This window comes from Heliconius melpomene, chromosome 12 (assembly GCF_056956725.1).
Source record: "Heliconius melpomene rosina isolate 202511_hmr_F chromosome 12, ASM5695672v1, whole genome shotgun sequence".
Classification (NCBI taxonomy): Eukaryota; Metazoa; Arthropoda; class Insecta; order Lepidoptera; family Nymphalidae; genus Heliconius; species Heliconius melpomene.
Genome location: NC_140400.1, coordinates 10,581,600 through 10,703,495, shown reverse-complemented (window position 1 = coordinate 10,703,495; position 121,896 = coordinate 10,581,600). Strand labels below are relative to the sequence as shown.

Sequence of the window (121,896 nt, the reverse complement as noted above, 5' to 3'; positions counted from 1 at the left end):
TTTAAAAAATACAATTTTAATTCGATAATATATAATAAGAAGGTAAAATTTGACGACTATTGTGTTTTTAAATAAGATATATCTTAAATTCTATGTAACTTTCATCCCTTCAGCATTTAATTAAGTAAACTATAAGAAAATTAAGAACGTTTCCTCTTATATTGCGCTTGATCCATAATTATGAAATTAAATGTACAAATTTACATAAAATTTGTTATCACTTTTTTTACAGAATAAGTGTTTGAAATCATGTTTAAACATGCTAATAAGTTAACGAAAGCGTAAATTTTCCACCAAATCTACCAATAGGATTTAAAGCTCATGTTTAAACATAATATACCTGTAAGGTTTTAGTTGAGGAAATTCAACGTCAGTGTCACCAGTCACCTCTATACATAAATGACCGAGTTTATTAAACTTTGGATACCATTCAGTAAGTCGCTCGGTGCATAGAGCTTTTACTGGGGCCACTAGAATTCAATATAATTTTTTTAATTTTAAAATCAAAGTAATATCAATAAACTAAGTGAATTTAACTGGGAGCCGGGTGGGCCGTGTCCACCCCAGAATAGTCTGGTGCCCACCTCAAATATTTTACTTGCAACAAAATTTGCCCCGAAAAAAATAAAAAAAAAAACCACATTTACACGAACATATCTGTTCAAAGCTCCCTCCAGTAAGTATCTCTATACGCTAATGGCTAACACAGTTTAAGTTAGGGTCATACATCTCATGTCCCAACATGGATTCGTACTAGTCTATATCTAGTGCCCTATATAAAGCTTGGTGTAATTGTCAATTTATTTCCATTAACTGCCAAATGCAGGAAATGTAAAAACATGTCATTTACTTAAATTTTAATTGTAGATAATTATTATGAACATTAAATAGGCATGATCGAATAAAGTTAATTCAAAGTGACATTAGGGTAGGTATCGTTATCGGTATCGTTAAAATAAAAACATATTATACTAACTGTAAATAATTTTAAAGTCGTCCGTGTAGTTTTTATCTTCTAATTCCATAAGTAACTGGACTATGGCCATTTCAAATATAACTGTTTTACCAGAGCCTGTCGGCGCACATACTACCATAGATTTATCTGTTTTAAAAATAATACAAAAATTGCATTTTATAAATAGTATTTAATTATTATTTTCTATTGTTGTTTCCTAAAATGAAAAAAAAAACCAACGTGGCACAACGGCACAGCGTCTAACTATAACTGCGACATTGTGAGTTCGAATCCCTTTTTCTTCTTCTTCTTGCTTTAATAAAAAGCGTAGCGTATCATATAGCGTTAGCGTTATGTTTTGTTAAATAAAAAATAATAACAAGATTACGTTACAGTTTCGTACAAATAGAGGTTTGCAAACATACCTGAATACAGCGCATCTTCTATAACACGAGATTGTACTTCATTAAAGTACGGATATGTAAATACATGTCGATGTTTAGAATCTAAAATATAATAATAAGTGTTACTTATAATAATTTAAATATTATGTAGGTATATTACTGCCATAACCTCCACTTACCTATTTCTTCTTTACTTCGAAAATTTCCCCTTTGACCCGTAAATTTTGGCGGCCTTGCTTGTTTTGGCAATATATTTTCTTCAATTTGAACAATTTCAGAATTATTTGAAGATGACAATGAAAATGGTTGAGAGTTACATATTTCATCTTGTGTATCAGACATCTTATTTTAAAAATAAATTACGTTAGTTTAACGTTTGCAGCAAGAAGCATAGAAATCGAAGACTCTTTAATTATATTCTTATTTTCGATCATATCTTGCATGTAACTATTCTCGTATTTATTAAAATGTTCAATTGTTTTTCACAGTTACCATTGTAGTTTATAACAAATATAATCGCGCCAAAAGTTAATTCAACCAGCAAAATGTACATTGGACTAACAATTTTTTTTATGTATATTTATTTTCTTTTGCAAAGTAAATACAGCTTACGGCCAAGAAATATTTTTGATAGTAAACAAAAAATAAATTTAATTTAAAATTAATTATAGCATGAATGTATATTTATTTTATTAAAAATGCATAAATGTTTTGCATGAATCAAAATATATGTTACTTATTTATGACACTAAAAAGACCACTTTCCTGGTTTCCTGCAAAGTTTAGATTATAACAAACTTTTACTCACAGTAAATATTTCATCTTCATGTAAATATTCATAATCTGTAATTTTTATGTCAAAGTCAAATAAATACATTTTAAATATTTTTCCTTAAATTTTGCAACAATGATTAAAAATATTTCAATCTACTTTTAGGAATTAAGCAAAAGTTTTATATATAAGTAAATAAATCTGATTTGAATATTGACATGTATGTAAGCACCTTACTACGCCTTGTTCAATTCTTAATTAAAAAATGGAAAAGGAATTAATGATTGAGAAAACTAAAATATTCTAAAAAATATTTTTCTTACAGGGATTTATTACAAGATTTTGACAACGCAGATACGATAAGTATTGATACATTAGCCCTTGAAGAAATCTTGCAAGAAGAAAGAACGAAAGAAATATCTGAATTGAATAATCTTAGCTTAAAAGTTACCTACCTCCACACAAGTTTATTATATTATAGAAATGCAAAGACCAAAACAGGGACCGTCTGCTATGAAGCATGGAAAACCTTGGTTAAGAAAGTTGGAGGTTCTCCAAATACATGGAAAGATCTTGGATATGCTTTAGATATATCACATGATGACTTGAATGTAAGCCAAAAAAAATAATTTAATATTTATAACTTTTTAACTTCCTCAAGCAAGTAAAAATTGTTTTATCCTTCTTTACCTGGCATTAATATTAGCATTTATTATCACTTATTTTAGTCTAATTGGTTTTCATGTTTTGCAACATGACATTCCATTGCCATTGCTTCCTTGGGTATCCATGGGGTGGATTCCATGGACAGACATAATAAGGCACTTTCTTCTGACATATTTTCAAGGCTGGAGTATAAAGCGGCCAATCTGTTTTTCCAAATTTCATATTTCTACCACCAGCGGTTAAGGCTGTGCGTGCCTCTTACCTCAGTCAGTGAGAACATGTCTTTTTATATATATATATAGATAATACCCCTGTTCATAAGTATATGATGTTGAATAAGTTAATTCCTATATTATAAAATTTTATTTTAATTCAAATAATTTCTACTTTTTCAGTATATTACAAATTCAGTGAAAGAAGATCCAGCAGATATTGTATTAAAAGTTTTTATGCAAAATGAAACTGCCACATTAGATAAAATTGTAGATGCTTTTGTTGAAATGAAAAGATATGATATTCTTAAAGCTATTGAAGAACCCTTTTGCCATTTAGCACAGTGTTTTAACAAAGAGGACAGTGGTTACCACAGTGCAAGCAAAAGCAGTGGGACAAGAGAAATTGTCACTTTTACTAAGAATTTAAAAATTGATCTACCTCCAGCTTTAAATAAAAAATTTGTTAATAAAAATAGGGATAGAAACCCAAATCCTTCATTAAGGCCACCAATAAAGACTGACAAAGAAAAAGAAGAAAATGATCGTCCAATTCTATTCCTAACATATACAGAAGATGGTATTGATACTGCTATTAATATTCAACAGTATGTAAATAATTGGGATGACCCTGTAGAAATTTTAACACTCAGCGGAAGAAGGGAAGAGGTATTTCAAAATCCAGAAAAATTCATTAGAGAATATTTTGAAAAGGTATAACATTTATATAATTTGATGCAATTTCTTTTTTAATTATTACTTAAAAGTCAAACATCAAAAACAGATTTTTTTATGGTTTTTGTAGCTTTTTTCTTTATACTGTAAATAGCATGGCAGATATTAACAGGTGTAAAGACACCTCTTTTTCCACTATTGGCAAGAATTCCAGACATTGTATTGAATGGCTGAGCTCAATGTCAAACTTTATATTGTCATTTGACACCATTGTAATCACTGATCATGCTTACTCAGACACTGTTGCACTACCTGGGCTGGAAATTATTATCTGGCTTTTGTTTTAATTTATTTATTTTGATACATTTAACAGTGCTAATACCCAAAATTGAAATTAGTGCTGATATAGAATATATAACAATTGATAAAAGAATTGTTTTAAGCCAATTAAAAGATATGTAATTAAGTTTTTTTTTGTTGCAGGCTGACTTTATAGTACCTGTTATAACTACAGGCTACTTACATAGAATAAAGAACCCCACACCCCTAGTTCCCAGTACAAATGATAATCTAGATTATAAATATGTGAATTTTATATACAATTTAATTATAAACCACTATATTTATGCAACAGGGTGTATGAATGAGAAAGTTAGAAGTGTATTGCCTTTAAACGCCAATGTAGACATTCTTAAAGAGATTACAATGTATCCTGATTTAATGCCATGGACATATGAAACTAATTTTGATGATCAATTCAAAGAATTTTTAAAAAAATCATTGTAATGTAAAAACATTACAATGATTTTTTTAAAAATGTTTGCTTAATACTAAATTGCCTCCATTAATTACTATAAATTTTCGAAATACTGTCATGCAAATTCCTGTTGTTCCTGAACAAATAATAAAAGTGAATATAATTTTAATAAAAGTCGAAATATTTTTATTTAATCATTTATTTAAAAAAAATATTACCTAACATTATTACATAGTATCTAGTTCATATGTTTATATCTATAATAATCAGTGAAGGTGGTTAATGAAAACAGTGTGATGTGATTTATAAAATATATCACCCTATAAGTAAAAAAACCTATTTGTTTTACTTGGAATTAGAAAAAAATCAGTACAAATGAAAGTTGTTATAAAGATTTAAACAAAAAAATAATATTTTTCAAAGAAGATATGTATTTCTCAACTTATATGGATAAAGTACAAACCTAACTTAGCAGAAAAAAAAGATAATATAAAATGTAAATTAAAGTTAGTTCTTAGCTGAATCCGAAACATTAGTTTCTTCATCTTGAGCCTCATCTGCCGTACTAACGTCGTTGACGTCAATACCAGTGTCATCTTTGCTATTATTAGCAAGTTCCTCCTGAAAATCAATAGAGAAGATTATATGGGTATAGATTTAACGCTGTTGTTTTTTTTTTTTTTTTTTTTTTTTTTTATATGGAATAGGCTTGCGTTTGACCGCATCAAGTCTGGTGAACGTTGATGCGGTCTACGGTGGTGCACGCTTGCCTAGAAAATACCTATTCACCCTTTCTTTGAAAACCCCCACATTGTATGTCACAGGAAATACAGATGCCGGCAGTGAGTTCCAATCTCTCGCAGTGCGGATAAAGAATGTAGCCTCAAAGCGTTTCGTTCGTACGGTAGGAATTTCTACCGTGTATGGATGGCGTAAAGCTGTATTTCTGGAAGTTCTGAGGTAAAAAGGGGCTGGGGGAACCAAGCTATGTAAATCATGGGCACACTCCCCGAAGTGTATCCGGTAAAACACAGACAGTGATGCAACCCTACGCCGGTGGCTAAGGCTCTGCAGTTGAGTTTCAACAAGGGTCCCGTCATTGATTAGCCTTCTGGCTCGTCTCTCAACTGACTCTAAGGTCTGTAATTGGTACTTGGCAGAACCATCCCATAAATGAGAGCAGTACTCCATACATGGTCTAACTTGTGCTTTATACAGTGTGAGAAGATGTTGAGGTGTAAAGTACTGTCTCACCTTGGAGAGGACGCCAAGTTTCTTAGCAGCCAACTGAGCTCTGGACTCAATGTAAGATCCAAAGTTAAGAGTCGATGAAAGAGTAATGCCAAGAAGTTCAAGGTGGTCGCTTAACGGTACCGATACATCTCGAAACGAGGGGGATAATTCGAATGGCCTTTTCTTCGCGGTGAACAGACACGCCTGGGTCTTAGTGGCATTAAAACTGACCAAATTAGCATCTCCCCAATCGGAGACTGCTTTGAGGTTCAAATTAAGACGCTCAACCATAGTATCCCTATGCGATTGTATTTCAGGCCCACTTGCAGTTGCTTTAGCCATATAGCGCTCTACAACAGTGCTGTCATCTGCGTACCCAAGAATTCCAGGAATGAGTAAATCATTTATATGGAGCAGGAATAGAGTTGCAGAGAGCACTGACCCTTGAGGAACACCGGCATTTACATCCATTATATCAGACGAATAGCCATCCACGACTACACGTATTGATCGGTCCCTCAAGAAGTCCGATAGCCAAGAACACAAGTCATCGGGCAAGCCATATGCTGGTAACTTTCCTATAAGGCTATCATGCCAAACCCTGTCGAAGGCCTTTGAGATGTCAAGAGAAACGGCCATTGCCTCACCATACCTCTCAATGGCCTCACTCCAGAAATGAGTGACATACGCTAGAAAATCCCCAGTAGACCGATTACGCCGAAAGCCATATTGGCGGTCACTGAGCAGGTCGTTTGTTTCTAGGTATGCCAAGAGTTTATTATTCAGAACACGTTCCATGACCTTACAGATTATGGACGTGACTGAGATTGGCCTGTAATTGGCAGGGTCGGCGCGACTGCCCTTTTTGGGCACTGGTTGCACGTTGGCAAGCTTCCAGAGTTTAGGCACTTGTCCAATCGTAAGAGAAAGTCGAAAAAGGCGTGTTAAAACAGGAGTCAACTCAGCCGCACAATTTCTCAACACAATGGCCGATATACCATCAGGACCACTAGCTTTGTTCACGTCAAGACATCGTAGAACTTGGCGCACCTCCTTTTGGTGAATGTGTATATTACTCATTAGAGTGTCACATTTTGGTGGTATTGGAGGTACTGCGCCACCTGCGTCTAGACGTGAAGATTCTGCAAATTGAGATGCAAACAAGTTTGCTTTCTCTTCGGAAGTATGAGCTAGTGACCCATCGGGTTTCAGCAGTGGAGGAAGTGAAGGGCGAGCGAAGTTTGCTTCAACTGATTTCGATAAGGACCAAAACGCTTTACTACCTGCTGGGTACGACGCGAGTTTGGTCCCTATATGCCTTATGTGCTTAAGGCGAGCCTTCTGCATTACCTTTTTGCAAGACTTGGCCGCTGAATTGTAGGCTTTCTTCTTTATGCGAACATCCTCTAGTTTGCGGTTACGAGCATCTGCCCAGGTTCGATAAGCCTGTTGATGTAGAGCTTCTGCGTGTTTACATTCAGGCCCGAACCAAGGGCGGGCTTTGCTTGACAGAGGCACGTCAGAGAATGGAATATAATATTCCATACCCATGCGCAGCACATCTGTTACAGCCTCCGCACAAACTGAGGGATCATTAGAGGAGAAGCATGCAGATTGCCAAGGATAGGAAGCAAAAAAGGACCGCATTTCATCCCAGTCCGCTGACTTGTATCGCCATACTCGCCGATTTCCTAATTGACTGGGGTCGGGCGGAGAGTATATCGACACAGATTTCACCAAACAGTGGTCAGATCCACCCAGTGGTGGTGAAATAGACACTGAGTAGCGGTCTGGTTCGGTTGACAGCAAGAGATCCAAGCAATAGGCGGTATGCGACTCAACATCAGGTACACGTGTTGCACCTTGGACCAGCTGAGTAAGATTTAACGTTAAGGCAAGCTTACGTGTTTCTCTCCCAGCATGGTCTGTATCCCGGTATGGGAATAGCCATTCACCATGGTGGCCATTAAAATCCCCCAGTAATACTAATTGGGCTGTTGGGTACTTTTGTTGAGCCGAATCAGCAGCTTCACTCAAGTATTCGGTAAGCCTAGTCGTCTCCTGATCCCCACTATGTGAACGGTATACACAGGCATAGAGTATTTTATCAATGCCCAAGTCTACGAGTGCCCAAAGAACTGAAAAAGAGGGGTCTTCAAACTTACAGAGACGCTGAAAGCAGATGTCGTCACGAACGTATACGCAAACTCCCGCATGGGGCTTGAAATTGTGCTCCAGGGTATACCCAGGGTAAGTTAAGTAGGCGATGTCGGACGGACAGCCAATCTGCGTCTCCGTAAGGAACAGCAAATGAGGTTTCTCTGTCTCGAGATGGTAGTGGACTGGTATGAGATTCGAGTGCAACCCTCGAATATTGCCGAGTTGCACTTTAAGAGAGAGGGAGTGCAACCGCTGTGAAACTTTTTTCAATTTACTGTTTTTCATAATGTTAAGAGTGTTATTGGTAAGGGAAGTCAGCAGTAGAACGAGGCGTTATACAATGTTTAACCCGAGAAACACACACAAGAAACGTACACACCAATAGTAGACTGACATGGAGACTGCGGGGACGCCCGAGCCCCCCCAAAAAAGTCCATCGGGCCCTCTCATCCGGTCGCCGACCGGCACGATGGCGCATCTCCGGGATTTTTCGCTAGTTGGCGGGGCAGCCTTTTACGAGTGGCTAGCTCGCTACTTGGGCCCCCTACTACCTGCGGTCGGCCAGCGGTGAACCGTGCCTCGGATCCCGCTACCCTCCATGATCAGTCTCCAGCCTGTGACGATCTGTGTGTGAAACTTATACGGTCTACATACAACACAACTATTCTGACCCGACTTTCCCATCCGGTTTCACCTGACATCATGCCGAAACACGACTAGGCCATTTCACGACACGACTTTGTCAGGTGGGTGGTAACCAGCCTCGGCTAATGCCTCCCACCAGAATGTTACCCGATTCGCACTACCCGGGGGTCACGTGTAGGGATTCGATTCTTCGAGTGTACTCCTACGGACGCAGGTAACTCATTCCCCAAACAGCTGTTGTGGTACAGCGGCTGTATCAGATTGTGTTCTTGTTTCCTGTTAGTAAGAAGACAAGGCGCGGCGTTGAGTTTCGCCACTTAAGTAAAAAAAGCAGCTTAAAAATGAATATGACATTCAATAGCGGCCATTCATAACACTATACTAGGTTCACATATTATGTGACCAGGTTATAATTTATAGTTGGCCTTTCAAACAATACTTTTTACTTTTAATATTTCAATAATTTAGTACATTCATAATCATTCATCCAATTTTCACGTTATGTATAGTGATGTACAGTAAAAAAACTATATATATCTAATCAAACAGCTAGAAATGTTGCAACACTATGTAAATTTGTGACATTTTTGTTTTGTATAACTATAAAATAAAAAGTCTCATTCCCTTATGCTCCTAAAACACCTATATGGCAAATATACACATGCTAACATGCTCAATATGGTAACAGATAAGACACAGCTAAATAAAAAAATATAACTCTTACACTTTGCGGCTGTAACACGACAGTTTTACATTTGGATTTGATCTTCACTCAAGGAAATGAAATATTTATTTACATTTATATTTTCATTGCTTTGCTCTGGTATCAAGACAAAGAGAGACATTGAGTTCTGCCAATCAACACAAAAGGCCCCAGATTTCGGCGGAAAGTGGGGAACAGAGTGCCTTGACACTAGGTTCCCTCTGCCTACCCTGCTGTGTGCAGGATACAGTGTGAAAGTGAGTTATATTCTTTGTATCTATATATATAATAAAGAAGTAAAAATGGTGCATCTGTACATTGAATATATTTACACAATAATAATTGAGGGGAGTTTAGGAACAGTAATAGAGAACATATCCTCAAAAAAAATTGTTTGTTTGTTTGTACATGATAATCTCCGGAACTAATGGACGGATTTGAAAGAAACTTTTGTTGTCAAAAAAGCTGCGGGTGGGCCGCTAGTGTTCAAAAAAATGAAATATACCTTGATGACTTCCACAAAACTATTAGCTTCCTCTAACATTTGTTTATACTGAGCACTTTCTCCTTTTAGATCTTCAATAATTTTTTTAAGCATTTCATTTTCTTCTAGAACTTCTTGTAAGGCGACTCTTAAAAGATTCAAAAATGGTTAGATAGAAAATGACAAGCACAAATTTAAGAAACTATTCTTAATCAATATTTTTATAAATAATTCCTAAAAAAAATTGTAGAATAAATTATTTGAAACTAGACACAAATAAAACCATTTTATATTCATAACTGAAACCAATACAGTATTTTTCTTATTTCCTTATTCATACCCAAATATGAAATGTTATACTCATAACATTCCTGTTAATTGAGATATTATTAGAATACTTACTGCCTTTTCTCTGCTAATATTTGCCAATATTTTTCAGAAGCTCCTTCCGGATTTGTTAAGTCATCAGCACTGATTTTATTTTCAAGATTAACTTGAGTTTCTTTTGTTGATAAGTTTTTCTTTTTTATTTCAACATTTCTAAAATTCAAAATATCATTAGGTTTAATATAAAAAAATAGAATATAAATTTTATTTTAGTAATTATTACACAAAAATTACATTGGAGGTTCTTCGCTTAGTTGGTGTTTTAAGCTTTTTGTAGCTCTACCCACTAAATTTTCTGTGTCAGATGCTGTAGCAGTATGCTGAAGGGTTTTAAGAGATTTACGTGTAGTCCGCGGCATTTTCTGAAATAATATAACAATAACAACATTTAGTTTATACAATAACATCAATGTAACCTGAATACCTTCTCATATATTATTAGCATTTGTAGTTTCGTACATAAATAAGCTACGCGAATATATTATGAACGTTAATAAATAAACCTGAGAATATGATTTCCTCGTTTTATTATGTACTTATGTATATGTTCTTCTTGTACCACTCAAATTTGTGATGGTTGACTGATTTGGTTTTACTAAAGAAAAGAAATCCGTCATCTGTTTGCCGCCAAATATTATTCATTTGACATTTGTTATTTGACAATTACTATTCAAATAATTCAACTAACTTTATAAAAGGAACGTTAATATAGCATTGATATAATATAATAACCCCAAGGGTTTTTTAAACACCAATGTGTTTTAGTCAATTATATAAATTACGGTACCGTACTACACATTAATATTTTGATATATATTTTTTGTCTTTGAGAAAAATAAAAAATATATATCGCTTGAAATTGTAATATATAATTTATTATAAGCTACAAATAAGTTGGGCTTGGCGCTATTAGCTAGTAAGCTTACCATCTCATAGTTATTAAGACATAATATACAGACGTAATGTACATAATACAAAACGTCTTAATTTATATGTGATTTTATTTTATATTCACATTTTTTAATAGTGAAATAATTTTTGTTTTTTCTCGAGTAGTATTGGTTTTATTTTGAAAATTTAATAACATGTTCATCTGTGTTATAGTATCTCTGGAAATTTATTTAATAAGCTGAATATTTAATTAATAAGTAAGAAATAAATAAAGATAAAATCGATATAATTAAATACCTATATTATAGTCATGTGTCAAATTGTCAATTAAGTTTACATTGATATTCTGTATTGGTTCTAAATAAACGTCAAAGTCATTATAACAGACTAGCATAAACTAGTATATAGTTGTTAGCTAGATAGCTAGTATATGTTTCTTGGTTGCTAGCAATGGTGGTGTTCGTGTTGTAAATAATTATTATCTTATCTATTACATAGAAGTGTTGCTGGATTATTCGTATATTAAATTATTTAAGATTCATGGATATTTGAAACGATAAATTTAATTTACGGATAAGTGAAATTGGTAAAATTAAAATGGATACTCTAAGGTAGGTAAACATTAAATAAGTGCTAAATAACACATTAAACAAGTTTATAAATATAGAAGACATCCTTGTTAGCGGTATATGCACATGATATTCAATATTTTGTAGATTTTATTTCGTGACCTGGAATGTTGCAACTAGGTCTCCAGGTCAAGATCTCAACTCATTACTGGATTTTCCATCACAGTTCAACAAAAATAAACCATTACCTGATTTTTATGTTATTGGGTAAGTGTGATAGTTAATTACATATAATTGGTACACTCACAAGTGTTTGTAATTTGAGATAATTTATGTTAATAATATTAATAGAACTTAAATACATTTTAATTAATTCTGTATTTAAATTACAATTCACTAATAGTAATAAAGAAAAATGCCTACATAAAACTACTAATATTATGCATTATTTTAGCTTGCAAGAAGTTAAATCGCAACCCCAAAATATGTTAATGGACAGTCTGTTCACTGATCAATGGACATCTATGTTTAATAAAATCTTGTGTAGACAGGGGTTTATTGTTGCAAAGAGTATAAGGTTACAAGGAATTATACTTCTAGTCTACACTCAAATGAAACATGTAACACACCTTAGAGATATTGAAGCACAGTACACAAAAACTGGCTTAGGTGGATTATGGGTGAGTCTATTTTATTTGTTTGCATTTATATATATACTAGTGGACACAGGCGGCTTCACCCTCTTGAACTATATATTTATTAAATATATTTATGAAAAAAATTTCAGTGAATTCTAATAAACCATGAAACATGTGTTCAATAAAATATTTTTAAGAATGTAAATTTTAAATTTTATAAAAACTGGTGGTGATGAAGATTTTTCCATACAAACTTTCAACCATTTTTCATCATTTTTCAAAGTTTTTCAAAATCCCTTTGTATTGGGTGTTCACACATGTGATAATGAAAATAAACATCTGTCCAAATTTCACATTTCTACCATCAGCAGGTATTGCTGTGCGTGTGCCTATATTTTGGTCAGTGGGAACATCTCCTTTTTTTATACTATATAGATTAGATAATTTTTAAAATAATTGCCTTTTTAATGTTTATGTTGGTAAGGTATGGTTCTTTAAATCTGGCGTTCTGAGTGTGCCAGTTGAGCACATATCACTTCGCCAATGTCACATTGTAAATGTCTATGTTATACAGTGCCGTAGCATGATATACAATAATAACAGAAATTTAATTGATATTATGCATGAATGATGATTGTAAGAATTCAATATTGCGCTTTGACTTAACAGAGTTGAGGAATCAAAGTAATGGTTTTCGACTACTGGTAATTGGACCTACTGTCTTTTTTCACACAGCTGTTACTTCATACCACAATGGCCTATATCAATCAATGTACTTTAAATCAATGCTTAAAATTCATTTGGTATCAAAGAGAGTTCTAAATCAAAATAAAACAGTGATGTTATTTTATATTTTACATTAATATAACATAACACAACTTAGTCTAAACATTGATAATCAAAACTTCAACATTGTGTAGTTGATAAAATATTTAACTTGTGTGGTATCCCAGCTTTGCCTGCCACCATATGTATTTTTTTCTGTAAAACTTTTATATTATTTAAATACAATCCTCTAGTAATATTTTTATCTTATCGAAAACAAAAGAGCAATGAATTAATTACGTCATATTTACATACTTCTCTTAAACAATAATCTAAATTACAATCAAAAGAACAGAACAGAACAGTAATCTTGAGTGCAATGAAAATTGAGTGAGACTGCAAGACTAAAACTTCTTAGAGTTTCCACAATATGCATTGTACATATTTAAAAAATATCTAACTTGAAATTGTTACATCGTAATATTTATATAAACTATGCAATCTTTAGTTTTAAAGTATGAATATTGTATGAATAGAGTGTCTGTATTTGCAAAATGTATAGTGATACTTTAATTAGTAGATTACATTGTGTCCAAGTGTCTAAGGTAATTGAAAAGTTTTCGAACAGCTTTAACATTTTCAAATACACCACACTATACATAATAAACGCATTATATTATCATCAGCGCATGTGAACAGAATAGACACAGATTTCCTACACTTACAAATTGACTTAACTTACAAAAAAAATCTGTACGAGTGTAAAAAGTACATATGTAGGTACATTAAAGTCTGACGCTTATATCGGAACTTTGTACCATAATGGTATAACGTGATTTATATTCTTCGTTTATTTTTCGTTTTATTTTATGAGTATAGAGAGTCTATATTATCTCTAAATTGTAACATCATAAATATACCATAATTTTTGTTTTCATTTCTTTCTTTTTCTTCTTCCAAGAAGGAAGCTTGAAGTAAGTTTAAATAAATAAAAAAATGAGTGATGACGAAACATGGCCAATTAAGTAGGTAAGCAATTTACCTTTACAAAATAAAGCTGAGAATATGTAAAAATATATCACACGCATTTACTTTATATTCACCAAATAAATAACGTAGTTATTTTTATGATATGCTATTGTAATATTTTTTAAAGTATTATAGAAAACTTGCAAAATAATGTGTAAACTTTCGCAAAAGAACCTGTTTCACACCTTTTATTTACATAACCACAATCTTGAATAGTTCTATGGCACAATTTTTTATATTTATAAAAAATCGTTGTGATCGGACAAAAACGATTATTATGAAAAAAAACTATTATATTTATACTCGAGGACAAGGTACAAGCATGCGACGACAGGTTGTGGGTTCGATTCCTATTGAAGGAAATGAAAGATTTAGTATTTTTATTTTCTTGCTTGCAATAAGGCAAGGCGCGGCGTTGAGTTCGGCCTAGGTATGTACATATCCATCCATCCATCAGCCTTTCAACGTCCACTGCTGGACATAGGCCTCCCCTAATTCTCGCCACTCCGTCCGATCCTGCGCCCTTTGAATCCAGCGGATTCCCGCTGTCTTACATATACATAAATGTACACGATGTACATATATGTGCTAATAAAGAAAAGGTTATGGATTATCATAATAATGTTATAAATCGTGTAATATTATTATATTACATATTGCTTGGAACTTAACAAGATTATATCCAAGGAGTTGCTTCTGTTGACATTCAACTTATAATAATAATAAACTTTATAAAAACTATTGTATATAATATTTCTCAAGCCATATCTAAGACAATTAGTGAAGGTTAATACAAATGAGAGAAAAGCGTATACCGTACACGTACTATTTTATGTTTTTTTTTATTAAGTCATTTTTTTAATAAATATCTGAACACGTGCTCATAGCAGAGTTATTTATTTTTAATAAATAATGCATTTACGATTTTTTTTAATAGTGATGTAGTTGTTACCGGCCGTTCGGTAATTACAGTATCTCTCTTTATATTCAACTCTGAACAGTGCAAAGGTCGCAACTCGCCGTATGGGCGAAATCTTTGTATTTTAGACCTACATATATACTTATGCTTTTTTTCTTAACATAAAAACGAAATTATGAAGCAATGAAATTTTGCTTGGTTTGGACTAGGAAAGGTGCAAGTATATTTGCTCTGATCTCATTATATTTCTGAATTTCTTTTTGACGCCGTAGATTTATTTGTTTTACGCTGTATCTCCCATGTAGCATTGTAGGCAGAGGGAATATAGTGTTAGGACACTCCTCACTTTCTTCCATATTTTCGAGGCATTGCGTGTCGAGTGATGGAAATCTATTCCGCGCTTTTACCCTGTACCAGAGCGAAGAAATGAAAATATCCATTCTTCCGAGTGGGGAACGAACCCACAACCGTCGCGTTACAGTCACTCGCCTGTGAACCCACGTAGGGGGCGTAACGAAGGCACGTAATAAATTAATCTAATACAAGCCCTCTTGCAACATCTAGGTAGTTCATAGTTCATCTTAAAATAACTTCTGTATATTTATTTGTTTTCGTAGGGCAACAAAGGAGCAGTGAGCGTGAGATTCAATATCTATGGGTGTTCCGTATGCCTTGTGAACTGCCATCTGACCGCCCACGAGCACCTGCTCGCGGACCGCATTAATGACTACAACACTATCATTAAGGAGCACACGTATCACATCAGTGAAACGTCGAATATACTTTATCATGAGTAAGTTAACATTTAACAGTAGGTTCCCAGGTTCCCTCAGTCTACCGTACTATATGCAGGATACAGTGTGAAGCTAAGGAAAGAAATTCTAATAAGTAATCGTTGATTTCAGCGATGTTCAGTCATTTTAAATGTAACTCTTAAGGAGTCTACTCCGACCAGGTACCAGCCAGACCGTGTCAGCTCCTGGTCGGTGTTTGAAATGTTCGGTTTCCAAAAATGTGTAAAACCCAGATTTTCATTTAAAATCTGTATTTCTAGTATGGTGGAATAAAAATATTATTGGTTTATTATAGTAGCGATTACTTTCTACGGCGTTCCTTGCTATAACTATGTAACTCGTAGGGTACATGATGAATTGTTCTAGTGAATCAAAGTAAAACAATAATTTAGAAGTAGATGATTTATTTAATGAATTTTAGGAGCAAAATCAGTAAAAATCTGTTATTCAAAAGCTATGATTTAATTTATTGATATACATATTTGAATTACTCCATAATTTGACTTAAGAGTCTAAAAGTGGCCTGACGTAATTTAATTTTAATTATTTACTAACAATCGCGTTATATAAACGTAAATGTTCATAGACCATGACAAGTTCTGCAATAGAATATTTCTTAAATTTACTAACACTAAAAGCGAATAGGAATTCCTTGTGTAAATATGAAGTTACGATATTTTAGTTGGTGAGCTTATCTTCTGATATCGGCCGTTATCGATAAAACAGTAGGTATCTCTATATCTACGTATGAGTGAGTAAGCGGCCCTGAAAACCAACTTATATACATTTGTAAGACTTCGTTTACACGCTATGTTAATATATGTGTTGAAGGATTAAAATAAAATGTCGTTACATTGTCTTTTTTTAGAGTCTTCTTGGCACATGGTCGTCGATTTTTTTAAACATAAATTTATATTATTTATTTTAGCATACATATTACCTTTCGCAATCTTTTCCGTAGACAACTAATACGATACAAGTTTATATGAAAGATAATTTTTAGTCCGAGTGGAATTGACAATTGTTAATTAAATATTTAATAATGAGATTAATTTAAAAGTAAAAGTGATTGATATAATGGCGCATAGGCACAAAGGTGTGATTGTAAACACGACAGGATTTGGGTTCGATTCCCACTCGAAGAAATGAATTGTGTAATATTTTCATTTCTTTGTTTTGGTGTCAAGGCAAAGTTGAGTTAGGCCACTCAGTAGGCCTCCAGGATTCAGCTAAAAGTGGCGACCGGGGTGTCTTAACTCTACGCTCTCTCTGCCTACTCTGCTTCATGCAAGATACAGCCTACATACAGTTGTACTGTATATTTATACATAGTAAAAATGAGTGGATTTAAACAGTTATATCTGGTGTTAATGTTTTATACACATACATATGTATGAAATTATATCATTAACAAATTAGGAAAATATGTGCCTAGAACAAAACAAAATAAACTCTGTGGTTTTTGTACCTATTACAAATAACATGTCGTTTCCTTATTAAGTTGCACATAATAAGTATAATTAGGTAAGGAAATTTCCTTATTTACAAATCTTCTTTTTCGAAGTCGGAATATGTACCCCGAAAACTGTACAAAAATATCTTTTACATCTTTTATAACTTAGCCTGAGTTATTGTTTTTAATTTTTTTTAATATTTAAATTAGAGTCTAAAGCAAGTGAATAAAACACAAAATAAAAAAATTAAAAGTACCTACATGTACGTAATATGTACTAAATATACACAACTTATTTTCAGCTACGTATTCTGGATCGGGGACCTCAACTTCCGTACCGATCATCCGACAGGCAGTAGTCCAACTTCAGAGGAAATCGTCGCGACCCTACAAAAAGTGGAGAAGGACAAATATGCAGCGCTTCTGAAACACGACCAATTACTGGCAGTCATGGATAGTGGAGAAGCGTTTTCGGAGTTCAAAGAAGCGGAAATAAGATTTCCTCCGACATACAAATTTTTAATGGGCACCGATGATTATGATGTGAAGTAAGTGGTTTCATTTTTTTATCATTAGCTTTACTTGCATCTATCTATAAATAAATGAATGTAAGCAACTTAGTTTTTCCCTTCTATATTGTTACAATATAAACTTGATGTCATCGCCAGAAATTTAAGGATAACGCGAAAACATTTTAAAGCAATTTTTTAAATATATTTTATATTTATTGTGTTACTTTGTGTGTTTCACATTTCGGGGAAAAGGCGGGAAAAACCTTGTCATATGTCATTTTAGTTAAGGTGAAAAATAGAATGACGTGCATATAAGTAGGTCGAACTGAAACGTTACTCATATTGTTGTTCCAGAATCAGACTCAACTAGGACAATGTCTGTTTTATTTCTAGAATATTTTTTAAAGCTATTTGACTGAAACTCTTTTTTTTTACAATTTTGGTCCTAATATTCTTTTATTGTCGTAAAACAAAATGTCATGTTAGATTATTAATAACATGACATTTTGTATTACTCATTTAAAGATTACCTAATCCGTTTCATGGTAAAAACTCGAGATTAGAAAAGTGTTTTACATGTTTTTTTTAAAAGAAATTGATAACATATTTATCTTGATACTTAGCATGCATTTTGCGGGGTAAAAAGATAGACAGCATAGAGGACGTTCTTTTTTTTATTATTTTTCAGCCAAAAAGAGGCAAACTCAATGTTTTAAATGGGTACATTCGTGTAGATTTCAAATTCACAGTTATCTCATTAAATTACTTTTGTACCATAATTTAGAATTATTAATATTAATGAGTAAATCATATTTTTAATCTTAAAATAATAATAAATACGTATTCTTATTTCATAAAAATTGAACTTTGGATTGGACGGTAAAATAACAATAGAAAACCTAATAAAAAAGTGATGACGCACGACCGTTTGTAATAAAAATTTACAACCTACATTTTTAGGGGTAACCTGGGAACCTAGTGTTAAGACATTCTGTTTACATTGAAACCGTTTCTTATTTTCCGCCGAAATCTGAGGGGATTGCGTGAGTAGCAACGCCGGACTTTGCTCCGTTACAAAATTAATTAAAATATTAAACATTTCATCTCCTCGAGGCGGAAACGATTAATAAATTGAAATCGGCCTAATTAATAAATAGACAAACATACAAAAATATAATTATAAATAATAAAAAATCTTATTCTAGGCGTAAACCGTCATGGACAGACAGAATATTGTACAAAGTGGTAGCTAATAACTATGAGAACATCACTCTAAGAGCGGACTTAGTGTCATATAACCATATGCCCCACTATATGGTTAGCGACCACAAGCCCGTGGTCGCACAGTTTAATATTAAGGTGAGTTTATTTTATTACTAATGTCTTGGCCTTACTTCGCATCTGAAATTTACGCAAAAAGCATGTTTAAAGTATTAAACAATATTATGCTAGTGCCACACATATTTGTGCATGTTGTTAATGCATTTCGTATAAAATTACGATTTTTTTGTATATTTTTAGAATGTTAGCACAATTTTTTAATAAACAAAGCCATCTATAGTATTTTTGTAGTTTATAAACAAATGAAAAATTTCATCCTATCTGCTTCATTATTTTTTTTATACATATACCTTTATATATTTGTCTATAAATATTTAATTATACATATTTAAAACTTAAATTCCAATATATAACCTACCAACCATCTTTATTCTTTTGTCTGCTATTTTAAGAATGATATTTTATTAACACTAACGTAAACTTGAGCGTCCTTTAGTAGCAGTTTTAAATAGACATCGACGCTAAGAAATAAATACCTAGTAATTGCTTAGTAATATAAAGTTTTATAGTTAAGTTTAAAAAACACCATAAAAATTATAAGATAATTGATAATAAAAATTGGCACTTAAAGGGTTTTTTATAACATACGACGATACATGTAAATATTTTACATAATTTTATTTATAAACATGGCGAACGATACGATCGTTTCATATAATTTTTATAAATGCGTTTTCCTCCATAAATATATAGGTATATTTTTAAATTAATGTACCTGTTTATTATTTTATATTTAAAAATATTTTACTTACCGTTCTCTTTTTAAAATTACAAAATAAGAATTATACAAAATAATAAATTAAATTAAATATTGCAATCTGTGATGAAATCGAATAAATTAAATAAAATTCCGAGTTTTTAAATTCTAATGTCTCAGGTCATTCTACTTATTTTTTTAAGATTCTTATCTTTATAATCTAATCTTAACGGTTCATTGTACTAACAAAATACTTTATCGCGTATACAATAAAGTTTATTATCGTGTAAAACCTAAATGTAATTAAAGAAAAAAAATACAAAAGGCCTACTTCAATGTCAGTACTGAAACTTTGTGACGTCACAGTAAATTATTTATGTGTAAAGCTCGACCTATTTGCGTCATATTTTATATGTAAGGGTCAAGGTTGATAATGGTTGAAGGAACAATGTTTCCTTGTAAATTTACAGAAGTAATTTTATTTTACTACTAAAGGCCCGTGCGGCTACGCCCGCTTGAAATATACAAATATTTATTTAAGTGTATTTAAGAAAAAACTGAACAAGCGCAAGTCAGACTCAATTACAGAGGGTTCTGTATCAATTTCAGGAACTTTTGTCGAACTAAGTACTTTAAATTGACACAACTTTTTAATTTATGAACCGATTGTAATAAAATAAACCATAAATGTTTTCGGAAGATTGCCAGAATCCAATAGTGAAAACTGCATCTAAAAACTTGCGATGATTAGATGTTCAAGACTATAAACGTGATAGGTTGTGCGTTCGATTCCCACTCGAGAAAATAAAATATTTAACATGATTTCACGATTAGCGCGTCAATGAGTTCTACCACTCACGCGCACGCAATGCTTCCAGAAATCGTCGGGAAAAGCTGTAGACATGATAAAGCTAAAAATAAAGATATAAAGTACGTACAACAATTTAATAACCATTTAACTGGATAACAATAAATTGGTTATGATATAGAGACGGATAGACGTGATGAATCTTAAAAATAAACACATATTTTTTTTTGTACATTTAAAAACATATGCGTCGCTGTTGTAAATTATAGAATTCCTAGAACGTGAATATAAATATCTACAAAAAATATGTTTTTCCAATAAACCTACGAGAGGATAAGATTGTTATATCTTTACGTAATATATAATTGTTATCTGTTATATAAACATCATATAAATCAAAGAAAATTGCTTTATAGTTATCTGAGGCCAATCGTGGTGCAGGGGCACAAGTGCGCGACTGTAAACGCAACAGGTTGTGGGTACGATTCGCATTTGACGAAATGATATTTAACATTTCCATTTCCTCGCTCTGGTAACAAGGTGAAGCGCCGTGTTGATTTCTGACGGAAACTGGGGAACGGAAGTGTCTTAATGGGAACAGAGTGTCTTAACATTAAGTTCCCAGGTTTCTTCTGCCTTTCTTGCTATGTGCATTTTGCATTTTTAATTATAATTTTATATTGCTTGCGTAAATTTAACATGGCTCATATGATTTGGATTCTTGTTATATACTTTTTTTGCTAAATTTATGTTTGATGCATCTTTTATTGTATATTTTTCATTATATAACAATTTTTGGAAAACTTTAAATAATATTATGTAAAATAAATACATGTATCCGTTACTTAATTTCTCATCATTTTAGTTAATTTTAAAATAATATAATAGTTTATCATGTACTTATTGTCCGTAAATGTCCTGTACTAGAAAATAATTTTCACAGATAAATGATTTATTATGTGTTAACAACACAAAAAATAAAGATAATCTCTTCCAAGTACGTTTCAAAATCTACGAAAAATCTTTTGATTATAATCATATAATTATGTACAATTCAATATTAATATGATATTTATTTGGTTTCTATTTAATATAATAGGGCGGTTCATTATATTTGTATTATTAAAAATATCTAATTATAGTTAACAAATTTATAATTGTTATATTATATTTTAATTGCTGACATATATAAAAGGAGGTAATAAGGTCAAACTCCCAAAATTAGTTTATTGAGATTATTGCTATATATTTATCTTTGCATTTGGTGTTGTTTAGTTTAATTTTAGTAACGTTGCGTTTCCATTGTTTTTAAAGATATAACATTTATTTATTTATTTATTACAACGCATTAAAAATAATATAATATATCGATTATATTATTATATATATTTAATACAAATAAAAAAATGTATGTAATCGTTCAAGACAATTTAAAATATTCAATTTCCCACATATATATATATATATACATTTATGTACTTGACTTAGTAAATATAATAAAATGTGTCGCAGATAATTAGCTTAATTACTCGTTCAATTTATGGCCTAGTTAAATTTGATAACGTTATTGAAATAGCGGTCTGATTGCATCGAAATGACAAAAAAATCTAATCAGAATCGGTTGCCCGTTTTTAATTAGACAGATTTTTTAGTATTTTTGGATAAGAATGGGAATTAATTAAAAAATATTAAGAATATACTTATTATTTTTCGATACATGCCAGTCGTGGCGCAGAGGCACGACGACTAGTGGGAATCGAACCCATAATACAAACTCAATACGAACGTAAATGTCTTAATGGAAATGGAACCTTACCCTAAAAGGAAGACAAAGATTTTTTGATATGACCAGGCTGTTGTATGAATGATCTAGGTATTAGCTACCCAGTTCATTGAGTGCTATTCCTGAATAGATGTATAAAGAGGCTAGCTTATTAATTAAACTGCTAACTAAGCTTATTGGTTGTCACATACATATGTATTAGATGTATAAAAAAATGTATATTATGCACGTAGATACGGCTAAGTCATCCCGTAGCACAGCCGATTGCCAAAAAAGCACAAATACGCATGCGTTCAGCAGTTGTTAGACCGGAGGTTGTCCAACCTGAGACGCTGGTAGCAGCTTCATCTATAGTCACGAATGTAGATACTGTTGAGAAGGACGAGGTATGCTTGCTTTTATTTGCTTTGTTTTTATATTTGGCTTTTTGGCTACAGTACGTTTGACGAGTCATGGTCGCTTTTTTTAGGATTTTTCTTCAAATGGACGTCTAAACTTTGGAAAGTCTAATTTTAAGCTATTTCGGCCACGACTCGTCGATCTCACTGTAATGTGTAATGTTTGTTAAAAATAGAAAAATGGGAAATATAAGATTATTTTTTCACCTTATAATAACTTTGATATACAAAATTAACTTTTGAAGTTGATTTATTAATTTACGAATGAACATTGCAAATTTTATGAAAACAAGTAAATACTAAATAATAAGATATAAAGCTCAACTATTTGGAAGAGAAATAGCACCTTTGCTTATAATTTTTTTTTATGCCCATTTATTTGCTTACTGTGTTTAGATTTTTAGTTCCTTTGGATAATAACGAGTTTCCTAACAAATTAAATACATATTAATACTTACATTAAATAATTTAATATATTGTGTAATATCCTTACTACAATCTTCCCTTTAAAACCATTATGATAAAAGAGCTTGAGGATTTCTGGTTCATTCCTTCTTTTTCTTTCGTCAAAAAGAAAATAAAATGATACCCTCATACAAGTGACAATATTTACATTTATATAATTTAATTTCCAACCACATTACAGGCGTTCGCAAATTACACAGTGAAAACAGTGGAATTCGCACCGATTGTTCGTATTTGGTACATCGGTGATGCTGACTTCAGGACACATTGCACGCTGTCTCCAGATGTGGAGATTAATCCTAATGATTGGATTGGTATTTACGATGTAAGTAATAAGAAAGAAATTTACTGAGGCTGTTGTGACACAGTTGTGTACCGTCTGGCTGTAAATGCGACGGTTGTGGATTCGATTCCCAGTTTGATTTCGGTAGAATATATTATTTTTTATTTGCTGGTTATGGAAACACGACAACTCATTCACTTTGCATATCTTGATAGACGCGGGAAGCGTGAAGTTAAAAAGTAAATGTTATTGTATTGTACTTTTAAGTTTTTGTCACTGCAAAGAGTAGTATAAAATACAATAAAAACTTATGCACTAAAAGATACAAGTTTCCGTAAATAAAATTTATGGTCTTTTATAAATGAGAGAAGTAAAATATAAATAAATTAATTTAGTGACTTTTTCTAATTTCGATGTCCTTTATCTCTAAAAAGAAAAATAACTAATCAAATTTCTTATTTCCAGGCAAATTTCCAAAATCTAGACGATTACATAGCTTACGAGTATTTAGCAAAAGTTAGCCTACAGACCCCTACTGGTCCCACAGCCGGTCAGCCGCGGACTATTACATTGAGTTTTCCCGTAGGCAGTGGTGTTCGGACACCTGGTTTTTACAGATTCATATACTTTAGTCAGCCTAATAGTGAAGTTAGGAGTGTTTTGGGTGAGTATATGAGTAAAAAATATTTATTACTAAGTTAGTATTTTTTTGTTTGCAGCTTTATATATTTTTTCTTATATTTTATCTTGTGCCAAGAAATTTTCTTTCTAAATTCACTACATTGTATGTTGAGTGGCGATGATAGAAATAATTCATTATCTTTTCTATAGTCTATTCTTACTTCAAATTTCCTTCCCAGGTATATCAGAACCATTCGAAGTTAGCAGCAAAGAAGATCGTTTAGCCGCCATAGACCCTTGTGTCGAAGCCTCCACAAGCGCTTCTCCAGGCAGATCAAAACCTTCCACTGCCACTACAGACATCTTCACAGATTTTACAGGTCTAGACGTTGCTAAGCTTTCCCGACATTTTTCCAATGACCTAAGTATTGACTGACTAAAAGGTTACTTGCCTGGTTCACCGGCAACGAAACGCAAAGATGGCGGCTGATTTGACACTTCATGTTGTAGGGTAAACCAGTGATTGCTGATAGTGATTTTAGAAAACAAATGTTATTTCTTAACTTTGGATTATTCAAATTTCGTTATAATTTTTTGAAAAGTTCTGTGTTTCTTTATAGTACAATTAGGATTGATATATTTATTAAAAATAATTGCTTATTTTCATAATAACAATTTCTTGAGGGCTTACTTGAAAGCTGAATTTATAGATTTTTTATTATATACATATCTCTCTATTTTTGCATATCATAATGCATTAGCATGAATAAAAATAAATCTATAGAAGATTGTAAATATTATTATTAATCTACATTTTCGCTATGGGCAGTCACTGTACTTACATATTTCCTTTATATTATATTCTTTGTCACGCAATTTTTAGCAAGAAATGTGTGAATGTGGATGGAAACACACACTTTCACATTTATAATAATTATTAGAAAGGTTTTTTCCTTAAGTGGGCAATAGCTATATGGTTTACCCTATTGAGATTTTTGGTCACTTTGTCTTTGTTTACTGTTGTTTATAGTTAAATCGCTTTATTGGTTAATTGTTAGTTTTTTTTTAATTTTATTTATGTAGATATGAGATAAGTTAAAATTTCACCTATATTTTTATATATTTTTAATATAGTATCTTTATTTTTGTCACAAATGTACAATGTATGTTAATGTTGTAAAGTAAGTATATTTTTTTATCTTAAATGTTTTTTAAAAGTAATAATGTTATTAAAATTTGAGCTGGTAATTCATTTAGCTATAGATTTTCGAATAACAGAAAATTACAACTACACAGAAGTAATAGAATATTATAATAATATGAATATTAACATTATAACAAAATATTTTAGATAATTTTTCGACATATTTCTAAAAGTTGAACAACAATATTGTAAAATTTAAATTCTGAATAGTCATAATTTGGACAAATGAGTTAATAATTATATATAATTAAATAGTTCCAACAATGTACAAAAATATTTCTCACTAGTGGGCCCGTGCGGGGCTACGCCCGCTTCAATTTCTTTAATATTAAGAAAGAAATTGAAAACTAAAGATTCATTTAATTCAGTAAAACAGTTGTATGGAATAACTGTTACGGCAATTAGCAAATTTGTCGAACTAAGTACTTTAAATTGACTTACTTACTTTTTTATTTATGAACCGATTGTAATAAAACAAACCCTATATGTTTTCGGAAGCTTTCTAGAATCCGATATTGAAAACCGCATCTAAATCGGTTAAGCCGCTTCTGAGATTAGCGATAACAAACGCACAGACAAACAGACATACAGACAAACAGACAAAAATTTTAAAAATCATTGTTTTAATAATTTTTTTTTTTAATTTCCAAGTATAGACACCGACCCTCTTACGATTTTATAATAAGTATAGATGTTGGAACGTAAAATACTTTATTGATATTCCATTTTTCACAAATTTTAATATCAGAAAATATGAACGTTTATAACAAAAATCATATATGTTTTGTCAAAAAAACTACTATTATTCAGAAGTAGTCACAAATTTTAACGTGTACACAATAATAGATTTGTAAAATCTGTTCTTAAGTAAACAGTCATATCTATAAAAAACAAACAATTGTTGTTATTTAAAATCTAATCAAAGAAATAAACAATAATTTAATTGACTAATTAATTAAAACAATAAGTGTTCTAACCAAATGTAAACAAATGTTTACTTAACAACTATAATATTATCTGTATAATAAAATAAAAGTAAATAGTTTTGGGACATTTTTTCGACGTATTAATATTAGATTCTGGAACATCCTTATTAGATCAATATATTATTGAGAAGACTGAAATGGTCAAAATCAGGTAAGATTTTTTGAAGTGATTTGTCATTCCAATATATTAATAATGTTTATTTAGTAGAAACTCGATTAACCGGACTAATTGTTTGTGTTTCTTAGGAAATTATTAAAAGACATTTTCCAACGTTGCTATACAGCATATACGTAAGTATGTACTAGAATTGGTAGTCCGGATAATCGTGAATCCGTGAAAGTGAGTGCCGTATAATCGAGCTTTTACTGTTAATAAAATAAAATAATGACTTGATGTTAATCATATTTTGTATGCCATTAGGTATTTTAGTTAGGAATGATAGCTTTAGTGTATGAGCAACACCCCATGGCTTAGACAATAAATGTTTTATTGCATTTTTATACAATTTAGCTGAAATATTATTATTATATATGCTAATACGAGGTTATTATTAATTATAATATTAAAAAATACATAATAATAAAAATAATTTACATGTAATAAAAGTAAATATTTAATATTTCGTTGATATATCGATATTTGATTAGGAAAAATTTAAAACAATATCGAATATAGAACCTCCTCCTTTTTGAAAAGAAGTCGGTTAAAAAAACTTTATAAAATACATGCACATAAAAATCGACTATGTGACAAATAGATATTGTTGCTTAAATTACAAACATATTGTTTTTTTTTTGTGATTTGTTTAGTACAATTTATGTACATATATTAATTATAAAGGTGTTAGTGATAATGATAATAGGTGATATATTTTGTCTTAATTATGTTGAAACAGTAAAGATTTAAGAATTGTGGCGATTGAAAGGGACGCCATTCCTCTTCTTGCATAAAATATTTTACTTTAAATGCACTTCATATTCTATTCATATGATATATAAAAAAATATATATGTAGCATATATATTTGTTGTTTTATAATGTTAAAGTCATTTTCCTTACAGAGTAGCGTATTATATTTTTGTATTTTATTATTATTGAAAATTTAATTTTGTTATGTCTATATATTTTGTATCATATTTAGTGCAATATATATTATTTTTATTTTATTATAAAAATAACAAAAACCAGACATTAAAAACGTAACAGAATTTCCTTATAATATGAAATATTTTAAAGCAAAAAAAAAAATGCGGTTTTTTATGTAAATGATTTAATAAGGCCTTCAGGCAGACCTGAAATACATGTATTATGAGACTTTTTCACAATTTTCCAACTTGAAATTAAATAAATATTTTACAGACGTACAAATTAAATTATAATTAAACGAATAACAAATGGAAATGTTTTTCCGTTAAAAATACTTTTTTAATTACTTATACCACTTTTTTGCAGAACGTGCAATATTACAATGTCTTTCTACAATATTTTATTATTTTTTAATTAATACAATAATAATATTATGTTATGATAAATAAGCAGAATTGAAATATGCATAATAAATATATTTGAGAGTGGTTAATTCGATAACAGCGTCGGTCCCGCCTCAACTTGATCAGCTATAATTGTATAATTTAGCTAATTGATTTGATTTGTTCGTGCTAGTTAAGGCGGTAATAACTGCTCTACTAACGATTCTACTCATAATTTACTTACAGTAATATTACTTAAATATATACTATATAGTATTTAGTTTACCTTTGTCGGTTTTACACGTAATCTGGGTCTGTGCAATGGTGAATGCCAACACAATTTAACTTCATTGGATTTAAATGATATATAACGTCTTTTATAACTCTATAAATAACTAACTTATATTTAATATTTAAAAAATCTGATAACTATTTTTTTAACTTTAGTCGTATAGCTTAACCCTATTAAAACCAACAACACCGCGCTTTTGTGAAGTTAGATAAGTACATGAAACTATTTTGTAGTAGTAAAATTTGAGCTTTATTAGTGTAACTAATGAGTAAAGGGACTTGCTTAGAATTACCATTTATGGTTAAAAAAATATTTAAAATTGATTAAAAAGACCAATTGAAAAATGTACACATATATATATATTAATGGGTATAAATAGGCTCTATATCAGCATATATAATGCTTAAGTATATCAAAATACCTTAACGAGAATATTAATAAATACAAATAAAAGATACGGCGTCGGGGCATTTATATATACAGTGCAAATTAATCAGTACTGTAACATGTATCCAGATTTTTATCCTTTTGAGGTCACAAATGATTAAACTGATAGGAATCTGAAAAGGACCAGTAAATTTTCATTTACTTAAAAATTCAAGTATAATCTGATAAGTTTTTCGCTAATGGCCAGACTTTAGTTTTTGACATAAATTGAATTAATTAGGATCGTAAAGGCGACGTATAACTGTAGTGGACAATGTGACGAAATTACTTGCGACATTCACCTACAGCCTTGTAAAAATACAAGTTAAATATTTTTTAGATACAATAGAATTAAACTGGATACTTTCGAAGCCTTTTCAAAGGTCACCCTATATTGTTGTTATTTGTAACTATTGCGGTATAATTTTTTTATAAGTGCTCATGGGAAATCTAACGTTTTTGTATTCTCGCCCGGCGGGTTCGTTCAAATTAGTCGGCCCTCGAGGGAGCTTCTATGTTGACTGACATAAACTAAAGGACTATAGAAGTTCTTGTACATAGTAAATACGTTGGATTAAATAATTGTGTGAACAGAAAATGTTAATATTTAATATTATATTTTTAAAATAACATTTAATAATTATTGAATATATTTTCAACTTAAACGAACCCACCTTAAAAATATATTTAAAGGACAACATATACAGATAAAAAATACAAAAAACAGGTTATAATTATCAGAGTTTGTGTATGTCTTATTTTTATCTTATATAAATCGGTAGCGAATGTAAATAATTAACAAAAAATGTACCGACAGTCAACGTGAAAACATATTTCATCTTGATATGTTTCAACACAATATAAGGACAGACGTACAAAAAGTTATCTTTTGAAACAGAACAATAGTGAATGGCTTTTACGATTTATATCTTAAAGTCTACATAATTACTTATAGCCATTTTGTTTGTTTATACGAACGTATTTCCATTATACAAAAATGGGGCTCAAAATCTTCTGTCAGCTCATTATAAGACAATAATATAGTTTATAAAAAAAAAAATATTTTTTGGTCGTTCGTTCGTTTTGTATGTGGTTATTATATATTTCCGCAAACCAAAAAAAAAAAAGGCTTTTAGTAATGTTTAACTTAACAAGCTTCAGTGGAAAATAGATAATTTAAGTTTATTAGTGTTAATTGTTTTACCCGCATGTATTACGTAATTACTTAAAAAGTGAAAGACTCAAAGAATGCGGTATTGAGTCTTAAAAAGGTATTGTAGCCTCAAACCAAGGTTAGCCACTCACGTATTTAATTAGAGTAAGTATCTGAAGTACATGATACTGTGTAAACACCTAGAAAACAACGTTTACCCGTGTTTCGAGGGTTTCCGAAAACGTATAAAACTATATATACCTGATTTTTTACTTTCTCGCTGTAACCCGCATGTAGTAGCATAGAGTGGGGGGAGTGTTAATACACTCCGCTCCCCAATTTCCGCCTAATTCGGGAAGCATTGCGTGTTCAGTGGTGGAAAACTTTGCATCGAAACTAGCGAAGAAAATCAAAATATTTAAAAATTCACCTCCTAGAATAGAAATCAAACCCACAGCTTATCGCACTTACAGGCATATACTTGCGCCCCTGCACCACGACTGATCTCAATAGCTAAATAAATAGAAATAATCTAAGATCAGAAGATTAGATTAAAAATCAAAGATCTTATTAAAATTTTGTTTATTCGTAGGTAGGGAAACTTCAGTGTATTTTATATAGGAACGAAAAGCTAATATAAACATGCTTACGCTTTGAAGTGTCTTAGGTACGGTGTAATTAGTCTGTTTTGTCGTTTTGCAAAAAGAATAATTTGAGTATAAATATAAAGTCAATTTAATTAACATTTATCATATAATTTTTTTTACCAATTCACGTAAATTATATGAGGTCAGTCGTGGCGCATGTGTTCGAGAGTGTGATTGTAAACGTGACAGGTTGTGGGTTTGATTCTCACTCGAGGACATGAAATATTTAATATTTTTATTTCTTCACTCTGGTGCCGATCACCACTTCACCAGTGGTGATCGGAGTGTTTTAATAAAAGCCTCCCTCTGCCTATCCTGCTACATGCGGGATAAGCGTAAAGCTGAAATAATAGAAACTAACATGATGCATTTTAAAATTTTTTGCTGTTTTGATTTCTAAAGGTATATTTTGTTTACGTAATACATCTTTAAGTGCATGTAACGATACTTCACCATTAATCAAAGTTATTGGTCTCCGGTAAATATTCGTTGAATTTTTCAAAAGCCAGAATAAGCAAGTTTCAACTTATTTATTTACTTTAAAGTATCTAGAAGTTCTTCCTCGCTAAGAAACAAAACGAGTTTGTTAGTAGAGTTTGTAATTATATACTTTTGGTCGTTTTTCTTTTGTTTATATTAAATCTGGTCGTTTTTGTTTAAAAAAAAAAACTAAGTTTTTACCGTAGATTAAACTACATAAAATTTGAATTTTAAAATTAATTAGTGTCTTAATCAATTCAAAAATGCATATAAATTCAATAAATTTGATATATATATCTATATTCAAATATTGAAATGATAATGATTTTTGCAATATTTAAGTTATAAAATAATATAATCAATAAATTTCATATATATTTATATCACATAATCATTTATATACTTAATAATAATTGTCTTAACTAACTTAACGTTTTATAATTCATAAACCCTTGGTGTAGGTTTAATTTGTTGTTTTAATAAATATATTATAAGGTTTCGGTGTAGCACGACCTTTACAAACAGTAAGTTGATAGCTTGAATGTAATATAAACGTTCACTTGGTCTAATTAATATAGCGATTGTGTTTTGGGGCGTTAAACATGCAAGAATAGGGATAGCGTGTGTGTTGAAACGTGTGTTTTTACTTAATAATAAATTATAATTGTACCACCGATACATTTATACTCTGTGACATCGGTATATGTTTATATTATTATGAAAAAAAAAATGTTATATTAGTACAATAGTTGTAGATGCAATGGTTTGTGAAATTATTCTTGTTAAATAAATAGATTTATTATTATCATATAGATAAATGTGATTTATATTTTCTTTATAGCTTATTGTTGTTTTTATGGTTCACTGTCAATGCTTGCCACGGTTACTTATGTTAATAATAAGGTTTTAAGAAATATTTATAATTATTGTAATCTGATTGTAAACAATTAGATTAGTGTTGGGTATTGTTGTTTAGGTGCCGAGTTATAATACAATAGTTGTATCATTTTAGTCCTCGCTGCACTCATTTGAGTTTGATGCAATTTAGTACAAAAACAATTTTAGTCACCTGTAGCCGCAATAAAGTAATTAATTTCAATGATTCAATTTGTTTTATTTCGTTATCTCGAACATAGCGTCCACGTGAGGTAGGTGCTATGTTTTATCAAACAAATCGGCATCGTGATAAGCGCGGCGAGCGACTGGCGTTGATGTCGAATGAGTGCACCGTACAGTGTACGTAGCTCGTAGCGGTGTTATCGGGAAAGCGCGGGAAACGCGGCTATCATTGAGCTCGGTCCCCTCAGTAGGCTAGCGGCCGCCGGCAGACATGGATGGCTCCACGCGCGCGTTTCTTGTCGTTTTTTCGACGATCGCGATCGCGGTCGCGCGCGCTAACATACCGCCAGCCTCGCATGATAATATACTGCGAATACAACTGTGGGACGCGGAAGGGTTGAGCCGGGAACCTATTGTCGAAGTTACGCCGGCAACAATAAAAAATCACAAATTAAAAGTTAACTTGGAAACTTTGCACGATGCGATGATGGGTGATGAGTACCACGGCGCCGAAAGGATTCCGAGGCATAAAGTTAGACACAAAAGACGGAGGCCGAGGCAGAGCGGGACTGACCTTCCGTGGAGGTTCCACTCGGGCAAGGGACTGAAGAACGTTGAGGTGTTCAACTACGATGTGCCCTGGGACGTGATAGAGGATAATTATTCGAGCGTGTATGCTAGTGCTGTGAGTGATGCCAGTGCTCCAGTGAATGTTGAGAGGGAAGTGTCGCCACCGATGACGCTGCGACAGGACGATGAGGTAATACCAGATAGTAAATATAGGTTTTATTAGTTTTCAGGCTCGTCTTATGTTTTTAAGCAGTTTTTGTAACTTAAGTCTCTATAAAAGTAGAGATAATCTCGATATCCATTTTAATGCAAAGATTAAATTCTATTTTCTACTGATTTTTTTAGATTACAATTGATATTTCTCCTTAATTTAGACAATTCTTAGTTACTATTACATATTATCACCGATATCTTTCTACGAAGTAAAATTTATCTTATCTCGTTGCACCGATAAGTTTATTAGAATTGATTAAGTAATTTTGTTGAGTAGTCAACTGTTGAGACTTGTTTCCTTTTTTGGGTTTTCCACGCTGCTGATAAGAAATTAGGTTCCAGATAAATAATTATGTAAATTGCTTATAAATAAAGGCACGTGAATAATCAAAATTAATACTATTACAAAATATATGGGACATATAGGGATAATTATAATTTTAATATAACTAGTGTATTGGCTCTTTAATCCCGGTGATCAAACAGTATTCAACTAATATTAGCTTTACAAAATGATCACGTTTTCAATCAGAGATTAACAGTTGTTCAAAGTGTTACCAAAAATCAATTTCAAATTTGTATTCAGTTTGTGTCATCATTTTCTTATTTGTAGGAAAATAAATTTGGCTTTTTTAAAATAACATCCCGAACTACTTACTATATTATAAAATCTTTTTTAGAAAAAATTGTATATGGTTTGTACTAATATATCCATATTAGTTATTAGAAGCATTGTAAATATTCATGTAAAATTGTAAATGTTCATGTAAAAATACAACATTGAGGACTCTTTAGTAAGGAAATCCGTATAAGCAAGAAGTAGCTATAATTCTGAAAATATTTTCTAATTCTTAACTTTAATAGGTAGTTGAATAAATACATTGTTTATCTGAACAGTATTGTACTGTAGGTACGAACATTTTTAATCATTGCTAAAATTTATACGCTTATTTTATTTGCATCACTGAATATTGCGTACAATATACAATAAAAAATGTAATAAAAAAATAAATAAGGAAAATAACTATAATTCAATTTTTTGATAGTGATTTTAAGACATTCTAATATATTAAGAAACTTTGATCTTATATACTTTTACAAACACTACGTGTTGTTTAGCGGAATTAAACGTCGCACTTTATCTGGCAAAGCGAACCCTTCATCGCTTTAATTAGTTAAAAAAAAATATATAGACCAAATTTTAATTATATTTATAATTTTAAAAAGTATTTGTTTATATTGTAGGCGATATAGACAGAAGCTGCGCTTAAATGTGCAAGGAAAGATATGGAACATTCAGAAAGTCATCTTGCAACTTTGAAATAGGCTAAGAGTACGAATACCTACTCTGGAATCCAACAAACTTCGAGTACAAAGTTAGGCATTATTAAATAGAAGCTCAATATGTTGAATATGGTACATTTTTTACATTTAGTTGATGAATGTGGATTTTAAGAGAGAAAATTTTTTATTTACCTATTTAAATCGGCTACCAAAAATAGTATTAAAATACTTACCTAGAAATACTTAGAATAATTAATTAATAAATAATTTATTAATAAGGCAATTTTATTAACAACTATTTCCGCTCGATAAGTATATTATGCATATCTTTATATACTTAAGTATACAGTTATTATTAAACAAGTGCTGTTTGTAGTTGGTATTGGGTAATTTTTATAATTTATATGTACATTGGTTGTTCATTACAATAATATCACCAATTACTTATCTATTAAAAAATCTATCACATTTATATACATTTTCCTTTTAAGCATGTTTCAAAATTCTCTTATCGGTTCATGCCTCGTAGGTCTTATTATTTATTCAGTGTTGCCAGCACCATATTTTTCCGGACGTGTTGCGGACCCTCCGCAATTTTTGACATTCGACCTTTACGCAAATTGTTAATCCAATTGATACAAGGGTTGCGCATCCCGAATAAATAATGCTACCAACATTTATTAACTTTAGTAGAACTGAAATCATAAGTGTATTATCGTGGTGACTTTTACATTTTTAAATAAATCACATAATGCTTTATATTTTTTTTTAATATGAAAGTCACGAAGATGAATACTATGTAAAGTAAACAACAAGTCTCAGAAAGATTACTAATAAATATTTAAGATTTTAATACATTACATTTATTATAATTTTAATCCAATAAGAAAATTGTACATAATTTGCGCGGACATCTATTAATGGTGAGGTCCGAGTCACCTTTCTGAAAAAGACTTATTACGATTCAAGAGTCACCTCATTAAATATTAAAACCGATAATAATAAATAAATATTATCGCTTGGACCGATGCGCCCTTGGCATTCAAAGGGTATCGAGAAACTCGTGAGCACGGCCATCCATTAACTTATGAAAGTAAAGTTGAAGTTGAAGAAGGAACTTGATTGTTCGAGATAAATAGCAAGTTCGGCTACCATAGTAATTTCACATTGATCTGTAACCCGTTTACAAACGAATACAGAGAACAATAACAAAAACATTGTATCGTTTCGTTATTTTCATATCCTGCTTTATTCTTCAAAGATGAAAGGAAAAAATACAAAAAAAGGGAACCCTCGAGTCAGTGGGTACGATATGATCGGGCTGATTGGCAATCGCTATCGAATATATATGGAGACGTCTGGCTCTGGTGTGGTAACTGGTCGGCGCTGACCGCGTCCACGCCCGCCGCCCGCCGTGGACGTACGCCCGGAAATTAGGCACAAATCGATAATTTCCTACGCTTGCTGCACGCGCACTAACTAATAACGTCTGATTGACTCGTTCAACTGTTATGTCCAGCTAATGTAACTAACCCGTTTTCAATTTTGCCGAAATCAAATACGACGTGTTTGCAGGTTTTGATGAACTCGGATGATGGATTGATGAATGTAATTTTTGCTTGTTTTTGTTTTCTTTATTTCACGTTGTGTTTCGCATTCGCAGGGTTGGTAGAGGGAGTGTAGTGTTAAGACACTCCGCTTCGCAATTTCTGTCGAATTCTGGAGGCATTGTGTGTTGAGTGGCGGAACTCAACGCCGCGCTTTACCTTGATACCAGAGGGAAGAAATGAAACATTAAATATTTCGTTTTCTCGGGTGTAAATCGAACTCACAACTCACTGTACTAAATTAAAACCCTTAATGCCACTATGCTGTATTACGAGCTTGATAATTGAGTGTTCCACATATTCGTTTACATAACATACGTTTGCACGATATAAAAAAATAATTTTGAGATTTCCCTGAAACGACTAACGAGTGTTGAAATAAAAGTTAGATTTTATTATAGTAGGTTAAGTTCAAACATAGCGCCGTCCCTCCGTTTCCGTACTATTATGAATATTCAAGTACCGTAAGCCTGTAAACTGCCACAATGGAACTGCCAGCAAAGTTAGCGCGCTCTGAAATATTCTTTCAGTTTGCGAAATGGATTTTTAAGTCGCTTAAAAAGCACTCTTTCTTTTCCAATATCAAAAAAAAGAAAAAAGCAACAGAAAAGTAGGTGAAATATTAAGTAACACAGCCTATTTGACAGGAATATTAGATTTTTGGCTAAAGATTTCTATTTTATATACCTGCCTGCCTGTGTAATATAATTTAAAGGACTATGTGGTATTTAGTATATAAATATATTCAACTAATAAATAAAAAAAATAATCAGCTTCATGCTATCCTGTACATAGCAAGGCATGCAGAGGGAACCTAGTGTTAAGATACTCCTTCCTAAACTTTCCGTCGTATTTTGGAGACATTGTGAGTTGAATTGTCTAATAACTAATAAATATTCCAGATTATTTATGATTGTAGACGCTGGACAATTTTGGCACAGTTGGAAATGTTTTAATAAAGTAAGATGGCTTCCAAGTCACAATGTGTGTGAAAAAATATGATCTATCATATAAATATGAAATTATAATGCTTACGCACTAAGGAGTGTCGCTTGCGGTATTTCTTACAGTTACGGTTGCATCCTCTCGTCCATCTTGTTTAAGATCAGGCAGTAAGATCGTTCCCACGATAGAAAATGTTTTTTTACTTTTAAATCGAGATTTCATTTCATTAATAATTTTGATATAAGAAAAACGATAACGAGAGGCCCCGCTCTGGTTATCGTTTTTCTCGCAAAACAATTTATTCGTCCTAAAGACTGAACCATAACCATCCTCTTTGCAGTCGGAATCTATCCTACTGAAAAAAAAAAGGTCACAGTCACACCCTTGGATCCCTTTGCCATGACTGGCCTCGGATGTGTTTTTTAGTTAATATGAAAATAATCCATTCTCTTGGTTGGTCCTTTTTTAAATTATTATATTAAAAAGTTAGTTCCATTAGTACCTACAGATTTCATCTCAGCCCTCTGAATAGTTCAGTCTAGAAAATATTCTTTTAAACAATTCAAATGATAATCTAGATGAATAGAGATAGAGATAAAATCACCAAACATATCATGTTAATAATCTTTAATTAAGAATAAATTAAGATTTTGATTTTATTACCTAAAAGCTAATAACATGTAAAGTAATAAAATATGGCCTTCGTTATGGCATGTTTTAATAAACAAAAATTATGAGAGTTCTTACTAGAATATGAACCATTTACTGTTAAAATTAAGCATTGTTTAATTGGCAATTTCAGCTTATATTACAGTCTAATTTTGGCAGTAATGTAATGTAATATGATTTTATTTGGAAGATAACAATCGTTGTACTTTAATTAGCTTAGCATCAGCTTTGTTTTGTACTACGTACATGTTATATTGCTTTTGTAATCAAATATCTTACAAAAGTACTTTATTGAACAAAAGAAGAAGTAATTTCTTATCTTTAAACGAACCTGAGTCGGAAGCAAAATAAATGTTACTTTTACGTGAGAAATATCCTACATTTCTAAAACTAACTTTTTAATTTCTTAACATACTTTACTATGTGCAATATTATAACAATGTTATAAAATCATAAACAATACTTACAATATATCGTGACTGAAGGCAATTCACGTAATTGCACTTACGTAGGTACTCGTACGTATGCGAGTCCAGTAAAAACAAACTGGTTGTCCACATTGTATTCTGTTCTTAAATGTTTCTTAAAAACATTTTGATATCTTGTATAACCAAAAACTATCTGGATGACAGATTCCATTCCTTTGGGAACTAAATTGTCTTTGAAATGTTTCATATTAAAGCTTCTTAATGCTCCCGTAGAGTTTTCGAAGAAAACAATGGTTGGTGTGCTTATTAAGGTATCGTTTTACTGACTAAGTTATTTTAATTGTGAATTTGTATAAAACTTTCAGTGTTTCCCAAAGGAAATTTTATATAGTTTATCCTAATTTATGTACTTTTATTATATTATTGATTAATTGACGAGTCCGGTAAGTTTTAAACTTGACACTGATTGGTTTAATATTACATTACGAAGAAATGAAACTTTTATGTATATTCATTCCTCCAAGTGGGAATCGAACCCAAGCATATCGTGTTTACAGTCGCACCACAGCCTTGTGTTTTAATATTATAACAATTTAATTTCCTTTCATACTAATTTAAAAACTGCGCATAATTAAGCTACTCCCTTTATTATACGCAAGTGTCAAAAAGTATGATAAACAAAATTATGTATTGCCAGCAATAATCAGTTGGCTAAGAAATAACTGAGTTTTTAATGGATTACACAGTTCCAGGTACGCGGTCACAGCACGCGATGAACACCTACCTACCTATAATTAATAATAATAAAATTAAATCACCAAACCGTTTAAATAACGTTTTTTAGCTACGCCTTCAAATATTTGACATTTACTAAAAAAACCTGATTTTAACTTTGATTTTTTTAATTGATAGAAAATCTATCATTGCAAGATTAAAAATCTATAACTGTATTTTATGCTAACGAAGCTTTCGAGGGCTGCTATCGGTAAAAAAGATCAACGCCATATTTCTTTTTTATCTGTGTTACCCAAACTACTCGTAGGTACTTTCAAGTTCGAAAATTATTATATTATTGCGTGACATTAAACTATGAAAAAATTAATCGACCAGGATTTTCATTATACTTTCAACCGTCTTTATGCTCTTTAATATTTAGTTTCCGTGCAAATCGTTTAAATTGTATTACAGACCATATTTAAAATTAAAATATTACTACTATAAAAAGAGGCTTTTACAGATTTACATACTTACGTTTTAGAAAAGCATAATATATGCAAATCCCTATTTAATATCATTTTTTTACAATTAAAAGATATTATATAGGGTTGTGAAGATGGCCGTAAATCTTCATTCATTTAAAATAAGCACATCCCTAAAATATTAAATCGATATCAAAATATGATAATATGTAAAAATATGTGTAAAGATTATCAATAACGAATGTTCGTTGAATCGTTCGACTCGAGTTCGAAAGTCACGTAAGTAATAACTTGCAACGTTTTAAAAATATTATTATAATTTAGATGGTACGTCAATGATCTTTTACTTAAAGGTTTAATATTGAGAGATTTTTAAATTTAAGTGTTTTTTATAATCTAAAAATAAATGCTTTTTTTAATTTGAATTTAAATTAAAATAATGAGAATATATTTACTTAAGTCGAGATAATTCTGAAATGATAAACCTGATTTCAATTATTTTATTAAAATAATGTTTTGTGTTTTATTTATGTTTTAAAACTAATTACGTATGAAGTTTATATTTCGTGTAAATATATAACATTTATATTTATAGGTATTTGAAAAGAACGAAGCTTCGAAATGTCGTTTTTGGTTTGGGTAATATAATTAAATTTTTGGTTCCCTCTGCCTTCCCTGCTCTATGCCAAGTACAGCGTGTAGCTAAAAAAATAAAATAAATAAAGAACAGAGGTAAATAAACCATATGCAATGTCTATAGATCTGTATAAGAGTACTTGGAAAAGAAAAAAAACATATGGTTTACTTTTTCTGCTTTATTTTAAAGAATGGTACTTGAACTAGTTATAGAACTTCAAGTGACATTCTTTGAAGTGTGAGACGTATTTTATGAGACGTTTCTGTTACTTTTTTGTCTTGGTGGTATCTATTTGGAGAGTTGAAGTTGCCTTTTAAACAACAACATTTTAATTATATTAAAATTCTGTTAAAAAATCTTCTTAAAAATAAATTAAAAATATGAATAAAAAAATTACCTTGGAATGTAATAAAGTAATATGGACTTTTGAAACAAAAATATTATCTCTAAATTAGTTTTTCTGGAGGTGATTTTTCTTTAAATTTCTAATAAAATACAAAAAAACCTAAAATATTTTATTTCTGTTTTAACTGAGCTTGAGTATTTTTTAATATTGATTCTCATGAGAACCAATCGGGATAAAAACTAGCGATATTGGCCTATGTGGGTATTTCTCGTATTTCTAGGGATAGTAATTTCTATGACATTCGAGTCCGTATATACAATGTATTTTGTAACAATAGATAAAGTTAGTAGGTACATTGCAAGATTTTATTATGTGAGATAAGATTAAAGGAAAATATGCAGATTTATTAATACATTTACATAAAGTAGTTGTATGTAAACATTAATACAACAAATATTAGTAAATAAAACTATTATTATATACCTAAATGAAAATAATGAAATTTTAATGCAGTAAAAAACCTCAATTACAAAAAAAAGGAAATATGTAAAAAAATGCGCATGTCTATATATAGGACAGATTAAATATATTTTTTAATCTGTCTAACATGTTAATGCAGCTGTAAATAACCTTCATTAGTAATAAAGATAGCCATCGCATCTCTCGAGTAGAGCCTGTTTAGAAAGATTGCAACAAGTATCGCGTAAAACGATAAAAAAGATCAACACGAGTTTGATAGAGAACCCCGAGGCGCCTCTCGCCGTACATTGCACGTTTTAAACGATCGCTGTCAATTTTTATTTACTGAGTAAAGATTTATATATGTATACTTAATAAAAAATAGCTTGTTTAAATATAGTCTATGAACGTTTTTTGATTTAGTCTTAATATTTGATTAATATCTATTTATTTTTCTAAAAGGAAAAAGTCTTTAAGATAGTGATGTGGAGTATATATTAGAGTAGAGTATAAGTATTGTAGAGAATCATCTAATAATTTTTACATCATTATCCGTTTTTTTCACAATTTCGATTTTTTTTGTAAAGCAACCCTGTCGGTTGCTGAACCTAGCACCGCACTTCCTTTACCTAATCTTGGAAAATATCTGCAAGACAAATATTCATAAATGTTCTTCCGAGTAGAATCGAACTCAGGCTTCGCGTTCAGTTAAGGACTTTACAACGTGACACCATGGTGTCCTCTTTAGCTCTGAAATCTGAATCACATATTATTATTTTAACTACACAGTACTTTTCATTACTTAAAGAATTTATAAAAATAACATTTGATAATCAACTTACGTCTTTTAAAGGTATGGGAAAACTTAAATCCACTTCAATCAGCGATATAAATTCATCTGCGCGTCAGATCATATTTAATTTACTTTGCTGATTAAATATAATGCAATTATTTTAAATAATTCAAAAATTATGTCATGTTTGTACACTTTTCAATATAATATGTACCTACTATCCTAAGTAAGCCTCGCTATAGCTTTGAGGCACAAATGTGTGGCTGTGAATACGACAGGTTGTGGGTTTGATCCTCATTCGAGGAAATGAAATGTTTAATATTTTCATTTCATCGCTCTATTGTCAAAGCAAAGCACGGCGTTGAGTTCCGCTACTCAACCCGCAATGCGTCTAGAATTTGGCGGAATGTGGGCAGCGGAGTGTCTAAGCACTAGGCTCCCTTTGCCTACCTTGCTACATATGAAGCTGGCATACACAAAATGAAATCGAATTACAATAACGGTTATTTTTAAACTTGATAAAATAAATATTCAAATAGCCAACGATGTTTCTTTTGGAAAAAAATCGATATTTGACTTGTGACGACATTAACCATTTTATTATTCCAATTATATCGACTATGTAGTAGAATGTAACTTTTTTCTGTTATTCACTAACAATGTAAGCAATAAAAGCGGGGGGCGCACGTATAAAAAAGGCGTTTTCAATTTACACTCTACATTTAAAGTTATAACACCCATTAGTTATATATGTAGAAATAAATTAGTTTTCAAATAATACTAATATTATAATTATTTTAGATTCCAATATTTTAGATCAAAAATGTAATTTTCTAAAGCGTCGAAAATTTATATTTCCCGTGAAATAATTCGCATAACTTTGTTTATATATGTGAATGTTTCGCACTCACTCACCATTAAGTGTTAAACATGCAAATGTATTAAATTTTAAAAATACCTTGTAATATTTGGTATAAAAACGATTTTACAGTGTAACAAAATTATTGAGTGAGTAAAATAAACAAAAACATTAAATTAGTGTGTGCAACTAGCAGGTTCATCTTTGCGTTGGTTAATATAGTTATACGAGTATACGTATATATAAATAATACCATAGATATTATTAAAATTCTAAAAATAAAATTTTAGATATATTAAATTGTTTTGAGTTTTTGGACCAAGTATTTGGGTAAAAATACGTCAATAAGACATACTCAAGTTGCATGAAGAAATACATTTTTTTTTAAATTATAAAACTAATTTAATATTTTAAATTATAAAACATTAAAATATAGACTCAAAAATATATTAAACGAAATTAAATATTCAATTATAAGTATAAAATAGCAGAACAATATTAAAAAAAAAACATTTAAAATTTAATTTTCGAACAGCACTATTTATGACACGCCGCAAGGGATTATAAAATTAAGATCTTTAATACACATAATCGATATCTGTTATCGATATCGACATCTAATTATTTCTATTACGTTTGAATGGCACATCCATCTTGTGATGAAAGAGGTTACAATCAGCTGAATTGTGTGTCAGACAATAAATAATCCAAGATGTGTTGAGATGTCTCTAATTAAGTTCTTGTGGGTCCGAACATTACGTGGGCGGGAAGTACTGGGGCTTAACGATCTTTCTTGCCACAAACATACATACAGACCAAAATAAACTCTATAGAATAAGTAATTATGTCAGAATTACGTCAGAGTCCTACATTTGTGGGCATTGCTTATTTTTACATAATTGATAATGTTAATGAAAAGCCTGGTATAAAATATATATGCTAATGTTGCATGTCGAAGATTAAATATGGGACGCTGATATCTTTATGAGAGAAATGTGATTCTTCATTATCATAAATTAATAGATAGAGTTTACTGATTTGTTTGTTCGTGTTGTAGCTATATCTTAGTAAAATAAATATGTAATTTATTATAGTATTTTAAGTAATAATTTATCGCAGTAAACAATTTTGTTTTGGAATGAAAGTAAAGTAAATCGCCTATACAACATAATTTTAAATGAAAAATAAAAAAATATATTACATAAACTTAACACGAAACCATAAAAGTCCACCAAATTAAGTTCTAGCGTACCTACCTAAACATTTAAAAACACAGATTTATAGCAACAATAAAAACATTATTAAAACAATCTAACATTACACCGCTAATTTCAAGAGAACGAAATTAAAAAGTCCATTTTAACTGGCCGTAAACGTAAAAACAAATTCGAAACGTCATAAAAACGTAACCATTCATAATATAAGGTGTGTTTACGTGACGTGGGACCTCCTACGATTCTGTAGTGAAACGATCTTTAATCATAGTCATTCCTTCAACATAACAAGGCACATGCGAGTACAAAGTAAGAGATAGGACCCACTCGCCCATTCCGTGAGACCAAACAATGTGCTCACCGACCAATTTGTCACGCGTGTATACAGAGATAGGAAAACATTAAAATTTAGCTTCTAGCCCTTATTTCATGTACAATAAAGTTCAAAATGCGATAGAAAACTGATTTTAGAGTACTGGACACACTCGCTATGGTTTACGACGACAAAGAGACGCGATTAATACTATGTTCACAAGTCTTTCAATGTAAATATGGAAGTTGCATCGTATTTTAGTTTATGTAAATTAAGGACACCTATGGCTTATTGAATAAATTGAATTTATTGAATTTATTGCTTAGGGCGTTTCATGGGGTCGATATAGTTGATGTTGTGTGCTTTCCTTTTATCGTTTTATATTAGACGGGGGACAAGTACGATAGTAAATATATTTTGAAATATTTATTCTATAATATTTATTGTCAACAGATAAAATTTATTCACAGAGTAAATATTGTAAGTTATATATGAAAAATATGTGAGAGGCTTTCTTAAAAACATTTTCACATTTTCAGAACCAAACTTATACATATTTGTGAAAGAATATTATTTTTTGTCATATAAAAAATATTTTTATACTTGTTTGAGAAAACATTATCTTTCCTTTTTTTACACAAGTTATATTTTTTCTATATGGCTATAAGCTATCCAATAAACTGGTAAAAGATATCCCAACGAAGAATAAAGGAGCTAAAGCAGGCGAGCGCCTGTCGTCACTGAACTAACAATTTATGCATGGGCCTAATGGCGCCCGATCGTTGTTTGCCAAGCTTTCTATGAAATTTTATTCGGTAATGTAGCCTCCTTGTCTTGCTTCAATTTCACATTGTCAATATGGCTTATTGTTTTGTAATTTGAGATAATACAGGATGAAAATGTAAATATTTTTAACTTACGTGTAATGGTTTTGTATGAAGTTGTGCTTGTTTTAATATTATATAGTTTTAAAAACATATTTAATATATATCACAGTAAATATGAAGTCATGGGTGCCGTTTTATACATATTAAGTTTATTGAATATTATTATGTTATTTATTATTGCTTATTTTCGAATTTTAATTACACATAATTAAAAGCTATATCCAAGCCATATTTCAATCCTATTTCGTTCTGCACTTTCCGCTGAAGTTATTTGCCTCGTTGCCAAAGCGAGAAAATGAAAATATTAAATACTTCATTTCTGTTGACGGGAATCGAAGCGCTTGTGCCGCTGTGTCAAGACTGGCTTCAAACTTGTCTGTTTAGTATTTTTATAGAATCTTTAAATATGTTTAAATTGGATCATCTAATATTTGTTTTTTTTTACGAGATGGTGACCTCGTAAGATATCATAAGATGTAAAGAAGCTGAAGGCTTTCTCAATTCAATTGAATGTAACTACAATAACGCTATATTTTTAGTAAATCTATACAACTATACATTAAATACATATATACGTTATTAAAGAACAAGAAGATACTGTTAAACTGATGAGAGTCTCCGAGTTTATAAGAAAAATATCCTCTTAAGAAAGCGCACTGTGCTGAGCTCGAGCATTTGTCGTGAACATTCGAGGACGCGGAATGCTATAAGTAGAATCCTTTTGCCCTTTATCGGTTGTACAAAACGGTAGACTGCTTTTATAAAAACCGAGAGTTACATTACAAATAGTACGCATCATAGCATATTAAAACAATTCCATTTTCTGATAAATGGAATATCTTTTCATCTCCAATAATGTATTAATATTAGATATTGAAAATTGCTTTAAACTATTTACTTTGAGAGTAAACAAGATATTTTTAGATTATACTTTTTGCAGATTGGAGGATGAATTTAAATCGTTTCTGTGCTTTAGTATATGGATTTAGTTCATTTCTCATCATCGTTACATTCATTAGTTAAAGTCATAATCACCATTGGTTACTTAAAAAATCAGCTTCATGCTGTATCCCTCACACAGCAGGATAGGCAGAGGGAACCTAGTGTTAAGACATTCCGTTCTTCACTCTCCGTTAAGTGGAATAAAGCCGTGCCTTTTTCTCGACACTGAAGCGAATATTTTATTTCCTCAAATGAGGATCGAACCCACAACCAGTCATTCACTCGCCACTACTGTCGTCAAATTTGTTACCTCAAAGTCAATTAATAAAATTCGTATCTCTATTTGTGTTTCTTATCGTATCTCCCACTGGACGCGTCAATTGAACCGTTATCGATCTCTCCCCATTGTTTACCGTTTATTCTGCAATATGCCGAATACCTTTACGATGCGAGCACCATTGACAGAGAGTCAGGAGACTTTTTACAATACGCGCCCAGTTGCATTCATTCGATCGGAACAGATTAAAAAACTACGCGAGCACACAAGAATGCAATAAACAATGAGTCTTCCTTTGACTGCGTTCCTGCCTTATAAGGGCAGTAGCTTCGTATATTACAAAAACATAAATTATATGGACCTTATCGATTTAAAGAACAGCCTTAAGCTTTTTGTCATATTTTCATCGAACTTCTTCCTACGCGTCTATCGTCGACTGCGGTTATAAATCAAATAATAAATAAATCAGCATTACGTAGCATCTCACACACAGCAGGGTAGGCAGAGGGACCCTTGTGTTAAAACACTCCGTTCTCCACTTTTCGCCGAATTCTGGATGTTTACCGTGTTGAGTTGTGGAACTGAACGCCGCGCTTTTGCCTCAACACGAGAGCAACGAAATGGAAACATAAATTTAAATGAATATTTTATTTCTTCGAGTGGGGATCGAACTCACAACCAGTTGCGTTAACAGTTACACTTTGGGCCCCTGGCCTCATTTGACTTCGGTTATAGTGGTTAAAATATTAAACTTAGTTTGTGGTTCAAGTATTAAGATTTCAATTCCCAATATGTCAAGAGGATGAGTTATGGCCGCTTTATGTGAAGTTCCTTAGCTGCAATATACAAGCAATTGTTTTACAGGACAGTGCACTCCCCGGAGATGGACTAGCTTTGTTAGGTAGATTGGCCTTACAGCTTCTGATTTGATCAGTCTCGGCATTCTATTGACCCCTATGTATGCGGGATTTGATTGCCTTTAGACTGCTCTTTCTCATTTAATATTAATCAAAATAAAAATATTATGTAGTTTTTTAAGAATAATATAATTAAATTTGAGGTCAGCCGGTTGGACGGTTGAGGGTTCAGTCTTGAAACATTCAAAAGTAGGGAACGTAGTGTTTTAACACTAGATTTCCTCTACCTACCCTGATGTATGCAGGGTATAGCATGAAGCTGATATTTTTTTAAATTTAATTTAAATTTATAATTAAAATTCATAGCTAAAGATGTAGAAGCAAACACTAAGTGAACTTTATTAACTTTGCATATTACTCCCACTATTTTACAACACTTTTTCTCTATAAAAAAGTCTTAATGCCCATATAATCATTAGCGGGGGAAAACTCATACATTTTTTCCGTTCTAAGAAACATCGTTACAAAAATAACATTAGGCCGGAGCTAATGTAATTTGTTTCGCAAATGATGTTATACGTTGTAATAAGCTCGACGGCGGCGAGACTGAAAAAACACTACCTCATAGCGTCTGTAATCCTGGTAGTATATGTTACTTTAATATAAGCAGCTTACGTGCTTTGCCTAAAATATTATTATACAAATCGGTGTATTTTATAAGCAATATGGAAAGTTGATAAGCTTCCTGTTTTAATAGCTGTCAGATAAGCTGTTCCATTAGTTTTTATATTTTATGTTTATTTTCTTTCTTCTAATTATATCCCACATATAGCAGGGTAGGCAGAGGGAACCTATGAACCTAATGTTAAGTATATATCGAGGTAGAGGGACAGCGAAATGTTTAAAACACATCGTACTCCACTTTATGGCTATTTTTTTTAATACGAAACCACATTACACCATTTATACAATTTATTTTTATAAATTTTATAATATTATAAAAATAAGTAACATAAAAATATATATTAGAAAGATGCTAGAATTGTAAAAGCCCTCTTGTCGAAACTTAACTTTTTTTTAATTTATGCCTACATGATTATTTATATAGTACAACTCGCTTGAACTATACGAATATTTATTAAATTATTTTCAGTTTTCAATAGAGAGATGCGTTAAGCAAGCTCATTTTGGGTGACGTTTTCTAACAACAAACTTTGCAAATAGTTGCTATATGAGTATTTTATCAGAATTAAATTAGCGGTTTGGCCCTGATTGCTTAAAAGACAGATAGACAGACAGACAGAGTTACTTTCGAATTTATAATATAGTTATGGATATTATACATATAATTTAATAATTCAATTATATAAAAAAAACGAAAATCGCTTAAACCCATTCAGACTAAAATGGTTCCAAAACGCTCGAGCATTACTCACAAAGATCCAAACTCACAAATAAATGAATGACTCGTGAACAAGCGGCAACTTTTTGTAATCAGTGGGCTGGCAAAGAATCGTCCGAAATGTAGAGCGTTCGAATTAAGCAAATTAACTTTTTTATTATAAAGACAGCTTTGAACGACGTTTAATTAATTATCTCTTTCTTTTTATTTTAGAAATTGTGATTAATTTTACTTTTTGACTGAGAGTTTTGAAGCTTTTTTTGTGTATTTTTAACTATTAAATATGGGAAGTATAAGGTTTTTTAATTTATTTTTAAAGTCATCTTACTGTATGTTTGTTGAAATTGAACTTTTCGGTATTTGGGAGGTATTTATTATGACGTAGTCGTGGCGGCGGCCACAAAGTGTGATTGTTAACGCTACAGATTGTGAAGTCAGTTTACACTCGAGGAAATGAAATATTTAATATTTTCATTTCTTCGCTCTGGTATCGAGGTAAGTCGTGGCGTTGAGTTCCGCCACTCAAAACTCAATTCGGAATTCGGCGGAAAATGGGGAACAAACTGCCTTAACACTAGGTTCCCTCTGCCTTGGTATGTGCGTGATACAGCGTGAAAGCTAAAAAAAAACTATCGTAGTAGTATTTTACATATTTATTTCGACATAGTAAGCTTAGGTTACTAGTCACAAGATAAACCTTTACTACTTAACGTATCACTATACTCATTTTCAACGCCGCCCGTTTTCTGATAAGAGCAGAGAAATAAAAAATGTTTTTTTATGCTTTAATAATATTACATTGATCTTTTAATGTCAAGAATTGTTTATTTGTTATATAGCTGATTACAATTTAAACTGATGAACACCTACATGTTGTAAAATAGTCATAAAAAATCTAATATCCCCATGCATTAAATAATTATTTCAAAGAATTAACAGTCCACGTCTATTGCAATATTCTGTGTGAGTTATGTTTAATTATCGCTTTATGTGTGTAATATTTCAATTAGTTTCAGTTATCATTTTGTAACGAAAATTTAATCATTTTACTTATAATAATAACTTTCCTGATTCCTTAATTAATTTAATATCTAACTTTCCGTAGTATTCTATATTCCAAAAAAATAATAGAAACAAACAGATCTCTCCATTGAATATATTATTATTTGAATATATTATAGGTACACATCATATTCTCAACCTAAATATTTATTTACATTACAAAATAAATGAGCAATACAAATTTCACAAACCGCCGAAATAAATATGTTTCCTCAATCCGTTATACTAATTTTGATTCGACGGTGAAATGGCGTCGAGATAATGAATTAAAATGTTTAATTAAACAAGAAAATGTAACTAATTCAGTTTGTGGTTTGGTAAAATTCAAATCATTCAGTAGCTTCCGCATTCAAATGTATTTATTAATCGCTCCACCGAGTTCATTAAGCGAGTAAATATTTTGCTTTAATATATCCATTCGCATGGAAACTGTTTGTGTGCGATGGTCATTACGTTATAAATTATAATATATTATACTAGTTATTCAAACGCGGCTTCGCCCGCTTATTATATTGCACGCAAATTATTAAGTCTCCATATTTGTAGCCTATGTTTTATTCTGATATATAAGCTATATTACTGCAAAGTTTCATCCAAATTAGTTCAGTAGTTTTTGTAAGAAAGTGGAACAATCATTCATCTTTACAAAATTTCAAATTTATAAATAATAATACGATGAGGCAGGTCTTTTGTTGAACTAAATTTTTAGAAGGGTTACAACTTACAAGAGTTAAGTTTAGAGTTTCCTATGTACTAATATTATAAATGTAAAATGACTATATTCTAACCTACCTATCTAATACCCTTTCGCTGCCAAGCCGCTGAGCTGTTTTTAATGAAACTTGGCAAGGACATGGCTGGAACGCAAGGGCGGACAAAGGCTATGTTTTATCTCGGAAAATTATGTTATTACTGCGTTTTCGCCAGTAATAACCGAACTTTTACTAAAACTGGACATCGAATTCCTTTAATATAAATCTCAGTTTTTAAATGAAATAATAAAAACATTATGTTATTAAAACTAAGAATAAAACTTAAGCCTTTATCGCAAACTATCTGAGCCAGATATCAAATAGCTTGATTAATACTAGCTCAATAATTTGTGCTAAGTAATTTATTATTTTGTTTTTTTTTATATTTGAAGTAAAAAAAATGCGCACACGTACTATCTCTGGTATGTTTACCTTTAGGAATAGCGGCTACACGTTTAACTTACTTTTATTTGAAATATCTACATATAGCTAATAATATCAATTTTTTTTTTCTTCTCTGGATGTTCATTCAATTCTGAAGATTAGCTGCTAGCTTCCCAAACTAAGCCCTAAGCTAGACAGAATAGTTGTTCTAAGAATTGTTTATTAAAAGTATTGCAAAAACAGAAAAATATATTTTAATAAGTACATCAAATGATAATATTTAAAAATAACCCTCGCTCCCTTTCACCAAAAGGAATTCATTATACCTACTTTCCTACCTATTCCGCGTCATTTGCCACGGCCGTACATTCACGAATTCCGAACCGTTCCAAATTATAGAGGGCGTTCGATGGGACAATAACTCACGGCTATGAACAACCATAAGCCCCCGTTTCATAAATTATGATGCGACGACATTCAGATTCGAATGAAGGCGTTTAGCAAACTCGGAAATACGGACCGAATTAAGAAGGCATTAGCATTTGTTTGGCCCCAGAATGACAAGTAATGAGGGTAGATGTTAGAATTGGATTTCCTAATAAAGCAATTAGAGGATTTTATTGTTTTAAAACATCTGTGGTATTTTGTATAATAGGGTTGGGATAGGGAACCTGTAGGGAACCTGTTGTTTCTACATATTCGAGATTGTGTGGAGAAAAACTTATGTTATTTTTTTTCATTTACTAAGATTTAAAACTTAACATTATTTATCGCCTTAACATTATAGCAAAATTAATGACGAAGTATAACATTCTTAAAAACATATAATTTTACGTGAAACAAGTTACTGGAGAAAATGAAATATTTTCATTTTAATTTATTATTTTCATTTCTTCGTTCTGGTGTCGAGGCGGATTACGGGGTTCATTGGGTTGCGAACGCAATGACTCCAAAATTCAGCGAAAAATGAAGAACGGAGTGTTTTATCACTAAGTTCAGTGTGCCTACCCTGCTATGTGCGAAATACAGCGTGGAGTTGGGAAAATAATAAAGACAAAAGTAATTTTCCACAGATACAAGAGTCTCAATCTAAATCGATAAGTGTTTAAATGACATTATATAAATACGTTTATATATTTATTAAATACAATTCAGAGAACTTCATATAAGTTTTCCTTGTTGAATGGTTGTTATAATTCTAACTGGAATAGTCAATAATTGTAAGACGCAAAGATATATTTATATAATGTTATTTATAATAATAAATAATATTATTTATTAACCCTGCTACATAATACGGAAGTAAAGTATTTTGTTAAGATTAAGTTAATATTTCATAATAACAAACTCACACGATGAGCAGTCACGTACGTGAAACAACACTAGAATAACAATATCATCACCGAATGTGACAATTAAGGGCAGCCTGATAACGGGTTGAACGCCACAAAATGTTCCATATTATAGATTAAAACATTGGTTGATGCTTTTAATTGACCAAATATCGATTTATTTGTCGTATTTGTTTTTCAATAATTAAAGTAATGTGAAAATTGTGATGTTCCATTTTATAATGTAAATTTACAATATATAATTGAACAGGGAGACCCCAAAAGTAAAAGTGCGCCCACTTGCCCCGAAAAACTTTATAGAGATAGATGGAGCGAGGAAGTTGAAATAAAATTACCTGAGTTTATTTTATAGAGACAACGTTTACCTACAGACGAAAATCATATTTAATCACAATCTCAATATTGATATATACAATATTTACAGCAATGCCTAAAATAATTCTATAAATTTATTTTGAACACAAAAATTCTAACTCTATGAAAGAAAAATCACACACAGTTTGAATATTCCATGGACACTTGTTCGCATAAAATAGGCCGTGTCACGTCGAGTCAAGTCCCAATGGCCGGCGGCGTGAAGATTGCGTAACCACAACCTGCTTAGGATTACAGGTTGTGCTGAAGATGTGCTTAACAAGTTAAGTGGATATGGGGTGTTTCCCATTTTAATATAACGAACTGTAGGGACGTTTCAATTAGTACCAACAAAGGAATATTGTTATTTAAGACAATAAATATTTTGACAATAGATTTCATTAATAAATTATTTAAGTATTCTAAGTTTATTGATTTAAGAAAAACTAGATGCAAAAGATAAATGTTTTAAAATGAAAATTGAAATTCAAATATATGTACTTTAGATTCGGATTATCAAAAACTGATTGATGTACATTCTTTTACAAATAAATTGAAAATACTGTGAATCATACAATTATCATATTCTAATACTATATAACAAGAAACTAGGCTTTAGTCAACATTTACATAATACACAAATGAATGCCAGCACTTGTTTCCCTTTCTGATTCAAGTCGCATCGTTCACAAAGGCAACTCCAACTTGACGATCCTTGTCATGGAGGAGTGTCCTACATTTCTGCGTGACCGAGACCGACTAGATAAAGCTACAGCCGCTATATAGCGAACTACCTATAAAATATATAAAGGCTGTATCATAAACATGGATAGGATATTCGATGCTTCGAACTAGTTCAGTTCAATATTTTATCATATTTGCTGAGGTGTAGTTTCATTTGTTATATCAAGAGTTTGAAATGTTTGAATATTTATTTGAAATATAAGAGGTGCTCATATTTTATTAGTAGTTTTTCAATTTGTACAATCAGTCCAGAAGTTCAGCAATCAATAATAGTAAATTGTTTTGAGTTGTTTTTAGTTTTAAAATGTATGGATGTCTATATTTAAAAAAAATGGTTGTTGGAAAGTAGATTTACGGATGATAATTTTAGGTCATAACGTTATAAGAAAAAAATGATGAAAAATTGCACATTTTCAAAAAATTAATGGAATTATCATTATTGAATTGAATTATAATTATTACGTGTAATAAAAGGAGTTCATTGAAATGGAGGTGTCCTATAAAAAATGTTATAGAATCGGTCGGAAGTTGATAAGTTATCAAAAAACAAGCAAAATTCATCCTTTCAAATACGTTTTTCTTTAGGTCTCGTGATGTTTTTTGAGCTAGTCTCACATGTGCTGAATGCATAGTGTTTAAAAGGAAAGGGGGACAAGAGTGGCAGAACTGGTTCCTTTCTATCCACTAGTTAGCTCCTCTTTTAAAATAAGAAATGGAATGCTATTCCTTTTAACCAATATAGGACATAGAGACGACTGAACGTTCGATAATAATTTTTTAACTGAAAAAACCGCCGCCATTTAAGACGCGTTGATTGAATAAATGTTGGTGGTATATTTGAAAGAAATTTTTAAATTACAAATACCTTTTTTCTTTTCAAATATTTTTAGTTCAAAATTGTGTTATTCATAACTGTATACAGTAAAATAAATTTAATTACTATTGTTTCGCAACTTTTAAATACATAATATCAATGAACGACATGAACATTAGTCAATTTGATGAATTATAAATATGCGATACATGTCTAAAAGATTCACATTTCATATTTGCTACATTCTTTACTGCAATTATATATGCCAGTTTTCCTGCTAATATTAATATTCTAACAATATTTGGAAGACAAAGGAAATAAAATTATAAATAAATTTAGTCAAGACCACATACGTAGGTAGGTACCTAATATAAAACAATTCTCATGCAAGAGTCAAATTCGCGACTAACCACAAAACCTCAAGATGTACACTATGCATTATACATATGCACCACAATTATTTAAAAATATTAATAATTTATTAATATTATACGAATAATTTTATAATTTTCCTGTATTATACAAAAAAAGGTATATACAATGAATATTGAAATGGAACTATATGTAAATGTAAAACGACTTATATAGGTGCGTTGCAGTACGATAATTTTGCACAAATGAAAGACGCTGGGAAGATTTTAAATACTCACTAAAGAAAATTATCTTGTATATTCTGAAACAATTAAGGGCCCTTGCCACAAAACCTTTGTGTTAACTTCGACTACCAGTAAATAATTAAAACGCGGTACTACCTACATATATATTGAATCTTAAGATTCACTTTCGACTTGGGAAACAATTATATTAATTAGAGGTTATATAGGCACAGGTTTATATTTTTACAGCATATACTTTTATTAAATTAGCGAATCAATTTTACATTTTTAAATATAAATTATTATAAAAAAAATATATATATTTTTTATTATTAATTACTGTAACTTTTATTCTTTTATTTATTTACAAACAGTCAATACAGTTTTTAAGGTTGCAATTAAATTTCTGAAATTAAGGTCAATTTAAAGGAGCAAAAAACGTGACCTATTTCGTTTTATAAATAAATTAAGATTTTAAATAACATTATACCAATAATTCAAATTATTTTATGTCGAAATCTATTACCTTTTGACCATACTTGGTATTAAAATTAAGTAAATTATAATATTTAGCAAGCTGTCAGACATCTTTAGTGAAACTCGACTGTATCTGAACTGTAAATGCGACAAGTAATTTTGATTCCCACTCGAGGAATAGAAATATTTAATACAATTATTTCTTAGCTCTGGTGTCGAGGCATAGTGCGGCGTTAAGTTCTGCCACTCAACTCAATGCGCAATGTCTCCAGAATAAAGTAAGTGTGATGCTGAAAAAAAAATGAAGGACAGAGATAAGTTCTGTTAATGAATCTCTACATATACATTTGGTATACATGTATACCTTTTACGTTGCTCTTAACCGTTTATAAGATCGATCTATACATTTGATAAAAATATATTTTATTACTTATATGAAGATTATGTTAAATTTATGACAATAAGATAGATATATTGGGTAGTCTATAAATTGTTGAATAATTTAATTTATAGCTGTAATCCAAGGGATTACAATTTTAATAGTCGATAAGCATATATTACTGATTTTTGAACTTATACAGTACTTTTCGATATCAGTAAAATATTTGAAAAGTATTAAAGACCTTTTTTTATTATGATACAAGTTTTTTAGTTAATATTCAATATCTATATAATAGAATCTAACGTTGTTTGCCCTAACGAAAATAGGATATCGTATTGGAAGCTAAAACAAACCTATTTAATAATATTAACAATATAATTATATAATGTACTATAATGTATATAATGTACTGGGCCCGGACGCGGCTACGCCCGCGAAAATATAAGCCTAAATAATTAAAATAAGTTAAAAAATAATAATAAGTGGAGATTTATTATTAGAAAAAATATCTGAGTAACCGAAATGAACAAACAAAAGAAGTAAAAGTAACTAAAGGAAATTCTTAATATTAGAAAAAGTACTAAAAAACATTTTTCTATATTAAATAATTATTAATTTTTGCGAACAATATTAAATAAAATCTCAAATGATTAAAATTACGATATTTTAAGTGTATAACATTGGTATAGATAACGGAACTGAGATAAATTAATTATAAGCAGCAAATAATTATATAAAAACTAATAGTAATTCGAAAATATATAAAAATTTACAAAACCATCAAAGTCATCTGCCCGTTCGCGTCGGTCATCCTCATACTATGCCGGCCGAAGGTTAGGTCATTCCGCATCAGTGACATCTCCTTAATTATTTATTAGAATGTTATACAGTAAACTATAATTTCCATCTAGATAAAATGCTAAAAGTGACTATTATATTTATTTTCATTAGGATGAATATCAAATTATAGAAATCATCTAATATTTGTTAATGTATACAAATCTATATCGGCGCGCGCCATGTATGCATTAAGCAAACTCACTTTGGGTGACGTTTACTTAAAACAACAAACTTTGCAAGCCGTTGCTTAGCAACGCGTAGCGACCATTGTTATTAATATGGCGGAATAAATTGCTTGTCAAATTAATTATTTTAATATATTGGCTTAAATCGAAAATATTACAAAAATGTAAAAAAAAAGTATCCTATGTTCATCCCAAGACCCTCAAGTATCTCTATGTGAGTATTTTATCACAATTAAATTAGCGGTTTGGCCCTTATTGCGTAAAAGACAGACAGACAGACAGACAGAGTTACTTTCGAATTTATAATATAGGTATGGATATAGAGTCATATCACTCATGGTACATCAAAAGTGTAGGTTAAGGCTGATATATGAGGCTTATGCTAATTGGGCAGTGTTAACGCACCATTCGTGTTTACGAGTGAGCTAAAATGTTCCTACGCTAAGTATGATTTATGGCTTTGATAGCGTTATGTAGTTTTATTCATCTTAAACCGACTAGAAAAGCCATAGATAGGGTAGTTTAGTCGGTAGTTTGCCATGGAATTAAAGATAAATAGAACTAATTTGATATTTTGTGTTTTTTCCTTATTATTTCTTTTATAGGTAATTGTATTAAAACAGAGTAAAATGTAGGTTTTGCTAATATTAAATAGATAGTTGATTATTTTTCAGCCTCACGCGGTGTCCCGTAGAGACACTTCAATGTCATTACGACAATTCCATTTCCCACTTTCAATTGAATTAATAGTGAAGCTATATGCTATTAATATATCAATAAAGTCCACTAGAGGTATAACCTATAAAATATTACTACACATACTGACATGTTAGAAGGAACTTGGGAACCTAGTGTCAAGTTCGTAGTTCGTTTCCAATGTTTCGCCGAATTCTGGGGGCATTGCGTGATGAGTGGCGAAACTCAACACCGCGGTTTGCCTCGTTACCCGGGTTAGAAAATTAAAATCGCACGGTTGTGCCACGAGCCTCTACTTGGGGAAATGGTTATATATAAATTATTTTCATTTTCTCGCTTTGGTAGATAAAGGGCAGAATTCAGTTCCGCTATTCGACATAATATATTGTCGTAAATGGACAATGGAGTGACCTAACACTAGGTGTTCTCTGCCTATTCTGTATTGCGTCGAAGAAGCTGAATAATGCATTTTTATATATTACGGAATAAATAAATTGAGCCAACAATGTTACATATATAACGTATAACTCTATATAGTAATACTTTACTTTAATATTTTTCTGTTGAAATAGCATATCCAAACGATTTGGTTCACGTATAGCGCTTATCTATAGTTTACAGTTTTTGATAAAATTTTGAAGGAAATTCCTTCTTACTACGTTTTGATAATACTGATATTTCGAGTTATCTTAAGATAAATATTATACGTATAATGTTTCTAAGACCAGCATTTAATATTAACACATATATGACGTACAATTATAAATGAAAAGGTATTTCATGTAAAATATTTGTAATATTTTTTTAACTTCACAAGGCTAATAAAATTTTATTGACAATTGAGGGACGTGTAGCTATGTTATATATGAAAATTAAAAAAATATTAACATTTGAGGCCATCGGGGCCCCTCGGTACTAACATGTGACTGTAAAAGGTAGTGAGTTCCATTTTCCCACTTGGTAGAATGAATTATGTAATATTTTAATTTCCTCGCTCTGGTGCCAAGCCAATACGTTGCGTTAAGTTGCACCTGTTCAACAGAAAATGCCTTGAAAATTCGGCGTAAAATGGGAAACGGAGAATCTTACTCTAGGTTTAAAGAAACTTTATTATCGAAAAGACACAATGTCACTTATGCGATAACACAATTTAACTTAATATCTATTATAATATAAGTCAGGCATCGTCGTTACTTTAATACATATTAGTGCGTATAATAACTTAACAACAATATCTTAAGATTTACCATCAAGACAATAGTCATTTAATCTATTTCAGACAATAGTAAAGTAAAGATAAAAGTAATAATTTACGTTAGTCGGTATAATTTAATAGCTTTTACTAAAAAGTTAATACATAAAATATATTTTTTTTTTTTTAGCTAGACTGTAAAGTTAAAGAATAAATAAGCAAATAAAAATACAAAATACTAAATATACTGTAACAGTATTTATACATAGCAACGTTACAATATATTAATTATCCAAAAATAAAAGGTATACAAATAAATATCACAATAAATATCACAATAACTACACGTCTCACTTCCTAGTTTTAAGGTAAATAATTTATTTATTAAAAGTTAAAGGTTAGCCAAAATTTAGGTTATTTAAATCTACATTTTGTTTAGTAAATATCCAGCTAAATGTTTTTTGAATGTATGGAATGAAGTAATATTTTTAATATGTGAGGGTATTTCGTTATACAGCCGCGCCCCGTGAGTAGTTACGATAGTTTTGCCGTAGTTCGTGCGATGTTTAGGTATGACGAGGAAGCTAGCGCGCCGGCTACTGCGCTCAGTAACTTGTCTTGTTTTAGTGAACGTAAGATTAGTATGGATCGTCCCATTAAAATATTTTTGAATAAAATTGCAAATGCTGTATATATATAAATTTTCTATGTTCATTAATTTAGTTTCTTTGTAGATTGTTTTAGTTGGCGTTAAGTAATGATAGTTAAAAAGTAATTTGATTAATTTATTCTGTTCACGTTGGATTTTATTTATTTTACTTTTGACAGCGGTACCCCAGATCTCGATGAGATATAACAGGTGTGGTTTCACTAATGCGTTATAGATAGTGTACTTTAAGCCGCGGGGTATGCATTTACTGATGTTGCGGAGTGAGCCGCGCAATAATAATAATTTTGTTTTTATGTGTTCCAAATGAGTATTCCAGTTTAGTTGACTATCAATATATAAACCGAGATATTTTTCATAGGGTTTTACTCTACGTACAGCATTACAGCGTGAAATTAAAAAAAAATAGATTTATATAAATAGGTAATATATAAAATAGGTTATTAAGTAGTTACTTGAAGACAAGTCTTCGAATTTTGTACAGGAAAAAATAGAAAACACAGCATTCATAAGGTGCTAAATTTACTCCAGAGTACAAAAAATCTAATATCTATTTGCAATGGTAAATTATATATGAAAAAATATATGCAAATAGTAAGCAACGAGATTATGAATCACTATATGGCAGTACTATTTAGAAAAATCTAAATTATATCTATATACTTATGCCTTTCTTGACATAATAAAAACGACACGTCAAATAAACGTAGCGGCCGCACCGTGCTCTGTTATCACTTATCACTAATGATGATGTATGAGCATTGTGAACAGATGAATCACGCAGTTAGCGATCAAATTGTAGCTTGTACATAAGGTAAAATATTGTTACTTAATAATAATCACGCTTCATGCTGTATCCCGCACACAGACGGGTAGGCAGAGGGAATCTAGTGTTAGACTCCGTTCCCCATTTTCCGCTTAACTTTTCAACGCATTGCGTGTTGAGTGTTGAAAATACCAGAGCGGAGAAATTAAAATATGAAGAAATACTAATCCACTCCCGAGTGGGGATCGAATCCACACCTGTCCCGTTAGAGTCACACCTCTGTGCCTCTGCGCTACGACGGCCTCATAGAAGTAAGATATTGTTACACTTTATTATGATTATAAAATATGCGTAAATGTGGGTATTTGCGCTAGCGCTTAGAACTTTCTAGGAAAGTGACGTCTGTGAACTACTGGGCCCGATTATATTTGATTCTCTATACTTTAAGGAAAATAGTGTTTAAATAGTTGATTAGCTTTTGAAGCGTAATTTTATTTTAAAAAAAAGTCTGCTTCACGCTGTATCCCGAACACAGCAGAGTAGGCAGAGGGAATCTTTTGTTAAGACACTACGTTATCCATTTTACGCCGAATTCTGGAGACATTGCGTATTGAGCGGCAGAACTCAACGCCGTGGTTTGCCTCGACACCAAAGCGAAAAGATAATATAAATTTAAATAAAAAGTTCAGTTCCGGAAGTGGGTATCGAACTTACAACCAGTCGCACTCTACTGGCCTCTACTCGTAATATTCCTATTAAATTTAAATAATCAAATAATAAATAATAAAGAGGTTAGGGAAAGCGGATGAGTCCGAAGAGCTGAGGATCGAGTGTGATGGCGAGAATTGGGGAAGGCCTATGTCCAGCAGTGGACAAAAGATGGCTGTTGATGATGATGATGATGATGAATCAACTAATAAATAATAGGTTATTTTCTAAACCAACTTACAAAACAAATAATAATTACGTGTTTAAAAAGCCTTTACGTGATAAGTGTCTATATATCTTAGTTTGTGAGCCCTCTACTTGTATTTTAATAAACTGTCAATGTAATGAGAATGTACTGCTAGTAGCTACCTGGGCGTTCGATACGACGTTAATCCATTCCTTCGATGGTCATTCGCTGTTATTTGTGTTTCATTTCTATTTTTGACTTGCTTTATTTGTTCTGATATATGTTATAATGTTTTATTTTTTCTTTTATGGTTATTATTATTTGAAGAATTAACTAGAAGACCATAGTTAGGATTATAGATCAGGAGAATATATAAGAATGTATGCGTAGTCTCTCAAAGGGCAAAATATGGAAAACATAATTTAAAACATGTCTGTCGTTTTTAAATAAGTTAACTGTGGAAGTTTAATAGAAGAACCTATAGAAAATATGAAATTTAATATTAAAGATCACCTGCTTTATACAATTTACGAGACTTAAAATATTGGGTAACGGAGATGAGTTGAATTTGTCCTACAGAACCTTGGAAATACTTGAATTTTATTATAAATAAAATGAAATAAATTAAAAAATAAATTGTATTCTGGGAAACTCCGTGTGATAATTGACCTCGCTACTTTTGCGTTCATTCAGGATGGAATTCCCCAGCAACTTAAGATTTTACTACACTAATATTCTTTATTAATTAAAGGTAGAGACAATCTAGAGTTGAGACACTACGTTCTCCGCTTTCCGTCCACATTTGAGAAACGGATCGAAAGCGCAACCATCGCGCTTACAGTTGGGCGCTGTCCTAATGCGCTACGGTGACCCAAAATATAAAATTAGATATGTTATTATTTCAAAGCGAAGTAATTACATATGAATATCTTCTTTATCAAAAGACAATACATTTGTCAACAATGTTGTTATTTCAAACTGTAGGTATATAGAATAGAACATTAAGTACTTTAATCCACTTTGGTCAGTTTATAGATAAGAGTTAGATATGATAATTTGCTCTTGGTTAAATATACATGTCTTATTTTAAAAGATTTACATATAAAAAATTCTAAATGGAATCGTTAGAATATTAACATAATATGTTATATATGTTTTCACGTAGAATAAAAAATAAAAAAATTGTTAAGTAACTGAAACAAATTAAAATAGAAAATAATCAGTGAAATAAAATTGAAATAAGATATGTATTTGAAACAGCAGAATCTCGATGATGCGATCAATGTCTCTCATTTTACTATGAAAAACAGTTTATCTTATACGTACAAAATTGTAACCCACTTATTTTATTTTTTTACATAAAATCTCATTTCCCTATTCGTAAAATATGAATTTAAATAAACATGAAATATTCAGTATTTTCAGTATTCTTCCCACAAAAGTGACAATTTTTAAAACATTACAAGGTATTTGATATTCGCTCATACGTGAAAGCGTCAAGTGAAATGATAAAACGATCCCATTCAGAATAAATTCTCGAGCGGAAGAGATTAACCTGTTTGTTGAAACCTAATGTATAGATAACCAACGTTTAGTACGGTTTTTTAAGATAAATTTTACCTTATTATAAAAAGATTAATTATGATTAACGAGCCTTCGTAATATGAAGGTATTTATCGCCTAATGGAATGGAATAAGGTGCTTAAATGGTTGAAATTTAATTGAGATCATTTTGGTATATAGAGTAAATTTTAAGTTTAAGGCAAAGTTTAGATAACTGTGGGCTTATATGATAAGTTGACATCGAAACAATATAGTCTAGGATTCTGGTAAATTTCTGATTGTATCAAAGAAACAATCGAAAACAATATAAATTTGAAGAGGATACAAAAATTCAAACATTGCATTTCCTCAAATGGGAATCGAACCCACAATCTATTTGGCTCCTCCAGTTACACGCTGGTGTTCCAGCTCTACGTCTATAATGGCATCATTATGATGTATAAATAATATTATTCTTTTGAAATTATTTAAAATTTTGATATCAACTTTTCACACTATAAGTTATTTTCAATCGAATAAATTTTATTGTATTGTACACTTATTTTATCAAATCAGTTTCGTTTAACCGCATTCCTATGCGTAACAGTTTTTAACGTTAATAGCTAAAGTTATCTGCAGGTAAACCCCGACACGTCAATTCGCTTGCGTCAATGTAATGTGCCTATGACTTAGTTGCAACACTTCCGTTTTGATAAAAGATGGCCTTCCGGATAAAAATTTAGTTGTATATTTGACTAATTGAAAAAAAGTCCCGCTTATTTTCTTGCGTCGCCGATTGTGACAATTTAATAATGACAAACATATTCGTAAAAATATTAATATTTAGGTACAAAGAAGTGAGAATTACAAAATACAAATCTTTTCCAAAAGTTTTTATTAGACCCTATGGTTAAAGGATTTAGGCAGAAATGAATAGCTCTACCTTGAATAACGAATAACGCCAAACAAACTGTCACAGACAGAATTTTCGCATAATAAAAGGAAGTAGACGTAGAAAAAAACACTAATATTTTTATTTCCGGCGACGTGTTATCTCATGGAAAGTCGTCGAGTCCTTTTTGTAAACAGATTAGAAATAAGAGAGCTTAAAGGATAAAATGTACATTACATTTTCCATAATAGAAAATCCTATTTGTTGCGTTCCTTTAATAGGATTTGTGCGATTATGGATGAAATAAACTATGTGTGTACTCGTTGTTTGTGTTTTCAGGCAATATCGGAATATCAAAAAGTTTGGTTATAAACTTCTTTTGTGCTGTATATTTGTGTCTGCTTATTTACTAAAGAATAGGCGGATGTTAAGAAGCGTGAGGTTTATGTGATGTAGAGCGTTGACTGTAAACGCGATGTTTGTGGGTTCGATTCTCATATATGTTACACATAAAACGATGGCGGTATATTGTGAGTATTAAAATAAATGTTTTTTTTTTAGTTTCACGCTTTATATAAATAACACAGTTTCCGTTTTTCGCCGGAATTTGGGAATTTCGGATTTAATTTTCTATTGTGCGGAAAAATATTTTATTCCCACGAATGGAGATCGAACTTACAGCCATGATGCTTAACAGCCTCTACGTCAGGATAGCCTTATTCTATAAATATAGGAGCCAAATGAAGGATTTTTATTATATTTATAATTTTATTTACAATCAATGGAGGTCTCAGTTGTCAGGCGGTAAACAGTACAAGTGTCCTGCATGCAGTTCTTAGAACCGTGTGCCTTTTAAATTGCTTCGTCCGACACACTTCCTTTTCACAGCGTATGTGCTAATTTATAACTAAACGTTTATTGTTTCATAAGAAACCTTGGATTTATACTGGCTTCTATATTGTAGCGAGAAGTTTCTGGAAATAATTTTCAAATACCTCTACATATGCTGGACCCGAGTGAATATTTTGCATAGAAATCTAATAACATATAGCAATTGTGGTGTAAATTGTTTCTCGAATTATTTAAATGTTTATAAGTATATTTAATTTTCTAACTTTTTTTTGGGTTCGCGCATTTGCTGTATATGGCAGGAAAGGTAACGAGAACTCAGTAGCAAGACATGTTTTCGCATTCTTTCCATTTTTAAGACATTAGTAAGTAGTTAAGTGCCAGAGCTCAACGCCCGCGCTTTACTTTGTTACCAGAGTGAAAAAATGAAAATATAAATAAAATATAATTTATTACCCCGAATAGGAATCGAATAGATAACCGTCGAGCTGATAGTCCCACGCTGTTGCCCCTGCGCCGACCAAGTGAACGATAATAAATGTACAAATAATATATTATACATATTTTGCTCCTTTTTATAATACCACTAAGTTAAAAACGTGTGCAATCTTCAGTTGTAGTTTAATAAGAAATAATATTATTTCTTACATAGAGTCGTGGTATGTCGTTTGGTTAGATCACTTAGTTTATACAATGTTGTATAAATATACATGTATAATATTTTTGATAATTATTTATATACTGTTATGATTTTGGTATTTGGTATTGGAAATTTTAATAATGTTATAAGAAAATATTTCAATTTGACATTATATAAATAACTTATCTCTTTGAATTGGTTAGTAAGAATATTTACTACGGAGTTTGAAGTCCGTCGTGGCTCAGGGGCAAAAGCATGCGACTTAAATCGCGACAGGTAGTGGGTTCGATTTCTTTGACTCGAAGAAAAGAAATATTTAACATTTTAATTTCCACAGGCTAATAACGAGGAAAAACGCAGCGTTGAGTTGAGTTCCGCCATTTAACATGCAATCCGGCGGAAAGTGGGAAACGGAGTGTCTTAACACTACATTTCCCTGCTGATTTTTTTTATTTAATCTCTTCGAGTGGGGTTAGCACTCACAATAAGAAAAACAATAATGATTTCAAATGCAACAACGCATGTAGGTCCACACATCAATTTCCTGACATATGACAATCAAAGTGACGAGAGGACAACGATTATGGGTTGGCCAGTTGTTCTGAATACTAGTGTTGACATCTAGTGTAGGTGTTGACTGTATTGACTTGACAAGGTTTGAGTACATCGTGGAATAGTAGGAGAGCGTCTAAGTGTGAACGAGATGGATGTAGGTTCGACTCGTATTTGGGGGAATGGTTATGTTTGTATTACCAAAATTGTATTATTTTGTATCACCAAATTCGTACTTTTGTAAGGTGAAACGAGAGAAAAATGTGGACGAAATATCATCATACTCTTCGCTTTGCTGTTTTTTTTTTAAAAGTTCCAAAGCAAAAGCTGAAAAGAAATTACGACAAACGCTATAATATAGATATCATTATTTATATTAAGCAAAGTTAAAAATTCTACTTTGCAGAACTATATTAAGAAACTAAGAAACTTTGCAATCTGACTGTAAAATAAATTGAATAATTGTTCTGGTGATGAAAATACGGCAATTTCGCCGTCTTAGTTAGTTGTTAAATAGACAAACTTTGCTTACCTAAAATAAACAGAAAACTTTCAAAGTTTTAAGTAAAGCAGATTTTTAGACGTAATATATATTTTATTAGATTATATAGTCTAAGTTAAGTAACAAATTTTATAATGATGAAAGGGAACCTAGTGTTAAGACACTCCGTTCTCCAATTTTCGCGGAATTTTAGAGGTATGGCATGTTGAGTGGACACCACATACAAGAAATGTATTTATGAAATATTTCATATTAAAATTTATTTTTTATTTTATTAGAAGATAGAACTGTAACTGTCTCTATATTTATGTTTTTTTTTTCATAAAACTTTAAACTTTTACTCTGTCGTATCCTGCTTCTACAAAGTTTTGTTAGTCAGAGTTGCGTACTTCAGGTATTTTTCGATGAAAAATCTTATATGTTTTGCTGTCATCCTTTTCCTCAGTGGCTTCCTTTTATGGTATGAAAGTTTGCAATAATATTTTTGCTTATTGTTAAAATGAATCACGTGCGGAATTTATTTCTATTGTCAAATAATAAAGTTTATAAGAGGTGAGAGAAATGTGAGGTTATTTTTAAACGTTATAAATACGTCTTACTTTTCGTTTGTGATTATTTTTATATAATAGCAGCATCTCGTATATAGCAGGTTAGGCAGAGGGAATCTGGGAGCCTAGTGTTAAGACACTCCGTTCCTTATTAAGAAACTTTCGTTCTATATTTTCCGCCAAATTATCTTTATATAGTAGGTACGTTTCAATAATAAAATTATTATTTAAAAGCTGGATTTATATATAGATGTTTGTTTTAGGTGTAACAAATATCCATATTGGACGTTACGGCGTTAAAGTTTTGAAATATTCGAATATCGAATATCGTTTAAGCACGATTTTTCTATTCAAGAGCGTGGAAATGAAAAGTTTACATGGAAATTTATTATTTTCTTACCATGCTCCTCTATGAATATTTTCATATTTTGTCTAAGATTAACATAAATATTATAGCATGGTGGAACAACATCTTATTGTGAAGAATGTTATTCCACTGCAACGTGAGGATCGTGTGTTCGATTCTCAATGGGAGGAATTAATCATTTACTTTTCCTCACTTACCCCTGAAAACATAATAAATTCGGTCGTTATGTTCTGCCACTTAATACGCAATGCCTCTAAAATTGGGCGGTGCGTGTTGAACGGAGTTTCCCTCTGCCTACTCTGCTACATGCGGGTTACAGTGTGAAGCTATTAAAATAATTGAAAATGGATGGATAGTAAAGAAGCGAATATCCTGATACTAGGATCTCGTATAAAATTAATATAATAAATAATATTTTATTTTTGTTGTTTATTCTAGTTTCATATTTGACTATTATTTACATACATATTGATGGCAATAGTTGATGTCATCTGCGTGATTGGTGCGGGTGCGTCATGAATAAATCATTTGAGATGACGCGGATATCCAAATGACCGTGCCATACCATTTTTTATGATATTTAAAGCACGTGCATTTACATTCTTTTGTTTATGAACCAATTGTTGGATGAATCAGTCTAAATATATGATTACTTAACATTGGCAAAGTACTTATCGATACTGAAGTAAAGTGATTTTTTTTCGTATTGCAAGTTATTAAAACCCATTTAATACTGCAATAATGTGCCTAAAAATAGAAGATAGCTGATATAGCTGAGATAACTTAGAGAGAAAAAAATCGGTTAAGTGTGAGTCGGAATCGTCCACTGAGGCTTCCGTACCAATTTCAGGATTGTATGACAACGGGAATTAAAACGTATAAAAATTGATAAACTTAAATTTTGCACGCTTGGGCGAGTGCACTCATTTCGTATTTTTCCGAATTCCATAGAAATTTCATACAAGCTATATATTAATATACATAATGGAGCAAAATCGATACATAAATGTATCTTATGATTGTGTTAACTTACAAGCTTGATTTTCTCGGTTCTAATGGTCTTGATAGCTTTTTACTTTTAGTGTTAGCTTTCCCCTTTTGAGGTATGATACTCTAAGAAATACGTATATTATTTTAATATTCTTTTGTTCTCTATAAAAATATGCATAAATATGAGAATTATGACATGTTTGAATATAAAAATAAACCTGCATTCTATATTAACGTCTACACTTTTATATTATCAAACCACAAATATTTAAGTGCATTCCCATTGTATGAGGGAACAAAAGCTACAATACCTCATGTCTTCAAGGTGTTCGTTAATGTATTTTCCTGAAGCAATGATGTATAGCAGAAAGTGCCAGTAAACAGCCACGGCTAACACAATTAGCGCTAATGGAGCGTCTGTTTGTTCGTACGGACCTTGTTACGTAATACGTTTTAAACTTCAACGCTTCTAAAGCATTTCTTTTACGTTTTTTTTTGTTTGTTTCTTGTTATCGCGACATGTAGTGCAGCTTTGTTAAATAATCGGGTCAGGGCTTTATGGGCCTTATGCGTATATTGTCCAGAAATAACATTTTTTTCTTAACCATTCTTCAAACAGTGATTGTCACCATACTTATGTACCATACAATAAGTTATTACTTTAATAATATCTAATTAAAGCTCTTGTTCTAATAATTCACTAAAAAGACAACTTAAATAAAATTAAATTAAAAAAATATTTTCAAATCAAGCCATAAAACTAAATAAAGTAGTTTGTTTGTTTCATTTGAAGCAGTTGAAGAAGGACTTTCAAGACAAGTGAATGCATCGTTCTTATAATTATAATTTTTTTTTTATTAGTTAAACGCTATAGGTATCCCGCAAATAGCAAGGTAGGCACCTAGTGCCAACACACCAGAGAGAGGAAATAAAACTAATTCATTCCGAGTGGGAATCGAACCCATAATCGTTGCGATTATAGACACATGATATGCCACTGCCACGACGGTCTCCAACAACGCTATAAACATAAACCATTTCTTAAAATAAAAGCTATTACAATTAAAACAACACTACAAAATCGTAATGTAACTCAACGTTTACACTCAATATTTACTAAATTCATACACTTAAATTCACCTACACCTGTGAATGTTAAACATGGTTGATCTGTTTGTGTTGGGCTTGTTTGTGAACGGCGTTAACTATTACAACAAATATATTTTGGTTGCTAATCCTATGGCGTTTTACTATCATTTAATGTCTTCTATAATTATTTATTTACTAGCGACCCCCTTGCGGCTTCGCCCGCTTTTACTACTGGATTATTCATATAATGTATGTTTGCAAAGCACTTAAGATAATGTGAAAATTAATTAAACCCTAATGCAACCTGCATTTTCGTAGTTTCAATAAGGATTTTCCAATTGTTTTACACAGCAAGGATTTTTTAGTAGGTACCGTAATTTTAAATCTGTGCTACTAATCTTTTCAAGCACTTATTAAAATATATTTAAATGACTATTTTTACATAGTTAAATAACTATTTTTAAACGGAAGAAATAATAAACAAAAGCCAACCTACTAATAACTACTACAAAAAATATATCGCGCTGAAATAATACATTCAACTCCAATTATCCAATACGTGCTAACGCATCTTAATCTTCATTGCTATAGAGGCAGGCGGGTTTTTTTTTTGCTTGTGGTTAATGCTGAAGAGGGTATTCTGTCCCTGATGAAAAGCAAGCACTACGTAGCTGCCCGTGAGGAAAATTAAATAGAATGTATCGGCCGGGAATCGAACTCGGGCGGCCCGCGTGGCAGGCGAGCATTCTACCACTGAACCACCGATGGGTGTAAGGCAGGCGGGCGCGGCGGACGCATGGCGAGTGGCGAGCCGTTTCGCAGCAAGGATTTTTTTATATTGTAACAACTTCTAAAGTATTTATTAAAATGAAAAACAGTAAAAGACAGTTTTGATCTACATTAAATGACCAACGTAACTAATATACTTATTTATATGCTGAGAGTAAGGGATAAGTAAAACTTGAGGAGATACAGCTGATGTGTGAACGGCGTGATGTGTTAACAATTAAATGCGTTTTTCTCTAAAACTATTCGCAATTTCGAAATTGTGTAAAAAGCAAATTTTATCTTCGTTTAACGTAAAAAATTAATAAAGTATTTTAAAGGATAAGGATTAATACCATTATGGAAAAATATCCCTCACAATAAAAAATATATTGAAATTATTATTTTTAGACTAACTATATATAAACCTTCTACGAAAAATACTCGACCTAATGGTGAAAACCGCAACAAAATCCGTTGGATGGTTTAGAAGAAGAAGAGTTAGAAACAACAGACAGACACGAAAAGCGACTTTGTTTTATAAGATATAGGATTACGAATGTTTCTGGATTTCGATATAAATTGGTTAAATGGTAATGGTAAAAACAATTTAGGAAGTAATGCTTCATGTGTCTATGATATATAAAAGTGTAGGAAAAAAAAAGAAAATAATTTTGAGACACTCTATTCTTTGGTTTTCGTCCAATTTCGATACATTGAATATTTTGGTAACTCAAGGGTTTGAGGCCAGTCGTGCCACAGGGGCACAAAGTATGACTATAACATATAAGTATAACGTTTACAGACAGGTTGTGGGTTCGATTATCACTGAAGAAATGAAATATTTAATGTTTCTATTTTCTTTACTAGAATTCGGCGTAAATGGGAAACAGTGTCTTAACACTATGTTTCCTGTCTATCCTGCTGTCTGTGGCATACAGCGTTACGTTAAGAAAACGGTCCGTTTGGTCTTATCTGACAAGGAAAATGAAAATAATAATTTGAAATATTATAATCATTCCTCTGAGTTCCTCTGAGGACCGAAACCACAACCAACGCTTATACAGTCAAACATTGTTCCATTATGGTACGATTGTATATACGTATAACAATTATTAATGCATTAATTTTTGTACGCCTATTAATTATTAATAATTTTAAGGCCGAATTTATTGAATAATTTGTAGACAAATATTTTTGCAAGATTTGTATTAAGCCGGAAAACATGTTTTTTTTTGGAGTTTCTCTAGGTTATTTGTCGTCTCTTATTTATATTTGTGTTAGAATCGAGCTAAGGTAAATATTTTAAACTAGCGGCCCGCTCGCGGTTTCACCCGCTTGAACTATGTTATTATTACTTTCTGTCTCCATAGCTACGTCCTAGTGACGTCTATGCAAAATTTGAGACTCCTAGCATTTGTAGTAACGAAGTTTTATACAAACTTTCGACCCCAAAAACAACCCCTTAGAAGTCGAATATTGCAAATTCCCGTCTTAGCGAGCACCTACGTCCTATAAGTAACTCCTATGCAAAATTTCAGATTTCTAGCACATGTAGTTTCTGAGATTTCGTGATGAGTGAGTGACCTTTCGATTTTATATATATAGATATAAACATTATTTAATGTGGGGTTTTTGGTTTAGGAATTTATAATAATATTAGATGTCTATCGATTATCGTCGAAAAAATTATCACCTATATGATAGATAGATGTAGGATCTACCTTTGATAGATTATCATATTTATATTTTTTTGAAAATTTTCACATGAATACTTAATAAGAGAGGTACAAAAATAAACTATATTTAAATATGTTTAATGTATTTAAACTGTTATTCCACATCTAGGAAAAAAATATTTAGATAACTAATAAAAATTTGAACTTAACTAGAGTCTGAGCGCTTGGACGGTTTCCAAGAGGCGCGTGTTCAAATCCCGCTACGTTAAAATTTTTATACGTTTTCTAAAATAAAGTAAAATATTCAAAAAATGATAATACAGCTTAAAAAGTTAAACATCTTAATCTCAAATTACTCTTAATATCAAATAATAAAAACTTTTTTGAAATAATTACATGATTCATTTCATATAGATTACTAGGATTATTTATTTTATAGCAAGAATAAACTCTTAATAGGCTCAATAGTGTTTTATGTTGAAAGACCAAGGTGTCAACAATGTAGGTAAAGATAGCATTCATGGTTAGATGTATTGTAGATAACAGCTATATGAGTACTTTACTAATATTATTATTGTATCTCTATTTGTATAGATTATATTGTTATAGTTTCATATGTTTATATGACATTTGTTTTTAATAATATTTAAAAAAGAAAATATATAAATATATAATATAAATAAATCAGTTTTAGAGTCCCATATATTTTTTAATGGTACCCTACTGGATGCAATCTGTACTAACAGTATACTACTGTAAAATATACATATGTAAATAGGTAGTGTGCCTGTTAACGTGACTGGTTCTGGGTTCGATCCCCACTCGAAGAAATTAAATATTTTTATTTCTTCGCTCTGGTGTCGAGGCAAAACCCGTCGAGTTCCTCGTTTCTGTCGAGTTCCTCCAGAATACGGCGGAAAGTGCGAAACGGAGTGTCGACTTAACACTAGGTTCCTTTTTCTTACCCTGCTGTGTGTGGAATAAACAGTACCTATATATAGATAATTATTTTTTTAATATTTATTATTAATTCTTGTTAAGATTGCTTATTTGTTCTCCTTGTTTTCTTTTATATTTAATATATTTAATAAGCTAATCACATTTTTATTATCATCCATTATTTGATATAAATAAAAATATTATTAAAAGACAAAACAAACAAAACAATAGAAAACCATGTTGCTTAATTACATTAACGCCTAGATACGAAATGTAGCAATCAATATAATCTAATTAGAGGAATGCCTCTAGCGTTGTTTACTCTGCGTGAATTACGAATTTGATATCTGGAACGTTGATTAGTATTCCTTAGTTTGGTAATTAACACGTTCTTATTACAGTTTCTTTTTTTGGTATGGCTTAGAAAATTGATTTCTAAATCTACTTTTAGTATAGGTATGTTTGTGTTTTTAGATAATGTTTTTTTTTTCAATTTCAATGAAAAAAATCAGCCAAAATACAATAGTGAAAACTGAATTTAAATCAGTTAACCCATTTCTGAGATTAATGTGCATAAACGGACGGATAAACAAACAAACTGACAAATAGATAAACAAAGAAACCGACAATAAAACATCATTGTCTTAAGTTCTGTTACATTGATGAATGTGCTCAACAGATATTCTCATTTATCTTCTATGTACAGACAGCGATCAGTTATAATTTTATTATATATATATTGATATTGATTGATAATATTTTATAATGTACTTTAAATATTAAAAAAAGAATCGCTTTCTGCTTATAATCGAAACTCTGCAAAAATGTACTAAAAATATTTTTTTAGTTTTTAAGTAAAGTTAAATTTGTGCATATATTTTGATTTTTGCCTTTTTTGAAATTAATATATAATATTATGCACAATTTAAAATTCAATATAGTTTACAAAAGAACTATTTAAAAAGATAATGCGTATTCAGTATCAGAGAAACATGAATTAATTACAAATTTATTTTGTAATATACCCGGTAAAGAGCTTTTATGTCAAACCATTTTATAAATACTATTTAAATTGATAATATTAAGTGCAAATGAAGTATTCACAAAATGAATGATTCATAAATAAATTCGAATATTTTTTGGAGCAAATGATTGAAATTATTTTCCTATTTTTGGTAATGTGATTTTTAACATATCATTACAAAACATTATAACTTCGCGATGTATTGTGTCTTTATATTTTTTTTGTTATATTTTTAAGGTGAACCTGCACTTATTACTTTGTCTTTTTTTTACTCTTCATTTGAATTAGATATTTTATGGTTTAGAAGGGTCCTAACGTCAAATCTGACGTGGAAGAGGAATATATATGAAAAATTAAATATTTCTTCAAATAGAAATCACTCTCAGAATCATCTTGACTTGATTAATATTCTTCTTAACCAAGCCAAACGACTAAAAGTTAATTTAATTGTAACTCGAGTAAAATAATCTCCGTCGCTTTAAGATCTCCGAAGATTACTCATATACGAGTCTATATAGTAAACGGCTTAGATAGAAATGAGATATCCCTAATTACAAAGATTAGACTGTAATATAAGAAGTCCCCCAAAACGATAACGTAAGCCTATTAGCTGTAATGAGCATGACATTCTTCATATGAGACTCTTCATATAAAATCCTATAGGAAAATATTATGGAAGTGGTATGGAGTTTGTGTGTGTATTCATATTTTATACAAATAATAAAATTATATAAACGCAGCTATTTTTAGACACCTTTGATATAAATTATTTTTATTTCTTTTGCCCTATTTTCAGCGGCACTAAGGTAAGAAATATATTTTAGGTATATACATAAAAATGGTTTGAGCCAAAATTGAAGTCCTAATACCGGAGTAACCAATTATTTCGAATATACTCGTATACATTAATTTTTTTTACAAAAAATAATATAAAATACATTGGTAATATATTATAGTCAACATTTTATTCAGAAATAATTTAGATTTTGCATACATATATTTATTACATGTCACTTTTAACAACCAATAGAAAAAAAAATACTGACGTCATTTCGTATTTATTAAATATCTTTATTTTGTTATTTTATTATATCTTTGTACTGTAAAGTACGGCGCTTTTATAAAAGTGGCTCGCTTAATAAAAAAGCAATATTACCTCTTCGCCCAATCATTGCATTAGGCTTAAGCGATTTCTTTTGAGGCTTATAGGTTATTAAAAAATACTTAACTTACTTAAACTTTTAAAGATATCAAAATGATCGTTTTCATTATATATTTTATAGGAAAGTACTTTCTTTTTTTCTTTTTTTATGTCGGTAGTATTTTGTTATGATGTCAGGAATAGATGTTTAAAAACAAAAGAAAAATTATTGTAAAGACTCTCCACATTCCGTCCATTTTCAGAGACATCGCATATTGAGTGACAGAAAACAAAACGGCAAAATTAAATTAAATTCCTGTGTTTTGTTTCATATCAAATCAAAATGGAACAGTAAATTTGATTAATGTCTGACGTCTCGTTCCAGGAAAGGAAAGCTGCGATCACTCTGTCCCCAGAACAGCTTTAATTAATTACGATATTAGGAATTACGTAGGAATAAATCCATTATCCACAGATATTTTGGTTTCATAGTCTTTTATAATATGGAAAAATAATATAAATACACTATAGTTGAGGAGGTACAGTTCGAGTTCGATTCTATTCTTTCCCTGTCTGGAAAGCGTACGGCGCGGCAGCGTTGAGTACCGACACTCAACCCGCAGTGTCTCAGATTCAGAATGAGAGAAAGTGAAGAACATAGTATTTTGACACTATAAAATGTTCTATATATACACTTAAAAATAAAGTAATAAATTGAAATATAGGTAACAATCGGTTTATGTAAATCTTAGTGATACTAACTGCTAAACGAGGAAGAAATGAAATTTATCCTCACCCAGCATAAATATCTGTTTATTTGTGGACCATAAGAAATGTTTCGTGTAGTTGTGTCTAGCCTGGTATTTGAAAGCCTTATTTAAGTTCGCATTATTTATTTTAGAAAATCTAATAAACATGTATTTATTAGTATAGCATTAAAGTGCAAATTCGATGGTAGTTTTCGAGTTTATGGATAAAATGAATGCAAACAGCCAAGTCGTTCTCTAGAAAGTATTAATGATACTAATCTAGAAAGTCTATTAAAACAATTGGAAATGGTCACCTGGTTATACACAACTCCTATATCAGTATAAATATGAACACCAGTTTTTTTTCTGAATCAGAACATTTACTTGAGGCCAGTCGTGTCTGGCCAGTCTTAGCGTGTGACTGAAAACGCGACTGGTCGTGGGTTCGATCCCCACTCGAGAAAATGAAATAATTATTTAGATTTATATTTTCATTTCTTTTTTTAAAATATATATTTTCATTCTCTCAGCACACAATGCCTCCAGAATTCAGTGAAAAGTGGAGAATGGAGTGTGTTAACACTAGGTTCATATATAGCGTGAAGGGGAAAACAAAGTATCAAATAATTTAGTTCTTCGGTAGACTTATTTTAAACTATATATCTTATTTACAAATTTACATTACAATAGTTAATTCACAGTTAATTTGTAAGAATATTTATATCTTGTAAAATGGATTCAGATGCAGTAACTTTATCTCGTATATCTTTAACCGGTCCTCTTAACCGATGATAGAAAACTTAAGCAATAAGAGCTGAATAATTAAAATATATAATTTATTCAGTTATTTATTTATTGATTTAAATATAGTTTATGTAAAATTGCTCTAACTATTCGATACATATCAAGTGATTTAACCAGTCCAGAGGAGATCGGGAGATAAGGCTATGCTAACATAGATGGGATATGAAACGATATGGGACAGGTTGGTCGAGTATTGCTTCTAGTCCGTTTCTATTATGTTGGGTTGTGTTTATTCAAGACCTTCCTATACGAACTGTTTCCATTGTTTAATGTTGAATGCTTGTGTTTGCGTATTAGGTGGTGGGTGTTTAGTTTCACGCTTTGTAAAATAAAATATATTGCAGGGTAGGTAGGAAATCTAGTGTTAGGACACTCCGTTTTTCGCTTTCCGTCTCAATTCGAGATATTTATTGTACGTTGAGCTACATTTTAATAACTTTATCTTTCATTATTTACTAGAAGTCTTTCTTGAAAATAATTTAAGAATAATTGAGAATGTTATAATAAATCTAAATTTACTAATCAATACCGTCGATAAAATAAAATAATTACTACATTTGCCTTGTTCAGGAATAATTTCTGAATTTCCTCTTATAAAATATTTTTTCATCATCATAGTTTTCCAAAAGAATCTACAAAAAATATACAATACCTATATTATAATAAGCAAAATATTTGAACAATCCCGTAGCACGACAGCGTTACCGGACGACAATGGAAACTAGTACTTGCGCTGTGGCAGCTTCAGCAAATATTTAGCTTCCATTATCTTTCACGCGACCGGCACCGGCATCTTGACGGGACGGATCTCGGGGATCGCGTGAGGCGAATTCATTTTATCTCGATGAAAATTTATTGATATCTTCGATAAGGTATTGCGGGAACACAACCTTCATTAACTATGAACGCTTTGCCACTTCCATTTTAAATTTATGTAATTGCGTGTGAAGGATGGAGGTAGTTCGATAATTTTTTGATATGTAAACTTTATTTGTATGGATAGTAGAGTAGAGTAATAAATACTAATAACATGCTGTTTTAATTAATATAGGATTTATTATCATTGCTTTTACGCTGTAAAGTTGTTTATGGAAAATTGATTAGAGTTCTAAGATTGGTGCTACTTTATGTACTGGGCCCTATAAAAATAATAAATTGGTTTTTGAAATGAACTTCATACAATAAAATAAAATTGAAAACTACTATTTTATTTATATACGTCTCGAGATTTTACAATCAAGATAGAACCAAGACAAATTAATTATTTATTGGCCTATACGTCCTGTAATATTCTTATTATTTTTTCAGATTTTAATTTATTTGGTTTGTTGGGATTTTTAGAAAAAGGTCCTCCAATAGAAAAAATAAGAATTAAGTCTTATTCCATATTAGTATTATAATTCTCTTCAAGAAAGATTAGAATCCACAACTACATAAAAAAAATATAATAATAAAAGTAAAACGTCTCCGTCGTAAGGAAATCGTTACTTGCAGTACATAAATTACAATTATAGGTTTCATAACTTATGCCATATTTACGATTGGTCAAAGTATATCAGGTTAAGGAAATGCAACAGAAGTGCCTGATAAATGTAAGTCGTGATAATATTCGCCAGTGCTCCTCAAAGTTTTGCAGCTTTTCATTGAAATTTATATATTTTTGCTGAAGAAATATTCTAACACTTTTAGATAATTGTTTTTTTTTTCATTGTAGTAGATGATATTGCTTTATTTATGGATGCCAGGTTCTGCATATATTTTTTGAAATTCGGTGTTAGCCCAATTTATTAAATACATCACACGAATAATTGTATTTAAATTAATAAATTGCAAGTACATATTTTTAACCTAAAATTAATTTAAAAGGAAAATGCATTTTCGCCATGTTTGACGGCCCCTGGTATGCACGAAGCAATCTCTTCGACAATCACAATGTTATTGAATTCTCCATTCCGCCTACTACGGGTTAAAGTTTAGGATGGATTTATGAAGCAACTGTTATAAGATGCTATTCGAATAATGCAAACGAGCCTTATTGTTCGAGTACACGATACCGTCACGAATTTAAGACGCTTACATTTGTTCATCGAATAATATGTAGGATAATCGATTTGTTTATTCGATTCTGGTTGAGTTTGTCGTGTTGTATTGTCTTTATGTTAGCTATAGCGATTATATCGGGAATAAAGGTTTTTTTTTATATAATATATTATGTTTTATTTTTTTTTAATAATTAATCTCGTCAATTTAATAAATAAAATGTTTCATTTTGAATGCATTATTTTTATTAAATGTTACTTAGGGAAATACTTCTAAATATAATTATTTTTAAACAATTCTTTATATTTCCATAATTATAGCCATGTTAGTAAAAGAAAAACATGGCTTTAATTAGCTCAATTTTTACGTCATTTTGATTATATTTCCCTGAGTGAAGTTTAAACACGCAAACGTCACGTCGATTTAGACACGTCCTAACTACATGTCAAGACGACGCGAAGCCCAAAGTTTTGTATCTTCGCAAAGTTGACATTTGATACTAAAGCTTCAACGTATAATAATATCGCTTAAATTACATCTTGAAATATTTTATGTTTATAGCTGGTTATTAGTAAATAAATGTCGTAATTCAAACGCCGAGTACCGTAAAATGTAGATAATTTTCAGCTTTGTCAATTATTTCTGTCTATAAGCTATTAATAATTGATTTATACGAAATAATTAAGCACTAAAATGTAAGGAAGTGGTCTAGTTAGCGGTGTGGCGTAATGTTGTACGTGGGCGCCGGTGATACCGCTTTATTTGTGTTTGTATAACCCACTTTGAATCTTATATTTTCTAAGTAAAACGTTAATGGTAAAAGTATTGTAAAAGAGTATGCACATGCCCTTATGAATTAATATTTCTTTACCTTTGCTTATACTATACTAATAATTTGTATATCTAATATTTTTGTTCCCTCGTTCTGGTAACAAGATAAACCACGGCGTCGAATTCCGGCACTTAACACGCAATATCTCGAAAATTTGAATGTCTTAGCACTGGGTTCCCTCTGCCTCACTATATACGGGATACAAGTTAAGCTAAATAAAATTACTCCATTCAATAAACTACATCCAAGTTATCTTATTTTTTTTTTCAACTTCATGCTGTATCTCGCACAAAGCACGCTAGGCAGAGTGAAGCTAATGTAAATACACTCAGTTACCCACTTTCCGCCGAATTTTACAGGCTTTGCGGGCTCTTTACATCGACACCAGAGCGAAGAAATGAAAATATAATTGTAAATAAATATTTCACTTCCTCGAGTGGGGATCGAACCGACAACCGTCACATTACAATCACACCCTTGTACCGCTGCGCCACGACGGCCACGACAAAAACCTAGTAACCTCTGTAATATAATTGACAGAAAAAAAAATAAACAGAAAAGACAGAAAAAATCATCGGTACATAGTAAAAAAACAATATATCAAAAGCTACAGCCGCATGACGAATAGCATTACTTACGCCGTGTTACACTTTACATCGAGTAGGTTGTCGGCTCGTACTCGTACTCGTAACGCTTACGAGAAATAATCTCACGCCTCCGCGCGTGTACGTTAACAAATAACTGAGAATGTCGTCTTTTTGAGAGATTGTAAGAGAAACTGGTTTTTTTTTATTTACTTATAAGCCTTTTTCATTTATAAACTTTTTACATTTCGTTCAGTAGCGCCAATCAACACACAATGTCAAGAAAGTTGGGCATAAAACAGGAAACGGAGTGTGTGAACACTACGTTCCTTCTGGCTAACCTACTATTACGGATAATGAAGCTTAAAAAGCTGTTGCTTTTAGAAGAACTTTAAGAATAGGTCAAAGGAGAAATTAAAAAGTTATTGTTAAGTATTTAATAACTCTCTTTCTCTTCGTTGATTTTATAAAATAAAGTTTTGAACTAGTTACGTTTGGGTGCGTGCTTCGGTTGAGAAGAGACTTTATAGTTCTACACTTTAAACAATGTACACAAACAAGTCTTGGGCGAATTCAAATAAACTTGATAAAATATCGATTGTAATTTGTACTGCTTATATTATTTTCTCACCATATATTTAAGGTTCAATGGTTTCTATTACCAAAACATAGAAACGACATACGATGTTTATTTCAATATTTATGTGTAATAATATATACAATATATGATATATTTTTATTTTATTGAAAAGTAAATAATTAGAAAATATATGTATATAAATATATACAACGATACAATTTTTCATTCAAAACGAAATTTCTCGAAAGTTGGGAATGGAGTGTATTAACACTAAATTCTCGCTGTCTGTCAAAATTTCTGTAAGTAAATCTCTTTGACATCAAATATTAATAACAATAATATTATAAAAGTCACAAAAGTTCATTCTTTCTTGTATTTTTTATTATTTACTTGGATTAGCTCGGAGCCATTATTTCTGATAACTTCTACTAACTTTTTTAGTTCATTCTTGTGCCCGATCGTACAAAAATATAAAAACTCTACTCTATCTCAGAAATTTTCCTATTAAATAGAAAGGAATTTTGCAGATTATTACTTAATATATATGACAACGACATTTTATTCGATTAATTTAATACAAACCGTGTGATACATTTCTAAGAAAGCTTTATTGCATTCAATTAGACGTATTTCTGTATGTCTCGACGTGATTTATAAAGCCAGTAGGGCTGTTGCGTGGGCTTATCTGTGGCTGTCACCGTCGCCAGCTACCGGCCACGTCGATATCTCGTCATGTACCCAGATAACCCAAACACGCTATTAAATACAAGTTTTGTGGGACCCACTTAATAGTGGATGGAGATCGCGGAAGACTGCATTGTTTAAAAACTATTAAGAATATATGAATGACAGATTTTGGAAACAATATAATTGTTTTTCGCGTATATCTGTGTAGAGAGACTAGTGTTAATACACTCTGTTCCTCATTTTACTATGAATTTTCGAGGCATTGCGTGCTAACTGGCGGCACACAACGCCACGGTTTGACAAAATTCCGTTCTAGGGAGATGAATTAAAAATATTAAATAATTCATTGTCACGAGTGTGCTGGAACCCACATCTCTGGCGTTTATAGTGCACGCTCGTGCCACTGCACTACAATGGCGTTTTTATTTGATATTTATATTTAAATGTGAAATACGGATTGTTACTGTACTAAGTAGATATTGAAAGTTCTCAAGATGCTTTCTTTATAAACAGCCCAGTCGTTTGGTTGTGGCTGTTTATTTTGATATCTCAGTCGAACGCTTTGGATCTCGATTGTGAGATTTAAAAGTAATAATTTTGACAGCTGTCACTTGGACAAAAATAAAGTTGTCCACTTCCAGTTCCAATCAAGTACAACATATAAATGAATCGTGAAACGTCATTCTGTATAACTAAGTAAGTTCTTTAGTTTGATTCGAGTACTATTTGTATTACGAAACTTTATTAATTTTGTATTTCATTTTCATTAAAATATTTTATTTACAATTTTTGTTCATTATGTAAGTATTTAACAAGTTAAATTTAGCTTAGCTTACACATAAAACTAAATGCATTACCGGAGGTCGATAATTGTGGTCCTGCGAAAACAAATTTAACTACAACTAAAACTGACCCAAAAATGTCAACGTAGCAACATACCGAAAAATAATGCAACACAACTGGTATAAATAACTAATAAAGACCGATAAGGCAGTCTCTGCGGAGGCCACTTAAAGAAATTGCCTCGAAGCCAGAACCCACCGAATTTACTCTTTAGAGATAGTGTCGTGTTAATATGAGCATTCTCTGCTACCGAGCAAACAGCCGAAATAAATATCGTTAAGTACAAACGCGGCTGTCTAGAGCAGAAATGCTTAGCTGTATATATTAGGGAGGTAAGATAGCGAAGTAAGATAACTGAAAATAAAAGAAATTAATTTGCCTTATCTGCTCTTCCACTGCATTTGTACGAAACGTCCCATTAAAATACTTTCTTATATTACGCGGCGGAATTCCCAATGTCTGGTTTAGTCAATTAAAAAAGTCACCCGTAGTGGAAGAGACCAGTGTTGCCACTGGTGGTGGAATCTTAGCAAGATGTAATTAAATATACTTCTTTGCATTTAAGTTTTTGAAAGTTGAGTTAAGTTAAGAAATTGAAGTAAATATTTCGAAAATTTTAGTAATGAATGAAACTTACATTGCATAAACTTGTTATAGTCAAAAACTTAAATTTGTAAAGCTACATGATACGTAGGTATCTTTTATTATATCTTAGTAGCGGGATTTACTATCCTCGCTTGTGATCCAGTGTGAGGCTAGCCGTGGCGCAAGGGCACAAAGTGACTGTAAGATCGACTGGGTTTGATTCCTACTCGAGGAAATTAAATATTTATTTACATTTATATTTTCATTTCTTCCCTATAGTGTCAAGGCAAAGCGTGGCGTTGAGCTCCGCCACTCAACACACAATGCCTCCAGAACTCGGCGTAAAGTGGGGAACAGAGTTCCTTAACATTAGGCACTAATATGATATGACATATATATTTCACCCATGTTTATTCTACCTAATTTCATTAGATTTATTCGTAAAAAGAAGCGTGACAAAGATTTCTCTTAATAAAACTACTCTTAAATAATTTCCAATAGAATCCACTCGTTTTATGATACTGTTAACTTATTTACGACTCTCGCGGGATAATGCTCAACACCAAACACTAACACATCAAATTGATAAAATAAATAAATACAGGTAGCGTTTTCTACGGATACTTTTATCGTTTCCCGTTATGTCATATAAAACTATAAAAGAGTACTCGTGTTATAGAAATTGGAATACTTCACCACTTTAAGGCGTTAAGTAAGACAGTATAAGAGATTTTTGATTATTTTAACCGACTTCTGTAAAAGGAGGAGATTATAAATTTGACTGTATTTTTTTTAAATATTTGTTACCTCATAACTTTTAACTGGGTGAACCGATTTTGATGATTTTTTTTTATTTGAAAGGTAGTGCCACCAAAATAAAAAAAAAAGAACACAGTTGATGTATTTACATCCATAAACATTACCGAAAATTATAAAATTATGGTTATACAATCAAACGGAGAATTATTGTTAATCCTTTTGAAAAGTAAAATTTTCTAGTTCAGTAAAATATTAATTAATTCTTGTCCAAAATTTTGTCAAAATGGTTGAAAATTTTAATTTAAATTGTTAAACCTAACAACTTTACAAACTTTTAAACGAAATAATCTCTCCTATTGAATATCGTGTGTACATCTTAAGTCTTATAACATTGTTTACCCCCTTGTTATCCCACTTACTTCAAAGTATCCGAAACGTGACCTGAGTTCTTGAAATTCTCTTATTACGTACTCACGTGCTGTACGGCTCTTCATTCAAATGCCTCATATAAGGTTATTTAGTAATATGAACCTGAAGCTGGGTTTGTATAAAAAATCATATACGAGTAGAAGTCAGCCGTCGTGCAAGGGCACAATCTTGCGGCTATAATGGCCATAGTTCTGGGTTCGATCCCACTCGGAAGAATAATAATATATTATATTATTTTATTATTTATTAATTTTGAAAATAATATTTACTAGGTACTATAAAAAGAAACAGTAATACCGTCATCCGCAGTGAACTTCTTATGCATTATTAAACCACATATTTCCCTTTAGTTTCAAGTTACCAAGAATATGATCAACATATTTATGGGAGACATGGCTAAAAGAAAGTTTTATTAGATTAGAATAATTGAAGGAGACGGAAATGGCTATCTTGTTATAAAGTTGTTAAACAAAGTAGAGAAACAAACTATACGTCCATATGTAATTTAACTTTAGATTTTATTTATAAAAGTTGTATATAATTTTGGGATCATTTGATAGTAAGTTATTTTCTTTTCCAAGGATATTATTCCTTTTTTAGAAAGAATTCTTTATGTTTTTATTTTGAGTATAATTTTCATTTCGTCCATTTATTATTTTTTTTCCTTTCACGCTGTTTTCCATACATATCAGGTTAGGCAAAGGGTACCTGGGAATTTAGTGTTATGACACTGCGTTCCCATAAAGACAAGAGTAATTCATGTATCTATTTAATGGATCTCATCATTAGAAATGTTCAATATACTAATATTATAATGTTTAAATAATATTGTAAAGGAATTGTGGTATAATTGTGACATTTCTGATTGAACGTGGTGATTATTATTTTAATTGGGTTGCTCAGAAAAACAGTATTGGTTCCTTGCTTGCGTTCCACAGTGAAACACGCAACGTCCTTTTATACTCGTAGGTAGAAAGAACACCAGTGCCTTATTACTAAAAGAAGGACTTATTACCCCAAAATATTTTAAATGTGTAAAGATAAAAACAAATTGTAATTTATTATATAGTATGATAGGTTATAAATTTTAATATTTAAATCAAATCAGCTTCACGCTGTATCCCGCACACAGCAGTGTAGGCAGAGGGAACCTAAGTGCTAAGACACTCCGTTCCCCACTTTCTGCCGAATTCTAGAGGCATTGTGTGTTAAGTGGCAGAAGTCAACGCCGCGCTTTGCCTCGACACCAAAGCGAAGAAATGGAAATATAAACGTAAATAAATATTTCATTTCCTCGAGTGGGAATCGAACCCACAACCGTCGCGTTACAATCAAACCCTTGTGCTGCTGCGTCACGACGGCCTATATTAATATTTAAGTAAACCTTAATAGTTACTTAGTATTAACAACTTTTATCTATATATCTATTTATGTATCTGTTCTATCTATCTGTTCTATCTATCTATCTATCTATCTATCTGTTATATATTCTATCTATCTGTTCTCCATAGCTATTTATTAGTATTCCCCAAATTCCTCGTTTTGGTTTGTTCATTAAGTTTCCCACAATGAACAAATTACACTCGGAGGAGCACTCAATTATCAACACGGCTAAGCCACCGCTCAGATAACGTACCTAAAGAGAGTGAGGACTGAGACAAATCTACGTTGCGGATACGGCAGCTCTGGCTCTGGCTGGAGCGCTCTGGCTGGAGCGCTCTGGCATCTCAAGACTGGGGTCAATCCCTGCTTTAATTTATACATTTGGTTGGATAGAGCGATCGTTTTGTTCTATTTTAACGGAAATTGCCACTTCGTTTGATTACGTTGGTGTAAAACGGTGTTATATTTTACTAATTTATGTGGATTATATTTAGATTTTTTTATTTGGCGTAGTGTAGCGTTCTCTTGCTAGGGAAGGAAAGGGTTATCAGCGAAGGGTCCAGGATGGGATTGGTGACGCGTGATTAAAGAGGCCCATGTCCAGTAGAAGTTGAGGACAGGCTGTTGATGATAATTATATCTTATCTTAATTTTTAACGTTAAATATGTTAAGCTTTGTATACACTATGTAAAAGTTTATACGATACTGGGAGGTTTTACAATAAAGTAGGAAAAGGATTTATACGAGATTTCTACCCTTTGTGTTGATTTCATTGTATGGAGGAAGTTTCTTGCGGAAGTCAGTTCAAGAGGTCAAAATGTGAATCCTTAAGAACTTTTAAAAGTACATAAGTTCTTTATTTTGTGAAGATTTTCTTTCTTTTTTTTAAGTTTGCCTTTAGAGTAAAAAATCTTCATTTGCTTTATTAACTAATTTGTAAAAATATTATAAAATTCATTTTCTTGGGAGGAAATAGAATACACAACCATCGTGTTTACAGTCCACTGTGTCACGATGGCCTCAAATACCACGATGATACTCCATAATTCAGTAAAAAAGTATTATTGTTTGAATTAAAATATATCACTTTATTGTCTAGACAATTACTGAGGCGACACATTAAGAGCAGTGAGATCACATCATTATTATTTTACGGTCGATTTGATTTCCTAGCATAAATTTACATTATATACAATGTTTTTATCATTATCTTCACCCTGCATTATTTAAATATTATACTAAAAAAGCGGATCTGACACCGCTCATACGTAACGTGACCAGACGTCCCGTTTTGAACGGGACTGTCCTGATTTTCGCTTGTGTGTCACGGTGACCCGAAACATGCTATCGGGACGTACAAATGTTCAGTTTTTTCGGAATGGTAAGCAAATTTGGTCGGTTGAAACAAGTTTTTCCGTCATTATAGCAGTACGCTAGTTTTAAAAAAAACAGAAATATTCAATTATTTATTAATGCCAATTATACCTTAAAAAACGAAACCAGCAGAAATGTCGCATAGAAAAATTTGTTTTCCTAAAAAATCGAAAAAAAAAAAATTAAATGTTTTTTTTTTTCGTTTAACTTTATTTTTTTCGTGTAACTCTAAAAAATACGAAAAAAGAGAAAAAAAACTGTCAATATTTTTAACACTGACGTGATATTTTATCGGATGATTAACGACAAAATGAATGAATGAATGAATGGTAAAACAAAACGTGAAGCTTCCAGCAGTGCGATTGACATTCCAACACAACTTTATTTATACTTCTAAAACAAATGATTCTAAATCAGAGTTCTGTGCGCACTTCCCTTTGAATGAAAAAAGTATAATGGAATTCAGATCAGTCGATTAAGAGATCGTTAAGATGAATTTGTAAAGGAAAGAGTGCTCTTACAATTTACTCTCCTTTTATTGTAATAATACCAATGGCATTGTTTTTTATAAAGTAAAATATCTTTTTTATAGTTTCATTATTGTATCTCGCACATACCAGGCTAGGCAGAGAAAACCTGGAAACTTAATCTTGAGACACTCTGTTGCCATTAAGACACTTCCATCCTCCACTTTCCGCTGAGTTGTAGGTTCGGTTCCCCCTGGGGGGAATGAATTATTCGTTACAATTTCTCGTTACAGCAAGACAAAGTATGTCTTAAATTGTGTACAATATCTTTATTAAAATAACGACATTCTCATATAATTTTTACGGGATTTAAGACACTTAAATAAAAAAAAAAAAGTTATTTCGAGTAGTGTGAATTTTATTTAAGCCCTCGTACAAATTTACATTTTCAGTGCCAGTTCGAGAGCATAAAAAATTCAGAAGACTTGTAAAATAACTTAACAAATTTCCAATATAGTGCGAATTCCGAAATAGCCGTAATTGAGCAACGTTGAAAGTTTCAAGGGAAAAGTAAATATTGACGGTGTCCTCCGTCGGCGATTGTTCCGCTAGTTGACAGTGACGTCAGAACCTCCCCCCCACCTCCCTCCCATACACTGGTAGTGAATATTTTTGGAATGAAAAACTCCTATAACCTCCTAAACCCGTATAAAACAAATTGTTCTGTTTCCGAAAGCCGGCAAGTTTCAAAGTTAGCGAGCGACGTATTTCTCGACCGGTGCCGGTGCCGGTGGTGTTTGCGTTTGTTGACTTTTGCTAACTTCGTTACCTTTGTTCATTTTTATTACTGTACGTTTTCAAATTGAAAATAAATGTTTTTTTTTTCAACTTCGCCTTTTTTTTTTTCTTAATTTTTTTCAATGTGGGTTTTTCTTTTTGAAGATATTTTTGTACGGTTCTGATTATTTGTTAAAAAGTACTTATATTTTTTTGAGTGGGACGTAAAATGAAAAATTAAATTAATTCTTTTAATTTAATCTTTCTATATGTTTTGATATAATTCATTACGCGGCATAGAAGCCGTCAGCTTTTCACAGCATACGTGACGGTTATGGGTTGGATTCCCCGTCGAGGCAATGAATTATTTCTATTGTTCTCGCTCTGTTAACAAAACAATAAGCGGTGTTAAGATCCGCCACTCACCACGCAAAGCTTAACACTAAGTTTTCTCTGCCAGCCTGCTAAATGCAGTATATAATTTTAAAAAAAAGCTCTGCGATTACAAATTTCTAACTTTGTATTTATTACGTCTTTAGCTTAATAAATACGTAGTACAACTACAAGTGAAATTGCTGTCGACAATTTATAGCGATTTCAATGTAGGTACGAAGAATTTAATGCCATTAGCTAAATGTAGGTTCAGTTACAATTCCTGCTATAAGAGATATTTAACCGGTGATTTACCTCAAGCTATATACATTTATGCATCATTTATTCTAAAGCGATTTAAAGTAAACGAGAGCAGTGAATAAAATTGTTATATCATCCTTTCAATTTACAGGGTAGACAGAGGGTGACGTAGTGTTAAAAACACTCTGTTCCACATTTTCCGCTGAAACCTGGAGGCATTGTGTGCTGAGTGACGAAACTCAACGCCACGCCTTGTCTCTGCACCAGAGCGAAGAAATACAAAATATTAAATATTTCATTTCCTCGAGAGGAAATCGAACCAACAACCTGTTACATTTACTCTCTCGTTTTTGTGCCCCTGCACCACGACTGGCCTGTTATAAAAATATAGGCATAAATGTTTGTAGGTTTACGTGACCAATTTTAAAGGAGCATTGCGTCAGCTAACCTCAGTCAAAATTTCTTTCACGAATACATCAAAAGTTCAAATACTCCTCTTGAATTCTGATTAGGCACTTGTCATATGATCCGTGCTATATATCATTGTTGATATGACATCCAAATTAACTTGTCCTTACTGTAAATTGTCTTTTATGCGGTCGACCCAATTTGTGATATTTATTTAACGAAGCCTTCTAGAGTATTTACCTTATATAATGTTACAGGATGAGGAAGCCAAGAAGCAATTACCAGTGGTACCAAAGTGCTGTGCTAGTGGGCAAAATCTCTCCGTCACGTTTGAGGATGGCAAATATAAGACTATATGCAGTCGCTCCTCGCTGACTTTCCAACCGATCTTCCACAAATCTAATGACACTTTCATGTGGAGCTACGATACCAATGTCTTCGAAACAATCGTTGGAAACCCTTGCGCATACGACAGGTAAACCTTTAAAATGGAAATACTAAATCTATTTATACATCTTCATAATTTTCTTTAAAACAACCTCTAGCGAGCAAGTGGCGGCAATTTCTTGTAGGACATTTATGTTACACAAGGGATAACTGCTTGACTTCTAGAACAAGTTCTTTGAATTGTACTTTTATTCTAATAATGTTTAATTAAACACATATAGGTTTTTTTATCAGCTGTACGTTAGTGTTAAGACACTCTGTTCCTCATTTTCCGCAGAATTTTTCGAAAAAATGAAAACACTAATAAATTATGAATCATTTTCCTGGTCGGAAATCGAACACACATCCGTCACGTTTACAGTCGCACGCTTGAGCCACTGTGCCCCAATACCTTCTTACGTCAATAATTCTATTATTTTTACAGATACAAATTAGAACCTGACAAGTATAGTAAAGATGAATTTTATCTTTTGTTTAACGGATCCTTATTCGTGCCGTTCAACAATCCACCTATGTTAGGTACGAGAGATTTTTGTATGGAAACATTCTGGAATGAGTCCTATCCAGCGGGGCTGACATTACCTTTGGTGTGTTTCGCGTCACCGATAGAAGAAGTGAAGACTTCAGCTACCCTCATCGCTTATGCAACGGGTAAGGTTATATACTCGTAGAAAAATTAAAGTCAAAGACAAAAAAAGGCTATTATTCTTTTTTTTTAAGGTTTTTAAAGTGTTACTCCACACGTAGGAACGATTTCCAAGAGGCGCAGGTTCAAATTTTTCTAAAAAAAGTTTCTTTTATATATAAGTTGTCTAAAAAGAGTATTGTTATTTTCATTGATGTTGCTTTAATTAGTATTTTTTACAGGTTTAATAATATCAGTACCATTTCTCCTGGCAACGGCGTTTGTCTATTTGTCTATCACCGAATTAAGGGACACACATGGCAAGGCGTTGGCGTGTCATTCGATTTGCCTGGCCGTAGCGTTCAGCTGTTTAGCTGCCACTCAATTAGCTGGCCATGCGTTTCCATCTGCTGCTTGTAATTTGATGGGTAAGTAAACTTTGTGTTAATATAATAATACGTTTTTTTTTCAGCTTTACGCTGTTCCCGCCATAGTAGGGTAGGCAGAGGGAACCTAATATTAAGTCACTTCGGTGACCATTTACAACACTGGAGGCATTGCGTGTTGAGTGGCGATCGAACTCAAAGTCTATCGCGTTCATTCACAAAGAACCTAATACATCTACGTGAGTAACTGTCAATTGAAAAGTAAAGATTTTGTTCTAATAAAAATAAGCTGTATTTTTCTTAATATATTTTTTAAAATTAAAAGTCCCAGCTTTTTAACGAAAAAACTGGAAAGCTTCTATAAGTTAAATTGACTAACTTTAGTTATTTTATTCCAGCTTACCTTATCCAGTTCTCATTTGTGTCCTGTTTCTTCTGGTTGAATGTAATGTGTTTTGACACTTATTTAAATGTACGGTAAGTGTCGTTTTTGTATATCTTATTCTATTCATGTAAAAGTAGCTTTAACTAGGTCTAAAGCAAAAATATTTACTTCTATACCTTCAGTAAAAAGAAAAAAAAATAAGAATACATAATAATACATATATTTAATTATCAAATATTTACCATATTCCGAACTTTAGCCATATATGGTGAAATTAAGAAAAGTCCAATACTTGTTTATATACCTTTAGCTTTTAATTTTTTAATAAAATATTTCTTTTAGGAGATACATTCATTGCTCAGTAAGCAGAAGAAGTATGAGGCGAAGATTTGTTTGGTACTGCGCATATGCAGTTTTATTACCAGTAATTTTACTAATAGTAACTGTTACTATGGACTTATCTCCAGCTGTGCCCAGTACATATTTGAAACCTAACTTTGGAGTCAAGGGATGTTGGTTTAAAAGTGAGTATGGCACAACTTTATGAAATACTAGCGATCTGCTCGCGGCTTCGCCCGCGAAAGCACTAGAGCATTCTAGACACACAAACTGTCTGTGCATTCCATAAAATAGTATTTTTTGTTGAATATATATTTACTTAACTTACTTCTTACTGTATATATTTTTAGTATATAAACACGTAACTTACATAAGTTAACTAAATTCCTTTTTCACAGCGGACCAGGCGGCGTTACCCTATTTCTACGGACCTGTGGCGGTCATACTGTTTAGCAATTTCGTCATATTTCTATTTACATCACGAGCTTTTGCCAAGCATTACGATAAGCTCAAGGACGTTACACGTGAGTTTAACTACTAAAAGTACCTACCTGCCTATTATTTCTTTTTATAATATAAAAGCATTTATGAATATTTTAACATATAATTGAGATATTTTTCCGATAACTTTTAGTAATTTAGATTAGATTCGATTTTCTTCGAGCTTTGTTTCCTTTAAAGGTTATTTTAATTAAAAAATAAAAACCGTTTGTTAATTAACGACAACATTTTTTTACTTAAATATAATCTTAAAGAAATATAAATAATAATTTTAAAATTATATAGAACCAATTGCATTTAAAAGCAATTGTATTAACACTAAAGGCTATGTTGACTTTAGAAGTCAATATCTTTTTTTTTTTAACAGCGTTAGACGTAGCACACTCAGACTTCAGTACATCAGACGACTGGGTAAGACTTGGCACTGTGCTGGGGCAGCCTGTGCCAGTTCACGAACGAAACTCGTCACCCCAACGAGATACGAAAATAACATATACACAAAGATTGAAGAAATATAAGAAAATGTATGTTTTGCAAATTCGAATTAATTTATATAATTAACTACCAAAAGAACTAGAAATTTGATTTGAAATAGGAAACAGTAAAAAAAGTCTAGACTCCAGCTAGACTTGTAAGGAATTACTAATATTAAAATTGCTATAGGCAATACTTTGTATGTCAGTCACGTTCAAATTCCAAAACGATGAGGGGCTTAGCTGTTTTTATTATTTTCTACCCACACCTAAATCACTGGCTAATCTCAAGAAGAAAATATTAAAATAACAATTCAATTTACTTTGTTGTAAGAAAGGTGAGACTAAAGCTCTTTTGATTAAAGAGTCTTAATGCTTGAATTTGATGTTTTCGTCTATCATATATTTAATAACAAAATAAACAACAAAAAAAAAACAACAACAACAAAAATAAACAACTTATTCAGTAAAGTTTGTCGAGTAGGATTGCTATCTAATATTAATATGTAATAGACTACAATTATTATACAATTATTTTCTTAGATTCCGGACATGCTGTCTACTAACCGTGATAATGGGCCTGTCCTGGGTCCTCGAGGTGGTGAGTTGGGCAGCGGGAGCTGGTTCTTCAGCAGTGTCAGTTTGGTCTATTTTTGACCTTATCAACGCTTTGCAGGGTGTCGTTATTTTCGCTATATACGTCTTGCAACAACCCGTTAGGTCTTTTGTTAAGGTAAGTTAAACAAAGAAAATTCAAATAAAATATTACATTTTTTTGATTTGTGATTGAGAACGTTTGTACCTATAGGTCATTATAATCCTTGGTAATTGTCTTGGTTAATAACTGTTTTCTAACATAGAAAAGTTTGAGCTCACCCTTTTTCGATAACACATTCAAGCCCTCTAGGCAATTAGTATAGGTGCGCTTCATCCCACATGGGCGAAATTTACATACAATTGTTACAACTTTCATTCAAAATAAGAAACCATATAAAACTTTAACATATTGCTTTTTTAAAATCGTTTTACATTTAGACGTAACAACTTTTATACGTACAATTTTTATACGTTTTCTTATAAAAGTGTTTTTCTTTCCTAAACCACAAATAATATTTAGAAACGTTAAAAACTATATCATATATATTATTTTGCCCTCTAGCTCTCAAAACTGTGCAAAACATGCAAAAGGAAAAAGGACGAGTCAGAAGTATGCGTGGTAAGCGATAGAAATAGTATCGACGGTGGTTCCGGTAGACGAGACTATGTGTAACCACCACGTAACCACCGTGGACCATTTGTATGGGATTACACAAGCGAAGCGAAGCGAAGCGAAGCTGAGACTGATCATAGTAACAGTATTACCACACTTGGTTTTATTCGACTCAAAATGCTCTTTTAGTGAACATTCGGTATATCTATTTTTTGTTACTTTATAGTGCTTTGTTGTCGTGTAATTTAAATGATAAAGGAAATATCGCATTACTTTTAAAGTGTTATATTATTTAATTATTTATATAATTTTAAATTTTATTAGGTTTATTTTTATAGAACATACGCTAAAACGAATCATTGTAAGCTACCTACGGTAGCAAAACACAAAAACAAAAGAAATAACTTCAAATGAAAACCTGTGATAGCCTGTAACGTTTATTTGCATATTTGAAGTATTTCCACAATTACTTATACTGTTTTCGCAAAGTTCCTCAAGAAATGGCCCAGAAGGAGTAAAAGTTTGTGATAAAGCGCACCGTTCCACTGAATTGTAATGTATTCGGAACAAACAATGTGTGCCAGGTAAATGGACCAAGAGAATAACTTGTATTCGGTTTCTGCAAACAAAAGAATAATGAAAAGTAAGATATTAAGATAGCTATACTTTTCTCCAACTGAAATTAGCATTTTATTTTCGCGTTCACTATAATATTTAATATTTTTGTTTTTCTTTCTTTAGCATAATCAAAGCTAACATTATTATGATTTAATGTAAATTATTAATATTATTTTTATGAAAATGATTATATTATAGGAAAAGCTCTATAATTTATTTAGATACTCTGTCGAACATTTTCCTTGTTGATAAACTATAAAGAAATCTACACTTGAAGTGACATTAATTATTGATATTAGTAAAGCCTATGTCTTCACTACTATACTTTTGTTCCTACTCTGTTACTAATAAAATAAAAAATTGCACAATTAAATAGATTGCTTTGTGAAATAATAGCTGCATGTACTGTGTTAAGTTAAAGTTACCAAATACTGTGTTAGTACTGCTGTCCTTTGAGGCGAAATTTAGCTTTTCTTCTTGGTTTCTTACAAGTAAAAAAAAACTTTAAAATGAACTTTAGTCTTTTATATACTTTATAGCCTCATAGGAAAGAAGAACTAAATACTTGTTTAACGTAACAATTGTTTAGATATAAATTATAAGAAAATACATATTTTTATAAATAAGTAACGAGACCAATTATGTTGACGGTTATAGTCTAAGAGCCGCTCCGTTCAACTATAAATATTACAGCGTGAATTATTTGACAATTTAAAAAACAAATTCTATTCCTAGCTTTTTACGTTCCCTGTGTAACATAAAAGTAGAATAAATAAAATAGTTATTGAAAACAAGTATATATAGTGTAGTGGAAACAAATATCACGCTACGAAAAATAAGTGTGAATGGAATGTCTAAACACTACTTGCCCTCAGTCTATCCTGCTATACGAGCTAAAGCGTGAAGCTTCTCTTTTATATAATTGTCAACTTTTTCACGCTCAGATACGGCGGATTTGTAAAGCGACGACTTTAGTGCCATAACGATGTTAGATAATACTAGAATACATATATTATGGTGCGATTAATTTCCTTTACGTGAGCTAGTCATAAAATTGTAATTAATTAAACTAAGTATAGTATAGAAGTTAAGTTATTAATTTATTTTTATTATAGTATGCTACGAAGAATGTCTACATTTTATATTGTAGGTTTCTATTTATGTATTTTTTTGTTAATTAAATTATAGAAAATACGTATTAATGTTGCAACAACCCTATAAACATGTACAGTATATATTTTATTTGTTATTTATTCACTTCAATAATTTTAAAGTAATATATATCGTGAAATGTAAATTTCTATGATTTCACATTTATACTGACGAATGCATACATTTTAGCATAATTTTATTTAACATGAAAAATATTTGCTTTAAATTGTCCAAGTATAATATGTTCCAACATAACGTTATATGTTAAATATACTTATTAAAATATAATTATTTAAATTTAGTCTTCATTTGATGTATAAATAAAGATAAAGTCTAAACAACATTTTAGAGGAATTAAAGTCAAAGATGAATATAAAAAATATAAAAATTGTTTTTTTTTTCAAATATTGCTAAAATTTCGTGAATTACGAAAAAAGGCTCCTCGACAATAATTAGATTTGTAACTTTGTAAACGTTGCAATTTACTTTGGAGTTTGATTGCTAACATTTAAATAAATAATTTTGTTTTATCTGTATAATATTGGTCCTGTAAAGACATTTAATTGTTTTGTAAAAAAAGTAATGTGTAATTTATTTCATGTAAAAATATAAAATGCGTGTGTAACTATGTAATATATTATTGTTAAATGTTGCGGAATTTTTAAGTGAAGTGACGATCAAAATGTATATTTGTCTATTTTGCAAAACATGACGTTAAATAAAGAAGCTTTATAATATATCAGTATATTTATTTGAACCTCCCTAGCCATTTATTAATTTTAGAATAATAATAAATATTTTTATTACTAAATACTTTAAAAAATTATATTGCATTTTTAATTGTCATATGAAATTTCATATCAAGAGAAAATGAAAAGGCTAATAACAAAATAACTGAAATAACTAATAGATGAAAAACAGCTATGCAGAGTTATTAGCAGAAGATAAGAAATAATAAAAAAATATATAAATATTTCATTGTTTTCTTTTTGCATCACACTGTATGCAGAGGGAATCTAAAAATCTAGTGTTAAGACACTCTCTTACTATTAAGACACTTCCGTTCCCCATTTTTCCGCTGAATTTTCGAGGCATTGCGTGTTGAATGGCGGTACTCAACCTCGCGTAGTATGAATATTATGACTATTCAAAATGTCAATTGTAATTCTCTACCGTAACCTTAAAAATAAAAATATGTATGCAAATTTGGGTTAAAATTTTACTATTTTATATTAACCCTAAATCCACGATTGTCTACTTGTTTACCCTCCTAAAGCCACTTAAAAATTTAAAAAATAAAATAAATGAAAATTGAATTAAACTAGAGTTGAATAAAATGTTCTCAATACTTGAAGCGAAATATAGAATAATTGCCTTTTTTATAATCTCAAAATTAAAGAAGTTTAGTAGGCCAAGTGCTATACAGAACTAAAAAGTTTTAACAACTGAGCTCTTTGAGTTGCAGAATAAAGCTGGCTTAGGGTTTCTCAGTATCTTTTATTTGGTAGACTGAATTTATTTTATATTGGAAATCGTAAACTTTAATAATATGAAAATAATTTTAATGAATTCTTGATAAGTAATAAATAAATAAATATAATTTATGAAATGAATTTTGCATAGGCCCATTTCCTTCCAGCTGTACGGGATGGTATTCAGTCCATCAGCCGAGTATCCAGGATATTTACCCACGGAATGGCACTAATGCTTGAATTGTTTGCGTCCGCTGCAATCTAATAATTGCTATTTCATTTGAATAATCAGGAAATGTTCTAGGATAAAATTAAATGAGGAAATTCTAATCTAGATAGTTATTCTATATCTACATATTTTGTTATTATAATATATTGTGCTTTTATTGTTTTCTTATTTCCTTTTATCTTTCTATGAGTATTAAAAAAATCTTAGTCCTATAACCATATACCAGCGTGAGGTTTTGGTGGTTCAACCCGAGTTCACTATATCTATCTATTTCTTTGGAATTTGTATATTGTTGTTTTCGACGACAACTTGGAATAATTGTGAAAGTCTCAACTAAGGAGTAAATATGTAAATAAAAATAATGTAGATATATAGTGGTACATAAAACTATTTCAGTTTATTACTTTTCAGTATTTCTACATATAAAGTTATAATATTAAATTTGTACTATACTAGCTATTCGTAATTGTAAAATCTTGTATCGTTCTAAGATTATCTCTTATGTATATCTTATTCATATCCTCCTTTTCATGTTAATTATTCGAGGGCTCACACCCTCCGAACAAATTTAAGCTCCACTCAAATCAACCATGAACGTTTTTGAAAAGCAAACAATGATTATAAATTTAGACGTGAAATATTGTCCACAATGTCTATCGCACACACCCTTTTAATAATATAGAACAGGAAGTTCACTTAAATGGTTTCATTAAATTCGTTTTGCTTGTAATATTTTTTTTAAAAAATGTTACTATATCTAGTCGTGAAAGGGAAGCTACAGGTTGTAGGTTTGATTCCCACTCGAGGAAATGTAGTATTTAATATTTTAATTTCATCATTTCCTTTTCATTTCATGAAGCAAATCGCGGAGTTGAATTCTGCCACTTCCAGTATTTGGTGGAAAATAAGAAACAGAAGTGTCCTAATGGGTACAGAGTGTCTCTACACCAGGTTCTCATGTTCCCTCTGCGTACCCTGCAACGTGAGGGATATACTGCGAAGTTAAAAAAAAAATTAAAATGCAAGATTTGAATAGTAAGTAGCACTCCCGCATATCACTTCTAATCCCCATAGCTCGAGCTGATTCCGCTCCCTATAACACAAAAAGTGATTGATAAGCTCTTATCTCACGGTGTAAGGAACTCTAAAGTATGAATCAACATGCATGTACCTCGAACTGGCTGCCGAGTGTTCCGTATAAAAGGGTGAAAGATTAATGATATTTTCATAGTATTTATGTGTCAGTATGATGAATCATTTTATCAAATAATCTATAATTTATTAGCCGTTTTGTAAGATAAAGGGGGAAAATAGCCAAGTTCTCTTTCTTTAGGCGGAAGTGTGAGAATATTTATAAGTTTAAAGTTAAGATTTTGTTTTCAGGTTGAAGCTTTTGCCTACACACAAAAGGCAGAGAAAGTCTCTCTACTTTCAGCCGAATTCTGGCAGAACTCAACGCCGCACTTTACCTCGACGCTAGAACCAGAAAAAAATGAAAATATTAAATTTCCATTTCCTCGAGTAGGAATTGCACCCACTACCTGTCGCGTGGGCAGTCACACGCTTGTACCTCCGCGCTACGATTGGTTTATGGATATTTTTTCGTATTAAATTTGAATTAGCTGCAAAAAGTAATTAATCGTTTACATATATAATTATTATTATCCACACCAAAAGCCAGTTCGAGAAAATACTGAAAATTTCAAACTTCAATAACATTTATTATACGTAGACAATAGACGAACCAAGTTATCGAAGTTCTACGTTAATTAAAGAAGAACTTGATACAGAATTTACTCATCCCTTTTCACTTTCAATTAATTAATGCCAATCTAATTAACCGTAGCGAGTCGATAGTAAATCAGGGATCACATTAATTACAGTAAATGAGAAGCTCGCACAATCGAGTTTTCCTAATCGATATCTCGGATTTGTTACGATATCAATGATTACGAATATTGTTTTTAGTCTATGGTTTTATATGATATTAATTTTGATGATAAAAGATGTAGAATATAGTGTTTGGTAAACAAAATCATATAGCACGGTAGGCAGAGGGTAGAGGGACCTAGTAGTAATACACCGTTCCGTCCCTTCTCCACCCTTCGTCGTATTTTTCGAGGCATTGCGTGTAGAGAGGCGCAACTAAACGCCGGGCTTTTGCCTCGGTGCCAGAGCGAAGAAATAAAAATATTATCAAATAATAATTCATTCCCTCGAGCGGGAATCGAACCCACTACCGTTGTGTTACAGTCTTACTCTTGTACTCCGGGCCATGATAGCCTCTCAAAGTATAAGGATAAAAGTACTAATGGAAACTTTTAATTAAGTCTGAGTCATTTAACTAACCTTAAAAAAGATAGCTTTTGCACTAGAAATTTGTTATATTATAACATTTAAATAAGTTAAAAAGGGTTTATAAGGATATAATTGAGAGTGGAGAATGGAAGCGAATTTTATAAGCAAATACATATTCTATTCAGAAAAACACTATGTAAACCAAAAATTTTACTCCTATATTCCACTAAAAATATTTCTATTCGAGTGTATTTCGTAAATCAATAGTACTTACCAGTAGTCTCTAGATGTGACTTATCTCTGCAGCTACGTCGCTTATCCGCATGGATTCACTCCAGTGAAGTCGTGACATATGAGCGTGATTGAGGAACTTCTAATATTGTTTGTGATTTTCCCATTCCGCAAACTGTAAGTTTTAACAATATTTCTAATAGCCAAATAGCTACTTATATACTCATAGATTATTTATCAATATTAATGCAATTGTATAAAACACAAATATATCTAAACACATCGATAAAATGAAATAATTTTATTTATATTGGGAATTGAACCCTTTTTTTCGAGCTTGAGGTTAATGCTGTTAGCGTTACTGGCTTTTCCAGCGACACCGGGTGGGTAGAGAAGGAGTACTCTGCCCCTGAAAAATTTGCAAGCACTACGTGGATGCTTTAGATGACACTGAAGGAGGTAATAGCGGCTGTGGGACTCGAACTCCGGCTTGCGTCAGTTGAACTACTGGGAATTGAACCCATGGTCGGGCAAATCTTATATACTTCACGAAAGCATATAATCACTGTGAAGTTTGGTAGTAAGTTTCTACGTTCAAGACCATCGTAAGAATTTATTAAACTATTATATCTAATTATAAAATTAACTATCAAGTAGCGTCGTGCACACTTCAATCAATTTTCTTGCTAAGAAGGAGATTGTATGAGAACTTAACTCCGTACGTGCTGTTCTAAGAAGATCATTTTCAGGGGTGGTACACCTTTTAAAATTTTACTTGTTTCTTAACGTGGTAATTTTTTACATTATTATATAATTTATATGTTTTAATTTTTGCACGAAATGTTTTATAGATAACATAAGTATATTTTAAGGATAATCTCCTCGATAGATTCGTTTTTCAAGTAAAAATAGCGCCTTCTTAGGGTTTACGGTATAACGTACCGCGAGTGTGCCTTCCCTGGTCTGAACTTAATCACTTAGCTGTATTAGCTGGCTCCCGCACATTATCTTAATGATTCTTATGAGAGGAAATAAAAATATGATTCCTTTTGAACTGACCTCTCTTCATGTATATTGATCTAGTTACTGTGGAACTATTCTTTGCAACTAACTTTGAATATATTTTTAAATAATTTTAGTCACAGATAAAAAAAAATATAAATAACAATTTTAAGCTCTATTCCGCATATTGCTATATGGAGAGAAACAGAGAGAACCTTGTATTCAAACACTCTTTTCTCATTTTGTGCCCAGTTTTCGAAGTTAACAAGTACTACCTTGCGTTTACAATCTCATCATGATATAGGCGGTATAGGTCACAATTGTTATTAAATACAAAGACAAATGTGTATTTTACATATAAAAACAACGTTTGTACACATAAAAACAAAGAAAAATGTGTATTTTATATCTCAATGGAAAAATAAAATATAATGCTGTCTCTACCCATCTACAATATCGCATAATCATATTATACTAGTGCGCCGGATGTTGATCGTGAGAAGGGCACTGATGCCAATTTCCGTTTGAGGCGCTTGCGCCGGAAGCTGGGAAAAATGGACCGCTAATAATTTATTATATATATTATAGGAAAATTGATAATTCGTATTATGTCTTTATTGCATCGTAGACAACACTTTTAATTTTTCCAATATCGCACAGGTTAAATACTAATTCTAATGATAGCGTAAGTCGAAATATAAAGTACATTTTATAGTATTGAATAATATAGTTCTTTAATTTTTAGAGTGGTTGTGATTTAAAAGGGACATTTCTTTTAATTAATAAGAATATGAACATGTTCTCTTATTACTAAAACTAACAGACTATGCATACTTAAAAAAGAACTATGAAAAGAGTTTTTTAACAATACAGATTGTATCTAATTATTTTCATTTCATAGGGCTTTAGTATCTCTATGTGTTTTTTAAGTGAGGTAAGATTTTTTTACGTGTATAATATAATATATCTTCACATTCTTTCCTTATTATATTTGCCTTTTTCTCCTTGCCTGAGACGTTTCCATTTTCTAAATAACATACGGTAGCCGTAGTTTAATGTAGCGTGTGTGACGTGAAGGATTTTTATTCTATCCCTTTTCTTGTCACAATAAGTCTCTTCAAGACTTGTCATAAGCGAAGGGGGAATTGAGGATCCATTCATATATTTTATATTTTTAGAAGAATGAAAGAAACGTGCGATCTTTGCGCCTTATTTTTTTTTAATTTCTTATTATTTCATTTTTGAGTAAGCTCTGGTAACAAGGTATAACGCGGCGTTGATTACCTTCACTCTACACGCAACAATGTTTCGGCGGAAATTGGGGAACGGAAGTGTCTTAATGGGAACATTTGCAGGTTCCAATAATGTTTTGTGCAAGATACTTTTGAATCCTACCTACTTTTGTAGGTACATCACTGTATTGCAGTGACATACGGTTGGTGTGGATTTGATATAAATACTCGTGGCAATGTTATTAAAAAACAATTTCATTTCTTCAGTGTAATTACACCTCTTTGGGAATTCAATAAGCAATAATTGAAAAACAGGGTAAAGCATGGTGAGCCAATAAAAAAGAATAAAGAGAAGTCTTTATCCATATAAAAGAACAAAAAGTAAGTGATTAATATTCTATTCTGTTCTAATTAGTGTTTCACTAACCTTATAAGGCCAATGAGTGTAAATATTACTTTGAAGAAAAGAAATATCTAGAGGGCTGTTGCTATTACAAAAAAATTGGTCCAGGTATAAAATGTTATTGATTTTCTGCTCATTTAGAAACTTCAGAGACTAAGAACAAACACAGAAATTCTGGCATAAATTTCTATCCAAACTTTTACAGAAATATACCATCAAATTCCTGCAAGCTTTTTACTTTTGGTTTAAAAACAAATGATAATAGTTGTGCGATTGTGGGCAAATATTACATTGTTCGGGTACAGTGGCTCGGTCATAAAAAATAACAGCCGTCTTTATAGCTAATGCTTGCGGAGTTTAAGTATATAAGTAAAATAAGTTTGACAATCAGAATTAAAGATTTTTTCGATTGTTTGTAATTATTATTGTATAGTGTTAAAATACTCTGTTCTTTGTTCTCCGCCTAACCTAATATAGAAGAGTTATCGGGTTCAACGTTATTTTATTTGACAAGAACTCAACATTAAATTTTGTTAGTTAGTTTTTATAAAATTTATATCAAAATCTATGACGCTTTTGTGGACTTTAGTTTGTACCTAAAAAAAATGCTGTAGATTTAATTGTCTAAATATTCAGGAAAATGAACGACATAGTGACATAACACTGTTATATATTGTTGATAAATGCTGTCATTAAACTAAAATTATAAGCTAAAATCCTTTTTTCCATGCAAATATCTTTATATGAGGATGTAGGAATGAAATATAGTAGTTTTTATTCTAAGAGATACCCTTGCACTCGGAATATGATAACACTCTATTAGGATTATTGTCTCGACGTGAGTTGAAATACAAATGTAAATGTACGGCTTTATATCGTCTACATTATAATATGTATGTATGTCATGATTTTTGTACGATTAAGTTTTTTGTGTACGCATTTTGTATGTTATATGGGAAATTGGCACAGAGTTTTTTTATACATATGCATCCTTCTACTACCCATCCTTCGTTAATCATCATTATTAGAAATATTGTTAGACCTATAAATAGATAATTAGGTAGTTAATAACTTAGGAGAATTTAACTCAATACATATTAAAAAATATTTAAAAATACATGTTTTCTGTGATGAATTTCCAAGTTCTTGTTGTTGTTGAATGATTTCGTCCATAAGAGAGACGATGTGTTGGGTAGCGAAATTAAACTCTGTGTTATATTTAAAAAAAAAGAAGCACCAATGGCATTAAAAACTTTCAATTAAACACCTAATCATAGATTTAGACAACTCAATAAAGTCAACACAATGTTAAGAACTCTTTTACATTTACATACATAAAAAATAAACCGCCATCTCAAACTCCATTTATTGTGATCTACAATAGAAGTAGAAGTTTACTTCTGTATTATTGATTACCGTGAAAACTAGGCTAGTGGAAATTTATTGGAACTTACCAATTAAAGTTTGAAGTTTCGATACAGACAAGTTTTGTAAAGGATCGCAGTTGCGACAGTTGTTGAGCGCAGTCGGCGAACGCGGACAGAGCTGTCAGCCTCTCCCAAATCTGTATCTATTTTACATAATGTGGTTCGAGGAGCTTCCGGAGCTTCGAGTTTGAAGATTGTATAATAGACTCGATTGTATATGAACAATAGTACTGGTTTACCTTTCAGTATTATTAATATATCTTTCAGTATTATTCTATGTATATCAATATTATAAAAAAATATAGGTGGCCATTCTCCAGAGTTCGGCGGAAAATGGGAACCCTATCGGCCAGAGTTGCTTCTCGCTCATAGAATGTGTCATGTGTCATACAGAATTTGAAGTAATTTCCACGGATGAAGGTGTAGGTGAAACCTAGTAGATGAATATATTAAGATATATTAGATTTATAAACGAATACAATTTTGAATGTAGCAGGATTTGCTATGTCGACTTGGCCAGTTGCTACTTTGAAGTTTTTGTGTTTTCTAAAAAAATGTTTTTCTTTCGTCCAAACGAAAGAATATAATATTCCAAAATGTTTAAACAAAATATAATATACTTAATTCATATAGAAAAGTGTTTCAAAATTAGTATAATATCTAATATACCCAGAAATTAAATTAATATTTTAAGAAGAAAATTGCTTTATAAAATTAATTCTCAGTATAAATTAAATTTAGTGAACCGTTATCATATTAAACATAATAAAGCTTATTCATAATTTTGTAAAACATAAAATATTAATATTCTGATGAACAGAGGCTAGTCCTGGCGTAGGAGCACAAGCATGACACTGTAATCACGATTGGTTGTGAATTCGAGTCCCATCCCAAGAAATTAAATATTTAAATTCTTTTATATCCTTGCTCTGGTAACGATTCAAGTAATGTCTCCAGAATTCGACGGAAATTGGCAAAGTTAAGTGTCTTAACACTAAGTACCCCTACCCCCTCTCCTTCTGCCCAACCCTCCTATATGCGGAATACAGAATTGTTGCTAAAATATAAAATAATTTAAACATAAAAATGACTTTCATTAAATCAATTCTCAGTACATATCCCCTTACAAATCTTTCACGATTGCTCACAATAGCATAATAGTTTTTACGGCGAAACAATTTCATCTCGCGTCTATCGTATTAAAGGAACGGTTTCTTGAGTCATGACAGTATCACGGAACCAACAAACTGCAATGACATCATATAGAGTGGGCTCGGTTTTAGTGTTATTTTTAGAAGAAATGTTGAGATGGAAGTGGTGTAAAGTGGTTTTTGTATATTTTTATAGTGTTTTTTTACATTGGGATGGAAAAATACTTTTTTATAGTAATAGTTTAAATGTTTGAAAATACTTGATATGTATAAAAGTAAACAAATAAAATAAATTATAATGAAAAATTTTAAATATTGCCCACTTACGCTTCGTCTTGATTGGGCCTCTACCATCATGGGCTCGATTTCGCCTCGAAGAAATGAATTATTTTTATTTTCTCGCTCCAGTAAAAAGACAAAGGCGGCGGCGTTAAGTTCCGTCATGCGATATCTAGAAAGTGGGGACTTGGATCTTAACACTAGGCTCCCTCCACTTATCCTACTCTCTATTTACCAGATAAGTACACCGTAAAACAAAAAAAACAGTAACCATACCATTTCCAAACCACTTTTACATCAATACCAGTAGCCGTGGTAAGGCAACGATGAAATTGAATCCAATAAAATGCTGGTACAAGTAAAACGTTTTCCGTGTTGCGAGTGGGTGTCCGGGTGGGGTGACGGTTGACGAGGGTTGTCATAAGTCTTCCTTCCGCACGCATATGCGTATGGCTAATTGTACTGTCTGACCTAGGGGTGAATAGATATTAGGTATCTAGATCAGTAGTGTTGTATTACATTTCATATATCTACAGGCCGTCATTGCGGTGTGTCTGGCTGTAAATATGATAGTTATGGGTTCGATTCTCACACGAGGGAACTAATTATTTTCATTTTCTCGCTCTAGCACTTAGACAAAGCGAGACGTTGAGTTTCTCGACTTCTATTAGATTAAACGGTGCGTTAGGAACTGAGTCTCTTAAGACACTGATATTGGTATTAGGTTACTAAGTTCTCTCTATTTGTTTTACTATATGCGAGAAGCAGCGTAAAATTACATAAATCATATTATTATTAAAATTAATGTGTACGGGATAGAGCGTGAAACTGATTTGATTTGATTTTTTTTCTTATTAAAATTATCGTGTAAAAAATTGTCGCTGTTACGACGCGCTTTAGCTCGTTACCACAGTGAGGAGAGAAATACATTAAATATTTCAATTCCTCGAATGGGAATCAAACCCCCAATCTGTCGCAATCATTCCTGAGCCATAACTGGTTTCAATACAAAAGAAATAATAAAACATTTATACTATAGCTATATGGTTACAAAATAGAAAAACCAAGTGAATCATGACTAAATTATTTCTGTTTACTCTCCGCAATATTAAAATCTTAACTGGATGTTTAACATAATAATCTACTTTACGATCGCTTAATTTTCTCCAACATGACTTGACTAAACTAAAGTTTGCCTTTAAGGTATGATTACGGATTGCTCACAGAGGATAACTGAGCAACTTTAATGTTTACACGTGCTCATTTGTAGTTAAAAGCGAGTTCTGCGAAGTCGTCTTTTTGAATGTTTGTCTGTTATATCATCGTGTTAGCCTAGATTTGCTCGAAACTAGGTATTTCTATCTTTTTTTAATTCGGTTTATTTAGAGTATATAAATTAATTTTTAACAAAAAGAAAAACCGACTTCTAACAACGAACTAAAAAGTGAAAAATAATTATACAAAGATTTTATAATTTTGAAGTCGGTGCCAAGTAAAACAAACAGGCTTAGTAATTAGATATTGTAGTAAAGGTGTTGTAGCATTAGATTGACACCGACTTCAAAATTATAAAATCTTTGTATAATTATTTTTCACTATTTAGTTCGTTGTTAGAAGTCGGTTTTTCTTTTTATTAAAAATTAATTTATTTTATGATTTTAAGTGATGGGTAGATCTTAAAATGATGCTTCTTAAACGAGTGGTGATGGTGGTGGTAGTGGTTCTCAACGAGTGGTTGTGATTGTCCTATGTAAAACTTAATTTAATTAGGTATTATTTTTGTGCAAAGTTACATTTTGGTATATTAACAAGAACATACATAATAAAAAAAAATACGAAGTCGGTTAAAAAATTGTAGAATTATCTTATCTTTTATCTTCTATATCTATCTTATATATCTATCTATAAATTTCTTTGAAAATAAAGGTAAATATTGTGATGAATATCACAATATTAATGACATTTGAATAGTTTTCTACCCTGCAACGGTTACATTTAAATAATTCGTCCTCACAAAAAAAAGTAATTTTTATATAAAAAAAATTGTTTTATGAAAAAATAATAACTCTTTATTGGATCCTTAAATTGATAGACAATTATAAGAACAAGTGCAGTAAAAATTTATAACACTCATTACAGACTAACGGGTTCACTTCGCGGAGTAGATTTATAGCTGCGTAATATCGCCTAGCCTGTGGCAGTTTAAAGTAATAAGCTACTACCGTATTTTAAATATGAACAATTTTATATTATAGAAATATATAAGATTGTTACTATAATTACATATATATATATATATATATTATATATATATATATATATATGTAATATATATTATATATATATGTATATATATAATATATATTATATATATATGTATATATATAATATATATATATGTAATATATATATGTATATATATATTATATATATATTATATATGCTTTGCTAGTATTACATGCTATTTATATATTTCTTGGTGACCCAACCCCTGACCTCCGGAATAATAATTAGAAAATGGACTTATGCCGGATTTTTTTTTATCAATATAAGTATACATACAAGATCTAAAACTATTTAATATTATTTTATTCAGTTTCATGCTATATCCTGCAAATACTAGGACTGACAAAGTATCATGGCACTCCGTTTACCGCTCTCCGCCCAAATTCGAAATATATTCGATGATACTACAAGTTTAACACGTTTTGCTAATCCATTTATTGCATGTTTTTATATTAATTCTGAAATAAATAAATTTCTTTTCAAATTGACGAAGAAAATAAGGGCCATTAAATATTTAAGTACAAACAATATGAAATACACGAAACATGTCGTTAAATTATAAGTATATATTTACTAAGTTAATAAGTGATCATAACATTTAAAATTTATAACAAAATTGGTTTTGAACCAAACCTGTTGTTTTAGAAATGGTTCGTTAAAGTTGTTAAGGCTTAATTAAGTTAAAGTAATTTTTCAAATTTCTGTAACAATTCTTGTTATTCTGAATAACAAAGTTCTGTGTTCACAGAATAGTTAATGACGGCTTAACCGCAGCTCATAATAAAATCTTCTTAATTCTTTACTCAATTAGTTAAAATGTATATTATAAAGTATAATGTATGAATCTGATTGTATTCTATTCTGTTATTATTATGAGAATAAATGTGGCAATATTTTAACGATATATTTATCGAACGATACATATTTCTGTAATATGAAAAACTTTACTTCAGGCAGGGGGACCCTAGTGTTAAGACACTCCGTGTGGCGAGTGGCGGAACTCACCGCTACGCTTTGCTTCGACACCAGAGCGGAGAAAGAAAAATAGGAAATGTTTCATTTCCTCGAATGGGAATCGAAAGAAAAATAGTAAAACTTCAAAGATATAAGCGATTACATAAGTATTTTTAAATAGAATTGTTCTATACTTTGATTGTTCATATATGATTTCCTGAGACAATTGTTAGTTCAAGTTCGAATTGATTGCCTCCATTAATTATTAAAGTCAGCCTTTCTAGACTAAAAAAGACTAAATATAGAATATAAAAAAAAAGACTAAATATAGCATATTTATATATTATTTAAGACACAATCTGTTTAAATTCATATTTCTACTAGCGGACGCGCGCAGCTTCGCTTGCGTAATTAGGGGTGAATTCTAATAAACCACGAAACATGTGTTCAATGAAATATTTTTAAGAGTCTAAATTTCAAATTTTATAAAAATCGGTGGCGATTTAAATATTTTTCCATACAAACTTTCAACCCCTTATTTGCACCCTTAGAGGTGAATTCTAGAAAACCATGAAACACATGTTCAATAAATATTTTTAAGAGTCTAAATTAAAAATTTTATAATAATTGGTGGCGTTTTAAAGATTTTTCCATACAAACTTTCAACCCCTTATTTGCACCCTTAGGGGAAGAATTCTAGAAAACCATGAAACATGTGCTCAATTAAATACTTTTAAGAGTCTGAATTTCAAATTTTATAAAAATTGGTGCCGATTTAAAAAAAATCTATACAAAATTTCAACCCCTTATTTGCACCCTTAGGGGGAGAATTCTAGAAAACGATGAAACACGTGTTCAATTAAATACTTTTAAAAATCTAAATTTCAAATATTATAAAAATCGGTGCCGATTTAAAAAAAATTCCATACAAACTTTCAACCCCTATCTTACCCCTTTAGGGTTAAAATTTTTCAAAATCCCTTCTTAGTGGATGTCCAGATTACGACAGTAAATATCTGTCCAAATTTCACGTTTCTACCATCAGCGGTTACGGCTGTGCGTGCGTCTTACCTCAGTCAGTGAGGACAAGTCCTTTTATATATATAGATAGATTAACATTAGCTTCACTCACTTTCTATACTGAAAAACTGTATTCGTATAAGAAGATAATGTATGGGAATGGAATGTTAACACTTAGTTCCTAGGTTCCCTCTGCCTACCCTATGCTATGTGCGGGAAACATCGTGAAGCTAAATTATGATCATATCATATTTTTCCTACACTTATAAATAATAGCTCTGTAATCTAGCAAAGAAACTCTACAAATTTTACGAACACAATGAAAATTGTAACGAGCAAAGGTGCGGAAGTGCGTATTAACATTAACGTTGTAACAAAAGGTGGGGTTCTCAACCAATCACATATATCAGGGTATATAAATCAACAATTTAGCGCCACAATTTCCATAATTCACACAATATCAAGTTACGCTGAATAAAGAAAAATCCAATTTCCTTTCCTTTACTTGCACTACCTACGGAAGGGACGTAGGGCGTAAGGACGTAGTACAATGGTGTAGTTTTAATCATCATTTGTCACAATTTTTTTGTCGTAAACTATGTAAGGGAGTGGGAGAAGGAAAAGAGACTGGTTGAGGGTATGTGGATGTTAAGTGAGTTTTACTTAGTTTTTACTAAAGTCTTTGTTCTTTTTTTATAGATCGAAATGCTCGCTCGTTTGCCTTGTCCTTTTTCCATAAAAAAAATAAAAAATAAAAATAGTAGTTTATTTCTCTAGTAAAGGTAGTAGTTTCCAGGAAAGCACGTTTAGCCAAAGATAAGTTTTTTTCATCTTAACGATTTATGCCGCAAATAGCCTACAATATGGCTATTGCAATGAGTAAGCAGAGGGAACCTGGGAGCCCAGAAGTTATTGCATGTTGAATAGAGTGCTTCGTTACCAAAGCGAGGAAATGGAAATATTAAATATTTCATTCCTCCGAGTGGGAATCGAACCAACAACCGTCACGCGACTACAGCAGACTTTTAATATTTATAATAATAGTACAGAAATGTATTAAATCTACAAGGTTATTTAAATATTTTATTACAGTATTTACGTACAAAATTTAAACCACCATTAACTATTAATTATGTTAAAAGCTTTTGTTATTAAAGTAAATTATGAACGTTAAAAGGTATCATTTGAATTTTTACTTTCGGTTGTTAACGAGAATTTAACTGTTTCAAATGAATTTTAATAAAGTTACTTAGAAGAAAAGAACCGTCGTTTTGTATTTTGATTGGACACTTATAGCCTATTTTTTTTTATTATTTAGTTGTTGTTTGATTTTCGATGTTTAGTTGTCTATTCTTACTTCAGTTTCTTAATTCGTATAAAAGAAGTAAGAAAATAAAAACTAGAGATTACAAAGTTATCATTTCATTCTCTTATCGTAATATTAATTCATACGGAGGTATTTATAAAAAGAAAAATATTTTCTGAAATTATAACATTTAAGTTTTAAAATTATAATTAAAGTCACTTTATAAAGCTGCCTTGTAAACACGGCCTAGGCAGGTGTTTCGGATATGAACGATTATTCCGGGGAACAATAATAATGGGGTAATAAATTATGATTGATGAATCACCGAAGATACGGCGAGAACACTCCTATCAAAGTAAAATATTTGTTTTTTTCACCCTCTTTAAATGATTAACTCGCTTAACCTGGAGACAGAAAGTAATTAATTTGAGTTTTGTAATTTTCATTATTTTTATAAAGATGGATTGAGGAAATATTTTTGGTATGACTATTGTATAAACACCTGTCACACCATCAGCATCGATCGGTGTACACAGATAATATAAAAAGACGATGTCTTTCTCTTTTCTTTTTCTTTTAGGAATTTCAGGGAATCTCCTCGTAGTACATATAAAATATTAACAATGTAAGTCTGTCAATCAATCAGTAATAAATACTACTAAAGACCGTGGATAATATTAAGTTGTAACAACTATCCACTTCTGATGTGTTAACAGGTGTTTTGTACCTTTGTAACGTTTTGTAATATATTTCACTTCTGATTTCTAATAATATATTATAACAAAAATAATCTGGAATTTTTAATTTCGTATCTATTTGTTAGACAATTTAGGTTAGGTACTTTTTGGTTTTTAGTTAATTACTACATTAGCTTTCTTAACCTACTAAGATTCTAATAAAATTTTTAATTAATATTTTAAAACATCTGTTTAATTTAAAACAAAATATTTCATACATTTCTTTATAGATCTGCTTTCGGTGATTACAAAGATCACAGAGAGCCATGGGCGCGTCTGGAACTGAACTTTAGCTTGGAACAGATATGATCGTTTAAACATAGTTTATTAATTCTTCAGGATATTTTTTTTGTAAGTAACATTTCTGGGGTGGTCACAAGGCTACTTTGGGCCAGCCTCCCCTATTCCTACTCCCATGCAGAGAGCTCGAGAAGTCTCGTGAAAAAGTTAATATGTTATAAACTAGTTATTTTAATTAATATTAAACGTTTAAAATTATATCTTCAGGGTATCTTTTGAGGGTTCTCAAAGCTGAAGACTCGTTGAAACTGCTTACGCTTGCTTTTAGAATATAATTACTTGCCGTTTGCAAGCTGAGAGATACATGTAAATGCAATTTGTATTTGTTAGCTAGCTTTATTAAGTAAGTTAAATATTGTCTGTAATATAAATTATAAAAATGTTTAATGAACTGTTGGAAAATGTTATTTCTGATATATTTATTTTTAAATTACTTGGAATTGTACGTTATTAAAATGTTATGTTAGAGAAATGTGGTTGAAAGTTGTTTTTATTTTTATTTCGAATACTTTGAAATTATTAATTTAATTAAAAATGATGTACAAAATGCTAATTTGATAATTTTAATAATTGTTTTCTAGTTTCACGCATACACATTAGGTTAGACAGAGGGAACCTAGCGCTAAGACCCTGTATTTACCATTTTCCGCCTAATTCTGGAGATATTCTGTCTAGAGTTGCAGAGCTCAACACCGCGCTTTGCCTTGACACTTGTATTGAAGTAGACATCCTGTAGCGTTCACACGCTTGTGCCCTTGCGCCAGGGCTGGTCACAAAAGAATCTTAACTTTTATTTTTACCTTATTTGGAATTTGAATTCATAACCAAATAGTTCAGTAGGCACCCATCCAACAAGCATTCGTCACTAAGCACGTTGTAATTCACTAAAGTGTTTTAATGGTGAAAAACGAAAAACGTAGTATCATTAAGTTTATTACTAAATGAATGGTTTCAGAGAAAATTACTTGCCGGGTCTTTATTTTTTGGCCATTTTAGTTCGTTGGTAATATTTTTAGTGTATTGTAACGTTAAGCCGAGTATGTCAGCCACAGCCATGCCAGCCAGCCAGTCATGCCCGCCATAGAGCCGAGCCAGCCTATGCCGACATTGACAGTTGCCATGCCAGCCAGCCGGTCATGCCCGCCGTAGAGCCGAGCCAGCCTATGTTGACATTGACAGTTAACGTTTCATTGTCCGAAGAGTGGGAAGAAGTGTATAAATTAGCTGTGTAACGCATTTGGAGTTGATTTTGTATCGTGTACGCTTGTAAGCCGAATCTCTGTCAAAGCTTATAACGAAATATAAGAAGTGTTGATTCATCGGTGTGTTTTTATTTCCCTTCTGTTTCACTCAGAAGTGGGATGAAGCGCAATCGCTCGGATATTATCGGCAGAGGCGTCCGCCGTGCAGAAGAGCCGCCTACAAATCAAGAAGAATATGAAACGGATAACGATAATGACGTGTCACCGCCACCCGCCAGAAAAATGTTAAAACATCTGCTAGTGAACGAGGTCGACAGGGCGATACGTGATCTTGATCAAGAGGGTGACACGTTCGGTCGAGCGAAGAATCATCGTGCAGCGTCGCTCATTCCCGAATTTGATCCCGAAGGCGAAGATTGCACAGTGTCAACGTGGCTAAAGAAGATTGAACAGCTTGGAGATATACACAATTGGAGTGACGACATTAAATCATTTTATCTGCAAGATAAACTTCGCGGTCAGGCTCGTAAATGGTATAATAGACTCGACGAATACAATTATACGTGGGGTGAATGGAAACAAATGTTACGACTATCGTGGATCAACATCTGAAGTTCGAGTTCCCCGCAATGAGCTCAAACAATTACAACCTGTAGAGAAGGAAATCAACCCAGACATTGACCCGTGTCCTCGTTGCAAAAAGGTAGGTCACCTATTAAGTAATTGTACACTACCAGACCAACGTATTTGTTTTAAATGTGGGGCTCAAGGTCATATTGCTACTCGTTGTCAGAGCTCTCAAACTAATCGCGAGCCTCTGAAAAGTAATAACAATGTTAAAGACATTAAATTGCTACAAAATTATGATAATACTTACAAGAAGGTAGTAAAGGTTAACGGGGTATTTGTAAAAGCCTACGTAGACACCGGGAGCCAAGTGAACGTTATGCGTAACCAAATAGCTAAGTTGCTTTCTCTTGAAGTTATACCTTCACGAACAATTTTAAAAGGATTTTCTGGAGGTTTCCTTACAAGCCACGGTGAAGTGAAATTCGACCTTGATATCGATAACATTCGTATACTATGTAGCGCATACTTGACAGATGTTGAGATGGGAGACATCGACCTATTGATCGGACAGCCAGTGATTAACTCTGATAATATGTCGCTTATTGTAAGCAACGGTACAGCTACACTACACAGACAAGATCCTGACTTCACAACTGGAATTAATGTCGAGGAAGATCCTCAGAGGTTTAAAGTGTTGACATCATGCCAAGAGACATTGTCACCCGGAATCTCAATTATAAAAATTCTTGTCCCTGGAAATGACGAGAATGTAAATGTCTGCACGGCCGCACGTCATCATGATTTGCAAGGCGTGTGTTATTCATTACCCGCCACTTTACTCCGAGGAAGCCAGGGTTACATGAAAGTCATGAACAACGGTGACAAGGACATTGTGTGGGAAGCTGGACAAGTTCTGACCCGAGCAGAACGGCGTGAGGAGCCTACTACAGCCAGCCAGGTTAGTTGCAAAGCCATGCTATTATTTTCTAGTTTGCCTATTTTATCTCACATGCCTAGTTTGTGTAAAGTGTCCAGTTTGTCAGATAGGGTTAAATCAATAAATATGTTAAATATTTTTGATAGTAGTGATAGCAATACTTGTATAGGCGGCGTATTATTAAACGATATAAAAATAGGGAATGTAAATGATAACCAATGTCATATTTATTAAATATTTTATTTCAATACCGAGATAGTTTTCCAAGTAGTATTAAAGATCTCGGCTGTACTAAATTAATACAAATGAAAATAAGACTTAATCATGATCAGCCTATATATCGTCAACCGTATAGGTATTCCCTTGGTGAACGCAAAATGGTAAAATCTAAAGTTAAAGAGTTATTAGGCGTAGATATTATTAAAGAATTCGAATCTAATTATGCTTCCCCGGTAGTGTTAATGAAATGAAAAAAAAAGAATGGTGATGGTAGGTTATGTATAGATTATCGTGCGCTCAATGCTGTAACAATAAAAGATAAATATCCGTTACCTAATATTGAGGATCACATATCTAAGCTAGCACTTATTTAAGACACTTATAACACAACTTTTATTTGCCAAGAGGGACAATGTTAGTATTTAAGAGTTCCTTTTGGGTTAGCCAATTCACCATCCGTTTTCATGCGTTTAATTAATAAAATTGTTAACTCAATTATTAAAAAAAAATTATTTTCTCTTATCTCTCAGTTCCGCAAATGAAATTTTAGCATTTTTAGATGATATTTTACTAACCTCGGTCGACATTAAATCTGGATTAAAAATATTGGAGATTGTTTTATCTAAGTTTCGAGCGAAAAATCTTAAATTAAATATAAAAAAAAAAAGAAATGTGCATTTTTACAAGACAAAGTGATTAGGATATGAAATTTCTGAGGATGGAGTCAAACCATCCGAGTCAAAAATCATTAACCGCAGTTTTTCGGTTTCCGGTGCCTAAAAGCGTTCAAGAAATACGGCAATTTATAGGTCTTTGCAGTTATTTTCGGAAATTTATTTATAAATTTGCACAAATAGCCCGCCCGTTAACCGATCTTACAAAAAAATATGTCCTGAGTATGGAATACAGAGCAATCTAGTAGTTTGGAAAAATAAAAAAATTGTGTTCTAAGCCTGTATTAGCACTTTATGATCTCTCACTTCATACAGAAATACATACAGACGCGTGTAAAGTTTGAATAGCAGGCATATTATTACAAAAACAATTTGATAACTCGTTACATCCCATTATGTATTTTAGCCGTGTAACCTCTCCCGAGGAAAATATACATCATAGTTATGAGTTTGAAACACTACCAGTGGTAAATCCAGGTACGACGTATCGGTCTCGGTTAGGGTGGAAGAGCCGATTCAGGTTAGGCGAACTAAAGCAAGACAACGTATAGTAAACGCTAGTGCGAGTATGAAGTGTAACTTTGATAAACGTCGTAAAAATTGTAATGTTTACCGAAAGGGTGACTTAGTTCTCTGGAAGCAAGCTCCTATTAGTAGCGCTGCTAGGGTTAATTGAAAGTTGCACGACATCTATTTAGGGCCCTATATCGTGACTAGAGTTGTTGGTAATGACAGATATGGGATTAGAAGTATCAAGGGGTTAAGAGGGTATAAACATTTCGTAGGGTTAGTGTCCGCCGATTCTATAAGGCCATACCGCAGTGTAGCTTCTATATCTGACAGTGCCAGCAGTTCTGATGACCAATTAGACACAGAAGATCTAATCAATTTACTTGAAAGTTAACCATATTATTGTGTTCCCATTGCGGGAGCAATTGTTACAGGATGGCCGATTGTAACGTTAAGCCGAGTATGTCAGCCACAGCCATGCCAGCCAGCCAGTCATGCCCGCCATAGAGCCGAGCCAGCCTATGCCGACATTGACAGTTGCCATGCCAGCCAGCCGGTCATGCCCGCCGTAGAGCCGAGCCAGCCTATGTTGACATTGACAGTTAACGTTTCATTGTCCGAAAAGTGGGAAGAAGTGTATAAATTAGCTGTGTAACGCATTTGGAGTTGATTTTGTATCGTGTACGCTTGTAAGCCGAATCTCTGTCAAAGCTTATAACGAAATATAAGAAGTGTTGATTCATCGGTGTGTTTTTATTTCCCTTCTGTTTCAGTATTTTTAATTTTTGTTTAAGCTTTACACCGTATTTTGCACGAAGTAGGGTAGACAAAGGGAACTTAGTGTTAAGACACTCCGTTTTCCATTTTCTGCTGATTTCTAAAGACATTGCGACAATTATAACTTTAATCATAAAAATTTTCAACAAAGCTCCAAGTACTTCAGAAAAGTTAGATAGCATCGCTAGTACTAGCATCGGCCATACTATATATTTCTACAGCAATTTTATTTTATCGTAGAAGAAAACTAAGTAGAAAGATTTATTATTTGCATTAGTGGGCCTTCAGGCATACTGAGGATGCAATTTCAATACAATATTATATATTATGCTATAACTCTTATATGATGGTAATAAAAGCTATAATGGCTTGGTCGTTCATTCCTCTCTCTGGATAGGATTCTAGCCGCGAGCTGACCGCACGCCAGAGATACGTAGTTATTAGTCAAAGTCATATTGAAAGTAAACAATGGGGATTAACGAGCTACCCCCTATAGTTTGGTAAACATATTATTCATTTGTTTATGAAATAGATGCTTTAATTTGCCAAAAATAATTGTTTATTTCAGTTATGGTGTTTTTCTATGTTATGATTTTTTCTGTATTTTATAATGTGTGTTGTTATCAATGCTCAACCCGCAATGTCTTGAATAAACGTCAATGTCTCGAGTGTATTTGGGTAGGAAGTAATTATGAAGTGTCTTATCCTCATCTCTTTGACAACCCTACTGTTTGTGGAACAAGCTAAAAACTTTTTAGGAAAAAAACACAGAATGTGTACACATAATTTTAATTTCTTGTTTCCTAATAATTTACTTACACTGTATGCTGGATGAAAAATATCTTACCTATATTTTAATGTTTTATTTCTCTGTCATGTCTTCATATGCTACCTAGCTGAGTCGTAAATTGCACACTGTAATGGAATAATTGTATTTCCATACGATTAAGGACTGGGTTGCTAGTTTAATGTTTAAGTAAATAGTTATATATAAAAATATATATTATAACTCTCAAAAATATATCAATATTTTTCAAATCTATATTATTTTATATATTTAACACATAATTACATATATGTATGTACATCAATTCTGCAAATGACCCAAAACTCGGTATGCAGCAAGTATCTAAGACAAGATTCAAATATTTCACGAGCTGGGAATTAGTACTACCTACTATTAGATTATGTTAGTGGTAAATAGATTCTGTTTAGCTAGAATTTCTGAATTGTTGCCATCGCACTAATGTTCTGCAATCTAGCAGGGCGACAAATATTATAGGAGATGAGGAATATCTCTTATATTTTATACTAATTTATATTCTTTTTATTATATAAAAAAAAAACAAAAAGTTGTATATTGCTATAATTAATTTTGTATTTAAAATAAATTATTGAAAATGTGTCTAATTTTGGAATGATCTATTAAGTACTTTATGGTTGCATGAAAATAAAAGAACCAACTGAATATAAAACACTATGTTCATTTAAAATAATGCTAATAAAATTAAATATAACAACGAAGCTGAATTTCCTTGCAATATAAGATTGTTTCTAAGAATATTGGCATTGGAAAAGCCGTCGACAGCTTGAAAGCCTTTTATCCGTTCAGTATAAAATGCGGATAATTCGCTTTAAAGAGGTTATTTCTGTTTAACGATATTGGCTGGATATCAACCGCGCGGCTTCAATGGCTCCCCCCCATTCGTATTCCACCCTCGTTCTAGAATTACAGCCACTAACACCACTTAGTGGACCAAGTAATCTGATTATGCCCTGCATCCTACATTCTATAATTATTAGCTCATTAAACAAGTGGTTTATTTCATTGATATTTCTTATATTTTCTTATTTCATTCCGGATATAGCTGATCAGGCAGGGATCTTAGTCATTCTTAACGACACTTTGTGGCGGAACTGAACGCCGCGCTTGGCGGCAGGCAGAGGAAACCTAGTGTTAAGACATTTTGTTCCCCTCTATGTGCTTAAGTTTCATGGAAACGCGTTGATCAGCGAATTTCAACTGCGCGTTTTGTCTTGTTACTAGAGCGAGTAAACGAAAGCAATTTATTCCCCCCGGGTGGGAATCGATCTCATAACTGTCACGTTTACAATCGGATGCTGTGCTGCTACGCAACCACGACCTCGATCCACTCGTATTGGAGTTTTAAATTACTAAATTACATAAATAATAAAAAAAACAGTGAGAAATATTATCCTACTGTTAATGTTGTCCTATTGTTGCGTATAGAAACTAACCATAGTATCGCTTAATAATAGATCTCGTTGATTTGAACATTACAATAAAAGCTAAGAGAACCAATACTGAACCAATGCACTATAGTGATCGAGAACAAACAATACCCTACACCGTACAAGAGTACATACACTCCCATACATTCCGCAAAAATAACGGGAACCTATTTGTTTAAACTAACAACCTTTTACATTTCGCAGAGAAGCAATGTATTGGCTGAAGCATGGAGGCTTCTCTTATTGTTTATTTTTAGAACGGAAACCCAAAGATTAATATTAACTATCCTATCTGTAGCGCGGTCAGTTTGCTCGTGTGCAAAGATTTAGGAATACGACAAAAGTTAATCTGTCAATCTATAATAAACTTTATTGCTGTGATAATAAGATTTAAATGAGAACGTAAAACGAGACAGTAGCGTGAAATTTACATTCTCTATTCTACGCTAGTCTTGAATCGTTCTTAATGTGCATCATAAATCATTTCTAACAAATATATGGTTTTCCATGGGTTGATCTCATATGACTGGTTTTAATTAAGTTAATTATCCTTTTTATAATTGTTTTTATAGCTTCACGCTGTATCCCGCATTTAGCACGTAGGAAAGGGGAACGTAGCCTAGCCAATCCCTACGTGGCGGAACTCAACACCGCGTTATGTCTTATTACCACTAGGTTCTATTTGCCCTTAGTTGGTTAGTTTATTGTGTGATACATGTTATCTATGGAATATATAGTAATATGTCACTCCACTATACCCTCTGTGCTTTCTTATTAATTTTTCTATTATCAAACAATTTACAGCAAATTCTTCTTCGTTTGGTACATTATATGTTATTTCACAATACTAATAACAATAACCAAATTAAGTATTTTTTTAAATATATTTTTAATTGGAGCAGTCGGGTTTATTGTATCGTTTTAATTACTATGGCGCAAGCAAGTATTGTTATATAATTATTGTTGAAGATAAGTTTTAAACTCTTTGTCTTGTCATATTGTTATTGGCACAATGTTTTGCGGATGTTAACGCTGAATTAAATTATTAATAATAGCGAATGAATCTTATTACGACGTGCAATTGTTAAAATACAAAGCCACGGACTAATCTTTTGTGAGCTCCATTTAAATATATATGAACTATTTTGTTGAGACTTTTACTTAGCGATGTTTAAAAATAACTTTAGAGATATAGGCGTCATTTTTAACTGACTTCTGTAAGAAAAGGAGGTTATCAATTCGACTGTATTTTAGTACCAGATATCTCAAATTGTTTTAAGGTTATATTATTTTACACTTTGTTAATATTTTCATTTCTTAGCTCTGGTAACAAGACAAAATTATGGCGTTCAGCTCCGCCATTCAACATGCAATGCCCAAAATTCAGCGAAGAGTGGGGAATAGAATTGTCTTAATGGGAACAAAGTGTCTTAACTCTAGGATAGGTTTCCTCTAGCTATCTTGATATATGCGAGACACAATAGCACAGAAGTACTATAATTGTCAAAGTCAATCAAAATTATTCCTTACTTAACCAAAAGTATAAAGTTGACGATTAATTATAAAAGTCCCTTAAATCTCACTTCCATTTCATTTTCACGAACGTTTAACGAATAACTAAACGAGTTACACTAACGAACTCTAACTACATAGTAACGATGCGATGCAACTTCATAATTAGGCCGACCGACAACTGCACGGTTTTTGCTGCGTTTGTACGTTTTCACCATTTTCCCCGTACATACGCCCAATTCGTAGTGCCTGGTTCGTACTTTCTTAGTTAAATATTTAATTAAAGACTAAATGTGCTATATTATATTCTGTATTCGTTTTTGTATATTCGTTATTTTTATATTTTTTGGTTATGGAAGATTGGTACAAGTGTGGGATTTACAGGTGGGTTGTAGGTTCTGTTTTCACTAGACTAAATGAAATATTTAATATTTTCATCCTCTCGCTTTGGTAACGAGGCAAAGCGCGGTGTTGAGTTCCACCACATTTGAAGCTAAAAAATTGCTAGTCGTAATTTTTCCCTTTGGTTACGCGAACAGAGCCACAGGAAAAGCTAGTTATTTTTTTAGCTTCCTGCTAGTTTTTTATTAAAAATTATTAATCCATATAATAATATTGAATTACTTGTAACATCTCAAATTTAGGCGATAATGCAAGTACGAAGTGTCGTAACTGAATAAGATAGGGTGCGAAGGCGAAAAAAGAAAGTAGTATAATATTATAATAACATTAAGCAAATATATTTCATATTAATAATCGGTTTTGTTTACTCCAAAATATTTAAACGAGAAGGAAAATTATTGTGATCAATAAAAAACAATTTGCTAACGCTAATATTTGATATTTCTTTATCGGAAAAGCCAATTACCGTGTTGGAGCTGATCTTGAAAATATCATAAGTTTTCCTTTATTTAAATATTTCAGAGAAATATACTACCAATTAGTTTCAATACATTTTTTTGTATTAGGTAAAATCATTTCTAATAGGCCTCATAATTTCAACCACATCACGACAAGAATAAAATAGACACCATTAACCATTCAAAGGTATTTCATCAAATCGAACTTGATTTTTACGTCGCGTATAATAAAAATATGAGCAACCCAACATTTGTGCGAAATAAAACCGCCTGCGGAAACATAAAAACCAGGGAAAGGGGAGTATTCTCAAAGTGCTCGAGAACTCGGAGGGTGCGTCAAGATACACCAGGATGTTTACCTTCCGGCCTCACTAGATAAATGTATGGGGGATTTCGGTTACAGAAACTCCTGTGGTAATCTCTCTGTGTTTTGTTTATTTCGTTAATTTGTACCTTGGAGAATGAAGACGGTAAATAGCGAAAAGGGCTTGCCAGATAATGGACGTAGGTGAGCCGTGCCAGTTGATAAGTTTTCGAATTAACTAAGGAATTTATGTTGATTTAGTTCAAGAAAGTAGTACTGGAGTTGTATAAATGATAAAAATATTAAAACATTATTTTTATTCGTATTATAAATATATTAGACACGTGTGTGGGTAATTTAAGTACGCTCGATGGACCGATGATCTGAAGAAGCTTGCTGGCTTCGACTGGATGCGGAAAACGGAAGAACGATAGCTCCGGTACACCCTGGGGGAGGCCTTTGTTCAGTCGTTGGCCTGAACCGCCTGATTTGATTGATAGTTCATTTTTGTCTCATTAAATGTGATTATTTTTTAAGTACCAACGTGCTAGAGATATATATAATCGTATGAATTAGTGCACTAAAACACTCACTGTACATTTATTTGAATTTAGGACACCAAATTTAATAGAAAAAAAATAATGTATTAAATAAATTATGGCGAACGTTATCAGAATTGTTCACGTAATAGAACATTTTTTTACAACTTCTCTTGTTGATGGCTAAATAAAATTGTTTCATCGCACTTATAGTTGCGGTAGTCGTAAATTTTTTATGGCCCTCTGATTGCGTATTGTTTTCATCCATGCATGATTAACGTATTACTTCTCGTATTCAAAGCTTCCTTTAGGTTCCTTAATGGAAGTGCTTATAAAGGTGATTAAAATTTACCTAATAGGCTATTTTAATACTATATATGTGTACGCTTAGTAGCGTATTTGACTGCTAGTTGTGGATTCAAATTTACAATATAGTTAGAAATATATTTTATAGTTTTATTCATCTTTGTTGTAAATAAAAAGTATAGTAGGTAATTTAATAGATTTTATTTGACAGCGGTATATTTAAAGAAAATAATGAAATACATAAGAAAAAAGCTGCATATACTGCAAAAGCTTATTTATAAGCGTAAAAGACCAGAAGTTACATTTTAGATAATAATATTTTGATTATTTCAAAGTAAAAGGAATTGAAAATAATATGTACAATTATTGATATTTACGTATATTTCTATTTGTTATATAGGATCAGCTATGTTTGGAGTCGGAAACGACTCAAGGGAAGAAAACTAAAAAAAATTATAACTATTTAAAAATATTGAAAAAAACGTCCATATCCTTTTTTTATATTCTTGTACTCATATAATTCCTTACATGAATCACAAACACTAGACAAGGCTGGTTTACGATAAAAAATATGAAGAAATTGTTGTCTGCAATGAAATAGTTACCCCGTGATGATATACTGAACTTTTATTGCTCGCTTACGAGCCAAGAATTCAGTATATAAATCATATCTATATTATTATTTCAATAAAATATATAATTTTTCATATACTTTTTACATCTGTTTGTAAACCATGATAAATTGAAGTTTCTCATAAAAAAAAAATGTAACATAATGTAAATCAGGTCTCTGTTAATAAACCTCTTTCATTTGTCACTTTATATGCCAGTGTGTTCCCCACTTTAAGTAATAATTAATTTCCCCGGGTGGGAATCTAGTCCACAATCCTGTTACAGTCACATGCCTGTGTCACTCACCGTGTCATGACAGCCTTTAAATACAATACATCATATATAAATGTTTATATATGTATGAAAAGAGGATTGTATATCCAACTGTATAATAATCCATGTCTATTTTCCGGAAAAAGTAAAATCAAAATTCATTCCCGTGACCCGGGAACCGGGGTCGATTGTAATTCCTCTAGGCCAAAACTATTTCTATTCAGAGGGGACCCGACCCCAGGGCGCCCCGTCCTGTAACCGAAATGCTTCCAAATATTTTCTTGTCTAAATTATTGTAATTCAAAACCAATGCCAGGCTAATCCTGGCTCAGGGGCACAAGGTATGACTATAAACGCGACTGGTCGTGGGTTCACTTGAGGAGATGAAATATTTAATATTTTCATTTCTTTTATCAGATGTCCTGCTGTGCAGGATAGGCCGTGGTGGTGAATTTCTATAATTCCAAAAATAGATCTTTTACTATTATAGAGACAAAATTTTAGCCATTTTCAGTAACATTATAAGTCATATTATAATTCTCGGTTCAATTCTTTACCTAAAAGGTTTTACGATACAAAGCAAAGCATTTACCTCTATTTAATTTAAAAACCAGTGCTAGCTTTCATCTAATCCATA

At 31.5% G+C, this 121,896-nt stretch overlaps 4 protein-coding genes across 7 annotated transcripts; 3 read left to right on the top strand and 1 right to left on the bottom strand.

Moving 5' to 3' along the window:
* Nucleotides 1-2,196: 2,196 nt before the first annotated feature.
* LOC146533823 (uncharacterized) lies at nt 2,197-4,615 on the top strand. Of its 2 annotated transcripts, none has more exons than XM_085194422.1 (4): nt 2,197-2,351; nt 2,457-2,742; nt 3,193-3,723; nt 4,168-4,615. In XM_085194422.1, coding segments are annotated over exons 1-4 (1,122 nt in total). In that variant the 5' UTR covers nt 2,197-2,349; the 3' UTR covers nt 4,471-4,615. The 2 variants fall into 2 exon arrangements, with proteins under 2 accessions (XP_085050548.1, XP_085050549.1); XM_085194423.1 differs by having other exon boundaries at nt 2,219-2,355.
* A 7-nt stretch (nt 4,616-4,622) lies between these two features.
* LOC146533822 (uncharacterized) lies at nt 4,623-10,715 on the bottom strand. 2 transcript variants are annotated; one of them, XM_085194424.1, is made up of 5 exons: nt 10,557-10,715; nt 10,288-10,415; nt 10,069-10,206; nt 9,688-9,814; nt 4,623-5,062 (listed from the first exon to the last, which is right to left on the bottom strand). In XM_085194424.1, exons 2-5 carry the CDS (start codon nt 10,410-10,412, stop codon nt 4,949-4,951), a joined length of 504 nt encoding a protein of 167 aa, XP_085050550.1. In that variant the 5' UTR covers nt 10,413-10,415; nt 10,557-10,715; the 3' UTR covers nt 4,623-4,948. The 2 variants fall into 2 exon arrangements, with proteins under 2 accessions (XP_085050550.1, XP_085050551.1); XM_085194425.1 differs by lacking the exon at nt 10,557-10,715 and adding an exon at nt 10,513-10,536.
* Nucleotides 10,716-11,384: 669 nt separating this feature from the next.
* LOC146533821 (inositol polyphosphate 5-phosphatase K-like) lies at nt 11,385-31,778 on the top strand. 2 transcript variants are annotated; one of them, XM_085194418.1, is made up of 10 exons: nt 11,385-11,555; nt 11,661-11,780; nt 11,968-12,193; nt 15,482-15,657; nt 17,414-17,659; nt 18,829-18,982; nt 22,486-22,638; nt 23,297-23,440; nt 23,864-24,062; nt 24,259-31,778. In XM_085194418.1, exons 1-10 carry the CDS (start codon nt 11,542-11,544, stop codon nt 24,453-24,455), a joined length of 1,629 nt encoding a protein of 542 aa, XP_085050544.1. In that variant the 5' UTR covers nt 11,385-11,541; the 3' UTR covers nt 24,456-31,778. The 2 variants fall into 2 exon arrangements, with proteins under 2 accessions (XP_085050544.1, XP_085050545.1); XM_085194419.1 differs by lacking the exon at nt 22,486-22,638.
* Nucleotides 31,779-31,910: 132 nt separating this feature from the next.
* On the top strand, nt 31,911-94,121 carry LOC146533820 (G-protein coupled receptor Mth2-like). The gene is made up of 10 exons (XM_085194417.1): nt 31,911-32,495; nt 87,506-87,723; nt 88,120-88,346; nt 88,563-88,748; nt 89,105-89,183; nt 89,434-89,615; nt 89,829-89,954; nt 90,299-90,455; nt 90,948-91,137; nt 91,564-94,121. Exons 1-10 carry the CDS (start codon nt 32,007-32,009, stop codon nt 91,672-91,674), a joined length of 1,965 nt encoding a protein of 654 aa, XP_085050543.1. The 5' UTR covers nt 31,911-32,006; the 3' UTR covers nt 91,675-94,121.
* Nucleotides 94,122-121,896: the final 27,775 nt, after the last annotated feature.

What these genes read in the sequence shown, in the direction of transcription:
- LOC146533823 (XM_085194422.1), top strand. An exon ending in TATCACATGATGACTTGAAT is followed by an intron (nt 2,743 to 3,192) that starts GTAAGCCAAAAA and finishes CTACTTTTTCAG; the next exon opens with TATATTACAAATTCAGTGAA. An exon ending in TTAGAGAATATTTTGAAAAG is followed by an intron (nt 3,724 to 4,167) that starts GTATAACATTTA and finishes TTTTTGTTGCAG; the next exon opens with GCTGACTTTATAGTACCTGT.
- LOC146533822 (XM_085194424.1), bottom strand. Translation starts at nt 10,412, where the DNA reads ATGCCGCGGACTACACGTAAATCTCTTAAAACCCTTCAGCATACTGCT. An exon ending in CTAAGCGAAGAACCTCCAAT is followed by an intron (nt 10,207 to 10,287) that starts GTAATTTTTGTG and finishes TTTGAATTTTAG; the next exon opens with AAATGTTGAAATAAAAAAGA. An exon ending in ATATTAGCAGAGAAAAGGCA is followed by an intron (nt 9,815 to 10,068) that starts GTAAGTATTCTA and finishes GAATCTTTTAAG; the next exon opens with AGTCGCCTTACAAGAAGTTC.
- LOC146533821 (XM_085194418.1), top strand. An exon ending in CCTGATTTTTATGTTATTGG is followed by an intron (nt 11,781 to 11,967) that starts GTAAGTGTGATA and finishes GCATTATTTTAG; the next exon opens with CTTGCAAGAAGTTAAATCGC. An exon ending in CTGGCTTAGGTGGATTATGG is followed by an intron (nt 12,194 to 15,481) that starts GTGAGTCTATTT and finishes TTGTTTTCGTAG; the next exon opens with GGCAACAAAGGAGCAGTGAG.
- LOC146533820 (XM_085194417.1), top strand. Translation starts at nt 32,007, where the DNA reads ATGGATGGCTCCACGCGCGCGTTTCTTGTCGTTTTTTCGACGATCGCG. An exon ending in AACCCTTGCGCATACGACAG is followed by an intron (nt 87,724 to 88,119) that starts GTAAACCTTTAA and finishes TTATTTTTACAG; the next exon opens with ATACAAATTAGAACCTGACA. An exon ending in TGCTGCTTGTAATTTGATGG is followed by an intron (nt 88,749 to 89,104) that starts GTAAGTAAACTT and finishes ATTTTATTCCAG; the next exon opens with CTTACCTTATCCAGTTCTCA.